Source organism: Rhinopithecus roxellana, chromosome 21, assembly GCF_007565055.1.
Source record: "Rhinopithecus roxellana isolate Shanxi Qingling chromosome 21, ASM756505v1, whole genome shotgun sequence".
Classification (NCBI taxonomy): Eukaryota; Metazoa; Chordata; class Mammalia; order Primates; family Cercopithecidae; genus Rhinopithecus; species Rhinopithecus roxellana.
Window position 1 is genome coordinate 8,411,633 of NC_044569.1, and position 143,999 is coordinate 8,555,631.

The following is a 143,999-nucleotide window of genomic DNA, read 5'->3' on the forward strand; positions in this document are numbered from 1 at the left end:
ATCACGAGGGCAAGATCACAACGACGTCCTGTCCTGGTTCCCCTCTTCTACCCTGGCCCACACATCACCATCTTTCCCGTTGCTGCCCTCCCAGTGGCCCTCCCCTCTCACAAGGTGCTGCCCCGCTCCCCACTTGCCCAGCCTTCCCTCCTGCTTCATCATGCTACCCCATTTCATAGATCTGTGTCCCTAGGCCACAGATGCCTTTAGCAAAACACTTTCTCCACCCTTATTCCTTTTTTCGTGACGTGACAGGTATGTAAGATGGTGACGGGGCATTAAAATATCTTTGCAAAGTGTCCTTTTCCCTCTCCACTCTTGCTCTTCCTTTTTGCTCCTGCCCTGGCCTGGCCTGGGCTGGTTTCCAGGGACCTCTGCTTACCAGCAAGCCAGTCACCTACCTGTTATCCACATCTACCAAAGGCCTGGTAACAGCAGCCTGGGCCCAGAAAAGTATAAAAAAAAAAGAAAGAAAAACAGAAACTTGGGTCAAATCTAACAATGCCACCGTCATTTCTTCCTCTTGGACTGGGTTACATACGCTGAATGCTATGGTGGGAAAGCTCCAGTCAGGACTCAGGAAGCTGGGGGTCAGGTCTTAGATTTTATTTTACCCAACTTATAAGACAGTGTTAACCTGTTTCACAGATGCTGGCAGAAGACATGAGACTTCTGGATCTGAAATACAGGACTGGTAACGTAGCAAGCAAGATGAACCCAAGCATATTTCATCAGTTACACTTGCCCTTGAGTTCCACAGAAATGACCCAACAGGCTCAGATCAATTAATACACACATGAAGGGGGTTTGTGTCACAGCCGAGGAACACTGAGTTTGGGGAATCCACTGCTTTTATAGCAAATAGTAAGAAAGTCTGCTCTTTGGGGATGAGGGAAGACATTACCTCATTTCTCAAGGTCATCAGCTACATGAACTACCCTGAGGACGGCCTGCAGAAAAGAGTGGCCAGTCTCAGCACATTTCATAGGCATTTATGAGGCCCAACATTGGCTCCAGCACCAGCCCCGCCATTAACTAGTGTGTGAATTTCAGCAAAGTCAGGTAACTTTTCTAGCACCCCATTTTTCCTACCAGTAAAATGATCATAGTAAAAGATGTCTCAGCCAGGAGGTGAGGTGGGATGTGGTTGGGAGAATTTTGGGAAGAAATGGAGGGACTGGCTTCCTGCTTGGGAACTGCCAATGGCTACAGCAGGGCTCCACGGAATTCATAAGTCACTCCAGAGTCTCCTCCAAGCCATACAAAAAGGGTGATATTTTGTAAATGGGCTGGAGAACCACATTCCCCAAAGCCAGGTTCAGCCTGTGTTTATGCTGGAAGCTCAAGTTCTCGACAGCTCCCCACGTGGAGAAAGTTCACCTGGGCCTCCTCGGCTGGAGAAAGTTCTCCTGGGCCTCATCGGGCTGGGACGGAACACGAAGTGCTCCAGAACCATCCTTCCCCCACCCTGTCTTCTGACTCCACTCTCCACGATCACTTACTTTTCCTACACTCCCCTGCCTCCGATCTCAGCTCCCTAACTGCATAGCCACATGTCCTAAAGCATCTAAAGAAGATGAAGTCCATGTTCATGGGGGTTAGCCAACTGCGGACTCATGTGGCACTATCAAAAAAGAAAGACTCACCCGGAAGTTTTCCCTGGGTGTTACATTTCTAAGAGGCATTCTAACTCACAAAGTGAATCTGAGCTAATAGCAGTCTAAAATGAATTCAATAAGAAATTCATTTTCTTCAAAAGTTGTAACAAAAATGTGAAATAAGTAGATTGAAATAGAAATGTGACTTGATGGGGTTAATAACCTATGCTATCTACGTTTCCCACAGGATCCTTAACAAAAGATCTAAAGGTGGAAATGTGAGAATTATTGGTGGGAAACACACTTGGATAAGACCTTCGGGTTCTTCTAATGATACCCTGAGGATGTCAACTGGTCTGCCCAACCTGTTAGCCAAGACGTTATCCTAATAAACGCTTTATCTACAACCTTATTACATTATATGCCAAAATATGAATGTCCTCACCTGGCTCTATGAGATAAGTGAAGTAGACAGAATTATTCCCATTTTAAAGGTGGCCCGACTGGAACACCCAGAGGCTACATGACTTGCCCAGGATTAGATATTTAGCAGGAGGCAAAGCTGGAATCAGACCCACGTCTCCGGAACTCCTATCTCTGAATCCTCCATATTGTTTGTAGGTATGATCTGGTCAAAGAAGAAAAAGGAAAAGAAAATGCAGATACTTTAAAGAATCCTGGGCTGATAGAGAGTATGCACCATATACACAGCCAGGAACACAAGTAGGTAAGTGGGTGGGTAGAGGGGAGGTAGATGGGTATAGGTAAGTAGGAAAAAAAATACATGCAAACATTTGAGGCAACTCAGAAAATTAACCACAATATAAAACAGAAAATTAAATCATAAAAACAGAATCAAAATCAGTTGAAAGGAGCAAATAAATGGATACCACCAGGCACCAGGATCAGATAGACGCTACCACTGGGGCAAAACCCAGTCCTGAGTCCCCGGTGACAGTAGGTGTGGGATATGCTTGACATTGATAGGTCAACTGAAAATTAATTTGGAGAAACAAACATTTTTTTCTGCCCTGCAGGTTACTGTGAAAAGGACTTTGAGTCATATGGTGGATAAAGTGTTCCACCGTGCTTTTGGAAAATACCCAGGTTTGTTCTTCAAAAGCACATTTCTTTGTCAGCTTCCCTCCACAAAGCTGAAGATGTAACATTAAATGTCAATTTGTTAGATGCTTTTCTGTGGAGAGCTGAGATAATGAGGCCCAGGTCCATTGCTTTCTAAGATCTCACTCAGAGCACATGTGTACATGGATTACATCTAATTCCCAGAGACAGGAAAAGCAATCAGAATATAGGCATCTGATCCCCGTAAACATATCAGTGAGAAGCTGCAGATGTAGCTAAGTCAGATATCCAGGAGTTAAACAGTCAGGCAGAAAAGAAAGGGCGAAAATAAAGGGCAAAAATAAGGGCTGTAAATGGAAGATTCTTGATAAGAATATTGTTTATTAATATATTCTACCTGAATTAATACAAACATATTCCACGTGACAATTACACCAACTTCTTGAAGTCTTTGGCTCTTGAATCCACTTGGAAGTTTCTGCATGAAACCACACTTAACTTCTGCACGTCTGCCTAGCTGGTCTGCCTCCTCCTGCCTGTAAGTTGACATTATTCTCTTGAGCTCTGCTGATACCTGCCTGCTCACTCTTATACTTCTTCCTTCAATGGAAACGCATTTCCCTTCCAATTCCAGCTGCAATCCAGACCAACAGGTGTAGTCTTTGAAAAACAAATGAAGAAAGAAGATATTAATTGAGTTGCTCTTGAACACATGTATATTCAATCTAACAAATATTTATTGAGCTCTGGATATGCCAGGAACCACTACGCTGGGTGTCACGTTTTCAAAGATGAATGAGACGTGCCCTACCCCATCAATGAGCTCTCAGTTTAACAGAGAAGAGTGTGTTGTGGTTACACAATCCTTACCAGGAAATCAGGCCCTTGAGCAAACACATTAACACACTCTCTTCTGTGAGTGCTGTCATAGAGGAATGGATGGGGTGCCGTGAATGGAGAGGCTCCTTCTGATTTGGAGGTTGGGTAAATTTTCAGAGGGCCAGTGACTGCCTTTGCAGCTCCATCCCACCGCCCCTGCTCCTTGCTAACAGAACCCTGATTTTTGTTCAGGTATCCATCCATAAAAGATGAGCTAAATCCTGACCAGCCTAAGCCAGTCATGACAATTCCATTCCTCTTGTCTGGGATAGGTTTAGGCATGGAGATGCGTAGAAATGCAAAGAAATATGAGAGGAAGTCAGCTGGGAGACTTCTGGGAAAGGTTTCCTTATTCTTTTTTATCCCCCTCTTGATTTTTTAAGTATTTTTTAATTTGACATATAATAATTGTACCTATTTATGGGGTACATAGGGATGTTTGGATACATAGAAGCTATAGCACTCAGGCCAGGGTAATTAGCATATCCATTGTCTCAAATACTTATCATTTCTTTGTTTGGGAACATTCAGTATCCTTCTAGCTATTTGAAACAATATAATATATTATGGTTAACTACAGTCATCCTACAGTGCTACAGAACACTAGAACTTATTCCTTCCATGTAGGTGTAATTTTATATCCTTTAACAAATGTCTCCCTACCTTACCTATCCTTCTACTCCTCTCAGCCTCTAGTGTCTTCTGTTCTACTTTTTACTTCCATGAGATCAACTTTTTGTCCTTAAAAAGAAATGCACATGTGTCCTCTGGATCTGATGACTGCTACTGTCAGTGATCTGATGGTTGTGAAGCATACTTACCTAAGGGCATTAGGCAGTTGGTTACCTGGTATTCATATGCGTGGGTGTATAAGTGTACATGTGTGAGTGTAGTCACTTATCTACAAAGCTGTGAGCTTCTTCTTAAAAACATGAACTGTCTTACAAATCATTTTTGCATTCTCACAGAATCTAGCACAGTGCCTGTCACATAGAAGACACCACCTAAATGTCTGAATAAATCAATACATAGAAATTCTATTTACCTTTATTACAACCATATATCAGTGTATAATATATAATTTTACTAAAATTTTAACAATTATACATTTTGTTTCCAGTATATGTAATATTTTTTGAGTTTGCAACTTTTCAAAATACAGCCCAAGATTAATCCAGGCCTGTGCTGTCCAGTAGGGTAGCCCCTGGACACGTGGCGATTTACATTTATATTCATTAAAGTTTGTTAAAGTTCAGCCCCTTGGTCATCCTAGCTGCAGGTGGCTAGTTACTACTGTATGGGACAGTGCAGATACAGAGCTTTTCTATCATCATAGGTGGTTCTACAAGACAGTGCTGATCTGGAATACCCACTGCTCACATTTGACTCTAACCCAGTGCTTGGCACACAGAGGACACGCATACACATTATTTGAATAAATGAATTCCACTGACCATTCCAGACATTCTTAGAACAGCCAAGATAAAATAGGAGAAGTCCTATGCTATCAGTGAAAGCAATCAAAGTAAATGTTTAGCATAAAACAAAGCCAGTGCCCCATTAGTCTAAAAGGATGCTGAGATGTCTAGAAAGGCCCAGAGGATTTCTTGGCTGCAGACTTCCCTGATCACAGAGCACACCCAGCCACAAAGCCAAGCCCAAACTGAGCTGCTGAGGCTGGAGCCAGCATCCCATCATAATCACACCACGGCCTTTGTTGGACTGGTGTATGGTTCATAAGATATTCTTCAACTGGCTTACATAGACTGACCTTCCTGAAGGCGGTTGAGCCAATGTTCCTTCAGAGCCTATGTCCAATCTCCTTCTAAATTTCACCAGGGATTTCACTATGAATTAGAGATTTGAGATTAGTCTGCAGGTCCTAATTGATTAGAATGCCTTTTCTAGCCTGAGTGCAGATAACACACAGGTGACGGCCAGCTCGGCCCTTCTCAGTTTTGTGACCGTGAACAAGTTACTCAACTCCTCCTAGCTGTGTTCATTCATCTATAGAATGGGGATAGAGAAAGTTCTACTTGACAAGATTTTTCAGCAGTCTGATAGGTTCATGCAGGAGTGCACTTGACACATTTGCTGCACACAATGCACACTGGCAGGTGGCCACATGCAGCTGGGCACACAGAAGGCCTCGCCAAATGTGGTGCCCCTTCCCTGCCCTACGCTGCCCTGCTGCAATGTCTGCCTGGAGTCCCTTCCATATGCCTTGCCTAATTTGTTGTGGTCGTTGTTTTTTAATGATAAATTATAAGCTTGAATGCAAGAATTGGAAATGAACATGGAATTAAACTTCTTGCAATCAGAAGAAGGAGAGAAAGAGAAAAAACTGAGTCTAAAGAGAATCAGCCCCTGAAATAAACAGCCTACCCACAGAACGGAAGCCTGGCCCAGAGCGACTGTCAGTGGGCAGTGGCTTCTGCTCTTGTTGCTAGCTCTCCTTCACACGGGACACTGCATCTTCTTCCTGCAACCCCCTCTGCCTTGACCTGCCTCACTTCTGTCCTCTCCAGGCATTCCTCTGTCTTCCCCCAGCACTAGCCTCTCCCCACAGGATTCCTGGAGATCCTTCCTAAAAGGCAGATGGGTGCAAATAAAGAGTTGAGCATCTGGTAAGGATGAATTCAACAGAGAAAGTAATGCTAGGACAGAGGTCCCTGCTTAGTCCCATGCTTCTCACCCATCCATGCTGAAAGCGCTTCAGATTTAAAATGAGGTTCTATGCTTGTAAAAATGACCACTCGTCAGGAGCTTTTCAATCTCCTAATATATTTCCAAACATATACGTCTTTCTGCGACACCGCAGGAACTTGAGTGAATGCATTCACACTTGAGAAAGGCCATGCAAGCTATAGAAGTGATGGTTCACCCAGCACAGTATTCTGTCTCTTCTCACAAAATTCAGTAATGCCACCCAGACATAACTTGGAAGCCCCTATTTGGCCTTCTTATATGCATTTATAGTAATGCACTCTATAAAACATTATTTTACTCAACACATCTAAGCATTTTTTATTGGCCCTGACACTGACTACCTTCTTGTCTTCAGGAATATTCCTTCATTGTGGCCTCCAGACTGAACCTTTGCCCAATCTAAGCTTTTCATGATTTTAACAACCTGGTGGTCTTACCCCTTTTCACTTTTTGTCATTCCATACCGAAAGAGCCTTAATGGATTTATTTGCTCATATTTGGGTCTTTACTTGTCAAAAAGTCCAAAATGAACCTTAAATATTTTAAGTCATCTGAAATATTTTTAAGATGAATCAGCTTTTCAACTTTTTTTCTTTGGGGATTTGTTTTGCCATTAACCACATCCTCTTCCAATGTTACATAGCCAACCTTTAACTGTAATATATTTGCATAAGACGGGGGCAAGCTTTAAAGAAACAGAAATACTTAATCATTGACATAAAGCTCTTAGTTTTTCCTTTACATACTTAACTTATCTATCAGTGTTTCGCTTAATTGAGCCCTCGTGTTTTCCCAGGCTTAGGGAGAAATTGTCTTGAGTAATCTCCCAGAACAGACCAGTTTCAAGTGCTCCTGGGATGTTTCAGAGGCGAAGACAGCAGGGCACTGACCAGCTGCAGGCAAACTTTTTATCATAGTTGAGGCAAATAATTTCGACCGCCAAGTTTTGGAGCACAGCATTCATTCTCTGTAGTTCTTCCCTGAGGTCAGACACAAAAAACATACCCTGCTCTGCCTGTTCTTACAGTGAGTGGCCTCTGCAGGGGTGCTCTGTTCCTGCTTCCTGCAGAAGCTCCTGCCATTGGGATGAGAAGCCATGTCTGCTCTGCCTCCCCAGGTGGGGCACACTGTACTTCACCGTGACTGTTTTCCTGCCAGTCAGGAAAGAGTTTGCTTTGACTGCTCATGGGCTCATCCACAAGCATGTCTGGAGTGCTGGTAAGCTAGTGAACACAAAGCTAGCTCCAAGTCTGTGTGTGTATTCCATCAAAGCAAGCCTGCCCTTGCTCTAGAATAAGACAGGCAGACAGGCCAGGCACGGTGGCTCACGACGGTAATCCCAGCACTTTGGAAGGCCGAAGCGGGCAGATCACCTGAGGTCAGGAGTTTGAGACCAGCCTGGCCAACATGATGAAACCCAGTCTCTACTAAAAATTAAAAAATGATCTGGGCGTGGTGGTGCACACCTGTAATCCCAGCTACTCGGAAGGCTAAGGCAGGAGAATCACTTGTACCTGGAAGGCAGAGGTTGCAATGAGCCGAGATCGGGCCACTGCACTCCAGCCTGGGTGACAGAGCAAGACTCTGTCTCAACAAAAAAGGAAGACAGACAAATGATGGCAGGCCCCTAAGGGCCGATGATGGCAGGAGGGTCCCCATGCCACAGGAACAGAGGAGAGTGTGGCTACTTCATCCTGATGACTCAGAGGGCAGCAGAGAGATGGTGACATTTAAGAAGGACTTAAAAGATCAATAGTGATTTCCCAGGCAGAAAAGCAAGGGCGTGAGGCATTCCAGAAAGAAAATGTCATTCACCAACATAAAAAAGTAGACATGCAGAAACACAATTCAGTTCCATTTGATAAGGAGAAGATGTCTGCAGGGCCCAGAGGCAGAACAAGCTGCAAGAAGTTTGAAATTGGAGACTAGAGCTCAGGAAAGAGGACAAAATAAGAGTCAGATCATGACCAGCATAGCTGGGCTCAACCTGGGAGTACTTAGAATAGGAGAGAAAAAAGACTGAGTCAGGGAACATCGACTTTAACTGCCCAGGCGGGAGGAACAGAGGCAACTCGGGGTGGTCACTATGGAGGCAGGAGGACTTGTCTAGTTCTGAAAAACTTTTGGAGGCAAACGTAGAGACCCCATCCCTGATGGAGATGTTCAGGAAGCCTCACCAGATTGCCGAGAACAAACCCTCCTGCTGCACTGCGTTGCCGCCAAGGGCTTGCTGTCTGGGTGCTTTTCCATTCGGAAGACAAGCAGTTCCCCATTCTTGGTCTCGGTGTCCTTTATTTTATCGCTTATTTTATGGTCACTCTAACTCCAACTGTTTTTTCCTCTTGTGTTGTGAGATTTTGATAAATGGTCTCATAATAATTTGTAGCATAAGAACATCAATAAATAAAAATAAAGATCCAACATATGATTTAATGAAGTCTCTAAGTTATTTTATTTACTAAAGAAGAAGCGACCTATTTTTGAGTGAATTCACTTTTCTTTCTTTTTTTTTTTTTTTTTTTGATACGGGGTCTTGCTCTGCCACCCAGGCTGGAATACAGTGGCACGATCATGGCTTACCGCACGCAGCCTTGACCTCCCCAGGTTCAGGTGATCCTCCCACCTCATCCTCCCAAGTAGCTGGAACTACAGGCACAAACCGCCACACCCAGTTAATTTTTATATTTTTGGTAGAGACAAGGGTTCACCATGTTGCCCAGACTGGTCTTGAACTCCTGGACTTAAGCAATCTACCTGCCTTGGCCTCCCAAAGTGCTGGAATTACAGGTGTGAGCCACCACATCTGTCCCTGTGGTATAGGAACATCAATAAATAAAAATAAACATCTAAAATATGACTCAATGAAGTATCTAGTTATTTTATTCACTAAAGAAACAATCTACTTTTTAGTGAATTAATTCACTTTCCAGCGTCTTTGGATTTAGGCATTTGTGTGGCCACTAACCACATCCTCCCCCAGCGTCAGTGGCCCAGGGGTCCCACACGGCGGAAGCACAGATGCCCACCCACAGCCACAGTGCTCTCCTCACTAAAGCTGCTGTCTTCCGAATCTGAGATCCTGAAATGCTGTTGACAGAGAGACTTTTCCAGGAGATGGGCAAACATGAGCTGGAGTTTTATCTGGGTGTGATGGGAGGTGAACAGCTGCCTGGCCCTCTGCTCACTCTGTGTCCTCATTGTGGCCTGTCATTGCAGAGTGACACAGATGGAGGAGGGTCAGGGAGCAATGACAGGACGTTCAGAGAAGACAAGGCAAAGCAAGGAGAATGGCACAGCGTCTGAGAGTCACCAGAGCTAAGTCATAGGGGAGTCTAGTGGCCATTTGTCCCTTTGGTTCTGTGCTACCCATATGGCCCTCAATGCCCAGATAACGATAGTCCAGCCCTCACTCCACACCTACCTGCAGGGAACCCCATCCTTCACCAAGTTCCCTTCAAAAGGGCTCTGCGACTCCCATAGAAAATCTGCAGAGTCCGTGGGTCCAGGCTACTGTCGTTAGTCTCCTCGGCCGGCTGCCTCATCACAAGGAGGACGTGCATCCCACTGCCTGCTATCACAGCGGTTTCCCCAGGCTCTGTCACTGTTCCTGTATTCTTTCCTGCTACCATGGACACAAGCCCCTCCCTCAATCTCCCCAACACTAAGATCAGGCTGTAACTCCTTTTTTTTTTTATTATTTTTATACTTTAAGTTCTAGGGTACATGTGCACAACGTGCAGGTTTGTTACGTATGTATACATGTGCCATGGTGGTGTGCTGCACCCATTAACTCGTCACTTACATTAGGTATATCTCCTAATGCTATCCCTCCCCCCTCCCCTCTCCCCACAATAGGCCCCGATGTGTGATGTTCCCCTTCCTGTGTCCAAGTGATCTCATTGTCCAATTCCCACCTATGAGTGAGAACATGCGGTGTTTGGTTTTCTGTTCTTGCGAAAGTTTGCTGAGAATGATGGTTTCCAACTGCATCCATGTCCCTACAAAGGACATGAACTCATCCTTTTTTAAGGCTGCATAGTATTCCATCGTGTATATGTGCCACATTTTCTTAATCCAGTCTGTCACTGATGGACATTTGGGTTGATTCCAAGTCTTTGCTATTGTGAATAGTGCCACAATAAACATACGTGTGCATGTGTCTTTATAGCAGCATGATTTATAATCCTTTGGGTATATACCCAATAATGGGATGGCTAGGTCAAGTGGTATTTCTAGTTCTAGATCCTTGAGGAATCGCCACACTGTTTTCCACAATGGTTGAACTAGTTTACAGTCCCACCAACAGTGTAAAAGTGTTCCTATTTCTCCACATCCTCTCCAGCACCTGTTGTTTCCTGACTTTTTAATGATTGCCATTCTAACTGGTGTGAGATGGTATCTCATTGTGGTTTTGATTTGCATTTCTCTGATGGCGAGAGATGATGAGCATTTTTTCATGTGTCTGTTGGCTGTATAAATGTCTTCTTAGGAGAAGTGTCTGTTCATATCCTTTGACCACTTTTTGATGGGGTTGTTTTTTTCTTGTAAATTTGTTTGAGTTCTTTGTAGGTTCTGGATATTAGCCCTTTGTCAGATGAGTAGATTGCAAAAATGTTCTCCCATTCTGTAGGTTGCAAAAATGTTCTCCCATTCTGTAGGTTGCCTGTTCACTCTGATGGTAGTTTCTTCTGCTGTGCAGAAGCTCTTTAGTTTAATTAGATCCCATTTGTCAATTTTGGCTTTTGTTGCCATTGCTTTCGGTGTTTTAGACATGAAGTCCTTGCCCATGCCTATGTCCTGAATGGTATTACCTAGGTTTTTTTCCAGGCTTTTTATGGTTTTAGGTCTAACATTTAAGTCTCTAATCCATTTTGGATTAATTTTCGTATAAGGAGTAAGGAAAGGATCCAGTTTCAGCTTTCTACTTATGGCTAGCCAATTTTCCCAGCACCATTTATTAAATAGGGAATCCTTTCCCCATTTCTTGTTTTTGTCAGGTTTGTCAAAGATCAGATGGCTATAGATGTGTGGTATTATTTCTGAGGACTCTGTTCTGTTCCATTGGTCTATATCTCTGATTTGGTACCAGTACCATGTTGTCTTGGTTACTGTAGCCTTGTAGTATAGATTGAAGTCAGGTAGCGTGATGCCTCCAGCTTTGTGCTTTGGCTCAGGATTGTCTTGGCAATGCGGGCTCTTTTTTGGCTCCATATGAACTTTAAAGCAGTTTTTTCCAATTCTGTGAAGAAAGTCATTGGTAGCTTGATGGGGATGGCATTGAATCTATAAATTACTTTGGGCAGTATGGCCATTTTCATGATATTGATTCTTCCTATCCATGAGCATGGTATGTTCTTCCATTTGTTTGTGTCCTCTTTTATTTCACTGAGCAGTGGTTTGTAGTTCTCCTTGAAGAGGTCCTTCACATTCCTTGTAAGTCGGATTCCTAGGTATTTTATTCTCTTTGAAGCAATTGTGAATGGGAGTTCATTCATGATTTGGCTCTCTGTTTGTCTGTTATTTGTGTATAAGAATGCTTGTGATTTTTGCACATTGATTTTGTATCCTGAGACTTTGCTGAAGTTGCTTATCAGCTTAAGGAGATTTTGGGCTGAGACGATGGGGTTTTCTAAATATACAATCATGTCACCCGCAAACAGGACAATTTGACTTCTTCTTTTCCTAATTGAATACGCTTTATTTATTTCTCTTGTCAGGTTATAACTTCTACAAAAATATATTGAGGACTTGTGGATAACAGGAAGAATGACAAAACAGATGAGAAAAAGAAACATCTTAAAAGCGAATGCCCGATACAACCGCAAACAGTGTCCATAGGGTCCCCAGCCCTCCAGCATCTCAACTTGCATGGCAGCGACAGTCCAGCTATCATCCGATATATCCTGAACTGGTTGTTTCCAGCTGCCCCTTTCACCTACTGACTGTCCCAATTAGAAATACGAATTGTGTGATTTACCCACCCACCACTCTTTCAGAATGCTTTTATTATTTTAAAAAAATCTCTTGAGACAGGGTCTCATTTACTCTGTCCCCCAGGCTGGAGTGCACTGGCACAATCATAGCTCACTGCAGCCTCAAACTCCTGGGCTCAAGCAATCCTCTCGCCTCAGCCTCCCAAAATGCTCGGATTACAGGCATATGACACTGCGACCTGCCTCTGAGTGCTTTTATAATGGTGCCTCTACCAGTGTCCAGGGCCTCTCCCTCTCCAAAAATCAGCAAGGGGGAGAAAACATACCTTATCTAAGCCAGCTTTGCATGATGATGTGCAGAATGCAATTGTGTCATTCCATGTTATCAGACCAGTAGGTTCAAGTTTCTTATTTTAAGAACTGGATCTTAAATGCACTTCTTTCTTCCCTTCATACAGCTCTATGTCTGATCATATTTAAATCAGAATTACAATTCACCACTCATAGAGCAGACGTCCAAGCCTTTTATCCAAAGTTCCAAGCTAGGAGCCCAGAGAGCCCATCCCACAAGGTCTGCTCCCCAACAATGGGCAAGAAAGAAAGGAGGCGCCCGGGATGTTCCCTCCAGAGTCCAGGACATCGAGATGCCAGCTGGCCGGGGCATTAAACCACTCCATGAACCCCATCACCACCCTGGTCAAGGGGGCAGGGACCCTTGAGCCAGGTGCATGGGATCCAAAAGTGTGTGTAAGGCAGTAAATATCACCTGACTCTGGCCCAGATCCAACAGGGCTTAGCTTGGCCATAGGCAGGAACTGAACAGAACATAAGGAAAGGGCTCTTCACCTCCATGGGACTGCGGCTGCTCCCCGATGTACTGCAGGATGCAACCAAAGGCCGTTTGAAATCTTTTCCCCCAAATAAGTAATTAGAAAGAATAACCCAAACTTCCACCTAGAAAAACAGAAGAGCTGTTGGCAGTTTAAACATCACAGTCCCAGGTGTCCTCAGGTTCTAGCCATCACATTTCCCACAATGTTGGGGCCCTGTCTCAGAGTCTCTGCACACTCATCTCCTCTCAGAGCTCATCCTGTTGGGATGGCTACTATGGCTCACCATTCCAGGAAGGAGACAGGCCTGTCGAGGCACCAAGGCTGGCTGTGCAGTCATCCTGAAAACAGCAAGAAGCACCTGGAACACAATTGCTTTGACTTCATCCAGAGCCTCTGGAATCAGGAAAAGTAGACTTGGTTCTCTGGACTCATGGCTGATTTATCACAAGGCTGCAGGCGTGTGGCTCAGCATCTCCATCTGCTACCTCCTTCTCTAGATCCTTAAAATTAAAGGGAGGCCTAAAAGGCACCTGACACTGAGTTGTGTTGTTTTTGTGTGGGTAACCCCATGAAAGAATAATCCATTAACAGAGGCATCTCCTAATGTCCCTTCATGGAGTAATCCACCCATTCACCCTCAGCAAAAGTGTGGCACTGCCTTCAAAATATAATTTCAGAAGTTGAAGACTTGTCCCAATGGTTTCTGCCAAGAAGCATCTAGAGGAAGTTTAAATCTTGAGCACATGGCTGCCTTTGCCCTTGTAAATTTCTGTAACTTACAAGGGATCCCCTGACTCCAAACAAAACTTCCTTCTCCTGCTGGTGGTCTGCTATTTGCACCATAAAACCAAAGTCTGCAGAAGATACCAGGCCAGGGAGAATTGTGGATGAGTGGACAGGGCACAGGGACACTGGGACTGAAACTGGGTGATAACGAAAATGAACTGAGGACAAGTCTGGGAAGAAACGGGCAAATGTTACACTGGTGGCTTGATGGGTATCTTCAAAGTGGTCTTTGCTGATCTTGCATTGTTTCCACAGTGTATTCAGAAAGCAGGCTGGGGGCTCACTGCACTTCAGTCAGAGGGCTTGAATTAAAGCCTTAGCTTCACATTTGTGGTTTTCTGGATAAATCACTGAACTTCTTGGCATCTTGATTTCCTTATCTGCAAAGGGAGGTGATGATACATATGGTCGTTTTTGACCCATCGACCTCCTTAACCTGATAAGAGAATCTCAAATTCATTTTGAGAATAAACTCCCTCAGCTCTGGCCCCAATAACCCTCCCTTGTTGATCCTCCTGGCAGGCCTCTGTCAGTAAAGAGACCTCACCCTACACGGGGGACAGGTGCTGACTCATGCTGGGCCTCTTGGAATTTTGTTCCCAGGTCACTTGACTCATGAACATAGGGTCCCAAGGATGGACAACATAAGCCGTTTTATCTCAGCCTGGTTCTTTAGCTGTTCCTTCAACTATGTGAGTCCCTCTATATCCTCCCTCCCCCAATAAATTCCTTTTTTGCTAAAGTTAGCAAAAATCAGTTGCTGTTACTTGCCACCAAAGAACTTTAATTATACTGCATTTGACAGTTGCCCTGGCTACCTCACAGAGAGTTCTGAGAATCAAAAAGACCTGGGATGGGATGTGAAAGCATTTGACTAACCATACAGTTCCATACAGATTTTGTCATGTTTGCTATGCAGAGTCAAACGCTCACTGTCTGCACAAATCCTGGATGCTGGGAAATTTCCATCACGTTGCTGTAATGGAATTTGGGATAAGTGGTGCCAAGGAATCTCCCGGCCAGAATGAGAACAGTGAGCGTGATGTGCTGCCCTCACCCAATCGCAGCGATTTTTCCACTGGGCATCTGAGCACCCAGCCGAGCAGCACAGGGCTGCAGCCTGCCTGAGCTGGATTTATGGTCCATGGATTAGTGGGGTAAATCCTCCCTGCTCTTGGAAATCAACTGAATAAACAAGAGGAAAACATCACCTAGAGTGCGCTCTATAGGCTGAAGGACTGAGAAGGAGCAGAATGATGCTGGTCCCGTAATTACCTTCCTCGAGATGCTCTTTTAAATGCTCAGCAGTTTTGATGCTGATAATTGAACCGGTTTTTTTTTGTTGTTGTTGTTTTTGTTTTGTTTTGTTTTTTGGTTTTTTTTGGTAGGGAGTGGTTTCCTTTGTGGCTCTTTATAGCCATGATCTATGTGCCCATAATGCTAGGTGTTGTTTGTTTGTTTGTTTTTAAAAAGGTGGGGGGGCTCTACAGTTAGAGCTCAGGGTGGGCTCAGTGTCTGCTTAACCGCTGAAAGGCATCAAACTGTAACTTCAAAAGGAACTTGTTTGTCCCGGTGACTTCTCCGGTGCAGCATCAAGAATTTTAAATCTTGACTTCAATGCTGCCCTGAGGTGACACATAAAGGAGCCGTCCTTGCCCCTTGGTAATAAGCAGTCCCCGACAGGAGAGGTGAGCAGGACGGCGCCGCTGTCCTCGGTTGGGGGTCCAGTATGTGCCAAGCACTGCAGGAGGCAAAATTCTCCCCCACAGCCCGCGCTGGCCGGGAGCAGACGGGGGAGACGGAGAGAGGAGCCCTGCGCCGAAGCAGCGTCCATCACAGGTGGAAAGTGAGGAGCACCAAAAGAGAAGAAGGCAGAGTTTCCTGGACATTCCACAGGGCGCACCGGACCCTGGAGAGGACCGCGGGGAGCTGACTCTAAGCAGGGCGCTCAGGCCCGGGAGGAGTCAACGGTATTGAGGCGGCAGGAGGGAGAGGAGTTTCCGCTGGAGGATAGGCCCGCCCAGGGTGCGGCAGGCAACCACCAGGAGGAGAGGGTTCCACCGGGAGCGTGGGAAGCCACTGCTAAGACGCCATCAGGGCCAAGCTTTGAGCCAGGCATTCATTCGCAGCACTCCCACAAGCCGGAGGGGCGCGCCCACCGCGCCTGCTCAGAGCCCCACACGTCCCTGCAGCCGCACGGGCTGCAAAACAAGGCGCGGAGGAGATGAGTCTGGCCCTTGGCCCTGGGCAGTGGAGGAAGCAGCACAGCAAATGCAGCCTGTGGGGGGGGGGGCTCCCCGGCCCCTGGGCCCTCTGTGCATTAGGGGTGTGAGGGGTGCTTCCCGGCCTGTCTTTTCCGCGAGCTACCCCAGGACCCTCCGCAGCCGCAGCCCAGAAGATTCCTGACCGTGTCCGCGGGAACTTCCCTTCTCCCAGGCAGCCTTTCAGCTGCACCCACCACCTCCCTCTCCTCTCAGACGCCCTCATGTGGGCGCCATGACACTGAAGACTGGCAGGGTCCCCCCCTGGCCCTTGCTTATGGTGCACTGGGAGAATGTGAGTCTCCTCCTTCTATTACTGTCCTCCGATGCTCAAAGCCAGCCGCTTTAGGGTGCCAGATGAATAGGAACCTGACAGAATGGGGAAAACTCAGTCTCATAATGTCTGTAATAGAAGAGCTTTCTTGTTCTTGGCCCCAAATACACCCTCCTTAAAGGCCAGTCCAGACCAGAGGGCAGAGGGGAAGCTGTGCCCTTCCATACCCTCTTTCAACCTCCCTCCCAGCCATGCCATCAAAACAAAAACAAATCCATCACCCCTTCAGCTAAATACAAAAGCACCTTGGATATTCTCAAAGTAATAAGTGCTCAGAGAGGCCACCGCATCTTTAATCTGCAAGTAGCTGAGTGTGGGATTTCAGCTCAAGCAACCAAGCACCTATACATACATGTAAAGAAATAAGACATACACATGGATAACTAAATTGAATGAGCCAGCCTGTGAAAGTACCAAAAGAATAATGCCCTTTGATGATAAATCAACCATCTTCGTGGAATGCCTGTGAGGGAACATGGGAGCTAAGCAAGGGCTTAAGGCCAGAGTGCCAGAATGCTCCATTTACACTTGCACCTCCCCTACCAGAACACACCTCACACATGATTGTACCTATTTACTTCTTTGACGATAAGGTCCCATGTAGTTTTTGCTCGATATCGTAGCCAGAGGCATTTCAGACATCCTGGTCAATAGTAGGTATATAGTCAATATTGGATGGATGGATGGATAGATGGATGGGTGAATGGGTGGGTGAGTGTATGGGTAGATAGGTGAGTGGATGGGAATGTAGGTAGATAGATGGGTGCATGGATGGATAGGTGGATGGTTAGATTGGTGGAAGGAGTGGGTGGATGGGTAGGTGGGTAGGTGGATGGATGGATGGGTGAATGGTGGGTTGATAGGTGGGTTGGGTAGATAGTATGGTTGGGTGGATGAATAGGAGTATAGATGGGTGGGTGAATAGATGGGTGGGTGGGTGGGTAGATGGATGAAAAGATGGGTGGATAGATGGGTGGGTGGATAGACAGATGGGTGGATGGATGGGTAGGTGAGTGAGTGGCTGAATAGGTGGGTGGATGGGTTGCTGAATAGGTGGGTGGATGGGCTGAATAGGTGAGTGGATGGATGGATATGTGGGTGGATGAGGTAGATGGACAGGTGGGTAGATAGGTGGGTGGGTATGTGGATGGATGGGTGGATAGGTGTGTGGATGGATAAGTGGATGATGCCTGTCTACATTTTCGGTTGGATGGAAGGATGGACATGAGAACTGCATGAGCAAATTTTGTTCATTGTAGGCATCAAGATAGATCCTTGCTCACTTTCCTTGATATTTTTCCAAAACTGCTTATCTATTAAACATTCCTTGGGGAGCACAGATGTAACAAAGTAGAGAAAATAGTAATCGCTAAAGTTCCTTTTCACTGAGAGCACCATGTAATGAGAAATGCAAATAAGGTAGAAGTGACAGAATAAAAAGCAGGAGCTGGAGGGTCTACATGCCCAGTGATTACTCGGTCAAGAATGATGGTAAACAAAGTTATGGACAGATTCATTCTAGAATTGCTTGGGGACAGTGTGGCATAGGGGAAAGCCCCGGATTAGCATCTAAGTGTCTGGGTTGAGTCTGCCACTTACTTGCTCTAATACAAAAGGCAACTTAATCTCTTTGGTGCTTTAGTTGCTTCGCCTGTAAAAGGGCGACAGTGATAATATTATTTAGTTAGTCTTCCTGGTGGATAAGACAGCATGATGGTGGAAGCGCTCTGTCAACTGGCAAGCACCTTACAAAGGCTGATATTCATTATCAAACCTTCAGCCAACCTGTGGACACACAAATGTCACAAACAGCATCCTCCTTACCCATTTCCAGATGAAGAGCTGAGACACAGGGCATCAGCTAAGTTACCTCGGGTTGATGCCAGGGAAAGCTGTGAAGGGCTGGCCGTCTCCTGGCCCCTGACCATCACACTGTGCCCCAATGCTGGCTGGAGCATCAGTGGAAGGAGGCAGCCAGCTAGGATCTTCAAAACAAAAAAAGGATTTTCCAGCTTTAGCAGACATAGGTAGCCTCATGGCTGTGCTTTATAAAGTAGAAATTTCACATACAAATACTGCTGCCTTTTGCTATGTCCTTGGCACCTGCCTGTCTGGGTAGGAGATGTGAGGCTGTGTGCCACCTACTCCAGTGTTAATATCTTCAGCCTTCGAACTGTGCTCATTGGATCTCAGGATTCTCAAAAATAGTTGGATTTTGACCTTGACAATTACCTAGTTCAACTGTGTCACTATAAAAACAAGAAAACAGTGCAAAAGAAGTGGCGTGATTTATTGAATATTCACAATCTGTTGGCCCTGGGAATTTCATAGTAGGCATTGCATTTCACACTAAAGAAATAAAAATGAGGCATGAAATTCCAATTTATGGATTCTTTTGCGTACACAGATGAGAGGGACATGCAGGACTGCTGTTTATCAAGCACTGCTGCCCGTGGTAGCACAATAGTGTCTCCTGACTGACGAGGACTTTGGGGGAAGTTACACAAGAGTCAGGGCCATGTTCTGCCTTTGATCTTCAGGCACAATTCTCTTGATTTTGCCACAAGGCCAGATGGCAGGATATGGCTGCAGAAAGATTAAAATGCATTTCTTACTCATGGACAAAGAAATCATGAGCATCTCAAAACCCTCTCCTTAGGCCCTTGTCTCCACCCCTACCATAAGTGACTGCAAAGACCATTTCTGTGCGTCTAACACACACTTCCCTGCAGTGCCAGCAAAGCCCTCGGCCATCTGTCTCAGGCACAGCTTCTGACCTTGAGCTAAAGCCCAATGTAGATTGAAACACAATATTTGTAGATTCACTGCCCCCATGAGGCTTTTAAAAATAAAGCTCAGGGAGTAGCACAAAGACTGCTGAGAGAGCAAAGGGAGGGTTTTGGGCTGTGCGTGGCCTCTGTGTTAGGTGGAGCCCATGACCAGCCAGGTGGAGCTGGGTGTCACCAGCCACATATTAAACCAGTGCTCACTTGGATCGTTTCAGTAGATAGTGAGGAAATGGAACAGCAAAAGTTTCCATGTGCAAAAATGGAGGGCTCAAAATGTGACACCTGGAGGACTGATCCTCTCCAATCTGTCTTTTGCTTTGTGTTAAGAGCAATATTGTCATCAATATCCTTGTAATTAACATTTTCAACATCAATATCAGCACTGGATTTACCTCTGCCCTACAAGAGAATAGAGTATGTTTCCTTAGACCCACAAAAATAATAAGTTGAAAAAATCTGTGAACTTAAAAAGAAATTACATTGAATTAAAACCAAAGCACAATTAATTACTCCTAGAGTGTGTCACGCATTGTGCTAGATATTGGGTATACACGGGAATGCGAAAGCTGTACAGTCTTGAGCAAGTTCCTTGCCATCTCAGTAACTAAGGTATCTAGTGTGCAAGGTGTACTCAATGGACGCAAATACTTACCTTGTATAGTTTTAAAGGACAAAATATGGTGAATATGAGGAATTTGGGTTCTCAACGATTAGAAGCTGCAGTCCTGCCCTTGAGAACATTACAAGTGGAGCCCCTATTCTCTGTGTCTTTGTGCGGCCTCCTTCCTGCGTACACTTTGAAGACAAGGGTTTTCACACACGGCATCTGGGGGCAACAGGCTGTCTAGAGCCCCTGAAGAACAGTCGACATCTGCACATAGCCCTCATGGAGGAGCTGGCCAGCTCTGGTCTGTGCCTGGCGCCTGCCGTTTGACGCTGTGAAGAAGGAAAAATCCTCCGGATATACCCAGCTAGCTGAGCACTGGTACACAGGAAGCAGGTGGAGCTTGCTAAAGCTGTGCAATGAGTGGCATGGCAGACCCCCGGTGGTCTACAGACCTGCCATCCTCATCTGGATTAGTGGGCCTGTCCATATGATGTAGCTGAACCTTGTTTCAATGTCCCCAGCACTGTAGATTCCAGTTAATTAGTCCGATGTAATTATACATCTTAGAACACCACACAGGCAAGAGTTTCATATCCTTTTTCTTCATTGTCTGGACCAGAAAATATTACATTTTATATATATACACACACACACACATATATATGTATATATGTGTATATATACACACACATATATGTGTGTGTGTGTCTACATATATATAAAGGATGGAAGGTTATTGCTAAACTGTCTTAACAGGGCTCTTGCTAAAACTGGATTTTACAAGGAAGTGCACATATGGGTCTAGGAGAAGGTTCAGGGGCCTGACTTCAGTTTGGTCGAACAAAAAATCTTTGTCAAAATCTTGGTCACTTATTTATAAACAACTCAATTTAACATCAACCCGGGCCTGACACCTCCAAGGCACTGTGTACTCCAAAGCATGAACAGTCACAATTGCTATGCCTGAGGCAAATTGCATAGAGCACAAAATAGTTACAGTACAGATAAGTGTCCTAAGAGAAATACAAAAACAAAACTAGGAAAGACTTTATGCAGGAAGGGGCATTTCAGGAGCATTCTAGAGAGGAAAAATGAGCCTGGCCATAGAGACAGGAAGCTCTTCACGCCCAGAAAGAAGAAGGGGCAGCACCTGCCAGGAGTGGGTGCAGCTCACCCCTGCCTCGTTCTCTGGGAACTGGCTGCCTGCTCATCGCAGGAAACTTCAGTCCCCATATTAGTGCTGAGTGCGGCTTCCTTGGATGGTCTCAGGATGGACACTTGCTCCCCATCTCTGGAGCATAGGCTGCGGTGGGTCTACATATAGCTCTGCTATAACCAGGAATCTGCGGAGTGGTGAAGATGCACCCTTCACCATCTGGAAAGGGCAGCACAGGAGAGTGGGTGCTGAGAGTGGAGATGGCAGCCAACATACAGAAGGAGGAGAGATGCAGAGCAAACCATGACGACTGAGGTGCTGCAGGTTCCGCCAGGGATATTCCAGGTCCCCCAGGGCTGGCCAGGAGCACTTAGGGTAACCAGAGCTGCTGGCCAAAGAACCTTGTCCACCATCAAGGAAGTTCGAAAAACAACACCTGTCATCTGGGGAACCCGGTCATTTATCTTGTTCTCCCTGACCAGAGGGATAAGAGATACACTCTTTAAGAGAGGTTCCAATCTTGACAACAAAAGGAATATAATTTCTTCATTTGATAAAAAGAATGTCCTTTTCTCCACTAGTGCCCACCTCAGTGGACTTACACACTTCAGCTAGTGCTATCCTGATCTCTTCTAGTATAAACAGTCCCTTTGCGGTGACCCAGTGTCTTTCAGGCCAATTTCCTCTCCTTTCCCCTGCTCTCCTTCCCTCTACCCTCTGGGAGAGAGGTTCGGGGAGACAGGTGTTTTGGGGGAGACTGGCAGGGGTCCTCTTACCCATGCAGCAGTGTCTGAATCCTGCTGACTCTGCAAAGAATGCCTGGTCCAACCACTTCCTGGATTCAGGACCCCTAAGAACTTATCCATCCAGCCTGCTGACAAGTCTTGCCAGCACCCACACCTGGGGTCCAAACCCAAGTCATTCACCTCCAGCTATAAATAAATAAAAAGGTTGCTGCAGATTCCAGACCTTTGTCAATCTCCCTGCCCCTCTGCATCTCTCATCTCTACTCCCCACAGGCCAAGCCAGGTCTGTAAGAAGTTCACTGTATTAAAGAAAAAATTATTCAATGATAACTTGTTAAGGCACAGTAAGGCGGACTTTATTCGGGACCATCACAATAGGTATAGGGACCACAGCTGTGGGATTTTGCAGTGGGGGAGAGAGATTGGGGTCAACTCTGAATGCAACCTGAGCAAGTAGGAAAGTATAGCAAAGGAGCAGGGGTGTCAGTGAGTGGAAAATGACTAAGAGTAAACATCCAGGATAAGGTGGATTCTGGCTACATTGACCTAACAGGGTCCTCGCTGAAGACAGGCCAGGGTGATCATACATCACCTGGAGGATGGTGGAGGATAGGAAACTGGATCAAATATCAAGAATTATTAGACATCAAGGACAGAAGGTTCTTAAACTGTCTTAACAGGGTTCTTGCTAAAATGGGATTTTACAATGAAGTGCATGTGTGGGCCAAGGAGAAGGTTCAGGAGCCTGACTGAAGGTAGTTCAAACAAAAAGTCTTTGTCAACTGCCTCGGCTCACCCAACTCTGCACTCCTGCTCTTGGGCCATGTCAGATCTTGGACCCTCCCTGGAGTCTGCAGTCTCCTTCGAGGTGTGCTGGGTAAGCGTGCCACATGCCACGGTGATATAAAGTCTCTCCTTACCTCACTAACTTTGTAATGCAAACCCAATGCACCTTGAAGGGCTGCCTCGGGAGCAAGAGGAGCAGGAAAAAAAACCCTGTCAACCGGCTGCCCTGAGGTTCTTTCATCTCCCTTCTTCTTTTCAGAATCCACTAGGGTGAGAGGGGACAGGCTTTCTTCTTCCTCTTTCTTGCATCATTACCCTCCAGCCCCCAGAAGGCCCTAATTTAGGTTAAATGTATTCCTAATATTTTTATAGTGTTGTAAATGAAATTGTTTTCTCAGTTTCTATTCCTGATAGTTTATTGTTAGTGTATAAAAATGCTACGAATTTTTGTGTGTTGATTTTTATCCTGCAACTTGACTGAATTCATTTATTGGTTCTAACAGTTTTCCGGTGAAGTCTTTAGGATTTTCTATAGATAAGATTTAACTTCTTCCTTTCCAATTTGGGTCATTTTTGTTTCTTTCTCTTGCCTAATTGCTTTGGCGAGGACCTCCAGTTTGTAGAATAGAAGTGGTGAGAGTAGGTGTGTGTGCTTGTCTTGTTCCTGATCTCAGAGGAAAATCTTTCAGCTTTTCACCATTGACTATGAAGGTTTATCATGTTAACATACATTCTTTATATATCTAATTTGCTGAGAGCTCTTATCATAAAAGGATATTGAATTTTGACAAATGCTTCTCTGCGTCCATTGAGATGATCATATGATTTGTATTCTTAACTGTTTTAACTGGCATATCACAGTTATTGATTTGCATATGTTGAATCATCTTGGCATCCCAGACATGGATCCCACTTAATAATGGTGAATGACCCTTCTAATGTGCTGCTGAATTCAGTTTGCTCATATTTTGTTGAGAATTTCTGCATCTATGTTCATCAGCGATACTGGCCTGTAATGTTTGTTCCTTGCAGTGGGTTTGTCTGGCTTTGGTAGCAGTCTAATGCTGGCCTTGTACATGATTTTGGAAGTGTTCCCTTCTCTTCCGTTTTTTGAAAGAATTTGAGGATTAGCATTAATTGCCCTTAAGGTCTTGGTAGAATTCACTAGTCCAGCCATCAGGCTCTGGGCTTTTCTTTCTTGGGAGATTTTTTTTATTCCCAATTCAATCTTCTTACTAATTATAGGTCTGTTTAAATTTTCTATTTCTTCTTGATCCAGTCCTAGGAGGTTATATATTTCTAGGAATATATTCATTTATTCTATATTATCCAGTTTGTTATGTATAATTGTTTACAGTAGTCTCATATGATCCTTTGTATTTCTGTGGTGTTAGTTGTAATGTCTCTCATTTCTGGTTTTATTTATTTGAATCTACTCTTTTTTTCTTAGTCTAGTTAAAGGTTTGTCAATTTTATGTTTTGGTTGGGTGCTGCGGCTCATGCTTGTAATCTCAGCACTGTGGGTGGCTGAGGCAGACAGATCCCTTGAGCTCAGGAGTTTAAGATCAGCCTGGGCGACAAAACTCCATCTCTACAAAAAAAAAAAAAAAATTAATTGGACATGGTGGTATGTGCCTGCAGTTCCAGCTAAGTGGGAGGCTGAAGTGGGAGGACTGCTTAAGCCTGGGAGGTTGACGCTGCAGTGAGCCAAGATTGCACTACTGCACTCCAGCCTGGGCAACAAAGCAAGACCCTGTCTCAAAAAGACAACTTTTAGTTACATTAATCTTTTTATTCTTTTTCTAGCTTGTGTTTCTTTTATTTCTGCTCTAATCTCCATTTCCTTCTTTCTGCTAACTCTGGACTTAGTTTGTTCTTTTTCTAGTTCCTCGAGGTATAAAGTTAGGTTGTTTATTTGAGATCTTTCCTTTTTCTTAACATAGGTATTTATCACTATCAACTTTCCTCTTAGCACTGCTTTTTCTTCATCATATAAGTTTTGGTATGTTGTGTTTCCATTTTCATTTGTCTCAAGTGTTTTTTATTTCTTCTTTGGTTCATTGTTGTTCATGAGCATGTTGTTTAATTTTTGTATATTTGTGAATTTTCCAGTTTTATTCATTGATATGGTATGGCTGTGTCCCCATGCAAATCTCAACTTGAATTGTATCTCCCTGTTGTGGCAGGGAGCCAGAGGAAGGTAATTGAATCATGGGGGCAGGTCTTTCCCATGCTATTCTCATGAGTGAATAAGTCTCAGAAGATCTGATGTGATTTATCAGGGGTTTTCACTTTTGCTTCTTCCTCATTTTCTCTTGCTACCACCATGTAAGAAGTGCCTTTTTCCTCCTGCCATGATTCTGAGGCCTCCCCAGCCATGTGGAATGAAAACAGACTACTATATTCATGTTATTGATTTCTAGTTTTATACTATGTGGTTGGAAAAGATACTTGATATGACTTTAATCCTCTTAAACTTATTAAGACTTTTTTTGTGGCCTAACATATGATCTATCCTGGATAATGTTCTGTGTACACTAGGAAAGAATTTGTTCTGATGCTGTTGGATGGAATGTTCTATACAGGTCTGTTAGGCCCATTTGGCTGATAGCATGATTCAGGTCTACTGTTTCCTTAAACAGTAGAAAAGAAAATGTTCTGTCTGAATGATCTATTCATTGTGGAAAGTGGGATTTTGAAGTCTCCTACTATTATTGTATTACTGTCTACTTCTCCCTTCAGTTCTGTCAATATTTGTGTTTTATTTAGGTGCTCTAAAGTCGGGTGCATATATATTTTGCAACTGTTGTATTCTCTTGATGAGTTTATCCCTTTATCATTACATAGTGACTTTCATTGCCTCTTGTGACAGACTTTAACTGAAAGTCTAGTTTATCTAATATAAATATAGCCACTCCTGCTCTCTTTTTGTTACCAATTGCATGAGATATCTTTTTCCATGTCTTCAATTCAGCCTATGTGTGTCCTTAAAACTAAAGTGAGTCTCTTGTAAGCAGCATATTTTTGGATCCTTTTTAAAACTCTGAGCAGCCACTCTGTCTTTTGATTGGAGACTTTAGTCTCTTTACATTTCAAATAATTAGTGATTGTAAGTACTCATTATTGCCATTTTGTTAATTTTTTTACTGTTTTGTAATTCCTTGGTTTCTTTCTCTCTTACTTTTTTTGTCATTTTAAAATTTTTTGACACAGAATAATTGTACATATTGATGGGATACAATGTGATGCTGATTTGTTGATGTTTTTGTAGAGGTATGCTTTGATTCCTTTATCTCTTGTGTCTCTACTAGGGTTTTTGTTTGTTCTTTTTTTTGTTTGTAGTTATTGTGATGATTACATAAAATATCTTAGAATTTTCATAGGCTTTTTAAGCTGATAACAGCTTAACTACAATCACATAGAAAGTCTTATATTTTTACTTACACACACACACAAACAATTTATGCTATCGATTTCACACTTTATACCTTTGGAATTGAGTATCCATTAATAATTATAGTTATTTTTGATATTTTTGTCTTTTAACTTTTACGAGAGTTATAAGTGATTTATGCACCACATTACAGTATTGGAGAATTCTAAATTTGACTACATATTAGTTTTAACCAGTAAGTTTTATGCTTTCATATGTTTTCATGTTGTTAGCATACACTTTCATTTCAATTTGAAGAACTCTCTTTAGCATTTCCTGTAAGGAAGGTCTAGTGGTAATGAACTTCTTCATCTTTTATTTGTCTGGGAAAGTCTTTGTCTCCCCTTTATTTCAGAAGGACAATTTTGCTGGTTGTAGTATTCTTTATTGGCAGGATTTTTTTTTCTTTCAGTGCCTTGAATATGTCATTCTACTCTGTCCTGCACTGCAAGATGTCGGCTGAGAAATTCACTTTAAACTTATGGAAGTTCCCTTGTATGTGATGAGTCCATTTTCTTTTGCTGTTTTCCAAATTATTTCTTTGTGACTTTCGAGAATTTGTTTAGTGTCTTAGTGAAGTTCTCTTTATGTTTAATATATTTTGGGTTTTTGGAACTTCGTGGATCTGGATGTTCATTTCCTTGTCTAGTTTTGGGAAGTTTTCTCTCATCATTTCTTTAAATACACTTTCTTCCCCATTCTCTTTCTCTGCTCCTTCTGGGACTCTCACAATGTATATATTGGTTCACCTCATGGTGTCCCACAAGTCCCCTAGGCTTTCTGCACCCTTTTTCCTTTTTCTCCTTTTTGTTCCTCTGACTGAATAGACTAGTGACCTAGCCTTTCAAACTTGTTGACCTGTCTTCAAGCTTGTTGATTCTTTCTTCTTCTTGATTCAGACTGCTGTTACAGATCTCTATCAAATTCATCAGTTTAGTCATTGTGTTCTTCAGCTGCAGACTTTCTGTTTTGTTCTCTTTGTCATTTGTATATCTTTGTTGAACTTCTCATTTTGTTCATGTACTGCTGCTCTGATTTTGTTTAGTTGTCTGTCTTATTCTCTTGTAACGTACTGAGCTTCTTTAAGATGATAATTTTAACTTGTCAGGCAGTTCATAGATCTCAATATATTTAGGGTCAGTTTCTGGTGCTTTATTTTGTCCTTTTGGTGATGTCATGTTTCTGGGATTATTTATGATTCATGTGGCCATGCATTGGTGTCTATGCACTTGAAGAAGTACACACCTCTTTTGGTCTTTACAAATGGGCCTCAACAGTTAGTGAAAGCTCTGCATCAGTTAGCCTGTCCAGAGAGTCTAAGCAGGCTGGCTGGTCGGATATGCGGGGGGGTGGCCTGGTGGCAAGGTCAAGGGGTGGGCAGCCCTGGTGCCTGTGTCCACATGGGCTGGCCTAGAGCCTAGGGAGATGGGAGCTGGCATGATGCTGGGGTGGGCCCAAAGCCTAGGTTTACAGGGGCCAACCTGAAGCCTGAGTCTATGGGGGTCAACCTGGAGCCTGGGACACAGGAGCCTGGGACACAGATGGCATTGGGCCGGGCCTGAAATCTGACTCTACAGAGGCTTGCCTGAAGGTTGAGTCCATGGGAGATACCCTGGTGCCGAGACAGGCATAGAAGCTGGGTTCATGGGTGACAGCCTGGAGCATGGGGCTGTGAGAACTAGCCTGGCACCAGGGTTCACTGGGATGAGCCTGGTGCTGGGGTCCACAACAAAGTCGGGTGTTCACCTCACTCTCCCTCTCCCATGTAGAGGGTCTCTCTCTGTGTGCTGCATAAGTTTAGGGGAAAGGTGACACAAATAATGTGAAATTGTCCCTCCTACCCTCTTCAACATGTGTTTTATTTGCTTCACACTAGTGCAGTAATCTCACAACTAGATTCCTTAACGCTTGCGAAGGTAAATTTATGTGCTGATTGTGGGTCAAACTTACTTTTCTACAAGGAGACAAGCACTGGAGACTCCTATTCTACCATCTTGCTGACATCACTTTCCAAATTCTGAAGCTTCATTTCTTGGTAATGTTTTTGTAACGATCTGTCATTATGTGCTTGAGTGACTCACAGAGCACCTGTAAGGTGCCATGCATGCCCTGGGAAGACCATGATGCATAACAGGATAATGTTCTGGCTTTAAGAAACTCACAGTTTCCTGAGAGGGAAGTTGGTAGGGTTTCTGGAAAGCAGGCTTTAAGGTTGGGGTAGAAGGGATACAGCCAAGGGCACCGTGGCATGCATGTGTGTTTGTGTGCATACATGCGTGCATGTGAGTTTGTGTGTGCATACGTGTATGTGTGTGTGCATGTGAGCTTATGTGTGCATTCATGTGAGTGTGTGCATGTATGTGTGTATATGTGTGTGTGCACATGCACATATGTGTGTATGTCTTTGTTTCGGAAGATGGGCCAAGGAGGAAGATAGATAAGGAAAAAAGTTAAGAACTGGACAACTAGAGCTACTGAGGTTGGTTATACCCATGCTGAGTTTTTTCCTGGGACTAGAAAAATAGAAGTTGTTCCCAGATTTGTTTCTTTATTCAATCCTTCATTCATTAAATCAGCCAAATTTCTGAGCCATGTGTGCTCACTAACATGTTAGAGCCATGGATATCCTTGAAGACAGGATCAGAGAAAGAGTTTGGATCTGTAGTGTTCATGTGGACATCTTATCTCTGGATAAGGATTACCTGAACAAGTACCTTCTATTGACACCCCAATACTGGCCTCATCCCCAGATTATAAATTCCCTTTAGTTTCTTTTTAGCCCAGAGTTCAAGGCCATGTGGCCACAACAAAACATTTTTAAATTCTGCTATTTAAAGTTTTATCTTGGAAGTATTGGTAGTAAACTCCTAAGCTGTTCCCACTTCCTGCAGTGCTGGGCCCCAGGCTGATGAAGCCTCTGCATTGACAAAATCACCAGTTGTGGTTTAAAACCACATTTGTACAAACCATCATTTTCCCATCTCCAATTTCTAGGTTCTGTTCTCATACACATGCTAGGCTTATAAAGTTGTGTAAAGCTCAGGAAGTAAATTCCTCTGTAAGAAAATGATTTATTATATTACAGTCACAGGCCTAAACATTGTCAGAATAAATCCAGTTCATTTTTTTGCTTGTTTTTTTCATCATTTATCTCTTCCATATTCCCTCTCCCTGCTTTATCCAATCCACCCCAACACACACGTGCATGCACATGTGGACACACACACGCTGTGCATGCATGCATGAGGCCAGCAGCCCACTTTGCTTTGTTTTCATGCTGCAGGCAGGTGGTAAGATGCCCCTCTGGGCCTGCATTCCCATCTCTGTGGTCCTACTCCCTGGCCGGCCAGGCACAGGGCTATGACTCAACTGGAAAGCCTTGCTTGACAAGTCAGCATGGAGTGCGACTCCATGGCAAGAGTCTCTGAATGGACAGGATCCATGCATTGGCAGCTTCACCAATGACATCAGCCATGTGACATCAGCAAACCCTTTCTGAAAGTCTTTGATTGTCCCATTGGTGTTGTGCATAATCAAGAAAGGCAGCTAATAAGCAGCACGTAATGGGTGTTGCTTTCACGTGGCAGAAGCAGGGCTGGGTATCCCCTAGGCAACTGCCAATACCCACAGCCCTTTACACGGTCAAGTGGGACCTGGTTGTGCATGCTAGGAGGGATTTCTGTGCCTTTAAAATGAGTAAGCAATGGGTCAATATGAAGAACAGTTACCTGTTTTTAGATTTCCTCCTTCCATGCAATTCTGCCTACCTGTCTTTTAAAAGATGAAGGGAAGGTAAATGATTATTCTCAAGGTGACTTTCCTCCTGTCCTTTATCTTTGTTGTAGCCTTAACAAAGCATTTGCATGGCTTTCAGAGATGCACCTAAATTTGTTTGTCCTCACCAGGTCGTCCAAAGACTGGTCCTTAGTTTCTCTGGCAAGACGCTGAAGAAGGCTTTGTCCTCCGGGTTGAAATGGCCTGTGTTTTGGACCCAAACCAGAAGCTTGGAATGACTGGGTTTTCAGTTCTATCTGTTTGTTAAATGTCTTTGAGGCTGCTGGGATTCTCTCCACAGTGCCGGCCTGGAAGGAGGTACTGGCACACCACTCACCCAAAATGCCTGTCAGCCCAGATGACTTCTTGTCTCTGGCTTCAGATGGCAAAGTCAAGGAAGTGAAATGTATCAAATCCTGGGCTACGTGCTCATTCCCAATTTTTTGATGCTCGACAAATGTTATGAATAGTTAATCATTTGCTCCTAGCAAGTAAAGCCCTCCTCAGGAATGAATTGGCCATGCAGAATAGGCACTGACTCTTTCAGACCCCGAGTGAATGAGGTTCCTTGGCAGGCAGGCCTCGTGCCATGCAGTCAGGCTCACTGCAACATATCAAGGGCGTGTCGAGAGTCAAACTGGGGAGTATCTGAGGTGCACACGGAGTTGAAATCCCACAGAGCTGATTCAAGGGGCTCTCAGTATTCACCTGGGAGACTGACCTTAACAAATTTTACTTAAACTAATTGAAAAGAAGGAAAATGTGTCCATTTGAAAATGATAAAATCTCATGGTTGGACAAGACTAAAGTCACGTGTTTCAAGTTTCTTTCTGATGTGTACACACAGGGTGGTTATGCAGCATCCCGTTCACGGGGCGCTCACTGCTTCCCCCTTGCAGAGCTGCGACTGTTCATGCACACAGCAGCCCAGTGCCCCTTTCTCGCATCTGTCGCCCTTCAACTCTCTTAACCGAGACATCCATGCCCTCCCCTGCCTCCCCTGTGTCTCAGGCATGGTCCCGGGTGCCCACAAGGTCCCGCTGCTCTTCTGTCAGAGCACCCCCATCTGTTCCTGCTCCCTTGAAATAGAGGTGCCCCTCACAGAGCCCAGCCAGGCTCCGCGGGTGGTCCCACAGAGCCAGAGCAAGACCATCGCTTGCTCCCTCTAAACACTGCACTTTTATGAACGCGGCCACAGCTCATATTCTTGGCAGCCACAATACACCAGTGCTGAATATTAACTTTATTTTCAACCAACCTTTAACCCATTTTACTCCTGCTCCCACTAAATCTCAGGGCCACACCTCAGACATCTGCGATTCGTTTTCTGAACCCAAGAGCTGGGCCTTTTGTTTGCCAGGTATTTTAATTTAAAAGCAGACAGCTGAGCCACAAATCAAACTGAGGCACACTCACCCACATCCTTGTAAAGTTGCCCCAGAACCAACAACAACAAAAAAATCCAACAGGAGAACAAGAACTGTCAGGTTGAAATGCAGCCCAGACCACATTTCATTTAGACAAGCACTGCCCTATTAATTTTAGCCAATTATTAATTCCAGCCCTTTGGTAACTGGGCAGCCTGGAAGAACAAAGGCATCTGTGGAAGCAACTGCTTGGGTGACAATGAGAACAGGACCATTCTTTATTCCGGCTCTGCGGAGCATAATGGGGGGGCAGGAGAAGTGTAGGGGCCACAGCACACACGGGGGGGGGCTCACAGACAGAGGCCAAGTACATTTGGGATCTCCTCACACCATCCAATGCATCTGTAAGCCCCGTGCCAGTGAGGGCACCCCCCACCCCTACCATGGATTCCACCAGCCAAGAGCGTCCGCACCGGCACTGGCTTCTCTCGCGGCAAGAAGTACTGAGCTTCCTTCTTTTCCCTCTTGATTTTGAGAGTCTCTACACCACCATGGTAGGAAGTGAGAAGGAAATGGGGAAGGCACGGGAGGAAAACAGGCGCAAACAGGAGGCCTGCACTTCTTTTAAAATATAGAAAGGACTGTGACCGTTCAGACCTTTTGTAGGAAGGCACACTTAGGAAAGAGACCATGCCCACGGACCTCCTGGCTTGGGAGAGGGAATCAACTCTCCCGTTCCAACGTGCACTGGTGGACGTGGGCTGCCCCAGGACATCCACGGCACTGGCCAGGAATAAGACACCCTGAGCACAGTAAGAAAAATGGGAAGCCTGGGACCATGAGCCATCCACAGCTTTCACTAAGGCGAACCAAGCTGCAGCCTTCCCCAAGCACTGGCGACACTGGCTCCCGTTCCCCACTGGGTGAATCTGAGTTTGTGTCTGCTCACTGGGGCTTATGAATTGTTCACCAAAGACTGTTCTTCCCAATCATCCTCACTTCTCTTCCTCTGTTCAAACATCATTTTAAATTGCCAGCCCACAGGTCCTCCTTTGACCTCCCTTCTTTCGCATGGCTTTTGGTTACAAGAAAAACTGAGCATGGTTAGAAGTGTGGTTTGAGCTTTTTTTCCCAAACATTTCCACGACTTTGCTGTTGCTGGACTCCGATGTGGGGGCTGTGCTGGCCCCTCTGCACCCCTCCACTTACACAGAGCTGGCAGATGGAAACAGTATCAGGACATCTCCATTACACAACAGGCTTTCACAGGGCGATGGTTCACGTTTTACTGCAGTTTCCTTTGGAAATGCTCAAAGCAACTACATCTGTTTCCTTTCATTGGGACTTTTATGTTCTTCCAGCCAAAAAAGGAGAGGATAAAGTTCATTAAGTCAGGATAGTAATAATGACGATGTCCACATACATTTTGTTGTGTTTGGTGCTTTTAAATATTGAAGTATTCACCACCCTCTTTCACTCCCTCTTTCTTAGTTAGGGAGTGAAGATGACGAGAAAACTGCTAAGCCTCAGGGTGACACCTCAGAGGTCCTGCCAGCTATAAAGAACTCACCACGGGCTTTCCAAGAGGATGGTGACATTCCCAGCCTACCACTGGGAGCTGCCAAAAACTCAGCTCAAAAACCCCGGCGACTAGGGTGGTCGTTGTGTGTGTGGCTAGCCAAGTCACACAGAGGAGACTTAGATGGCCCCACATTTTATTTTTTGAGGAAGGTAAAAATCTGCCATGGATGAGCAGGACAGGAGATGGGAGTAGAAGGAGGTAGGGTCCAGGTCATGAAGATTCACCTAAGAAGTTCAGACTTCATCCCAAATACACAGAATCTTTTGGAAATTTTCATCAGAGGTGACTTATATGTGCATTTTGAAAAGATCACCCCAGCTTTAGTCTGGATAATGGATTGAAAAAATAGTAATTTTCAGACAGACAGACCTAGGAGCAGGTGCGGCAACTGGACAAGAGCTGGCGGTGGCCTGGATGTGGGATCTCAGGGGAAGGGACATGGGGACAGACAGGATGCACTTGGGAGAATTCGCAGGACTTTGTGATTCATGGCATGGTGTCAAAATGCGGGGTAAGACAGCTGGGGAAGTCAAGGGAGACTCTCCGAGTTCTGGATAGGGCCACTGGGTAGAGAATGGTCCCGTTCACTTGAGACAGGAAACAGAAAGGAGCATAGGTGTGAAAAGCTGGAGCCCTGGTGTGGACCTGCTGAGTCTGAGGCATCCACGCACATCCAGGGAGAGCTGCAGGTGTGAGGCGCTCAGGGAGACAACTGGCAGGACACTTAGACCTGAGTTGTCAGAGGACACAGCGGGCCTCCAAACCCTGGGAAGAGATCCTGCCGATCACAGGGGAGGGAGGCTGAGAAGGGAAGAGGAGCCAGGACCAAAGAAGCTCAGGCAGAGCTGAAGAAGGCTGGCAAAGGTGGTGCAGGGGCACCTCCCGTGGGAGGAGAAACCAGAAGAGGATCTGCAGCGGCATCGAGGCTGAGAAAATGTTTCCAGAACAAGGAGGTCAGCAGCGTCACGTGCCGCTAGGAGTCACTGGTCCCAGAGCCACAAGGAGGTCCTCAGTGGCCTTGCTGAGAGCTTTGTTGGGGGTGACAGAATCTGTGAATAAGGGAGAGGAGAGGAGGAGGGGACAAACCAGCACATGGAGGCCATCAGCCTCAGTTTACCCTTCAGCACCGCCAGGGTCCATCCTGCAGGAAGGCTCGCAGGAGCTCTTGCTTTTTAAAAGTGCTTATTGGGGCTTTGGCCATATATTTCTCCCAAGCCATGAGCCTGATGGTACTCCATATTTGAAGAAACTGAGTGACAACAGGCTGACTGGCTCCATGACTTCCCAGGATCTCAGGATGTTTGAGGGATGCACAGCCTACGAACTGAGCAGACATAAAATGAGACTGGGCTGACCGTGCCCTTCTCACCCACCTTCCCCAAAGATGAATGAGCACTTCAGGAAGGCCCGTGTGCCGCTTCTGAGGAAGAATGAATAACCTTCTGTTCAGATGGGCCGAGTGCCCCGCAGGGCAGCCCCTCCACGGTGGCGAGGACTCCCCCACGCATTACCCTGGAACCAATTCCATTTTGAAGAAAAAGAGACCAGCCTGAGGTGAAATTAAACAGTTGACTGAAAGGATCCCCGAAATGGACAATATAAAAGGAAACACAACCACCCCAGACAGGCGGGAGCAGCTGCAGGAACTTAGGGGGCCACAGTTGTCTTATTGGCAGTTTGGCTCAAAACGTCACCATGAGAAGATCTATAATGGCCAATGTCTCATCTCATGCTTGTGTCAGTAAGCAAATTACATAACTTGTGCCTCAGTTTCCCCATTTGTAAAATGTGGATAAAACAGAATACCTACCCCATTGGGTTGTCATGCAGATTCAATGGGTTAATATCTACAGGAAGTGTTTAGAGTCGTGCCTGGCACTTAGTAAATGCTAAATAAATATTATTCTCCTTTGAACTGTGCAGACAACTCAGGACCCTCCAACACTTCTGATGGAAAAGCTGAGGTAACAGGCACGCCCTGGACACTTGGGAAGAGACTGCTGGAAACTCTTCCATTGTAGAAAGGCAACTTTCTAAACCAAACTGGGGAAGCTTGTTCTAAACAAAATACAGGAAACCTAAATTCCAGGCTCCCAGCCAAGCCCACGGTACTCAGCCTCCCCAGGGAGGAGCCCCAGCCACCCACTTTACCCCTGGAGTTCAAGTGGGCTCTGCCTCACTCTTTCCAGAGGACAAACTGAAGCTCTCCCCTCGCTTCCCTCAGACCCACCTCACAACAGCACTAGCTTTAAGAGGCCTGTAAACTATTTCAGGGTATTACAAAATCACAAACTCCCATTTGAAAGGCATGCTTCAGGCTGGGCATGTGGCTCATGCCTATAATCCCAGCACTTTGGGAGGCTAAGGTGTGAGAATCACTTGAGCCTAAGAGTTCAAAACCAGCCTGGGCAAGATAGAGAGAACTTGTCCCTACAAAAAAATAAAAAATTAGCTGGGTGTGGTGGCATATGCCTGTGGTCCCAGCTACTCAGGAGGCTGGAGCAATAGGATTGCTTGAGCCCAAGAGTTCGAGGCTGCAGTGAGCTATGGTAGTGCCATTGCACTCTAGCCTGGGTGACAGAGCAAGACCCTGTCTCCAAAAATAAATAATAATAAATAAGTAAATAAAAATAAAGGGCATGTTTTGGACCTGAGAGCCAGTGGCTCACACCTGTAACTCGGGATGCCACTGCGCAACTCGGGATGCCACTGCGTCCCAGCCCAGTTGACAGAGTGAGACCGCAACTCAAAAGTAAAATAAAAGGCATGTTTCAGGAGAAAAGGAAGCCGCCTGCAGATTGGTTTCCAGGGGCAATTCCCCTTCCAGTCCTCACTCATTCAATCTTTGACTGCAGTTTGCTTCCTGAATTCCCTGGGAGGACAGGGCATGGATTGGGTTTCATGACTTTCCCTCCCAGGGTCAGCCGGAACAATATTGTGATTGATCTTGTGAACCCTGGGGCGAAGATAAAGGCGTGCGGTGTGTCCGCACTCTCTGCTCACGTGGTTTAGAAGCCCGTCCTGCGTCTCCAGTGCATGTGGCCCAAAATGTCAGGCTTAGGCACAGCGGCAAGAGAGCCACACATGAATCCATTTGATATGATTGCACATATCTGGGGTTAGAGCAGACGCAGGCAAAGAAGAGTTTCATCGGATCAAATCAGCAGCCAGGATTTGAAGCAGGAATAAAGAAAGTGTTGATAGAAGGATGGAGGACTTCCCCGTAATATGAAAGTCGAGCTGGGAGATGAGGATAAGCACATTTTCTGATCGCCTCCTATCTGCTCGTGCGATCGCAAAACTGTTTTACATGAATTTACTTCCTGCCAATTAAAAGGACAAGAGTTCATAAGAAAGAATTTCTTCAAAGTCTTGATGAGCCTTTGACTATTTTCAGTAACTTACATGTAGAAAATAAACCTATCTAGGTCTGCGTGGGGGAGGAGAAGGAGGAAGCTATGACCGATCTGGGCTGAGCGGGCTCAGAAACCACCCCTCAAAGCAACCCTGTTGCTGGGAGATGGAGCCTGCCAATGTCTCGCTCACCCCCCTGCGCCAAGGCCCCTGGGCTGCGAGGCAGGGTGTGAAGGTGAGAGGCAGACTGGCTGTGGGAGGAGGGCCAAGTCCCCCCGGCACACAGGATGGCCCCAGTCAACTCGGCAATTCACACCACACTCTTCGGCTCTGTGAGGTCAACCCTAGCGAAACAGCACTTGGCTAGAACCATGGGGTCAGAACAAAAGGCCTGTGTTTGCCTTCCCTGGTTTTGTTTACTCAGAAAGCCTGGGTGGAACCTGTGGATTTCTGTCTCCATGCTCCCGCCCAAGGCTCCTGCGCATTTAATGCCCTGTGGGTTCACAGACAGCTGGTACCTTCTTTGTAAAGATGATGAGCAGAAGATGAGATCCAGGCTAATATTTTTTTCCCTGTGTTTAGGAAGCTGTGTGTAAAAAGTCGCAGAAATAACGCTCGCTTAGGACAAAAGCAAGTTTGAATGTAATTAACTAGGTCCACATAATGACGGTGTCAACCATCTGGACAATTCTAGACAAAAAAAGGAAATGCTCCCACATTGGAGCTCTTTTTACACAAAATATACAACGCAAAGACGGTGCTGGTTCCGTGTGGGTGAAGGGGGTTCATGTCTCCCCCATAGGTGTGCTGGTCAGCGACCAGGGCCACTGGAATCCGTTCCTAGGAGACCGGAGGTGTCTCTGGCCTGGGGCCCACGTGGCAGTGACCATGTGCCAGCCGGGACTCCTCACAGGTCCTCATTATCTAGGCACAAGCTCATAAAAAGAATCTTGCCAAAAAAACGAAGCCAAAAGTATGTGGTCATGGCCTGAGATTATGAGGAAAATAGTCTATTTCGAATGATGCTGGCCCCCCAAGCGTCATGGTGCTCTCTTGGAGCACAGAGACATGCTGGGACCTGGTTCTGGTCTTGACTGGGTCAGGGCTGGGGGAGCTTACTCACTTCCATGTGCCTCAGTGGCCTTGTCTGTGAAATAAAGATAAAACAAAGATAATTTACAGGCACTGAAAGCTGCAGCACACTACACAGTATGATTTATTTTTTCCTATCTACCTGGAGATAAATCCTCACCCATTTTTTTCTTTCCAGGTAGAGGTTTCATAAGTAAAAGGAACCAGGGACAAGCCCATGAATTTGGGGGTCATTAAAATGTGTATTATGATTTTCATAAATAATGATACATCTACTTCTATATAATATACAAATATAATTTTATGAATATAAATTATATTATAAATTGTGCAATAGAAATATAGACTTATAAATTATTATAAACTGTGCATCATATATACTTGCAAATCATTAAATAATATAATCATATATATTACATATGCATATATATTGCACACACATTTTAGTCCATGTGTTAAATACACTCCCAGCAACCTGTCATTACTCCTATTTTATAAACGAAAAAAACCAAGGGAGAGAGATTCAGGAAGTTGCCCCAAACCCTCCAGACGCTCCCTGACCAGCTCTGCAGTGAGAACTGCTCCACACGGTGCCCTTAGCACCCTCGGCTCCCGCTCCTCCCAGCTCACAGCACGCCTGCCCCACAGCAGGTTTGAACATGGATGAGAACAGTGGGGCTTTGCGTGCCGCATCAGGAGGTCCTGTGGCACTGCACACAACTCACTACCAGCTCCTCCCTATCCCCCACATGCTCCAAAGCCCACCCTCTGATGGCCTGAGACCCTCACTGTCCCCAGCTTACACCAACCTGAATCCCACCTTCTTATATTTCCCCAGGCCATGACCCACCCCGAGAATGCCCTTCCTTCTCCCTTCCACATATCTAAACCCCACTGGTCATCTCAGGCCGGGCTCACCTCGCCTCGTGCTCCAGCCCACATGGATCTCTCCTTTCCAGAGCCCATGATCTCCTGAGCTCAGCCCTGCACAGCCTGATTTCTCCCATAACTATGCCCTGAGTGTTCACTTCACTGCTCCCAAACAGACTTCCGATTCTTTGAAGGTAGTGACTGTGTCACATACATTTTCTGTCATCTCAAAGACGCTAAGCCTGGTGCTGAGCACAGTCCCAGCTCCACACATTCTAACAAGTTGATAGAACTGATTGATGGGTTTCAATTAAGCACTAGTGCCACCAGAAAAAAATGAAAGACAACTGGCGACATTTAGTAACAACGGCAGGAAGACCGGTTATTAGGGACCCCAGAAGTTTCATCGACTTTCAGCACATGCTTCTTTTGTACAGAGCAACCTAATGAATTTTCTCATAAAAGCATCTGGGTGCACATTCCGGATGGCTTATTAAGGGATCACTTGGAGACCTAATAAGGGGTGAGTTCATGTCCCATTATTATTTGCCAGTGACAGCAGTGGCCTGAGCCTCTGGGACAGGAGGTGCATGAAGGACGCAGGCTCACCAGCAGGCCCTGCCTGCCTCAGGTCTCCCAGCCCCAGGCCTCTTTCCCCATTCACAGTGGGGCTGACAGAGAATTGCTTTCTTACTTGTGTGACAGTCATTCAGAATGTCGGAAAGGCGATGACACTGAGGCTATAACAGCACCTAAGGACATGCAGCCTGTCATGGCCTAACAAGCCACACTGGAGAGGGCAGCTCCAGCTCCCAGTGTCCTTGCTCTCTGTTACATCATTAACTAGAAAAATGCCTGTGCTCATTTAAAATGGTAGAACCCGCAAAATGACCTATGCTACTTCTCTTACCTACACATCCGACTCTCAAGTGGTTTTACTCTATGAAACCTTGACCATGATATGTACAATACGTTTCACTTTTATTCCACTGCAAACACTACCTCAACACCAGACTGAGGCATCCGACGCTGGTAACAGAGTCATGCTTGGTCATGGGGCCTTCAGAGCTGATAATACCTGTGCAGTAGGTGGATCCAAAGTGGTCCCAATTCTCCGCCCTTCCTCATGTGGCTGTGCAGCTCCCCCCAGCCAGAAACGGAGTCAGCAGACGTCTTCGCATTTGTTCAGTTCTGTTATTCCTTACATGATATATCTTTCTTGTTAAATTTACTCCTAATTACTGTGTGATTTTTCCTGCTACTGTGAATCCTTCCCATTTCACTATGTAGAGTACTGCTATTGGGAATGTACAGATTTATTAACACACATGCACACGCACACACAGCAAGGTTATTGACTATTGTGTGTCTATTATATTCAGTCATCTTACCAAATTGTCACATAAATCTTAGTCATTTTTACTAGCGTTTCTTGGATTTTCTGGGTATTTAATTATGTTATCAGAAAAACATTTTTGCCTTTTTTTTTTTTTAGATGGAGTCTCGCTGTGTCACCCCAGCTGGAGTGCAGTGGTACAATCTCAGCTCACTGCAACCTCCACCTCCCAGGTTCAAGCAATTCTCTGTCTCAGCCTCCTGAGTAGCTGGGATTACAGGCACCCGCCACCACGCCCAGCTAATTATTTGTATTTTCAGTAGAGATGGGGTTTCACCATCTTGGCCAGGTTGGTCTTGAACTCCTGACCTCATGATCCACCTGCCTCAGCCTCCCAAAGTGCTGGGATTACAGGTGTGAACCACCACAATCGGACTTTTGCCCACATTTATGCCAATTGCTTAAATGTCTTATCATATTGCACTAGTTAGACCCTCTACAATAGTGTCATTAAGTGGCAATAGTGGACAACCCTGCTTGTTCCTGCTTTTAGCTGAAAAGGTTTTAGGATTTTATCATTTTGAATTATATTTGGAATAAAATCTGAGTATACAAAAGTATTCATCAAGAGCAGAGGTCTGCAAATGATGGTCCATGGGCCAAATCTACCACCCATTTTTGTTAACAAAATTTCATTGGAACACAGCCACGCTCTTTCATTTATATATTATCTATGGCTGCTTTCTGCTACAATGGAAAAATGTTGGTAGTTGTGACAGAGACCATATGACTTGTAAAATCTAAAATATCCGGCCCTTTGTAGGAAAAGTTCTCCAACAACTCCTGGTCAAGGGAGGTCATACTGTGATATCAAACTACTCTGAAATCTCAGTAGTTTTACACATTTATTTCTCACTCCCAGAAAGCCAGCTGTGGTTCTGGACAAACCTCCAGGAAGTGATAGAAAGTAGGCTTTCCATCCCATGGCACTGCCATCACAACAGAAAGCCTTCTGGGTCACCACGGTAGAGGAAGAGAGCGTATGGCATTCTCATACCTCGACTCTTCGGTGCTTTGGCACAGTAGTGATGCAAGTCTTCCATTCCCAGCCCGTTAACCGAAACGACTCACAGACTCCACCCAGAAAACCACAAGGGGACTGGGAAATATAACCACCTGAATGCCTGGAAGAAAACAAAAAGCAGATATGGGTAAACATTATTAATATCCACCAAGCAGACCTTAGTACATCTCAGTAATTCTTTTCCATTCCTATTAAAAGCTTTTATTTGGTTGTTAAAATTTCAGCATCTATTGATATGTTCCTATGGGTTTTCTCTACCAGAACTGTAATGTAATAAATTATGTGCATACATTTTCTGTGAGGGAATCATTCATGTGTTTCTGAAATTGTCTATTTAGTAGAAGTCATTATTTTTGATGACAGGTGAATTCTATATATGGACATTTTATTTTTGCAACTATATTCGTAAGTGAGATTAAGTGATTGAGCTATTACTTTCCCTCATTTGTACTATCTTTATGTTTTATGTTAGGGTAGGTCTCAATCCTGGTACTCATTAAAATCACTTGGGAAGCTATCACAAAATACTGATGTCCAGGCCCAACTCCAGACCATTTGAGTCAGAATCTTTGGTTATGGAACCTATGCAGCAGTAACTTTTAAAACTATCTGGTGATTCTAACTCTGCAGAATATACTAAGGTTATATTGATTGACTCACATCAATATTACAGGATATAAGGATGTTAGAGGATATCAGCCAATCAATATAACCTTAGTATATTCTACACAGCATCACCAGACAGTTTTATAAGAATATAAAATCAGGATCTGTTCCAAGATAGCCGAATAGGAACAGCTCCGGTCTGCAGCTCCCAGCGTGATAAAGGCAGAAGACGGGTGATTTCTGCATTTCCAACTGATGTACCTGATTCATCTCATTGGGACTGGTTGGACAGTAGGTACAACCACAGAGGGCAAGCCGGGGCATCACCTCACCCAGGAAGCACAAGGGGTCAGGGGATTTCCCTTTCCTAGCCAAGGGAAGCTGTGACAGTCTGTACCTGGAAAAACGGGACACTCTGCCCAAATACTGTGCTTTTCCCAAGGTCTTAGCAACTGACAGACCAAGAAATTCTCTCCCGTGCCTGGCTCAGTGGGTCCCACACCCACAGAGACCAGATAGTTGCTCATTGCTAGCGCAGCAGTCTCAGATCGAATTGTGAGGCAGCAGCCTGGCTGGGGGAGGGACCTCCACCATTGCTGAGGCTTGAGTAGGTAAACAAAGCAGCCGGGAAGCTCGAACTGGGCAGAGCCCACCACAGCTCAGCAAGGCCTACTGCCTCTAGACTCGACCTTTGTGGGCAAGGCTTAGCTAAACAAAAGGCAGCAAACAACTTCTGCAGACTCAAATGTCCCTATCTCACAGTTCTGAAGAGAGCAGGGTTCTCCCAACATGGCATTTTAGCTCTGAGAATGGACAGACTGCCTGCTCAAGTGAGTCCCTGACCCCCGAGTAGCCTAACTGGGAGACACCTCCCAGCAGGGGCTGACAGACACCTCATACAGGCAGGTGCCCCTCTGGGACGAAGCTTCCAGGGGAAGGATCAGGCATCAATATTTGCTGTTCTGCAATATTTGCTGTTCTGCAGCCTCCGCTGGTGATAGCCAGGTAAACAGGATCTGGAGTGAACCTCCAGCAAACTCCAACAGACCTGCAGCTGAGGGATCTGACTGTCAGAAGGAAAATTAACAAACAGAAAGGAACAGCATCAACATCAACAAAAAGGTACATCGACACCAAATACCCCATCTGTAGGTCACCAGCAGCAAAGACCAAAGGTAGATAAAACCACAAAGATGGGGAGAAACCAGAGAAGAAAAGCTGAAAATTCTACAATCAGAGCCCCTCTTCTCCTCCAAAGGATTGCAGCTCCTCGCCAGCAAAAGAACAAAGTCGGACAGAGAATGATTTTGACGACTTGACAGAAGTAGACCTCAGAAGATCAGTAATAACAAACTTCTCCAAGTTAAAGGAATATGTTCGAACCCTTTGGAAGGAAAAAAGTTGAGACGAATGGCTAACTAGGATAAACAGTGTAGAGAAGACCTTAAATGACCTGACGGAGCTGAAAATCATGGCACGAGAACTTCGTGATGCATGCACAAGCTTCAATAGACAATTTGATCAAGTGGAAGAAAAAGTATCAGTGATTGAAGATCAAATTAATGAAATAATGTAAGAAGACAAGATTAGACAAAAAAGAGTAAAAAGAAACAAACAAAGCCTCCAGGAAATATGGGACGATGTGAAAAGACCAAATCTACATTTGATTGGTGCACCTGAAAGTGACGGGGAGAATGAAACCAAGTTGGAAAACATTCTTCAGGATATCATCCAGGAGAACTTCCCCCATCTAGCAAGTCAGGCCAACATTCAAATTCAGGAAATGCAGAGAACACCACAAAGATACTCCTGGAGAAGAGTAACCCCAAGACACATAATTGTCAGACTCACCACGGTTGAAATGAAGGAAAAAATGTTAAGGGCAGCCAGAGAGAAAAGTCAAGTTACCCACAAAGGGAAGCCCATCAGACTAATAGCAGATTTCTCGACAGAAACCCTACAAGCCAGAAAGAGAGTTGGGGCAAATATTCAACATTTTTAAAGAAAAGAATTTTCAACCCAGAATTTCATATCCAGCAAAACTAAGCTTCATAAGTGAAAAAGAAATAAAATCCATTACAGACAAGCAAATGCTGAGAGATTTTGTCACCACCAGGCCTGCCTTACAAGAGCTCCTGAAGAAAGCACTAAACATGGAAAGAAACAATCAGTACCAGCCACTGCAAAAACATGCCAAATTGTAAAGACCATCAATGCTATGAAGAAACTGCATCAATTAACAGGCAAAATAATCAGCTAACATAATAATGACAGGATCAAATTGACATAAAAATATTAACCTTAAACGAAAATGGGCTGAATGCCCCAATTAAAAGACACAAACTGGCAAATTGGAAAAAGAGTCAAGACCCATCAGTGTGTTGTATTCAGGAGACCCATCTCACGTGCAGAGACGCACATAGGCTCAGAATAAAGGGATGGAGGAAGATCTACCAAGCAAATGGAAAGCAAAAAAAATCAGGGGTTGCAATCCTAGCCTCTGATAAAACAGACTTTAAACCAACAAAGATCAAAAGAGACAAAGAAAGCCATTACATAATGGTAAAGGGATCAATTCAACAAGAAGAACTAACTATTCTAAATATATATGCACCCAATGCAGGAGCACCCAGATTCATAAAGCAAGTCCGTAGAGACCTACGAAGAGACTTAGACTCCCACACGATACTAATGGGAGATTTTAAAACCCCATTGTCAACATTAGACAGATCAACGAGACAGAAGGTTAACGAGGATATCCAGGACTTGAACTCAGCTCTGCACCAAGCAGACCTAATAGACATCTACAGAACTCTCCACCCCAAATCAACAGAATATACATTCTTCTCAGCACCACATCACACTCATTCTAAAATTGACCACATAATTGGAAGTAAAGCACTCCTAAGCAAATTTAAAGAACAGAAATCACAACAAACTGTCTCTCAGACCACAGTACAATCAAATCAGAACTCAGGACTAAGAAACTCACTCAAAACCGCACAACTACATGGAAACTGAACAACTTGCTCCTGAATGAATACTGGGTAAATAACAAAATTAAGGCAGAAATAAAGATGTTCTTTGAAACCAATGAGAACAAAGACACAATGTACCAGAATCTCTGGGACACATTTAAAGGAGTGTGTGGAGGGAAACTCGTAGCACTAAATGACAATAAGAGAAAGGAAAGATCTAAAATCGACACTCCAACATCATAATTAAAAGAACTAGAGAAGCAAGAGCAAACAAATTCAAAAGCTAGCAGAAGGCAAGAAATAACTAAGATTAGAGCAGAACTGAAAGAGATAGAGACACAAAAAAAAACCCTTCAAAAAATCAATTAATCCAGGAGCTGGTTTTTTGAAAACAAAATTGATCAACAAAACTGATAGATCACTAGCAAGACTAAAAAAGAAGAAAAGCGAGAAGAATCAAATAGATGCAATAAAAAATGATAAAGGGAATATCACCATGGATCCCACAGAAATACAAACTACCATCAGAGAATACTATAAACATCTCTATGCAAATGAACTAGAAAATCTAGAAGAAATGGATAAATTCCTGGACACATACACCCTCCCAAGACTAAACCAGGAGAAAGTTGAATCTCTGAATAGACCAAAAACAGGCTCTGAAATTGAGGCAATAATTAATAGCCTACCAATCAAAAAAAGTCTAGGACCAGACGGATTCACAGCTGAATTCTACCAGAGGTACAAAGAGGAACTGGTACCATTCCTTCTGAAAATATTCCAATCAATAGAAAAAGAGGAAATCCTCACTAACTCATTTTATGAGGCCAACATCAATCCTGATACCAAAGCCTGGCAGAGACACACACACAAAAAAGAGAATTTTAGACCAATATCCCTGATGAACATTGATGCAAAAATCCTCAATAAAATAGTGGCAAACTGAATCCAGCAGCATGTCAAAAAGCTTATCCACCATGATCAGGTCAACTTCATCCCTGGGATGTAAGGCTGGTTCAATATATGCAAATCAATAAACATAATCCATCACATAAACAGAACCAACGACAAAAACCACATGATTATCTCAATAGATGCAGAAAAGACCTTTGACAAAATTCAACTGCCCTTCATGCTAAAAACTCTCAATAAACTAGGTATTGATGGGATGTATCTCGAAATAATAAGAGCCATTTATGACAAACCCACAGCCAATATCATACTGAATGGGCAAAAACTGGAAGCATTCCCTTGGAAAACCAGCACAAGACAAGGATGTCCTCTCTCACCACTCCTGTTCAACATAGTGTTGGAAGTTCTGGCCAAAAGAATCAGGCAAGAGAAAGAAATAGAGGGTATTCAATTAGGAAAAGGGGAAGACAAATTGTCCCTGTTTGCAGATGACATGATTGTATATTTAGAAAATCCCATCTTCTCAACCCAAAATCTCCTTAAGCTGACAAGCAACTCCAGCAAAGTCTCAGGATACAAAATCAATGTGCAAAAATCACAAGCATTCTTATACATCATTAACAGACAGAGAGCCAAATAATGAGTGAACTCCCATTCACAATTGCTACAAAGCAAATAAAACACCTAGGAATCCAACTTACAAGGGTTGGGAAGGACTTCTTCAAGGAGAACTACAAACCACTGCTCAATGAAATAAAAGAGGACACAAACAAATGGAAGAACATTCCATGCTCATGGATAGGAAGAATCAATATTGTGAAAACAGCCATACTGCCCAAGGTAATTTATAGATTCAATGCCATCCCCATCAAGCTACCAATGACTTTCTTCACAGAATTGGAAAAAACTACTTTAAAGTTCATATGGAACCAAAAAAGAGCCCACATTGCCAAGACAATCCTAAGCAAAAAGAACAAAGCTGGAGGCATCACACTACCTATTTCAAACTATACTACAAGGCTACAGTAATCAAAACAGCATGGTACTGGTACCAAAACAGACATGTAGACCAATGGAATAGAACACAGGGCTCAGAAATAACACCGCACATCTATAGCCATCTGATCTTTGACAAACCTGACAAAAACAAGAAATGAGGAAAGGATTCCCTATTTAATAAATGATGCTGGGAAAACTGGTTAGCCATATGTAGAAAGCTGAAACTGGATCCCTTCCTTACATCTTATACAAAAATAAATTCAAGATGGATTAAACACCTAAATGTTAGACCTAAAACCATAAAACCCTAGAAGAAAACCTAGGCAATATCATTCAGAACATAGGCATGGGCAAGGACTTTATGACTAAAACACCAAAAGCAATGGCAACAAAAGCCAAAATACACAAATGGGATCTAATTAAACTAAAGAGCTTCTGCATGACAAAAGAAACTACCATCAGACTGGGAGAAAAATTTTGCAATCTACCCATCCGACAAAAGGTTAATATCCAGACTCTACAAAGAACTCAAAGAAATTTACAAGAAAAAAACAAATGACCCCATCGAAAAGCGGGCAAAGGATATGAATAGACACTTCTCAAAAGAGGGCATCTATGCAGCCAACAGACATGTGAAAAACTGCTCATCACCACTGGTCATCAGAGAAATGCAAATCAAAACTACAATGAGATACCATCCCATCTCACGCCAATTATAATGGCAATCATTAAAAAGTCAGGAAACAACAGATGCTGGAGAGGATGTGGAGAAATAGGAATGCTCTTACACTGTTGGTGGGAATGTAAACTAGTTCAACCATTGTGGAAGACAGTGTGGTGATCCCTGAAGGATCTAGAACTAGAAATTGCATTTCACCTAGCAATCCCATTACTGGGTATATACCCAAAGGATTATAAATCATGCTACTGTAAAGACACATGCACACATATGTTTACTGCAGCACTTTTCACAATAGCAAAGACTTGCAACCAACCCAAATGTCCATCAATGATAGACTGGATTAAGAAAATGTGGCACACATACACCATGGAATACTATGCAGCCATAAAAAGGATGAGTTCATGTCCTTTGCAGGGACATGGATGAAGATGGAAATCATCATTCTGAGCAAACTATCATAAGGACAGAAAAACAACACACCTCATGTTCTCACTCATAGGTGGGAATTGAACAATGAAATCACTTCAACACAGGGCAGGGAACATCACACACCGGGGCCTGTCAGGGCTGGTGGGCTGGGGGAGGAATAGCATTAGAAGAAAAAGCTAATGTAAATGATGAGTTGATGGGTGCAGCAAACCAACACGGCACATGTATACCTATGTATCAAACCTGCACGTTGTGCACATGTACCCTAGAACTTAAAGTATAATTTTTAAAAAAGGATATAAAATCATTACAGGCCTCAAATTATTTCACCATTTTTCATAAACAATATCTGGCATTAAAATTAAAATAGCCACGCATACTAGAAAACAAGAAAACACCAAGAAAATCAACAAAATGGAAATTGACTGTGTATTCCAGATAATTGAGATATAAGGCACAGAATTTAAAATAGCTGTCCTCATGTGCAAGTAGATAAAAAATACAGTTTTAAGTTTTGTCAGGAGCAGGAAACCATTTTTAAAAGAAAAATCCAGAAATAACAAAATGTAGCAATCAAAATTAAGATTTTATTGTATAGATTTAACCACAGATTAGACATAGCTGAAGAGAAAAAATGGTAAAGTAGAAGGATGACCAGAAGAAAATGTCCAGGAGTAAAGCCAAAAAGACGAACGAAGTGTAATACAAAAGAGAGGGTAAAATACATAGATACAGTGAGAAGGTCTAATATGTAAAAAATTGAAACCCCATTAAGGGATAAAATTCTTTAGGCAAAAGCTGTATTATAAGAAATAATGGTGGACATTTTTCCAAAACTAATTAAAAATGTCAAGTTTCAAAATCCAGAAGACTTTCGAATCCCAAGCCGAATAAACATAAAAACAAAACAAATCAAAAAAGTCTCACACCCCCTTCATATTAAAACTGCTGACAACCAAAGACAAAGAGGGCATCTTTTAGAAGCCTGAGAAAAACAGACAAATTCTTAAAGAAGCAACAAATAAACTGACAGCTAGAACTATTCATAGAAACAGTGGAACCCAAAGACAATGGAATGGTATCTTTAAAGGGCTGAAATAAAATAATTGAAACCTAGAACTGTACACCCAACAAAATACGCTTCAAGAATGAAGGTAAAGTAATAACACTTCCAGATAAAATTTCTTTTTTTTTTTCTCCTTGAGACAGAGTCTCACTCTGTCGCCCAGGCTGGAGTGCAGTGGCCGGATCTCAGCTCACTGCAAGCTCCGCCTCCTGGGTTTACGCCATTCTCCTGCCTCAGCCTCCCGAGTAGCTGGGACTACAGGCGTCCGCCACCTCGCCCGGCTAGTTTTTGTATTTTTAGTAAAGACAGGGTTTCACTGTGTTAGCCAGGATGGTCTCGATCTCCTGACCTCATGATCCGCCCGTCTCGGCCTCCCAGAGTGCTGGGATTACAGGCTTGAGCCACCGCGCCCGGCCCAGATAAAATTTCTTTTAAAGAAAAGGCTGTGCCAACCGCAGCTTAGGAAGCTTAAGACTGCTCGAGGTTTTTCCAACAACATCCTGTGGTGAGCAATAGGCTCTGCTAGTAGGCAGTCAGCGTTTCCAATTATCCATCCACCTGGAGTTAGAGGTAGAATGAAAACCTTTGGTCATTGTGAGTGGTGGGGAGAGTGACAGAAGAGGCCTTGAAGATGGAGAGCCTGGGCTTCCTGCAAACATGGGCATGTGGCAGCTGAAGCATTTTAGTAAGAAAAATACAAGACGTTTAATTATATTTACATTGGTGAAATGTCAAATATAAATTAGGAGTACTGAAAATGTGACCATGAGTTACTTGAATAAATGAGGGCTATTATTTTTCTCTCACGCCACATGAAATCCAGACAATTGGTATTAGTCCAGCAGCTCAAATATGTCAGGGTTGAAAGTTCTATAATTTTCTCAGTCTTTAGTTCATGATCTTAAGAATAAACTTAAATACATAAAACCAATCAAATTCGCATTTCAATCTGGAGAAGAGGAAAGTAACACAAGGAGAAAGCAGTGGATGCTAAAATAGGAAAGCACAACTTCCCAGAATTTCCAGCAGTCTTTGACTTCTGATTGCTCAGAAGAGTATCACGTGACCTTCCCCCAACTACAATGGATGCCAAGAAATGTAATTTTTTAGTAGGGCACAGTGCCACCCCAAACAAAAGCAGAGTTCCATCTGTGAAGAAGGAAAGAATGGATCTTGGATAAGGCCAGAGCAATAGTGCTACTACCCCAGGAAGGTCTATGACACATTAAATACCCTATTCCAACTTTGCATGTACAAATTCATTGTAGTGTCTGCTTGGGCTTCCAGAATACCTTTGTGCTGAACAGTAAAAGTCTTAAAAATCACATTTTGCTCTCGAAGAATCTGTATGGTGGTTTTGGTTGGTTTGTTTATTCTTGACAGATGACTCCATACTGAATTTGTGGAACATGGTTTCAACACCACAAGATTGTTTCATTCTTTATAGTCAATAAAAAATGTTCTCTTAGAAGTCAAATAGCCTCATTAGAAAATGGTATGTTAAGAAATAAACATAAAACTATTTCCCAAAGACTTAAAATCAGACTTTTTAATTGAAGGTGCCCTGAAGCCTCATTCCTTCCCATTGGGGAAAGTCCAGGACAACTACCTAATGATGCTAATGAACTCCACCTAGCCCCTCGCTCCCACACACACAACCTAATGAGAAGCAGACATCCCAATGCTGCACCCCTCCAACTCCACCTCCAAGTTGGTTCTCCCTTCTTATGCAGACAGCTTCTGGCAGAATGAGCCACTTTTGGAGAATGGTAGTAATTTCCATCTTCCCAGTAGATCATGCCAAAGGGAGACACCGTCCTTCTCCTCCTAGATGCTGGCCTTAGGACCAGATTTCCTTATCTGGAAACTTAACAGCCTCTGTCCACCTGCAGCCTGCCAAGGTGTTGTAGTGTGTGAGAATGCGGGCTTTGAGGACAGAGACCCAGGCTCCAATCCCATCTCAGCTTCTGCTATAGAGCCATGTACAGCAAACAGAAAAGTGTGCATTTTAACAGCCCCCTATAAAACACACGCCTTTTGTGGTCTCTGTACTTATGGCCCTGGGACAACAGAGGAAAGGTAGCCCCTTCATAGGACAAGAGGTCTGAAAAACAGGCTTAGATATTGAAACAAGTATTGTAATTTTCTTTAGCTTCTAAAGAACAAAAATCAGAGACTTTCATTCCATGCCACTCTTTGATGGTCGTTATAACTAGAACAGGAATTAATTAGGGAGTAGAGGGGCTATATCGCAGACTGCACCAGGGAGCTGGGCTGGGAAATGAGGAGACCCAGGGTGACTGGACTCCAGGCAGCAGAGCCAGGAGCGGAAAAGTCCATAGAGTTGGGGAAATGGACACTGGCCATGAAGGTCTCTCGCTGTCGGTGTAGACTGGGCCTGCCCACAGGAATGCAGGCAGCAGCAGGCACCCCAAAGCCCAGTTCATCATGGCCCCACCCTGTGCAAAACCACTCCCTGAGGCCCCACCTACTTCAGTCCTACTCTGTGCAAAATCCTTCCCTGAGGCCACCCACACACGGGGGGGACAGGGAGCCTCAGAGCTTGGTGAGAGCCAGAGACCCCCCATCCCACAGCCACTGAGTCACCTGACACACACACTTCATGAGAACAGAGCAGGTGATTAAGGAGGACGTTAAAACAATGAACAGTTATTAAAAGTAAAAACACAGCATTGCCTGAAGGAATTTTTTTTTAAATTATTGGATTAAGACTAAATTTCATATCAAACAGAACTGAAAATGATTTTCCTCTTATCCTCTACCTAGCAGGTGAGAAATATCACTTTATCCATGAAACTAATAAATTACATTTTCTCAATCACGTGAGCTATGATTTAAGTCTGGAATCACCCCCCTCTGCCTGTGTAACCCGCAATATAGAGCACCAGCGTGTCAGTTTCCAATTGCTGCCATAACAGATTACCACATATGTAGTGACTTACACAGCACAAATTCATTCTTGCAAGTCTAGAGGTCAGAAGTTAAACGGGTCTCACTGGTTAAAATCAAGGTGTCAGTAGGGTGGTACTCCTTCTAGAGGCTCCAGAAGAGAATCTGTTTTGTGTCTTTTCCAGCTTCCTGAGGCCGCCACATTCCTTGGCTTCTAAGCCCTTATTCAAGCCCCTTCCTCCATCTTCAAAGCCAGCAGCATCTGGCTGAGGCCTTTTCATGCTGTCATCTCTTTGGTTCTGCCCTTTTCAGCCACAGAAACTCTTATGATTACATTGGACCCACCAGGATAAACCAAAATAATCTCCCTACCTGAAAGTCATTGGATTAGCAACCTTAATTATATGGGCAACCTTAATTCCCCTTTGCTGTGTAATCTAACGTATTCACAGGTTCTGGGGATTAGGGCGTGGATATCTTTGGGGGGCCATTGTTCTGCCAACCATACCTGGTAAACCTTTTTCCTCTGTGGAAAGGGGAGATATGGGGCTGTTGGAGGGATTGCAGGAGCTAATGTGAGTAAACCGACAGAGAGTAGGCGCTCATTCCGTTTGTGGGTGACTCCCCCCTTGATCAAGCTCTGGGTCTGAGGCCTGCTCTAACCCATGGCCTGGCCCCTTGGTCTACCCCCATGGCTCTCACCTGGCCCAGACCAAGTGACATTTTTACCAGGTGCAATGGAGACACTCAGGAGTGATGATTTTTGTCAAAGATAACCATCTTCTTCATCCTTAGCTCTTAGGTAGGGTGGTATGTTGAATGCACAGGCATGGTGTATATGAAGTTCGATCCATTCCAAACAGGTGCGTGCAATACCAGAGGAACACGCCCGCCTGCCTGCCTGCCTGAGAGCACATGCGTTAAAGCTAAACTGAGTTCAAAAGCATTCAAGTTAATGAGATGGCCCTCATGAGAGCTCCAAAACAGTAAACTCAAAGACAATTGTGTCTTAACATTTTCAGCAATAAAAAGGTTAGGACGTTTTTGCTTTTTAAATTAGTTATTTTTAAGCCCTTATTCAAGCTTACTTTCCCCTCAGTCAGAGCTTCTACTTGACAATGGGTGGACAAGATAGGCTACTTACATGTTAACATGTTAGGGGTGTGGTAAGAAAGAGAGATGTACTTGGAACCCAGAATTTAATCATGAAATCAAAAAGTTATTCAACATTTGAGGGAAGGATCAGGTAAAGAAAAACACATAATGCCAGGCCGGGCGCGGTGGCTCAAGCCTGTAATCCCAGCACTTTGGGAGGCCGAGACGGGCGGATCACGAGGTCAGGAGATCGAGACCATCCTGGCTAACACGGTGAAACCCCGTCTCTACTAAAAAATACAAAAAAAAAACTAGCCAGGCGAGGTGGCGGGCGCCTGTAGTCCCAGCTACTTGGGAGGCTGAGGCAGGAGAATGGCGTGAACCCAGGAGGCGGAGCTTGCAGTGAGCTGAGATCCGGCCACTGCACTCCAGCCTGGGCGACAGAGCGAGACTCCGTCTCAAAAAAAAAAAAAAAGAAAAGAAAAATACATAATGCCTTCTGTAATTATAAGACCTTAGAAAAAATTAATGCTTTCAACAAAGTAAGTCACACAGATGAAAGTCAGTAATGAAATTAAAGGTATTCTACTATATATTTTCATCAAAGATACCACAAGGGCTTACCCACATTATCACTGTAATTAGCCTAATTTTATATTGGAAAAGCAAACTTTACATCAACTATCTTACATCTTCTAAGGGAGGGGGGAGAAGTTTTATATCTATCCTTAGAATCAAAAAGAAAGCTTCCCTCAGCCTGTAATTACAGTTTGCATTAAAAACTTAATAGTTTGATTTTGTTTGAGATGTGGGTTTCTGAAAGGAGTTGGTTTATACTGTCTGTACTGACTATCAGTACAGGGTTTTCCATCGTGCAGAAAGCCTCAGGACACAAGACCACACTGCCACCTGGTGGCAGGATCAGATTTTACAACAGTTCAACGTAATGGTTCACAAGCCTTCAAGTTACTATTCAGAAAGTGAAAAGTGTATGTTCCAGGTGGTTATAGTTTAGCACTAAGAAAAACAAGAGTCTGGAGACAGGTTGTTGGAGGTGCCGAATTAAAACAATTTTTTGGAGTGCTAAATCTTCCCATGGCATCTTAGAAAAGGCGCTAGCCCAATTCCTTCTGCACCATCTAAAATTCAATGAGAAAGGGGCCCCTGGAGTGGAGTGGCCCTGGTTCCTCCAGGCACCCTCCGTTGTGTACATTAAAATTCAGCAGCGCCATTTAGCAAAAACAAAATTAGTACAGCTTTGGAGGTTAGGAAATCAAATATTGTTATTTACCTAGTTTTAGAAACCAAAAAGAAAGAAGCTCCAAGGATAGAAAAGCTTGAATCTGATAAATGCCTGGGATCTCCATCCCAAACACACCACAATATTGGGGTTGTAAACCCCAATATTACTGGGGACTGTAAACAACAGCCACCAGTTTTCAGACAAAAACAGAAGGATGGCAAGCTGCATGTTCAGTGTGATGGTGGAATTAGAGATGTGGCTCTCCAAGGCTCCTGAAATGTCCATCGTGTGGTCATTCGCGGAGGATGGAAGCTTTGTGATCCTAAAATAATTAAATAAGGTGATTCCCATTTTTAAACCAACAGAATTTGCATATAACCATAATTGTTGTATAATCTTGATCCAGTTATCCAAATTAAGGCCCCAGATGTCTTCCTAATCTGGCGATGATCAAGAACCACGTCGCTTTCCCCAGAGCCCCCTTTCTAAATACAAGGACATGGTAGGGTGGCTTCCTCTATCGCCCCCGCTGGGAGAGCAGGACCCACAAGTGCCTCAGACTCATTCCTGCAGAGCCAAGCCTGGCTTGCTGGTCTGGGCGGCGGCACCAGCCCTGTTCCACGCTCTTCCCAAGCGGAGGCCTGAGATATTTCCACCAACTCCTCAGAGGATGAGAAAGAAGTTTTGAGGGTTTCCCTCCAGGAGAACCACCAACTTTTCATGATCCACTCTTCAGATCCACCCCTGCAGCTAAGGCTGGTCATGAACTCTGGTGGCTGAGCTGAGAGGGTGTCGCCTGAAGGAAGGACCCTGCGTCCTCACCTTTCTCTTCTGCTTGAGAGGGGGCCTGGAAACAGACAAGTCCCCATGAAGCTAAAGGAACCTCCGCGGCTCTGCCACTACCATCTCCCGCAGTGGGAAAACACCAAGTTCCACAGGGCCACGGGCCGATCTCCCCCCCTCCCTCTCCCTGCTCTTGTGTCCGGCCTGGCAAGAGGAAGTCCCACTTCTCCCAAAGGCCAAGGTGTGCCTGCTTTCCAAACGGCCACTTCCAGGATGGCTTTCCAGAAAAGTCTCCATGCAGGCACTCCTCTGTGTGTCCAGAAAAGTCTCCACGCAGTCCCTGCAGTCTAAGGCCAGCTCCTAAACTCAGTGTGGCCCAGCTCAACACTCCGGCTCACCCCAAATGTGCACTGAAGGGGCCGTGAACTACAGTGAAGGGGACAAGAGCCAGCACCCCCCGAGGGACTGGGTGTGCCAGGCAGCTGTGGAGCCGGCGGAAGCAGTGAAGTTGGCAGCACTGGCATCGAATGCCAGCGAGGGAACAAAGAAAAGGCCGCTCTTGGTAAGAAAGGGGTGACTTCCTGAGTGGAAGAGTTCAGGTAAGAAGTTATGGCCATAGAGGATATTTCTGCAGTTCGGATGAAAGGATCGCTATGATTGGAAAGTAGTTATCTGCAGCCAAAATTGCAGAGACGTTTCTACCGGGTGGTGACAAAAAGTCTCCCTCAGGACAGTGAATGACAGGTGTGTGAAGAAAGTGCCTGGAAGGGGAGGTCAACAAACAGCAACCCGCCCAGCGAAGGCCCCCGAGTGTGGAGGGCAGGGGAGGGTGCAGGCTGGAAGAGGGAAGGAGCAAGCTGGGCTGCGGGCAGCATGAGCTGGAAACAAGCCTCGGCTATTGCAAGAGGAAGGAAAGAAAACTTCAGAACAGGTGTGCAAACGAGGAAGGAAACCAGCCCCTCCTGCCAGCACAGAAGGGAGGGTGGTGGTCTCCATTCCAGATCACAGCAGGGCCCCCAGGAGACACCTCAGCTTCTGTTGGAGCCTGGTGGCAAAAGGCTGTCCTTAGAAGATGAAGAGCTAGGGGGTTTGTGGATCCCATAGGGGAAGTCTGGAGCTCTGCGCAGAAATGAAGATGAGGAGCAGCAGGAGGGGTAGGGTCCAGTTGAGGCAGGGCTTTCAGATTTTTAACCACAATGCATAGTAAGAGCCCATTTTACATGGCTACCCCGTATACATGCACAATTGTGCATTTTCTCTCTCTCCTTTCAAAAAAGACTTACTGAGCACCTACTGTATGCCAGGCTGTTACAGGCACTGGGGATGCGCAGTGAGCAAAAAGTCCAAAACCACTGCTCTTCGGGAATTTGCGTTCTGGTGGAGGAGCAGACCACAAGAGAAATGAAGACAGGTATGGCACATTCCACGGGGGTGAGGGGAGCCAGAGAGAGAGGCCAGACTGTGAAGGGACGGGAGCCATTGTTCAGTTGGAGTGACCCAGGAAGGCCTCATGGAGAAGGTGACCTATGTGAAGTCTGGGAGAGGTGAGGAGTGAGCCCTGCGGACACACAGGGGACAGCATTGGGGCAGAGGCCACAGCAGGTGCAGGCTCCGGGACTGGAATGTGCAAACGCTCCATGAATATCCAGAGAACAGTGCAATGGCAGGACGACGTGGGGCGAGTGGAAGAAGGAGAAGGAATGGGGCTAGAGCGGGAAGCGGGACCGGGGCAGAGACGCTGGAGTGCTGTGGGCCAGTGCCAGGTCCCCACTCTTGCTCATGGTGAAGGGGGAAGGCTTGGAGTGTCTGAGCATAGGAAAGCACCCCTCCGACTTGTGTTTAACAGGACCGCTCTGGTTCCCGCTCTAAGACAGACTTAGGGGACCCGGGGGTGTCTGGGAGATCTGCTGAGACTGTGGAGAAAATGAAGGAAACGGAGGGGACAAAACATGAAAGTGGCAAGCAGCAGCTGGGTTCTGGGTGTGTTTTGAAAGTAGAGCCAGCAGCAGCTTTCACAAGAGGGCTGTGCTGTGGCATGGGAAGGAAAGGAACGTGCCAAGCAAGGATGACTCCGAGGTTTGAGTGAAGGAAAGCATGCCGATGGGGGAGGCCTGCATGGAGCAAGCGGGGGTGTGAGGGAGACCGGATTCAGTTCTGGACTATCAAGTCCGAGTTATCGGACGGATGGCCAAAGTCGTTGGGGATGTAAGTCTGTAATTCAAGGACATATCTGGGCTGGGAGCAGGGAAGAGGGGCGAGGGGACAGATGGAAAGCCAGGGCTCTGTGATTAGCAAGAAAGAGAGCCCGGGAGAGCCGAGAGTCTCCCTCCCTCACACAGGGAAGGATCACAAGTTCCCACCCGTGACTCAGGGAGCACCCCTGATTTGGGCAGCACTGGCCCTGCCCTGCGGGAGTGCAATGGTGGGGGTGAGGGGACGCTGGAGCAGGAAAAGGACGCGGGTGCTGCTGAGACCCAGAGGACCAGAAGCACCAGTGAAATCCAGATCTTTCAGACCAGCACAGTGTCGATGATAAACTTTGAATTGAATATGAAAAAGAACCTGAACTAACCTGAAAGGGGCTGAAGGGGATAATAAAACCAGCGGAAACGGAGATCCATTGAAAGGCTGAGGTTTTACGTGGTTTCATTGGCTCTGACGGGGTCACACCCCAGTCTCTGAAGCACTGGGATGTACTGACTGGCTCGGACAGAGACCTTCTTCTACTTTCCCTGCTGCCAGAGACACGGGCCAGGCTGAAGAGCACAGACTGAGGGAGTGGGGGAAACAATGCCCCGCAAAATGTTCATATCCTGACCCCCAGAATCCCTGAAGATGTAACCTTCCATGAAGGAACTTTGGCTGTGATTAAGTGAAGGCTCTTGAGATGAAGAGATGGCCCTGGATCAGCCAGGTGGGCCCAAGCATCATCGCAGGGGTACCTGTAACAGGAAGGCAGGAGGGCCAGAGAAGGGGAAGAGAGGGTGGAAGCAGAGGTTGGTGTCATGTGACTGCAGGAGGGGCCACAGGAGCCAAGGAATGTGGGTGGCCCCTCAATGATGGAAAAGGCCAGGAATGGTCTCCCTTGGAGCCCAGCTGATATTTTAATTTAGATAAGGGAGATGGACTTTAAGATAAATTTGTATTGGTTTTTGTCACTAAATTTGTGGTAACCTTCTACAGTCACAAGAGAAAACTACAGTAGTCCCCCTTATACTCAGGGGATACCTTCCAAGACCCCCAGTGGATGCCTGAAACCAGAGGTACTACCAAACCCTGTATATACATTTTTCCTATTCATACATACTTATGATAAAGTTTAATGTATAGAGACAATAAGATTAACAATAACTAATAGAACAATTATAACAATATACTGCAATAACAGTTATGTGAATGTGCATGCTCACACTCTCTCAAAATATCTTACTGTACTGTGCAGGCATCAACCTACAATGGCTTATGTCCCGATAAACCCATCATAAATTAAAATACTGTATATCGAAAATACACTTAATACACCTCATCTACCAGACATCATAGCTTACCCTGGCCTACTCAAAACGTGCTCAGAACACTTGCATTAGCCTACAGTTGAGCAAAGTCCTCTAACACAAAGCCCACTTCATTACGAAGTGGCAAATGTCTCGTGTAATTGACTGAATGCTGTACTAGAGTGGAAAACAATGTTGAATGGTACTGGAAGTACGGCTTTTCCCGAATGCAGATCACCTTTGCATCACCTTACAGTCGAATCCCAAGTTAAAGTGTCATAAGCCAGGGTCATCTGCATCACCCTTCTTCTGGTGAAGATGTGAGATGAGCAGGCCTATGAAAGGAAGTGAGGTGATATGGCATGAGACTGCTGTTGACCCTCTGATGACAAATCGGAAGATCACTCACTCCAGGTGATCCTGGATCATCGAGCCACAACGATGCTGACGGTTGGATGTCAGGAGCAGACCATGTCAATGACTCAGGTGGGGAGCATCCAGCATGAGTCCACTGGAGAAAGGGAGGATTCGGGTCCCTAGTGGCATTCAGTAGGACGGCATGAGATTTCATCATGCTACTCAGAATGGCATGCAATTTAAAGCTTATAATTTCTGGAATTTTCCACTTAATATTTTCAGATAACAGTTGACCACAGATAACTGAAACCACAGATAAGGGAGGAAGGGGGGTGGTGGACTGTTGTAATACCACTGCCCAGAAGGAAATCAGAATATAATACAAAAAGGATTAAGTCTGGTTGCAAAAACAAACATCTAGATCCATCTTTTCTTGCTCGGTTCTCCACTTAAGCACAGCTGGATGCTCTCCTTTTTATTCTGCCCACTCTAACTGTCCTAACCCATTCATGACTTGCTCTGGAGAGGGCAGTCAAGCCAGGCAGGGGAGCAGCTGTCCTTGTAGCCTGGTGAGAAAACATTCATAAGCAGGTAGCGTTCCCGCAATTCCTTACTACCTCTTGTGGACGGTCACTTACACACTGCTAATACATATTCCTCACCTTTTAGAATGCTTTCCACAATCCTGGGGTCTCCCCCTAGCAAATCAATGGAATAAAATCCCTGTGAACTCCAAATTGTTTCCCAAAATAAGGCAAGCGGTATTGTTAGAAACGTAGATTAGTTGTGTCTGAGCAAATGAGAAGAATGGAATTAGGCTGCTTTTGACACCATGTTCCTTTTACCTGTTCTAATGCGCAGAAAGGAAGTCTCATCAAAAAATGGAAAAGGGGAAAGTAATATGCAGGTCCCCAGGCATCACAGCTCTGTGCAAGCATGCTTGAAAATCACCTATATAAAAAGAAACTTCAAATTTTATCATAATGTCTGAGAGTCTATTTGAAAATGTGAAAATTAGCACCATTTTTACACTAAAAAGCTCCAAATATCCACAGATGTTCTGATTTATCCAAATAAAATTAGTGTTTTGCCTGGTGATAGCTGAACACCACAGGAGTAAATTCTGCTCCATTTCTCCACGGCACAGAGCCACCTCCATAGCATATACTTCTCTAGGCAGATGAGGAGGAGAGCAGCTCCCAACTTACCTGCCAGAGGCTTTCCCACTATAACATCAAGAAGACACTCTCCTGGGGTCTTTTCAATCTATACCATAGAAATTAGGTGTGCTTACAATGGATCTTGCAAAAATCAAATAAAAATATTAACAGGACAGCACAGTATTTAGCTTCATGAGACTTGGTATCCTACCTGCATGAGCTTAAACAATGCACTTGGCATTTCAGTATTTCAGACTATTAATTTTTCAAAAAGAACAGTAATATACTGTAGAAGAGAATTGATGTCAACGATGGCTAGCACTCATGTGTTGTTAACTTTGTGCCAAGAATTATTTTCAACACTCTAGGTATATTTAATCGAATAACAACCTTATGAGGTATATATCAGTACACTTTCTTTAATTCCCTTTTTTACAGATGCAGAATCTGAGACAGCAATGTTGAAAGCATGCCCAAGATGACAAGGGAAAGCCAGAATTCAAAGTCAGGCCATCTGATTCTTCACCTCAGCGTGAGTCCTCTTTCCCAGCCCTCAGCTGGGTCTTCATTCACAAATGAGGGGCAGGGGAACCTCATGTGCCAGTGGACATGATACCCTGAGGAGGACATGGTGTCACTTCTGCAGCAATCAGGCTAAGAATTTATTACTTGAGTCTACTGAGGAAACATCAAAGAAAGCCCAAATGCGGAGGCAGGGACTGCATTCCTCAAAAACATCAATGTAATAAAAGACAAAGAAAGGCTGAGGAACTATTTCAGATTCAAGAAAACTAAAGAGATTTGACAACTAAATACAACATGTGACCCCAGACCAACCCTTGTACTGGAGGGGGGAATATGCCATAAATGATTAGCCAATTTGGATACGGAGAATAGATTTGGGGGAAAAAACTATCAGTGTTCAATTTGCTGAAGTTCACAACTGTACTGTGGTTATGGAAGGGAACCTGACCTTAGGAAACACACACTGACGTAGTTAGGGATAATATATGCATGTCTTTGATTGACGGAGGCAGGGTGTTGTGGCTGCCCGGCTGGAGTGCCGTGGTGCAATCTTAATCCAAACTCCTGGGCTCAAGCAATTTCCCCACCTCAGCCTCCCCAGTAGCATGCAATATGATATACGCAACTTACTCCTGGATGGTTTTGAGAAAATGTGGGTATGTGTGTGTATAGGTATATATGCACATGTGAATGTGTATATGTATACATGTACATTATGATGCATGCATGTGTATATATGAACATGCATGTATGCACATATAATGTATATGCACTTACGTGTGGAGGGGCAGGGAGGAAGCGCCAAGAAAGCAGTGAGGCGAAACGGGTGTCTTCTCTACTATTCTTACACTCTTTCTTACCACAATTTCAAAAATTCTTTCCAGGTAAAAAAATGAATTATTTTAATTTTGTTAAAGCAATTAACCATGTTGATTTTTAGTAGTATAAATTAATATTTATACTAATTATATACATATATATAAAATCTCTGCTATGCTCCTAGGCATTAAAAAAATTGTTAAAAAGTTATCTCTGGGAAGTGAGATATTGGAAATTTTTTCTGCTATATACTTTTCTATCATTTCCAAACCTCTATAATCCACTAGTGTTACCTTCATATGCAGAAAAAAAGAATCAACAAAGAAATGCATCATTCTTAACACTCACAGGTTACTCACCTACAATAATGCCTCCACCCTTACAGTCTTTTTATATTTTCTAACTCGAGTATTCATTACCATTAAGCTTTAAAATTTACCATTAAATTTTAAGAAGTTTAATTATCCCAATATCATGTTCAATACGAATGAAGAACAGAGTAAAAATGTAATTTTTAAAATATCTTGCAGTCTTCACCACAACCTTACAAAGTTACAAAAGAGGAGTGTAAAAATCAGACGGTGTCTTTGATGAGGAAGCTGTGCCTCGAAGAGGGTCTAAAAATCAGACGGTGTCATTGATGAGGAAGCTGAGCCTCGAAGAGGTTCCATAATTTTTTCCAGGGTTCGTCTCTAGCCAATGGCAGAGCTGAAATCCAAATTCAAGTCTGTCTATCCTCCAAAACCCACAGTTTGTCCTGCTGCCACTCTACTGGCATTCAATAAAAGGCTGTTGCCTAACACAGATAATGCCTGCAGCTGCACACCTGGCTAATGACTTCAAAAATAAAACATCAAGCCAAATGCCCAGTCTGGATATATTAATTTTTAACCCAAATAATCAGACAGCTTCCCAATTTTCCACTTCATTTACACATACACGATAATTGCTACCATTTCTTGAGCATCTGCTTTGTGCCAAGTTCTGCTCTAAGAGCTGTACTTCTTCAATCCCCTCCACATCCAACGAACAGGCATAGTTATTACCCTATTTACAGACGAAGCTGGGACAACAGAGAAATAAAACTGCCCAAGGTCACAACTAGTAAACTGACAGAGCCAGAATTATAACCCACAATCTCATTTCAGCGTCCAGACTCACACCACTTTGAAATGCTTTCCTCCCAAGGGTCTCTCATGCTTAATATTTGGAACTGTTAATGCTAAAGGCCATTGACGTAGCTAAAAATCTAGGTTAACTTGCTGACAGGTGGGCTGTGAAGAGCCTGAATTTCAGAAAGCTTATATTCTGAAACCATATTGCAGTCACACGCCAACTTCTAGTCACTAGTATGGTGTATTCGGTAATTTTTAGGCACATTATTCTCTGATGTTGAGATTTTCAAAACCAGAAAAAAAAATTATTTTATACTCACAAAAGTGACTGAGACCAACGTAAGTTCTCATTTTTATTCAATTAAACGTCATTAGCTCAGTTTCACCGTCATTCCCACCTTTTCTCCCTAAAGGCAGCATGGTATGGTGAAGGGTCCAGACTTGTCCAAGACAGTTAAGTTTGGACAGTGAATTTCTCCAAGCGCTTCTCATCTGCGTTTTTTAAAAGTCTGAAAGGTGGCTGGGCACGGTGGCTCACGCCTGTAATTCCAGCACTTTGGGAGGCCCAGGCAGGAGGTTCATGAGGTCAGGAGATCGAGACCATCCTGGCTAACATGGTGAAACCCCATCTCTACTAAAAATACAAAAAAGGAGCTGGGCGTGATGATAGATGCCTATAGTCCCAGCTACTTGCGAGCTGAAGCAGGAGAACGGCATGAACCCAGGAGGCGGAGCTTGCAGTGAGCCGAGATCGCGCCACTGCACTCCAGCCTGGGCGACACAGCGAGACGCTGTCTCAAATAAATAAATAAATCTGAAAGGTTATTCTGAGAATAACATATGTAAAGTACTTGACATGTAATAAGCACTCTACAGTTACTGCTCTTCAAACTTTAGCCTATTTCAGTTTACAATGTTTTGGACATTCTGAGCCCAGTTACCTGCTGACCAGGTACAAGTGCTTAACTAGTTTTGCCTCCTGACAAGAGGATCCCCCCATATCCCAATATTTCAATCTGGTATAATCTTACCCTACACCCCCGACTCCAACCTATACCTAATATAGAAGTACTCAGTATCTATAATACGTGATTAGCATCTAAATCACGGGTCACAAATTCAGATGAATACAGGGATCATGCAGGTAACAAGTAAGAAACAGTATAAAACAAGCGACGGGAATTACAGTGGAAACTGCTACTTGGCTCCAGAAAATTGTCGCCATGTGGTAATGCAAGACCTTTGTTCCGAATCTTGAATTTTCAGAAAAAATTTGACTTTGTGTCATTTCTCCATTTCCACACACACACACACACACACACACACACACACACACTGCAGCACATGCATAAACAGCGTGGATGTGCAAGTAGCCTGAAGATTCCACATATGTGCTTATGCACCTCATCTCTCTTCCCCTAGACTCATTTTACTTCTAAATGAGTCTGTGACTATGTACACAGTCACATGTAGCAAGTGGCTTTTAGGGCAACATTTGTCTCAGCACCTGTCTTCTGGCCAGACTTCATGTCTGAGTCCTAGAACAAACCACCACGAGAGATTCAGGAAAGAGTTGAGATGTTCAGTCGGGTATCAACTACATCTGTGCCAGACTGATGAAGAGACCCTGTGCTAACATCAGGCAGTGGCAGCACTGCTGGAATCATCAACAGGTTTCAGCAGCCTTTGCTGGTGTCCTAATTTCAGTTCTAGCCCTGGCAGCAACAGAAAGTCACTACAATGGGTCCAAGCTGCTACTCATAGGAGCAAACAATATATTAGTATATGAAATGCATGAGAGACCCCAAGGGACTTAGGTGGAAGTTTGGGGGTTTAAAAAACTTTAGATGAAGGTAAAGCTAGACAAATAATATTCTAAGATACACAGCTATGCGGCATTTTAAAACATGCAAAATCCATTATAAACTTGATTACATGTAGCAAAACACTGAAACACAAAAATGACATTTCAGGTTGGTGGCTTGACAGATGGAAATGTGGACAGGGAAGGGCATCAAGGTGGCTTTAATCATATCTAGGCTCTAAACCAAATAGGGAAAAATAATGTGTCAAAGCTGGGGAAACTTCATAAGGAAAACAAAAGCAAAGAGAAAAGGAAACACTATTCTACAGCCACCTTATCTCCATACTACTGTGGTATGGGAAACACATAATGAAAATGTAAAACCTCATTTGCTGTTGGAATCTCCAACGTGCTGTCTTGGAGTTAGACATCAAAGTATTGGATGGAATAAATGTTTACATATTTAAGTAGTGTAAACATTATTTGTTGGAAACATTTGCACAGTTTCCTCAAACAAATGCATAGATGTGACAGGCTTAACTACTGAAAGCAAATACTATTGTAGCTGTTATCTCCCCCCATCACCTTGTGATCCAAATGTTGTAACAATGAACACAAATTTCTAGCACCTTAACACTCACGTGGGGAGCCTTTAAGTACATATGCCAATATACTCCTCCCCCTGAAGTTCCCATTCTGCTCACCACCTGTCTTACAAAGGAACCACTTGGTCCAATTCAAAATTAAGGCTCTGAAGGCATTTCCTTCATTGCAGAAAGTACAATCTCCATAATTTCCTAAAACTTGCATAGGGAAACTCCTCTAGCTGAGATATTCTATGGGGGTCCCAACGTACAAGAGCGTGTCTCCCTTGGAGAGATGAGAATTTACTTGATTAAACATTTAACTTTTAAAAGAACATCTTAATACCCCAATAACTTCATAAAATTTGTTCAATGGCAAAGTACACAAAAGCACCCAAAGAAATACTGTGCAAAACTTTCTTTTGATTCACAAAAGTTTATATTTGTTTTCATGTGAAATATATCCTTAAATTTAATTCAAAGTAGCTTAATACCCTCATATATTTATCTACATATTATATACAATTAAGAATATACATTTTGGATTAAAATAGCACAAAAAGTTTGCTCCCCACAATTGTAATTCCTAACAAACCTCTACTTGAAACAAGACATGTACTAAGATTAGGAATTCTTACTGCTCTAAAATATTCCGATTCCTTACCATTTTAATTTTGTTTTTTTTTTTTTTTTTTTGGAACTTACACGTTAGTAACCCTCTCTCTCTCTCTCTCTCTCACACACACACACACACACACACACACACACACACAACTGTATTATTTTTCCTCAGGGTTAAGTGCCTATAGTACGTAACAATTTTAGTTCTTTGTCGAATTACAAACAGTATCAAGAATTCAGACCACAAAGTCAATTATAAAAAATAAAACGCTACTGTAAATAATCATTATATCTTAAAGGACCATTAGAAAAGGCCAGTCACATTCTGTTCTCCAGTCTTGAAGGTTACATAAGCCATTTCCATAAATTCTAGAGCCGCCTTCTGAGTAACACACTTGTTTAGGAATGTTCATGTTGGTTTTGTTCACGGACTGAGATTGTTAATGGGCAGGAGTTTATTTCTTCTCAATTCTCTGGGAGATAAAGAAGGAAAGCGGTCTTCAAAAACTTAAGACCAAAAATCTAAGACATTTCACAAGTAACAGTAGTCCCTGTAAAGTGGAATCAAAGGCATCACAAAATTGCCATACTTACTGTTTGTGAGGAGTCAGTCTTTGACTTGGACCAGGACACAAGCTATTTCCTCCATATGGTAGATTACAATGGTTAGGAGCATGGGCTCTAGGATCAGACCATCTAGATCCCACTTTCTCTGCTACTTACAGCTGTGCAGACTTGAGCAAACTGAACCTGTCTGAACCCGTCTCCCCTATTCCATAGCATGGAGATAAGTATCTATTCCACAAGTTATCAGTGATGATGAAATGAGCTGACGTAAAACTAAGTAATAAGCATGCTGAAAACGACATTATACTTGAAAACCACCTTTTGCTTTGAGAAATACATGATGGACAAAATGAATTTCTCAGGTAGGTGGGTGTCAGCAAAATGGCAATTAATACTGAAGCCCACAACATTTCTCAAATCGCCTTTTGGCGCTGACAGCTCATTTATTCGCAAGTCAAAAATCTTTAGTGGTATTTCAGCAATCCTAACTTGACAAGCAAAGCTTCTGTATTAAGCAAAACCTAACAGTGACTCCTGCAATTTAAAGAAAAGTAAGTATTCTAAGTTCCCCTGTATTGGTGAAGTAAAGTCTTAATTAAATCTACTTCATCTCTTCCTTTGGCATTTAAAAGCCTATGTAAAGCAACTGCCTGGTCAACGACTGGAGCTTGAAAAAAACTACCATGCCAGGTCTCCACCTCAGACTAATTAGGTCAGTATCTCTGGGGGTGCTATTCAAGCAACAATTATCTTTTATGTCCCTAAGCTCATCACATGAGTTAATGTACTGCCATAGTTGAACATCACTACTACAAAAGTTATCTGAATAACTTCCTATACACTCTCTTTCAAGATGGGTGTTATACATAGGAACAATTGGAAAACAAGAAACTGGGTTTTAAAACAAGAAATGTGGCAATAGGAGGGTATGCGTAACTAGAAGGGAACTGTCAAGAGGCCAGGCCAATCAAGTGTTACATTATAAAATGTCCATAACCTTAAGAAAGTAACTATAAAAACAAAGCAAAATGCTTTTGCAGTCACATTTATACTTGGTTTTCAATAAACCACAGAACGTTTAAGTTGGAAAAAAATAGGATACAACTTATAATTAGTGATTATGCTTCAAGAACATTAATATTATAGGGAAATGAATGAAATGTTCCTAGCAATTGATGCTGCTGAAAGGCAGAATTTGGAATTTTTCATATTTTCCAAAAATTGCCTAAAGTGCACACACTGTGTCAGACGGGGAAGACAAACTTTTTTTCCCTAGTGATGTATGTTTATACTTCTTTGCACCAACCCAGGACTGGCTGGGCATTCATTCCCAAGATACCACTGCTTTCTGCAAAGCAGCATGGCTGTCATCTACCAAAAGTGGGCTACAAAATGTGGAATGAAAAATCAGCTGTTCTCACTCCTACTACAAAACAATTAAACTCTAGCTCACTAAGCAAGAGACTATCTGCCATCACAATGCAAGTCCCAGTCAGTGATTAGCTATTAATGCTTAACAGGATATAAATGCACAAACCATCACAATCTGTTGAAATTTTTTTTTGTATTGTGAAAAGGAAAAGGACACTTCACATTTTTAAACAGTTTATTCACGAATAGTTTAATTTCCCTTTAAAGCTAGAAAATAATTTATTTACTTTCTGATCTCTTTCCAAATGGTAAGCATTGATCCTTCCCACTAATAAAGGTGAAATTTTAAAAATCTGTGAATGGGAATATGCAAAGCTCTAGGAAAACTATTAATTGAATGTCTCTAAAGTGGCAGAAGATCACAAGTGGGGAATATACCCTCAAGAACGGTATTTCTACCTTACTGTTAAAACTTGTTTTCCAAGTGGTATAATCTGAAAGATTACAGTTCAAAAGTAATTTCCATACCAAATAATATCAACTTTAGGTGAACATCTGAGGTAAATATTTAAGAGTATTATTTTTCTTGGCTGGGTGTGGCACCTCACGCCTGTAATCCTAGCACTTTGGGAGGCCGAGGCAGGCAGAATTCAGGAGTTTGAGCCCAGCCTGGCCAATATGGTGAAACACCTTTCTCTACTAGAAATACAAAAGTTAGCCGGGCTTGGTGGCTCACACCTGTAATCCCAGCTACTCAGGAGGCTGAGCCATGAGAATCACTCGAACCCAGGAGACAGAAGCTGCAGTGAGGTGAGATCACACCACTGCACTCCAGCCTGGGCAACAAAGCAAGACTCTGTCTCAAAAAAAAAAAAAAAAGAAAGAAAGAAAAGAAAGAAAAGAAAGAAAAGAGAGAGAGAGAGAGAGAGAGAGAGAGAGAGAGAGAGAGAGAAAGGAGAGACAGAAAATCACTTTTCTTTGATCGGAATTTCTGAATTTCATACATTTTTCTTCCAAGCGTCATTTTTTTTTTTAAGGGAACATACCACACACTCAGAATATAACTTCTTAGTTTCTTGTAAATACAAGAATGAGGGAAGTTAAGGTACATTAGTTACAGAACGAAGGAAGCTAGTGCATTCAGTGTCACATATGAACTTAAGCCTTAGTTACTTGACTGTAATTTCAGTATTAGCAACAGGGTATTTCCCTCATGCTTACATATACAAGTAAGCAGGTAGACAAAGCAAAAACTTCTAAACATGTAAGGAATGAAGACAATTTAATCTCTGTATTATCATATTATCAGTCAATTATACAGTTTCAAACTATAACTGTTGGTAGTAAAATAATCTGATCACATTTCATACAGCAATTAAAAATAACAGAAACAGAGTCTCACCTATACAATCAGCATCTCCTGATATGAACAACAGTCAAGCCCACACACATTTTAAAGACGCTACCCAGACTACAATCTATCTCAAAAGCAACCATGGCATAATGCATTTTTAAAAATGCCTACCTAAAAATACACTGTATTTTTTAATGTTTATTTATTACCAATGTGGGAAGCATGTCTAGCCTAAACACTATAACCAAACTATTCAACAGTAAGCCGGCAGTAGTCTTACAATAGGAAATTTCACATATACTTGTTATTATAAATAGCATTTTATGTTCATTATTTCAGCCATCTCTCAAACTAAGACAATTTTCAAGTTACCAGAAAAGACACTGAGCTTGAGTCAACAGATTTCTAGTTCCAGCTCTGCCTCTACCTACCTGTGAGACGTGGGGAAAGTTCTCTTAACCTTCATAAGGCCTCAGATTTCTCAACTATAAAACAAAGGGACTGAACAAAATGAATTCTGAGGAGCATTCCCATAAAACGGGATTTGGCTAAATTTTCAAGAACTTCATTTCTTTAAAAAAAAAGATAGCTATGAGATACCAAACTTGGTATTTATCACCAATAACATTGATTACATAAGAGCTTTAAGCCAAGGAATTACTGATTCTCCACTTATGGGGTGAAAATATAAGACTATTTTTAGCGTGCTTTTCCAGTTACCAGAAAAGGGGAGGGGGGGGATTTTTACAAAAACAGTAAAGCATATAGCAATGGAAATATTACCTGCAGCATAGCATGCTAGTAATGGATAGGCATTACTTGTGTTTCTTTTTAGCAACTTGCACACAAGCAAGAGGTTTTATAAAAGATACCACAGCACACAATAACACAATATATGTATCATCTGACAAATTCAAAACACAGCTGAAATGAAAAGGCAACCAAAATACTTCAGAATACTTCACTCTTCTATAAAATGTGTACACAGATCTGGGCCTAAAATACTTCACCACATCCAGTTCTAAAATCCAATTTCCTTTTCAGGTAGAGCATGTCTTTTAAAAAAATAACACCTATGTTTAAGAATAAAAAATCACTTGTACTAGACTGTATGTAGCTAAAAACTGGATCTATTTTCTGATTCCAACATTTTCTATCCTAGTAAGAATAAATGAAGACGCAGGACAAACCTAAGTGCAGGAAATATCAGACCCTGTAACACATACTTATACTGAAAATGTGTTTCACATGGTTAACATTTGCAAAGGACAAAATCATTTTTCATAAAGAAAATTCCACAGGCTTGCTCAGTATTACCAAACTTCCATAATGAACATTATTTTGAGCGCCAAATTGGGCAGGAAAAAACACCTACTTTTAACTATTATGAAATATTATGAGAAGTAGTAAGACTTACTAGGCTGGTTAAAAAGTACTTTAAAACCAGGGAGAGTTAAATCTTCCTTGAGAACATACTCTCAGAACTGAAGAATGGGGTAAAAATCAGATGGAGCACAGCCATGCTGTACACGTCAACTCACTGAAATCACGTGACTTCTGTTCTCATGGACCTTATTTTCTAGTATCTTGAAAACAAACTGGTTATAATCTCCCAAAATACCAGCAGTCCCTTAAAATTTAATCAACTCCTTTCCTTAACAGAATTAGGACTTTCAATTAAAAATGCTGTAATATCCGAGAGGGTTTCAATGCAAGAGAAACCTTTGCATCATAATTTCAAGTGACCATATATAGTAGACTCCCCTCTAATAACACGACAGACACAAACAAGCTATCGAGCAAGAATCTGTTAACAGTTTTATTTTTTTTTATGTTAAATACCATGGGACAGGATTGTAAGGATGAAAAACTCAGTCAACAACTGCCTCACAAGGGATAAGAAAAATTCTGCCATGATATTAGCAAAGGTAAAGGAGGAAAAATTTACACTGTAAGAGGCACCATTTCCCCAAGGAATACCTCTTGGCATTTCCTGAATGAGTGGGATTAGCAATCTAAATAAATCATATTTCAAGAGGTAACAGCAACAGATAAAATTTAAAGGGATTATTAAAATAACATTTACAAGACTCTGAACAATTCTTGAACTCTTATTAAAACCACAAAGAAAGAACAATTCTTTATTTATGAATTTCATAAAGGACTGAATGTGCAACTGACATCTGCTAGTGATGATCTGGTAATATACAATTTGTCCAGTAGCCGAACAGTTTGTTTTTATTGTGTTTTCTAACCGTAAGAGATCATTAAAGGCAAAGCCTGTATGACGCTGTACACACAAAAAAATGGTCACCGCGGGCCATACTACCAATGAAATGGTAGGTAAACAAATCTTTTTCTGGTCAAGAGAAAAAAAAAAGAAAGAAATAGCACTCTGCATGCTTCACTCTACAAGATGAATTTCCCTAGAAAGAATCCAATGAAAATGGCTGCAATTACAACAAGAAGTGAAGGAAGAGGACTGGTGACATTATCTCTGAAGGATGCAGTTGAGGTTGATCCAGGTTTATCCGAATGTGCTACCTTTCTGAGCCTTAAACCTTCATCCTAGGAAAAAAACACACACACACAAAAGAGGTTTTTAAAAACAAGCATACTAACGAGACTACTGGAGCTAAAAATCTATAGGGACGGAAAGTAGATTAGTGGTTGCCTATGGCTGGGGACAGAAACAGGGATTAACTGCTAACCACATAAGGAAACTTTCCGGGGGTGATGGACATTCTAAAACTGAACTACAGTGACAGTTATAAAGTTCTGTATTTCAGTAAACTGTACACTCACAGTGGGTGTCTCCATGGGATATAAATTATACCTCAATAACACTGATTTTTTTAAAACTAGAGCTGAGAAATGTATTCCTAAAAAATAAAAATCAAATATGGCTATATTTACCTTTTATTTTAATCCCACTAAAAACATAATTAAAGAAGAGTACTTCCAAGGCGGCCCATGGTATTTAAAATCAGTTACATCTGTCCTAGCCCAATCAGCCAAAAACTACCAGACCCGTAGTCTGCCAGTTGGGTTTACTGACCCACTGCAGCAACTAAGGAACCAAAACAGTGGAGGCACAAGAGGGTATTCTTGCCGAAAACAAAGATACGGTTATCACAGAATTTTCGGAGAAGGAAATGGTTTAGCGTGAAATTTAAGTAACAGTGTTTTCACACGTTCAAAGCAAAGCAGAGGGCTGTGTGTAAAGAGATAGCACCAGGTCTGGATTGCAAAGCAGAGAAAGAATACTGTTTCTTCAGAAACTACAAATTTAGATGAGAAATGTACGTAGGAAACCCTTATCTGAAGCTCTGCACCTGGAATGGAAACTGAGGATGCTTCTCTGTGTCAAAATGACAGATCCTCCAGTCAAGAGCGGGCTGCTTCATCCTTGCTGATATGGCTTCACACAACACTATGTCCTTAGAGGACAAGGTTTCTCAGAAGAAAGCAGAAGTCACTCCAAGCAGGAGGCTGTTACGACACTGTGTGCAATGTGAACCTTGGGAAAAATACTAATACCTGTTAACTATGCAGTTGTCTTTATCTGTGTCTGTTAACCAATCTGATGAATGACAGGACAGTTTTTTACTTTTTTCAGTGCAAGGCAATATTTTCTCCCATGATTCTTTTATTGTGCTTATAAATAAACACTAAAAGAGTACACCTAATGGCACAGTTTTATTTGCATTACTGGATTTTCTGAAGTTGGGTTTTTTTGGTCTCATGCTAATTAGTCCTATATAAAAACAGTAGTAATTCTCAGTTTCAGCTACACATCACAAGCATCTACAGAACTTTTAATACTCCTGTGATTCTGATTCATTAGGTCTGGGGAGGGCCTGGTAAACTGTAACTTTTTAAAGCTCACTAGGTGATTCACATGCAGTGTGAATTAAGAACCACAGGGCTAGAGGAATTAAAAGGGATAGTGAACAGACAGGAGCAAGAAAGTTAACATGGCAAAAAATTATGATGGGCCTGTGTATAAAATGCTAAAGGGTCTGAAATTCTGTAAGCCAGTGGGTCTTCAAGGTTTTTGTTTTATTTTGTTTTGTTTTTTGAGATTTGCTCTTATTGCCCAGGCTGGAGTGCAACAGTGTGATCTCGCTCACGGCAACCTCTGCCTCCCAGGTTCAAGTGATTCTCCTGCCACAGCCTCCCAAGTAGCTGGGATTACAGGCACCTGCCACCACACCCGGATAATTTTTGTATTTTTAATAGAGACAGGGTTTCACCACGTTGGCCAGGCTGGTTTCAAACTCCTGACCTCAGGTGATCCACACGCCTCGGACTCCCAAAGTGCTGGGATTACGGGTGTGAGCCACCGTGCCCAGCACAGCTTTTTTGTTTTACTTTTCCAACAGCAGAATCATCTCTCAATAAAATCTCACACAGAACATTAGCATACAAAGAGCAGAAACCAGGAATAAAGTCTCTCTCACTTCCCTGGTTCACTCTTCCTATTTTCCAGTCCTGCCCCACCTGACATTCCTACTGTTTACACTTCTCCCCTCCCTGCCAGAGGTAAACAGTGGCTTTTGAAAGAAAGCTACTGAGCACCCAAGGAGCACATCTTTATCAAAGAACAGAACTATGGAAGTCACGGCAGATCAAGTGAAAGTAACCAACAAAATCCTTCAAAAGATCCATGGTGTGTAGGTGCGAAATAAAGATATTCTTCCCGCTATCCAGACAAGCACTTGGAAGCAGAGGGGTACCCCTCAAGGGGGTACTATGAAGTATCAAACATGAAGAGACACAAAAATTCACTTTAAAAAGCATGTCAACAAAGGAGTTCACAGACCGACTTAAGATACAGTGCCTTTAATTCAGAGTGTAGTTCCTATATACACCTAACAAAAGGAATAATCAAATAACTCCATTTAGCTTATTTTAGTTACATATATTTTTGTATCATCTACGTTGCTGCAAAGAGCTTCAGACAAAGCCTAAAGAGCAACGTACAGGTATTCAGGTCTTGAAACAATTACTTGTCAAAGACAAGTATTATTCATACATTTCACACATATTCAAATCAGTCCTCCTTCACCATCCATTTATTCAATCAAATACATGACTACTACCCTCATGTACGGTGAATGCAGAGAGAAATGAAACACTGCCCTTGCCCCCAAGGAAATTACCGCCCACTAGAGGGAGAAAGGCCTCTAACAAGTAAGAGCAGTAGAGTGCAATCGGCATAGTGGTGGCACAAAGCGGACAGGACAAATCGATTTTTTTTCTTTTGGAGAGGGTCTCAGAACAGGCTATACTGGAAAGACAAGAATATAGTAGCAAGACAATAAGTGTATGTGCTGTGTCGGGAGGGACAGGGTTCTGGGCCTTCCCAGTCACAGTGAAGACTTACACTAAAGTAAAAGAGGGTGACAAACAGATGCTTCTCCAGCGCACTCCAGCCCAACGCTGCCCCACGCAAACATGTGAGCTTCAAATGTGACCCCATATGTAACGTTAAATTTTCCAATAGTACATTTAAAAAGTAAAAAGAAATGTGTAAAATTCATTTTAATAATATATTTGATTCAACCCAATATACCCAAACTACTATTTCAATATGTAACCATTAAAAAAAGAAAATTTTACCTTTTTCTGTACCAACTCAACATCAGTATTTTACACTCAACAGCACAGCTCAATTTGAACAAATCCCATTTCAAGTGCTCAACAGCCCTAGGTGACTAATGGCTATGATGTGGGACAACACAATCCTAGTTCAGTATGACTGGGGCACAAAATGGGAAGGACAGGAGAAACAATAGCTGAAGCTGGCAATGCTGCAGACCAGATCACAAATAATTAGAATGTGTGCTAAGGTAAGGAACTTGGGGCAATGAGAAACCCACAGGAAGACTTTTAAGAGAGGAGTAGGGTGGGGAGCAAAGGTCAGGACATAATCAAATTGGGGAAAACAAGAAAGAACTGACCAAGGATAAATTTAAAAACTGCTAAAATGGCCTAATAACACTCAACATGTCCTATACCTTCATTAAATCAACTTCAACAGAACTTACTCTCAGGTGTCGATTTTCTTCTGATAGCTTCATCATTTCTCCCTGAAGTCTTTTACACTCTTCCATTAGTTTCCTTGTTTCGGTATCATTAAGTGAAACACTGTGTGGTTTTGGCATAGGTCCATCTTGTTTAGATGCATTCAATGGAACAGTTTTGCTAGATTCCATGTCATTCTGTATTACAAAGACATTGAGAATTTTCTTAACCAAATCTTCTTACAGATTTTAAACAAACAATAACATGAATTCTACATCTTTGTTTATGAAAAACTCTTTAAAAGGCCTAAATCAGTACATGTCAGCAGTCAGATTAGTCTAAATAATCAGCCCACTCCCTCTATTCCTATAATCCCTGGCATGTACATCTACCATAGCACTTTATTACGTATCTTAATAATTATTGTTCAAGTTCTTTCCTATAATACTTCAAAGGCTGGGAGAGCAAGAGCCATCTCTCTTTGTATTTACCCCTAAAACCAGCACTTTGGTCAAGAGTAGTTATTCAATCAAAGTATGCTGAATGACTGACGTCAACAAAATCCAAATACGAAGGTCATTTTCTGTGCTCTGGTTCTGCAATTCAAATAAGGTTCTGGGGGGTGGGGGATATTATCACAATCATTCCAATAAAATTATAAACTACCTAAGAAAAAACATGCCAAAAAAGCTAACTTCTATTATCATCTTTAATAATGCTGTTCAATTCACGTGATTCAACATCACAGTAAAAATTAGCATGCTTTGAAGACTATGAGCCCCAAAATCTTAATCCTAACCAACACTGAACCATTTGAAGTTAGTGTTGAAGGCCTGGAAATAAACATCTATGACAGCATCTACTTATTCTTCAGCCCGTGGTCTGAAGTACCCCAACATCCTTCACTCTAACAGCATTTATGTCACCACACATAGTAGCAGTATTAGTGTAACAAGTTTTTTTCATTTTAATTAAATTTTTACTTGCTTTAAAATAATTTTAGATAAAATCTGCTTTATTCAGCTATAAACTGCTAACAAAGACATTTACAAAATCAACTTTATGGCATTCCACAATACTCATTTTATAAGATTTATCAGAGGCTGCACACCTACCACACCATCCCAGCTACCAAATTTATATTAAGTATAAACAGATTATTTGTTCAAAGGGCAAACCTTGTTCTTCTTATGAAGGGAATGTGATTTGATTAGTATGCCTAAATCCATGTAAAATCTATTTAAAAATGAAAATTTATAATGACGTTCTAATCAACAACAGTATGTATTTGACCTGTTGGCAGATTCTTCCATTTTTCTTCAAGCTTCCCAGTTAAGAAAGGTTTTAAAGAATCCTACTTCAATTCTTTCTCTGAGTTTTTCTCTTGCCAGCTTTTTTGTTCTTCACCCCAATCTCTTCCACCCCAACCAATCTAATAATAGACACCTCTACCATTAAAACATTGCTTCAGATATATCTTACCCTGCCAATACTTTTTCCTATTGTTTTCCTTAATAGTAGTTAGAACTCATTTCAAAATGATTTTCAGTGTGGTCAAATTCTATCCTAACACAGATCCAACTTCTGATAATGAAGTTGGCATACTGACTTCCTCTATAAAGGAGGTGGCAATGGTCACCAATATGGCAACAGAAGAACTTTTAGGTTTCGGTTAAAAATTGGGAAACAGTATCATACCCATACCAGAAAATTGACGAAAAACTTAAGAGGATGAAGCAGGATACCATGTCTCATGCCTGTAAACCCCAAAACTTTGGGAGGCCGAGATGGGTGGCCTGCTTGAGCCCAGGAATTCAAGAACAGCCTGAGCAACAAAGGGAGACCCTGTCTCTACAAAAAACAGTTCTAAAACTTAGCCAGGCATGGTAGTGTGCAACCCTAATCTCAGCTACTCATGAGGCTGAGGTGGCTTGAGCCCAGGAGGTGGAGGCTGCAATGAGATGAGATCCTGCCACTGCACTCCAGCCCAGGTGAGAGTGAGACTCTGTCTCCAAAAGGGGGAAAAAAAGATATACATGGGGTCAACACCAAAGAGAAAAAAACTAAAACAAAGATCATCAACCTCTTGACAACTAGATTTTTGTTTTTAAATTCTTTACATTGCATAAAATTTTAAATTATGGGGGGAAGGGAAAAAATCATTTCCCATGAGCTCATGAAATCAACAAAACTTTTATATTACTATTTTTCCACACACATTTTATAAAATTGGGCATACATATTTGCTTATTCATTTATATGCATTTTTAATAATCATTTTCTCAAAAAAAAAAAAAAACAAAAACAAAAAAACAAAACAAATAAACACAGCGGCCGGGCGCGGTGGCTCAAGCCTGTAATCCCAGCACTTTGGGAGGCCGAGGCGGGCGGATCACAAGGTCAGGAGATCGAGACCATCCTGGCTAATACGGTGAAACCCCGTCTCTACTAAAGAATACAAAAAACTAGCCGGGCGAGGTGGCGGGCGCCTGTAGTCCCAGCTACTTGGGAGGTGGAGGCAGGAGAAAGGCGTAAACCCGGGAGGCGGAGCTTGCAGTGAGCTGAGATCCGGCCACTGCACTCCAGCCTGGGCGACAGAGCCAGACTCCGTCTCAAAAAAATAAAATAGAATAAAATAAATAATCATTTTAAATGACATGTCATTAAATATTCTATTCTACGCCTTGCCAAAACTAAACATTTCACTTTTGTTAAGCATTTGATGGGCAGCTTTCCACTGTTTCCGTTTTTTTTTTTTTTTTTTTTTTTTTTTGAGACGGAGTCTCGCTCTGTCGCCCAGGCTGGAGTGCAGTGGCCGGATCTCAGCTCACGGCAAGCTCCGCCTCCCGGGTTCCCGCCATTCTCCTGCCTCAGCCTCCCACGTAGCTGGGACTACAGGCGCCCGCCACTTCGCCCGGCTAGTTTTTTGTATTTTTTAGTAGAGACGGGGTTTCACCGTGTTAGCCAGGATGGACTCGATCTCCTGACCTCGTGATCCGCCCGTCTCGGCCTCCCAAAGTGCTGGGATTACAGGCTTGAGCCACCACGCCCGGCCAATTCTTTCCAATTTTAAGTAACACATCCATAAGAAGATATTCCATAAAAAGATAACTAGATTGGAATTAGATTTAAATGTTTCTAATTCTAATAGAATTAGATTTGCAATTAGATTAGAATTTATCTAAGCAAATACAATACATTTTTCTTTTTCGTTGAAATTTCTCTTAAAAATTTTATACTGGGCTGGGCGCGGTGGCTCACGCCTGTAATCCCAGCACTTTGGGAGGCCCAGGAGGGTGGATCACGAGGTCAGGAGATGGAGACCATCCTGGCTAACATGGTGAAACCCCGTCTCTACTAAAAATACAAAAAATCAGCCGGGCCTGTAGTGGTGGGCGCCTGTAGTCCCAGCTACTCCAGAGGCTGAGGCAGCAGAATGGCGTGAATCCCAGAGGCAGGGCTTGCAATGAGCCAAGATCTCGCCACTGCACTCCAGTCTGGGCAACAGAGCAAGACTCCGTTTCAAGAAAAAAAAAAAGTTATACTGCTTTTATAACAAAAAGAAGAAATGATAACCAATTTGTGGAGCATAAAGAGACTAGAATGCAAAGAATACAGTGAAGCTGAAACACACTTCAAAAGTGTGCCCAGTAAGTTATATCACATACTACCTAGGCCCCTTACAAACCAGTCAACATACATAATAGGTGCAAGAAAATCGGCCGGGCGCGGTGGCTCAAGCCTGTAATCCCAGCACTTTGGGAGGCCGAGACGGGCGGATCACGAGGTCAGGAGATCGAGACCATCCTGGCTAACACGGTGAAACCCCGTCTCTACTAAAAAAAAATACAAAAAACTAGCCGGGCGAGGTGGCGGGCGCCTGTAGTCCCAGCTACTCGGGAGGCTGAGGCAGGAGAATGGCGTAAACCCGGGAGGCGGAGTTTGCAGTGAGCTGAGATCTGGCCACTGCACTCCAGCCTGGGTGACAGAGCGAGGTGCAAGAAAATCTATTTTATTTACATATACATACGCTACATATGTATATGTAATATAGCATATTAATCTTAGTTGGGAGTTAAAAATAGGGGGAAGTGTGATGCGAGGGTGGGGTTTGAGTCATGCGTGGAGTGACAATCTGAACAGCCTGATGGAAAAAATTAAGCAGGTGTAACTTTAAGTATATGCTTCCATTCAGGACCTCTAATAGTGAGGTTTGGCTCCAATAAAACAGCTTGTTTCTTGCAAGTTGCTTCAAACTGGTCCAGAAAGAGAAGATTGGTTCTTCTGAGAACCATGAAACAAGCAAACTAGAGGGATTCAACATGCTGTGACTCTTAGTAAACTGATGCATAGTAACCTTACATTTAACACTGCAATTTAGAATAAGCTGGAAAGTCAAGGTGTGTATCAACTAAAACAGTAACCCAACCTTGTCCATGTTCCACTATTTAGCCTATCTGCAGTAATCCTCCATCTATGAGTTGTCCAGTCATGCACTGTATAGTGATGTTTTGGTCAACGATGATCCATACACATGATAGTGTTCCCATACAATTATAATGGCACTGAAAAATTCCTATTATCTAGTGAGGTCTTACAACACATTATTCACATGTTTGTGGTGATGCTGGTGTAAATATACATACTGTACTCCAGTCATATAAAAGTATCAAACACACATGACTTATGTACAATACAGAATACTTGGTAATAAATGACTGTTACAGGTTTATGCATTTACTGTGCTATGCTTTTTATCATTTATTTTAGAATGTACTCCTACTTATGAAAACAAAAAGTTAACTCTAAGACTCCAGCAGGTCCTTCAGGAGGTATTCCAGAAGGTACTGTTATCACAGATGATAACAGCTCCATGCGTGTTATTGTCCCTGAAGACATTCCAGTGAGACAGGATGTGGAGATGGAAGGCAGTGATACTGATGATTCCGCCCCTGTGTAGGCCTAGGTTGATGTGTGTGCCGTGTCTTAGTCTTCACAAAAAAAGTTTTTAAAAAAATCTTATTTAAAAAATTAAAAAAAGCCTATAGAATAAGGACATAAAAAGATATTTTTATGTATCTGTACACTGTGCTTGTGCTTTATGTCAAAATTTTTAATTTTAGAGTTTATGAAAATAGTTACAGAAAGCTAAGATTAATAAAGAAAAAAATTTTAATAAATGTAGCCTAAGTGTACAGTGTTTATAAAGTCTACAGTGTACAGTAACGTCCTAGGCCTTCCCATTCACGCACCACTCATTCACTGACCCACCCGAAACAACTTCCAGTTCTGCAAAATCCATTCACAGTATACAGGTACACTGGTATACAGGTATACAATTTTTTTTAATCTCTTATGCCGTATTTTTGCTGCGCCTTTTCTGTGTATAGTCACAGGCGTCCAATCCTCCGGTTTCCCTGGGCCTCACTGGAAGAAAAATTGTCTTGGGCCATACATAAAATACACTAACACTAACAACAGCTAATGAGCTATTAAAAAAAAAAAATCACACAAAAAAATTCTCATAGTGTTTTAAGAAAATTTACGAATTTGCGATGTGCCGGATTCAAAGACGTCCTGGGCCACGTGTGGGTAGCAGGCTGCACGTTGAAAGAGCTCCGTATAGATTGTTTGGATACAAAAATACTTACCATTGCAGTACAGCCACAGGCTACACAAGTCTATAGCCTAGGAACAACAGGCAATACCATATATAGGTTTTTTTAAGCACACTCTGATGTTCACACAACAAATCACTTAACAACGCATTTCTCTATATTCCCATCCTTAAGGAGATGCATGACTGTACTTTTTTATTCTTTTCTATCGACCATCAGAATTTCAGTTCTAATATTCCAAGTATTTCTACTGGGGGTTAATTAGAAAAAGAGGGAACTAGGAATTGGAAATACAAGAACAAGTTTGCAAAGAAGCCTTGGGAAGAACAAAGGAGATAAAGGACACAAACGTGGGGCTATATTCTTACAAGTACCATGAGTGATAGATAAAACGCACATAAAAGGAGTTAGGAGGCTAAAGTCAAGAGTACTGTCATAAACCGTGAGAGGCAGAATTAAGGTCTTAACCTATGAATTAAGAGACAGGATTTAAGTAAGAAGGTTACCTGAAATTTTTTTTCCCACCCTAAACGACCAATTTCCTGTTTCTCTAGGATCATGATTCCCAGAAGTAAATAATTCCCAATCAGAAAAACAAAAAAATATTAAACATTTAAACAGTAACTTTTTAAAGCCTTAGTAATGCATATCATATGCAAAACCAAATCAAAGTATAAATAATCTGCTAAAACTGTGGGGTTGACCACGTGTGGTGGCTCACACCTATAATCCCAGGACTTTGGGAGGCCAAGGCAGGCGGATCACCTGAGGTCAGGAGTTTGAGACCAGCCTGGCCAACATGGTGAAACCCCACCTCCACCAAAAAAATAGAAAAATTATTAGCCAGGCATGGTGGCACATGCCTGTAGTCTCAGCTACGGAGGAGGCTAAGGTGGGAGAATCCAGCCTGGGTGACAGAGCGAGACCCCGTCTCAAAAAAAAAAAAAAAAGAGTATGCCCCCCAAATCTCAAAGAAAAAAAATACACTAACTTCGTAATGTTCACACTTATACTGTCCTGCTCACTGTTGAGATTTTAGTAAGTTCAGAAGTTTTTTAGAACAGAGTAGTTTTGTGTGCATGATTTTTAAGTGCTTTGTGGTTTTATTGTAATTTTAGGCATAGTTCAATTCTATCTACTTCATATAACACACTCACAATACCACTTATCTGCTAGATATTTACATTAACTTAATCATTAACACTAGTAGACTCCTAAGTCTGTTAGCTCCCTATAACAAACCTTCTGTTTCTCCTGTTTCAACACACTGAGTCCCCTGGGGTCATCCTTCGTGTGATAACTGGCGCGTGTTGCAACTGTGTTGTTGATGCTGCTCATTGAAGTGACAGTCGGAGCATTCCCTGGTGGAGTTATACCCTGAGATGGCATGGGAAACATATTCTCAGATTCTCACTGAACTCTGATTTCTTCTGCATGATATTGGGAATGACTGACACAGAAACCATTAGGCTCTAAAACATTAACACTTTATAAAAATGCATTAATGCATAAGAAACAATACTAGTAATAGCAAAAGTAGTTTCTGAACTTGCTTTTTGTATTTCCCAAACAAAATTAGTTATAATCTATGCATTATGTGCACCTATTAAATGTACATACTTCATTAAAATTTATGCCAGCCTTATGTTGTTTTAAAATGAATACCATCTAATTCTTTGTGGCTTTTAATTTTTACTAATTAATAACTGTCAGTAATCTGAAAAACAAGCACCTTCATGTCTTCTCACCTTTGATAACACTCAATCTGAACAATTTTATAAACCTCTCTTGTACTTAAAGCCTATCCCCTAATACACTCACGCCCTCACACACTTCCCAGGCCAATAAACACACTTAAAGACTCACATAACCGCCGGGCGCGGTGGCTCAAGCCTGTAATCCCAGCACTTTGGGAGGCCAAGACGGGCGGATCACGAGGTCAGGAGATCGAGACCATCCTGGCTAACACGGTGAAACCCCGTCTCTACTAAAAAATACAAAAAAAAAACTAGCCGGGCGAGGTGGCGGGCGCCTGTAGTCCCAGCTACTCGGGAGGCTGAGGCAGGAGAATGGCGTAAACCCGGGAGGCGGAGCTTGCAGTGAGCTGAGATCCGGCCACTGCACTCCAGCCTGGGTGACAGAGCAAGACTCCATCTCAAACAAAAAAAAAAAAAAAAAAGACTCACATAACCATTAACTCCATAGTTCTCTTCCTTTCTTTTCAAATTCCTTTAATAGATAAAAACAATACTGTATTATACAAACAGGTAGGAAAGGGATTCCTTAATTATACTTACTGATATCCCACTTGTTCTCTGTCTCAACAGAAAATAATGTATATTCAACTATAAAATGTCTTTATAATAAGACCCCTGACATCCCTGTTCTTTACAGCCCCTCAGTCTTCATTAAAACAAACCAGTATTTTTTTCTAGAAAATATGTCACCTTCAAATGTCAGATGGAGGATATAAATGAAATGCAATACATTTAAGAAATTCAGAAAATGTCAGAGTTAAGGCCTCAAAAATTTTTTAGAAGTGAACACAAAGAACTGAATAGGTCATAAAACTTCAAAAATAATAAAACCACATTTGATCCTTAAAAAATAACCACTACCACTAATTGGACATTACATATTTTATAATACAGAGCTGACAATCCGAACAGAGCTAATAATTCAAAGAACCCTATTTTGTACAACAGTCAGCACTTTCGTATCATGTGCCTCCAGCTGTCAACAATACACGGAACATGCTGAATGGCTTTCAGTACTAGCACTGACAATAACTCAACTGAAGACACTAGGGGCCATTAACAAAATGAAATGTATTGGCACACACCTGCTGATCCCGAGGACTAGGGAGGACTAGCGTAACGACACATCTCAGTGTGCTTAAGGATGGTATCTGCTTATGCTTATTATCCAGGAAAAAATACTAAGAGTCCTTTTGTTCTAAAATAAAAGGGTTCCTAAGCTTCCTGGGGCACCTTATCTATGATCTAAATCAGAGAGCTATTTCCCAAAAAGTAGCCCACACTTTAGTGATGGTTCAAATAAATGAGAATTGTTTTGTCACAAATAAATGATTTATTTAAACTATAAAAATAAAAATATGAACTTAGCCACTGTGCTTCTAAAGCTGGCTCCATTTTTTACCCTATAAGATGAACACAAAACTTCAATCATTTCCTTACTTATATATTCAGTATCAAAGTCCTAAAAAGTCTAAGGAAATCAACAAAATAACATCATACTTTTTCACTGCATTCCAAACATGTAAACACCCAAGAATTAATAGCATCCGTAAAAAGATCAAAATCCTCAAACAAGTGGGGTATACGTATACCACACACTTGATATGGTTTGGATCTGTGTCCCCGGCAAATCTCATGTCGAATTGTAATCTCCAGTGTTGGAGGTGGGGCCTGGTGGGAAGTGACTGGATCACGGGGGTGGGTCCTCCATGAATGGTTTAGCACCATCCTCGTGGCACTGTTCTCATGATAGAGTTCTCATGAGATCTGGTTATTAAAAGAGAGCGTAGCACCGCCCCTTCGCTCTCTCTTGCTCCTGTTCCCACCACGTGAGGCATCTGCTCCCCCTGTGCTCTCCACCATGACTGGAGGTTTCCTGAGGCCTCCTCAGATACAGAAGCCGTCATGCTTCCTATACAGCCTGCAGAACTGTGAGCCAATTAAACCTCTTTTCTTTATAAATTACCCAGTCTCAGGTATTTCTTTACAGCAATGTGAGAACAGACTAATACAGTACTTAAATACTAGTGTACTTCTTTCTGCACAAGGATACAGGAAGAGGGGCTGGGGAAGTGAGGGAGTGGGGTTAAGACACACTAAAAAAAAATCATAAAGTTCAAGATTTGTTACCTCTACAATATCTGAGGAGAGTGCATCAACAACTGTGATAGCTATTGCAGAATCTGTTTTCAACACTAACCAAATTTTTCTAAGCTGACTACCGAAAATGAAATTTTGATCACCTTGATTGTGGTGATCATTTAATAATGTATGCATATATCGAAACAAAAAATAAAGGTGTAAAGAACCCCTATGAACTTTTCCACTGCTCTAAACACTAAATAAAGCTGAACAAAAAAATACAAATGCCATCCACAGAGCTCTATGTTAAATCCTAAGCTGTTACCAGCAACGCAGTTAAAAATTAAACTGGGCCGGGCGCGGTGGCTCAAGCCTGTAATCCCAGCACTTTGGGAGGCCGAGACGGGTGGGTCACGAGGTCAGGAGATCGAGACCATCCTGGCTAATACGGTGAAACCCCGTCTCTACTTAAAAATACAAAAAACTAGCCGGGCGACGAGGCGGGCGCCTGTAGTCCCAGCTACTCGGGAGGCTGAGGCAGGAGAATGGCGTAAACCCGGGAGGCGGAGCTTGCAGTGAGCTGAGATCCGGCCATTGCACTCCAGCCTGGGTGGCAGAGCAAGTCTCCGTCTCAAAAAAAATAAATAAATAAAATTAAAATTAAAATTAAAATTAAACTGATTTTGCTTAAGTTAACACACTTTTTACAACATACTAATAAACTAAAAGAATAAAAGATCGAAAGATCTCAAAGAATTTATATCACAATCATAACCGTAAGATAAAAAGTATATTTTCCACTCTATACTTTTAAAAAATACATCACCAAGTTTTCAAAACATTTTTGTTCATCTTGCACATTTAGAAATGTATTTTCTTTGAATAAGGGATTGTCATATTTCAGCAACTGTGTAAGTCAGGATTCAGCGTCATATAGCATTTTATCAATTCATCTGAAGTAAATTAACAAACTGTGTATCACACTATCCAATAATGTCCTAATTTCCAAAGAGCCAAATTTCATGCTAAACAAAAGAAATAAATATTAACTACTAATTTTATCTACAGATACTAAAAAGAAACCAACATGTCAAAATACTTTTTTTAACCAGTTTTATCAACTTCATCTATAAAGAATATTGACCTAGAAACAGGAAGATACAATTGTCAATAGGGTCTTATTACCACACGAATAAAATATTAAGATAGAGGTGTTTTGTTATTTATCTTTAGACATATAAAAGGTTTTATCCTTAATTGTTAGAAACAAAAACTTATATATTTTGTACTATCGTAAGACTTCAGATTTGGTACCTTAAGATTTCATATTTTCTATAAAAGATGAGATGCAACATTAAATTGATAACTTGAAAGTCACACAATCAATTAACGACCCAGATGGAAGGAACTGGGTCTGTGCCAGGTTGCACTGAGTTTAAACACATTTCTCAGCATGTAACATTTCTTGTACAATCTGCAGGTTAGTTAATATTACAAAAGAGTGAGTTAGGCAGGAACAGTATTTCCCAAAGTATATTTTTTCAGAACATCGGTATTTCCTAATTAGGTTATTTTAAATAAAAAAAAATACTGGGTTAAATATATTTCTTTACCGTTTAGTTTTCTCAGAGCCTTTAATAGGCAGATACACATGTGATTCCTCTTGGAGACATTTACAGTATTTTTCCAAGCTCACCTGACCACAGAACGCTTCCAACCTAATACACTGGGAAATACTGCCTTATAAAAATACAGTTGTGTTTTAGCCTCTCTTTAACATACATATTAATCAATTAAGGCCACTTCCAGCCTAAATAGTATAGACACAATTTTTGCAAGTTTGAATTACATAATTTGAAATGGTGATATATTACAATCTTTAAGTCTCATTTTATGTGTAAAACTTGAAATGTAAATTATAAACATTCAAAAACATCCATCAAAAATCATTAATGGCAAGGCCAGTGAGCCATGAAATTCATAAGTTATATTTATGTATTGCTATACTGAAACACCACTTCAGCCGGTTCATAGAAGTACCTGCCCATTCTTCTCAGGATCAGTATTGGATTTTGCACATTTTGAATTACCCAACATAATCCAACCATAAAATGCAATCATTACCCCAATAAAATTCATGAGTTTTATCAATATAGAAGCAGGGAGGAGGGAAGAAAGGATGGAAGGTGGAAGATCAACTGTACATCACGAGGTGGGATGCTTATAAACCAACTCATTTTTCAAAACCTTTAAAGATAAACTTTGGCATTTGTTCTGCTTTTTTAAACTCTACCACTCAATAACCAAATATTACATAAGCACAAGTTTCTCTTTACACAAGTATTGTAACTAGTGTTATGAAGTAGGAATGACAGAGTATCACCATCAGACAATCTTAAATGAATTAACAGACCTAGGCCATACTGTCTCAATCTCAACTTTACTGACATTTTGAGCCAGATTATTCTTTATTGTGGGGGCTGTTCTGTGCATCACAGAAGCTGAAAGGCATCTCTGGCCTCTGCCCACTAAACAGGTTACCTGTAGAACCCTTACCTACCTCTCAGTCGTGAAAACCAAAAATGTTTCCAAACACGGTCCCTAGAGGAGCAAATCGATTGCCCCTGATGAGAACCACTCATTTCAAATTTTCAATCATAGGAAATACCAGGGACAGGGGGAAAAGGCTAAATGGCACCACAAGGATGGAATCAGCAAAATCAAGTCTGTGGGAAAGTCTATAGGCAAACATAGTTTAATAATAAAAACATTCAATAATTTGCAAAAAAAAAAAAAAAAAAAAGAGAGAGAGAGAGGGAGGAAACAACAAACTAAGAGATTTAAGAAATACATCATCCAACAGAAGTATGTGGACTCTGCCAGGCACGGTGGCTGACACCTGTAATCCCAGCACACTTTGGGAGGCCAAGGCAGGTGGATCACCTGAGATCAGGATTTTGAGACCAGGCTGGCAAAAGCCTGTCTCTACAAAAAATACAAAAATTAGCCAGGCGTGGTGGTGTGCACCTGTAATCCCAGCTACTAGAGGCTAAGGCAGGAGAACTGCTTGAACCCAGGAGGCACAGGTTGCAGTGAGCCAGGATCGTGCTACTGCACTCCAGCCTGAACAACAGAGCAAGACTCCATCTCAAAGAAAAAAAAAAGAACTATTTGGACTTTATTTTCATCTAATTCAAACAAACTACAGAAAAAAAATTTTTTTAATGACATCTGTGACAAGTTTTAATGCTGCCTGGATAGCTTGATATTAAGGATATGCTAAATTTTTAAAGGCATAGTAACAATATTGTCATTAAAACTCTTGTATCTCTTTTTTTAAAGTACTTTGAAAGACATACATTGAAACAGTTACAGATTAAATTATACCATGTCTGGGATTTGCCTTAAATACTACCTAAGATGAGAAGTAATAGGATTTATATATAATAAGCTTAACCACAAACTAGTCATTGTTAAAGCTGCTCATAAGTTCACAGAGGTTCACTGTACTCCTCCTACCTACTCGTCTAGGTGCTTCAAGTTTTTCAAAATAAATCTTCTTAAAAATTATCTTTAGCATGTATTTCCTACAATTTAATATACAAGTCCAGATAATCCAATTAGTGAAAATACATTAACAGCTAGCTAATCAAGGCTCAGACTCAAGATATTCTCTAGAGTACTTTGAAGTTACTTAACAGCTTTTAGGTTACTAGTAATACCTGCTCTGAAAAGGTTCCAGGTTCATACTACTGCTGCTCAAGTTCCACCACAGGTGATTCTGGGAACTCCATTCAGTATTTGCTCAAGTGCTAAAAGAGACCCAAAACTACTTTCTTGGATAACTATGGGCTAGACCAATAGGTAGGCGTAACTGCTCTTTTCACACAAGATGGGTAAATGGCTGGGTTCAACTGTCATTACCATATCATTCCCATCAACTTCTGGTTTGGTTTCCAAACCAGTGAGAGCTACTCTTAATCAGCAGTATCAAATACCTGCAGTCTCAATCCTTTTCACACATCTCAAAGTGTGTGCTATCCAGAGCATAGCAGAAGCCCAGAGAGAAGACAGATTTATGCTGACTGAATTACTGTAAAAAATGACATAAAACTCTGAGAAAATATCCAAATGTATTTTTAAAAAAGTCAATCCAGACAACATGTTGTTTTGTTTTCTTGATTTCAACAGTAAGAGCTGTGCAAGCTATTAGCTTCCCTCAGCCTAAGCAAAAAAGAAAACCTCTAAATGGGAAGCATACACAGGCCATCTAACACTCACTTTACAGAGAATATACGTGTTCACATTTTTTTGCTTTTGGCAAATACCTCAAAAATCACTTAAAAGAGGTATTTTAAAAATTCAAAAACTAATTTGGTCAACACCTAATTACCAGAGACCTTTTCATTTCTGCTTATCCTGAAAGAGAAACACAGTAACTGAGCCCACGTATTTAATCTGCATGTTTACTTTTCAATAGAGCAAATGGCCACCAGATTAAGGCAGTAGTCATGTCAGATTGTAACCAAATCGTGCCAAACAATTCTATTTATCCATATTATTGTATCTATTAAGTCACATACACACACAGAAAACCTTATCTTTCAAGTCTCTCTTACCATAGGGAAAGATTCAAATTTGCAATCCAGACAGGGAAAAGGACAAGGTAAGTGACTATAATCCACTCTGTACATTCACAGACTACTATTTGTTTGTTTTTAAATAAACACATATATCCCTCAGTCCCCCAAATTGTATTTGACTTACACTAATGAGTGAGCAGCATAACAATTATTTACTAAAGAATGCAATCAGATGGATTTGACTAAAAACAAAAGTGAGCAAAATACCTGGGAATAGCTAAACCTGGAATAAACTGACCATGTAAGTGAATTTTTTATCCCCAAACTGCTGGTACATAATGGCCAAAAAGCAATTTATATGTATTTTTAAATTATGTATACACGTCTCATTCTAAAAAAGAACCTGTAGTGGTTTACGCCACAAAAATCTGCTATACTTAAAGGATGTAGTCTAGACCTAAAAGTGAGTCTTTCTTTCTTCTTGGATCAACAAAATTTAAAAAAAAAAAAAAAAAAAGTATATCAAGTTTTTTAAAATTTAACCACTGAGTCTTATGACGTGAAATAGCCATACCACACATACCTCAAAGGTCAAAAATAGAAGCAAAATTAATCAAAGGAACTGAGAGTTCAACAGCTTCCAATTTTTTTTACATTTTCCTACTTACCAATTTATCATTTTCATTAGGCATTTCAAATACACATCTCAATTTGGAATCCATTAATTCATCAGGTTTTGCCTCTTTCCACTAAAAAATAAACAAAACCAAACATGAGACATAGGAGGTATGATCATGGTAAGTAAGTCTGACCTCATGGGACAGCTAAAAGATGAGTGTAGCTGCCTGGCTTGGCTAAAATACACTGGTGCACTCTTTACTGATCACCCTGCCATTGTTACTGGCTAATGTCACAGAATCTTTATATAATCCTAGAGTTACTATCACCATCCATTAAAATCACGATGATATCACTAGCAACCACAGGACTTTCTTCTTAATAGCAGCATTTCTTTCTTTTTTCTTTTTTTCCAGTTGGTCTCATTCCGTCTCCCAGGCTGAAGTGCAGTGGCCCCTCCTGGGCTCAAGCAAGCCTCCTGGGTAGCTGGGACTACAGGCATCCAACACTACCCAGCTCATTTTACTTGTTGTTAGTTTTTTGGTTTTTTTTTTTTGTACAGACAGGGTCTTGTCATGTCGCCTGGGCTGGTCTCGAACTCCTGAGCTTGAGATACTCCCATCTTGGCCTCCCAAAGGGCTGGGATTACAGGTGTGAGCCACTGCACTAGGCCAGTAGCAGCATTCCTAAATTGTTTCTAAAAAAAAAATACTATTTAAAAATTCTTTCATTCTGTAAGTTAGAATTATCTACAATGAAGACATTGGCAGTTTTTTAAAAATCTAAATTTAACTTTCAGTTTTTAGAAATTAAGTTTTTCTACTGACTGCTGAACAAAACCCACAGTTTAAACTCCACTCCCCAAAGTAAATTCCTCTTCTATACTTACCACAGCTTCCATATCTGAAGTGTTTGGTGGAGCAAAAATTGTCTGTACCATAAACTTGTGTTTACTCTTTTCATTCGGATCATAGTCAAAGGGCTGTAGCATTACTAAATAAGAAAAAAAGGATATATTATATTGTCTCCTGAATGTTTGAAAGACATACATTGAAACAGTTACAGATTAAATTATACCAAGTCTGGGATTTGCCTTAAACAGTATCTGGCCATAGTATCATTCCTATTACTTCACAAATATGCAAATTTAAAGAAAACTAAGAAGGGTTCAAGAAACCAAACACCGGAATGTTTAAGAATCCAGAATCAACTTAATGGATCCCAAGTATTTTTAAATTGTCTTTCTAATTTACTAAGTTTTCCACAACCAACAAAATAAACAATTGCAATTAAAAATTAAATATGAATCTATGATTTTGCCCTTTCTAAACTCAGCTTGTGAAAATTTTCAAAACTTTGCCAATGTTAACTATAATGCCTATAAGCTCAGATAAAATCTACTAAGTTATTAAAACTATGAATTTAGGCTTCATTTTAGTGTTTTCTGATTTAAAATTATACAGCTGGGATACTTAAAGGAGAAATAGTAACTTAAAACTTCACTACCATCTATTTTTTCTTTTTAAAACTGGGTCTCACTCTGTTGTGAGGCTGCAGTGCAGTGGCGCCATCTCTGCTCACTGTAGCCTCAACCTCCCTGGGCTCAGGCAATCCTCCCACTTCAGGCTCCGAGACAGCTAAGACTACGGGCACATGACACCATGCCCAGCTAATTTTTGTATTTTTTGTAGAGAAAGCATTTTCGCCATTTTGTCCAGGCTGGTATCGAATTCCTGGGCTCAAGAGATCCGCCTTCCTCAGCCTCCCAAAGTGCTAGGATTACAGGCGTTAGCCGCAGCGCCCGTCCCATATATTAATATAATTAGTTTTTCAAACATGTATTTTAAATAAACATCTATTTCAGTTTATGAATTTATTTCAATCTTCTAAGAAAACAAAAGTACACAAGGAAACCTTATAGCCTCTTGATTTCTAAAATTTATTCTATAGTCTCAATAACATTCAAAATTTTTAAGCATTTATAATTTCCCAACTTTTAAGTTTTTTAAGGTTCCATGTGGCTGTAAGTCATGCTAAATTTATGTAACGTGAGTCCAAAATGAGACTACATAAAGAATGAATCAACAGTTACACAAAGTTATGTACATGGTATTACAGAAATTATTTCCCTAACTTTGGATTATTTCTAAGATGTATCTCCACACTTTCGAAAAGATAAACACGAGTAAATAAATGTAGAAAATAACAATTATGTAATAAAGTCTTATTCACAAGGTGTGTCTGAGAAGTCCATTAACTGCTATCAAGGTTAAGACAACTTTTTCAAGGGGCCAAATACACAGCAGCAGGAAATGTACTGGATAAAATGCCTCAGAATACAGCTTAAGCTAAACAAAATTCCATTAGCAACCTTCACTGAGTAATCATTATAAGCTAATCACTATGAACCAAAAATCTGTGAATAAAACGAAAAACTTACAACATGGTTAAGTTTATAGCAGTTACACTCTAATTTAGGTTGCAGACCAAATAACAAAACAAAGACAATCTTGAAAACAAATATAAAAATGTGCACAAATTGGAACAAATTCAAAAAAAAGTGTCAAAGGGACACGGGGAAAAAGAGAAATGAGCATGTAGTACAAGTACAGAGAATTAATCAGAGAAGGTTGCTGGAGGAAGCATACCTTTGAGTGACTGTAAATGGAAATACACTACACTAAAAATTGGAAAAGCCAAATTCTCATTGAAGTAGAGCAATCCAAGGGCATGTTTGTATAATCAGTAACCAGTTTGTCTGAAGGTTTTAATAAGGCAGGTTGCTATGGAAGAAAATGCTTTGATACATTATTTTCTCAAGAAATATTAACACACAGAAACCAGCAATCTGGGCCCCTCAAAGAAAAAATCATTCTGCATAGCTGTTTGGATTCCTAGGGATATAACTGCTTGTACCAATAAACTATTTTTAGCCATGTGGATTGAAATAATTTTATCTTCTGGCCAGGTGCAGTGGCTCACGCCTGTAATCCCAGCATTTGGGGAGGCTAAGGTGGACGGATCACTTGAGGTCAGGAGTTCGAGACCAGCCTGGCCAACATGGTGAAACTCTGTCTCTACTAAAAATATAAAAATGAGCCAGGCATGTTGGTGCATGCCTGTAATCCTAGCTACTCAAGTGGCTGAGGCATGAGAATCACTTGAACCCAGGAGACGGAAGTTGCAGTCAGCTGAGATTACATCACTGCACTCCTGCCTGTGCAACAGAGCAAGACATTGTCTCAAAAAAAAAAAGAAGAAAAAAAGAATTATCTCTTCTTCCAATTGTGCTAAAGGCTTAAGGATGTAGTAGAAAGCAGCAACATCCACAGTGCATGCATTCCTTCATCTTTATTTCCCATCTCTTCATCCCAAGAACTGATGAATTAGACTTAGCAAAGAAACATGAAACGCACTCCTCCCAGGCCTCCTTAACACAAGATTCACTAAAACATCTTTTTCCTCGCTCTTGAGGTTTTTGGCTATACCTGCCAAGAGAAGATTTAGTGTCACAAAAACCTCTATGGTCTGTCCTTCATGGCTTTTGCACTCAGGTTCCACCTCTAAATACTCTCAATGAGCCTACCCTGGGTTCTCTCTCTCTCTACCCAATTCTGCTGTGGACTTGAAAACTGATATGGAATTACTGTATCTTAGGGATTACTTACCAAGATCACCCAGGCTTTTTTTTTCTAATGTGCACTTTTTTTTTTGAGATGGAGTCTTACTCTATAGCCCAGGCTGAAGTGCAGTGGTGTGGTCTCGGCTCACTGCAACCTCCACCTCCTGCGTTCAAGCAATTCTCTGCCTCAGCCTCCCAAGTAGCTGGGACTACAGGCGCCCAACACCACACCCGGCTAATTTTTTGTATTTTTAGTAGAGACAGGGTTTCACCATCTTGGTCAGGCTGGTCTTGAACTCCTGACCTCGTGATCCACCCGCCTCGGCCTCCCAAAGTGTTGGGATTACAGGCGTGAGCCACCGCACCCAGCCTAAACATACACATTTCTAAGCCATGCTCCCAGAGATTCCCATCTGAGAGAGATGAATCCACGTGTGTTCCTGCTCCCTGTGTTATCACAGCACATAGTGGGAGTTGAGAAGTACTGCTGTAAAGGAAGAGTAAATGCAGCCTGAGAGGTTCTCCCCTAAGTAAAATACATGAAACCATGTAAGTTCTCATATTTAGTTCCTATTTCTCAGCTATATTAGTGAAGTCAGAGGGACTGAGAAAGGAAAAAACAGTTTATAGGGGGCATTAGTTATGGTCCCGGTATCGACTCAATAGCAAGAGTAAGCAATCTATATATGGCAAGCATACTTCTTTGACGAGTAAACCCATAAGAGAGTAGTAAAATAAAAATAAAGTTTTCACACGCAGGACACTGTTGACATTTACAATGAAAGACATACTCATCTGATTTGACACAGTAGGCAGAAAAGTGGCATTATACCTTCTTAAGCAAAAGAATTATGACACTTCTATAGCTGCATGCAATGTGTAATATGATTATGATCTGAAGGAGAATGACCCATCAGAAAAATGGTACAATTTTTCAAAGATAAAATAACAAAGGCAGAGAAGGTAGTGGTTAGCTGTAGAAATAAAGACTAGATATAAAGTTTGTAATTGACAATAATTTCTTATAAACTGACCACACTCCCTACACAGAAGATGAGAGTGAGAAATTTTCTGAAACAGCTTGCATACAGTACAATAACAAGACATCTTTAAAGGCAAAGCCAGAATAATGTAAGAATTATCTCCCTCCCTCCAGATGAAACCTTATTAAACAAAAACAGAATCATAAGATGTCAAAATTCAAATGTACATAAATTCAGAACATGACGTGCTACCTGAAACAGTCACAGTTGACCCTGGGTCAATAATTCCACTGTTGGGCCTCACACAGTACCGGCGAGGTGCTGTAGTCTTCACTTTGAAACACACTTTTCTATCCGATGGATTTCGCAATTTAAGATTTGTAGTGACTACATCTGTGAAGGGGCCTGTAAAGTTTAAAAATTAAAGAGAAAACAAAATTTAATTGGATTCTCAACAACAAAGGAATCAAAACTGAAAGTATATAACCTCAATTTTAATTATGTGTTGACATTTGTAGGCATAAATATCCCAAATGGCTACTAACACTGCCTTTCTCCAGGTGGTAGACTTAAAAACAAGTCGTATTTTCTTCTTCATTCCCTGTATTTCACAAAATTTCTACCATAAACATGTATGATTTCTATCAAAAAAAGTACTACGAAACTTCTCATCTATGAAGTTTACAACTGTATTTTTATAGTATGTTGTTAACACATTGCTGAAAATACCAGAATTTCCCAGTTGTCTGCAAACCAGTGTCAATCTTCAAGTTCATTTTACTAGGCCAACTGCAAAAATCTCTACATCTGAAGACCCTACACCCTATGACATCAGTGCTTTTGCTTTACCTCAATTTTGTTTGTTCATTCATTCAATCCATTCATTCATTCACATATTTGTTAAGTGTTTATTATGCCATATGCTCTAGATATAAAGTTTTTAAGCTTTGGTTCTGCACCCAAACAACATAAAATTACAAAACAAAGAACCCAAAAGGCTCATCCATTTTGCTAAAGAAAAGCCTAAAGAAAAATTATGCAGATTAATTTAGACAACAAAATAAATACCGGTTAATTCGGAGGCAGAAGATAAAAACATGTTCCAGTTGGGAACAATAACCACAGTTCTAACTACTCCAAAAGTAATTTTAAATGATTCTAAAAACAATTCGTTTAAAGTTATATTTAAAAAAAAAAAAAAAAGCTAGAAGGCTGGAATCAAAGACAACTATTATAAAGGCTATCTTTATTTCAATTTTAAGAATAAGCATGTCTTTTAAAAATTTTACAAAGGCAAGGTCGTTAAAAGACACTTATTATCAAGCCGTAAGAAGTAAACTGATTTTATCCTATGCTTCAAGTTTGTGAGTAGTAAAACATTTTCTAATAAATAAAAATTTGGAACTAGGATGAGATGAAGGAGATAAAAATGAGTGAAAATTAGAAGAAAGCATGTAAAGGCAGGTTGTAGAAAAGAAAGTATTTTAATAAAACAGGTCTGCATTTTTTTTTTTTTTTTTTGGAAAAAAAAGCATACATATGATAAAGTACGATTTTCTGAACTGCTTGTTTCATTATATGGTCAAACTAATCATTCCATTTACAACATACACCCCTTGCTGCTTCTTCAACCCCAAGTGCTTGCATTTTCTTTTTGAAGAGCATCTGATTAACAACTCCACCATAAAACTAGTATGAAAGTAAAGACAAAAAACTCCAATGTGTCCATTTTACTACAGGAATCCACAAAATTGCTGGCTGGAGATATGTTTTGAACTGATAAAACTAGAAGTCTTAAAGGCGAATTCCATTTCTTAACATTATCAAATCCATAATTACTACAAACACTTTAAAATGTAAAATTTTATAGGACTATTTTAAGTAGGACTTTAACATTAGTAGCAAGCACAGATCAAAATAAAGATCCAATTTCTTAGTAACATGACAAAAAGACGTCACAAAATTTTCATTTTGAACAATCCTAATCCATAATATGAATACCTAATTATTTTTAATTACGTTTATGTATTTTCATAACATAATTATGTAAGTTTTTAGTATTTAAATGTTTTATTAATTTAATTCTCTCCAATTTTAAAAAGTGCCAATTATCCAAACTAAGGTAAAATAATTTTTTAACTGATTTTTAAAATGACTGTGGGTCAGTTTTGATCAACAAACTCTACCAGAGTTGTATAAATTCTGAAATAGTATTTACATTTCATGATACTACCCACCAGGGATTATAAATTGTCAATACAGATTGTGGGATTTCTAGACATAAAAGTATAAATTATCTAAAAAATAATTTTTTAACTGATTTTTAAAATGACTGTGGGTCAGTTTTGATCAACAAACTCTACCAGAGTTGTATAAATTCTGAAATAGTATTTACATTTCATGATACTGCCCACCAGGGATTATAAATTGTCAATACAGATTGTGGGATTTCTAGACATAAAAGTATAAATTATCTAAAGATGATGATAAATATATCAAAAGAAATACACTCCACCAATTCAAAACAAAATTCTTAACAAGGCATGTTAACCTTGCAAGTAAAATGTAGAATTACCTATAATAAACCCACCTAACAAATGAATTTGAGATTTTCTGCTCCATTGTATCCCTCTAACCTAGCCTCTCAATGAGGGTTGCTCCCAGCAGATAGTTAAGAGTTTGAGCCCCTTTCCTAGTTTAAAATGGAAAATTATCAAGTACTGATGACCATTAGCAAACGAATATCCAGATTTAACAGCTAAAAAAGGTCATGGGAAGAAATATGTGGTCCACTTTTGTGAGTTACAGAATCCTTTAAGAACCTGATGAAGGCCGTATCCTACACCTCAGAAAAACATACATAGGTAAATATTCACAAAAATTTTACACTGACTTTTATGGAAGGTAAAATGGGTTGGAGAGCTGGGTTCAGGGATAGAGGGGTTGTATCATGTAACCCCCGGGAGCTGCGAGTGCTACAAACATAACCCTTTAGGTGATACTGCCCCTTACAAGGTGTTTTCATTAGGCATTATGATTGGGTGGTACTTACTGGGGTGGGAGGTGGGGGCAGGAAACAGGATGGTAGACATTCTGCAATGCAGACCCACACAATGAAGTCCTATGTTCCCATTGCATCGCATTTTCAAATACTCCTCCAAAAATTCATATTCGTGGAAAACCTCTTTTCCAAGTATTCATCTATTATGTGAACAGGAAAAATGTGTACTCTTTTCTTCAAAATGTTAAAAGGTGAGTTCACCGTTACAGAAGATTATTCTATCAATAGCAATGCCACTCATGATACCTGAACCACCAATACAACGCATCTGAATTAGTCAGCAGTCATTTGTAGGTGACACATTCACATGAATCTACCTATATGCATATTCTTATTTTGCCCTTTTATCAATGTTAAGAAAAACTATCAGCACTATTCAGATAACTCTTGTCTTACTTCTCTTAAATCCAAACGTACTCATCTTAAGTAGATACAAACATCTAACTATTGTACCTACAAACTTAAGTAGTACAAGTATCTGACTACTTCATTATGTCTTCTAGGGTAGTCATGCCCAAACACTTACACTTAAAATGAGCATTCCATTATAAAAGTACTTCCTTTTTTTTTCCTTATGTTATAGCTAGGGCAAATATATTTTGTAATTTTTAATTACATATGTTATTGGTCATTTTATATATGAATTTCTTTTCAGGATAGTAATAGGAACATTACAAAATATAAAAATGAGGTATGAAGTTAAGAGTTAAGAACCCCTGAATTAAACCAATAATCTCCTGCTTTACTAACTGAAAATGTATCCTTTGTAAGGCTTAGGTGATTAAACCATCAAGAGAAACAAGTGACTACCATAAAAGTCAGGATAATGGTTAATCCTGCAGTGGAAGTAACTGGGAGAGGGTAAAAGGAGGGCTTTGCCGAATGCTAGCCAGGTTCTATTTCTCACCCTGGAGGTGATTATATGAGTATTTAATTTTTAATAATTCCTTGAACCGTATATATCTTTTCTTTATGAAAAACAAAAATGTTTTTTTTAAAAAAACTGATCCTTGACATAACCTTGAAAAATTGAAAAAAACAGTGAAAAGCAGTTTTGATGACAAAGTGAACATCTGATGCAATTTACGGAGTAAACAAATATGTTTCGAGGGTTTCTGAAACTTAATCCCTACAAATGGGGAAATCCTATCATTTGCCCAACATAAATGCTTAGTTTAATATTTAGGAAACAATTTTTGAACTAGTCCATTTTAATCAAAAAGTACTGATAGAAACTTATGTTAGAGATATGTCACTGTTTATAATGAACTATCCCATATAAAAAAAGAAAACTGCATACAAGTTACATTTATTTGCACTCTTACATTGAAAAAAATCTACAATTAAAATACTTCTACCTTTCAATTATGTGCCTGTTGTTCTTTGGAAGCCCGACCATTTCCTGCCACTAAATATTCTGTCCCAACTCCTCTATAGCTGTCACTGCCATTAAGCCAAAATCCTGCTCCTAGTCCCAAATTCTTACAAACAGAAATGTAACACAAACACAAATGTGGCCTCTGAGTAAAAAAGTCTGAATATAAGTTTTTAAAAAACTTGCAACGTGAGATGTCAAAAATACTAGAAAATTTTAAGGCAGTTCACCCAGAAGTCAGTCAAGTGGGACTGGCCTGCCTCGTTTGCCTAAAAACGTTTTTCCAGCATGAAATACCCTTTTTAGACAGTCCATATATGTAAAATGCAACCATTCAGTACAATGGCTTCCTTTTAAATAGCAGGACCTTTATTCTCCAAACCGCCCAGTCTTAAAAGGAATCCCACACTAAGCCAAGAGCTACCAAAAAAAAAAAAAGAACCACTCTAACAGTTTTTAAAAACTGTTATCATTCATCCATATTTTGATATGAACTACTGATAACAAAGTTATCTTGAAATCCTGAGTTCAGTTCAGCTGCAAAGAGAATCAATTGTGGAAGAGGGGAACAGCTGGCTTTTCCCCCAACATTTTATTATGAAAAATTTGACACAGAAATTGAGATAACTATATAAACATTCATACATCACTCCTCGCATTCTACAATCAATATTTTGCTGTATTTACTTTGCAGCATATCTATCTGCCCTGTCCAGACATCCACTTAATTTTTGATGCACATCAAAGCAAGCTGAAGACATCAGTACAGTCACTCCTGAACACCTCAGTATGCATATCAACTTTAGTATTTGTTTTCTGTTAAGAGTATAAAATTTTAATACAGGATAAGCAGGAGTATATCACACAGAACATTTCAGAAAACGCTTCGAAAATGTAGCTTAAGAATAAACAGACAATGTACATGAACATTAATTGATTGAACTCTGTGACCCCATTTAGGCTAGTTACTCAGAGGCGTGTTTAGGAGACAATTCTGCATGGGCCTCTAGCATTTCTGCACATCTTGCAAGGAGAAGTCCTGGGGGTTTTTACCCAGACTATCTTTTCAAGGGTGTATTAACTAGTGAACTGTCTTAGAAGACACCACCTCCCTTCTGAGGAGAGGAGCAGGTTTGTCCAGTGGCCAATATAATAAAGGTAAGGTCTTCTTCTGGAATAAAGGTCAGGTAGGTTTCTGTGCAGCCCACTATGGAAGATTCAGGTTCTCTAAGTCCAGGGTTTCTAATTATGATGCAAACTCATTATGTGAGTAGTACCTACCTGAACACCTCTGTCACCTCCATGGAACTTGAGGAGGGCAAGGAAAACCAACACAAATATAAATCCCATTCCACTTGCAGTGCCATGAAAAATTATGTCCATTGTCTAACTCAGGAAATCTCACATCTTCTACCAACATCTACAAAACGGCAGCAGGCGAAATTTTCAGTCCCTTCACAGTTCTTGACAAGGTCTTTGTAAATTCTTGGCTACGCAGTGCAGACTAATGAGGAAGGCTGGGTGCTCTGCTCAAATACACAAACAACGTAGCCACAGCAATGCAGGTGATGACTACCTTCAATGTTTCCAACAGGTTTTAGCTAATTAAGTTGTATCACTGATTGAACTGTTTCCCAGTTACATAAGGGTTATGCTGCTGAGTATCTGTGGCATCATGTTAACATAATTATATATACAAAACATATATTAATACTATATAGTATACAGAATATCTACTAAGGGACTAGCTAGTATTTATTGGGCACTCATGTATCAATAACTTTGTACAAACTGTTATTTAACTCTCACAAGTCCATGAAGTAGATACTTTCATTATATTTTAATATACCAAGTTTACAGATGATTCAACTCAGAAGGTAAACACTAGTCCAAGGTCATACAACTCAAAACAATGAAAGCGGAAAGTCAAACCAGGTCTGACTCTAGGGCCTGAACTCTCATACATTTTGCACGTATAACCTAGCGGTATTTATTTTCTAATTCATAAGTATTCCAGGTAGACTTCTGCAGCAATCAAGCATGAAAGTGCAGTCAAATTAGCCATGTATGAAAAAGGTTTCTTAAATGAATATTGTATTTCTCTTGGTCACATAGGTCAACACTGAACACTTCCTGAAGTAAGTATCAAGCACTCTAAAAATATTTTACATTTTACATCCAAGAAAGTCCTAAAACATTCTTATTACAAATTTTTTACTATACATTTTTTTCAAACACATTGAAATATCAGACTTGAGGTAAGCTCCATGAAGACTAGGTCTTTGTTTCGTTAGCTGCTGTATCCCCAGCAACTAACACAATGCCTGGCATAGTAGGTACTGAAGAAACATTTCTGTATAAATATTGTTGCACAAATAGAGTACTACTTTCTGGAAAAGAAAATGAGTCAGTTCTATTTAAAAAAATTTAGTTATTGAAGCACTAAAACATATCTCTTTATAAGATCTCACTAACATCATAAAAATATGGATCCTGAGATTAATGGAAAAGCAAGACTGCACTATTTTATTTAAGCCTCTATGGGCTTTAATTACTGAAATTGCCTCACTGTCCCTGTTTATCCATGTTACACAATCAACTAACAGTTTCAGAATGTATCATGAAAACTCTCCAAAATCCACTTAATATAGTCATGTAATCATTTTTTATAAACCAGTATTCCCACTCTGGGAGCCTAAAATTACAGTGTGAAAAAGTTACCAACAGGAAAGGACCATGTCTTTTACTTCTTTTACACCGTTTTCACACAGTGTAGTATTGTTCTGGTCGTATAAATACTCATCCATCACCTTTACATAAACAGGTACCTAAATAAAAAATGAAAACACTTCTTTCCATTCTTTTGGCAGCCTTCTGGGGGAAGAGTGAGGCTTATTTCTGTTACTGATGTTATACCATGACTTTAAAAAAAAAGCATTAACGTAGTATGTTCAATCAGAGGCTTAACAGCTAAAACCATTACCTAGGTGATTGACCTTGGGTAAATCACTTCACCTCTCTATCCCAGTCTAACCTCCTTCATTTTAGAATTCGTAGGCAAAATGATCTCTAAGGCTTCTCTCAGCTCTAAAATCATGCGACATTATGATTAACTTTACTTACTACCTTAAAGAACGTCTTCTACCCTATGGTAAAGATGGGAGATAATTCAATCTTAAACCCATCACAGCTTTATTGACATTTTAAAAAAACTACCTTAAACATTTTAGGAGTGCTTTTTAAGGTATTCTGATACATACAATGCTCAGTCTGACCTAAACAATCCTGGTGACATAATCTTGAAAACAAGGCAGAGAAAATAAACAATAGTCTTAACATAGAAGTGGAACACTTTGATTTGCAACATTTTCATATCAATTTTATGTCCCTCCACTCTAAACTTCCAAAGAGTAAGATGTATACAAACGTAATTTATTTGTAAAAGAACAATGCTAGTGTTCAAGAATGAACATGAAATTAGTGCATACTACTTACTAATATTTTAACATCTGGATTAAAATAGAAAAGAGTGGTCCACATCCAAAGTTTAAGTTTTTGGACTCCACATAGGTAGGATGTGAAGAAACAGAAAATAAGGTACAGTTTTGGAGAACCTGAAATAAACTTTTTTTTAATTATTTAGATCTAAAGTCCTTGCCAGGGGAAAACATAACATGAAAAAAATGATCACAATAATCTTAACTTAAAAAAATACAAGATATAGATATATAGAGTTATACAGAGCATAGTTACAAAAAGTTTATCAAAATGTTAACAGTGGTTATTTTGTGAGCTTGAGTAATTTTTATTGGCTTTATAATATCTATACTTTTTTCGGCCGGGCGCAGTGGCTCAAGCCTGTAATCCCAGCACTTTGGGAGGCCGAGACGGGCGGATCACGAGGTCAGGAGATCGAGACCATCCTGGCTAACACGGTGAAACCCCGTCTCTACTAAAAATACAAAAACTAGCCGGGCGAAGTGGCGGGCGCCTGTAGTCCCAGCTACTCGGGAGGCTGAGGCAGGAGAATGGCGTAAACCCAGGAGGCGGAGCTTGCAGTGAGCTGAGATCCGGCCACTGCACTCCAGCCCCGGCGACAGAGTGAGACTCTGCCTCAAAAAAAAAAAAAAAAAAAAAAAAATCTATACTTTTTTCATTTTCTACATTTAGCATTGATTTTATATAAGAAGGGACTTTTAAACATGCACCCATAGTAGCTTTAATTGCTTAATTGCTTATAAATCGTCTTATTTGTAAAATCCTGGAAGAAAAAAACTGAAAAAATTCAGAACCACAGATTTTTTGGGGCTCTGTTGTTCGTGAGGTTTCTCTCAGTGGGAACAGTACTCAGAAAACAAGACCAAGAGATTCTTGCCCTACAGGCTTTAAAAAATAAAAAATTTGGCCAGGCGCGGTGGCTCAAGCCTGTAATCCCAGCACTTTGGGAGGCCGAGACGGGCGGATCACGAGGTCAGGAGATCGAGACCATCCTGGCTAACACAGTGAAACCCCGTCTCTACTAAAAAAATACAAAAAACTAGCCGGGCGTGGTGGCGGGCGCCTGTAGTCCCAGCTACTCGGGAGGCTGAGGCAGGAGAATGGCGTGAACCCGGGAGGTGGAGCTTGCAGTGAGCTGAGATCCGGCCACTGCACTCCAGCCTGGGCGACAGAGCGAGACTCCGTCTCAAAAAATAAAATAAAATAAAATAAAATAAAAAAATAAAAAATTTTCACAAGAAAAACTAAACAGGAAACACACTGTATGATTCAAAGGCACCCTATATCTTTAAAGTATGACAGTCACTACATGTCATTCAAGAATTAAAATTATATACATATTCATATACGCTTCACGCATATATACACATACATGAAGCATACAGCTACAAAAGACCTGTCAAAACATAGGCCCACGAGAAATTTGTCAAGTTATACGATAAATGTACGTTTAAAAGTCCTCTCACAGCAACAATTCTTTTTTAATTAACATTCCTACTTTTTAATGGTAATTCAATCTAATCATTTCCTTAAAAGGCTGAAAGATATGTAACTAAACTTCTCACTCCCTTAAATCTGAATTTTCAGAACAGTATCAAACATTCGTGGTAACTAGTTATAAAGAACATCCAAACACCAGAGAAAAGCAGCTAAGCATGCTATGGTACATTAATGATGCATAAGTCAACACAAATGATGTGGAGATTTCTTCTATAAACATTTAAGACACCAGTTTAGACTGTATAAAGTGAAATACGTGTTACAGAATAACAATTACAAAATGCAATATGTATAACAATAATTACAGAATTTATTTTTTATAAAGTGAAATGTTAAATTATAATGTGTCACAAATATGTCTTCAGAAAATATCAAATCCAATCTCATTTAAGTAAATAATATCTTATTATTAAAAAAAACTCATACTGAAGAGTTCATTACAAAGATGTAAGCAATTCAATGGCACAGGAAATGAAGTATAACTGGCATCACAGAAGAGGCTGCGTTCAAGAGAAACTAATTCCTGGGATCATTAAGACCTCTCTGCCTACATTTTTCTGCCTTTTTTCTCTCAATTAGTTGCTTCTGCTTGCCACTGTTCCAAATTAGCCACTGTTTTGCCTCCCAGGTCATTTGACCTTGAAGGTCTAAAACCTATAACCATCTATCTATAGTTGTGTTCCAAGGTGAGGCATCAAAACTTTGACTGGTCACCAGCATATATATCGGCTGGCCTTGAATCTAGATTATAAACAGCCTCTTCCTGTGAGGCCAGGTACACCTGATTTCCTATGCCATTGAGATTGCTTATTAATAAACTCTTACGCGTGATTTTGTTCTTTGTAATAGACTAAATATTTGAGGATATTAAAGAATTACTGTTAATTTTATTATGTGTTAACGGTATCACGATTATGCAAAGAAAATGTCCTTTTTTGGTTAGAAATGCAAACTCAAGTATCTAGGGATGAAATGTTACGCTATCATCCAGGATTTGTTTTAAAAATACTGAAGCATGCCAGGTATGGTGGCTCATGCCTGTAATTCCAACACTTTGGGAGGGTGAGGCAGAAGGATCGCTTGAGGCCAGGAGTTCAAGATCAGCCTGGGCAAAATAGCAAGACTGTCTCTACAAAAATTCAAATATGTAATAATTAACTGGGCACAGTGGCATGCACCTGTAGTCCCAGTTACTCGAAAGGATCGCTTGGGCCCTGGAGTTCAAGGCTGCAGTGAGCTATGATAGCACCACCGCACTTCAGTCTGGTGTCAAGAGCAAGACTGCTGTGAAAAAATACAAACACGGAGGCAAACAAAAATATATAAATAAACAAGTATGATTATGGTAAAATGTTAATTATTAAATTTATATTTAAATTTAATTTACTAAATTAAGGCATACTGAGGTTTATATTATAAGGTGCTCACGAATGAAAGTTTTCAAACGTATAAAACTTAATTTGAGTCATATTTCCATTATAAAATAAATTAAGCCAGTAAACAAGCATTTCCAAGTTAACAGTCCTCTCTCACATTTAATTTTCTCCCAAAACTAACTTTATGATCAAAAGAAAGCAAGATCCATCCTATATTAATTTCCACGTCTGAAAGGAAAGAAGATTTCACTACACGTTCAGTAAAGGTAAGATAAAAAGAAACTACGTTGAGATGATGGATATGTCAATTTGCTTCACTAAAGTAACCATTTTACTATCTGTATGTATCCCATAACATGTCATATGTATACCTCAAATACACACAATAAAGTCTTTTAAAGGATTAAAAGTATAATTTTCCCTATTCTTTATATGCATTTTTCCACTTCACAGAAAAATAGCGTTTTCTTTTTGTACTCAATTGTTATATATTCACACAAACTTTTAAAGACAGAACACCCAAGAAATCACCTAGTCCTACCTCTCACTTTACAAATGAAAAAAGCACAAACATGAAACAACCTACCTTTAGTAAAGGTTAGTCAGCTCTTTACAAAAGACCCTACCACCCCTTTTCTGGAAGTACAAAATTTTGAAAACACTATTACCTGCAAAGGCAGGTGAAAACTCCAGCTGAGTCAAGATCCAAGACTAAAAACTAAAAATTACTGGAGAAATCATCTGAGTCTTAATTCAATCAACACTTATAGAGCAATCATTTTATGATGCCAGATCTTGTTACTACAAACATAAACAGGTATATACTCAGAGTTCATGGTATAGTTTGGGAGGGGAGAATATGTAAGCACAGCTACCATCTAATGTGAAACTACCATTACAGGTAAGCACAAGCTTCAACAGTGGCAACGAAGGCTCTGACCAACTTGGACTGGTAGAAGTATCAACGACTTTTCAAAAGGAAGTGATTCTTAAAATAAGAGGCTGCCTGACAGACATAAGGGAGGACAATATTTTGAGCAGAGCCTGTGCAAAGCACTGCAGTGGCCTGGAGTGTTTGGGAAAATTGTTCATATAGCCAAAGTTATGGGCAGAAGAAAAACAGTAGACACTGAGGCTGGAGAGGTAAGCAATGGATTGTGGATTTTTCAAGTACATAATGGGAAAACATTTAGAGTTCTTTAACCAAGGGACTAACAGTAACAGCCTCCTTTCTTCAAAGCACAGTTCTAGCAGCAGTGTGGAGGACAGGGTAAAGAGCTGACAATAAAGAAAAGGAGGCTGGGCATGATGGCTCACGCCTGTAATCCCAGCACTCTGGGAGGCAGAGGCGGGTGGATAACCTGAGGTCAGGGAGACCAGCCTGACCAACATGGCAAAATCCCGTCTCTACTAAAAATACAAAAATTAGTCAGGCATGGAGGTGCACGCCTGTAATCCCAGCTACTCAGGAGGCTGAGGCAGGAGCACCGCTTGAACTCGGGAGGTGGAGGTTGCAGTGAGCTGAGACTGCACCACTGCACACCAGCCTGGGTGACAAAGCGAGACTCCATTTTAAGAAAAAAAAAAGAAAAGAAAAGGAGATGTCTGCTGACTAGTAAATATTAAAGGTAATCACCTGAAGTAAGGAAATTATCCAAAGCCCAGACCTTTCCTTAAGTAACACACCCATTTAACCAAATCCACCTTCTTGTTAATATCCTGAAAGACCTAAAGGTATCTACCATACCCAAAGAGATCATGATCTCCCTCCTACACCTCTCTCACACATCCCCAAATAAGATGCATTTCATCCTCATCCAGACATCCACCATTTCTTAAACAAATAGCACCATTTCCCCAGTTCTATAGGCAGAAATCTCAGACATTCATACCCTTTTCTCTCAGTGCACAGAGACCACCAAGTCTCACTGACTTAACCTAACTTTTCATCACCTCCAACACCATGACCTCAGTTCAAGGGGTCAACACTTGCCAGGACTGCTGCAGCTGCCTAATTCATCTCTTTCTCCCCTCTAGTATAATTTTACTTTGCTACCAGAATTATTTTTTAATGCAAATGTGATGTTATTCCATTCCCTTCACCTTTACTGCTCCTCCCCTCACTTAAAAACCCTAGTGGCTTAGGATAAAAACAAAACTCCTAACTTGACCTACTAAACCAACACTACATTCTTCTTGGCTATTTTCACCATTGCCACACCAACGTCTTTCAGTACGGTGGATGTTTCACGGTCCCTCCTGCTACAGGATATTCGAACATGCATTTTCCTTTCTTCTTCACCAGGATAACTTTTACTCATTGTTGGAATCTTAGTTCAACTGTGACAGCCTGATCAAAGACCCTTATTTTACATTCTCATAGCACTATATATCTCTTCAGGGGTATACTTTATTCTTCTGATTATTTTATTAGTATCTATCTCTTGTTAGAACTGCCCCATGAAAACATGGCTTGTATTTCACTCACAACTGTAGTTCCAATATTTATTCATCATACCTGACATATAGTGATACTCAAATCTAATCATATTAGATCCATAACTGAATTTTAAAAATAAATGAATTTGGAGTAGAAACGCATTAAAGGGGACAAAGTATGTCAAAAACAGAAACACAGGATTTTAATTATTAGATAGGCATATTGCTTCTGGTGTGAGTAATCATGATGCCACTAAAAAATAAAAATAAAAAATAAAAATAAAGCCAAGTGCAACGGCTCAGGCCTGTAATCCGAGCACTTCAGGAGGCTGAAGCAGGAGGAGAAGGTCAGGAGTTCGAGATCAGCCTGGGCAACATAGCGAGACCCCCATATGTACGTAAAAAACTAGCTGGGAGTGGTAGCATACACCTATAGTTCAAGTTATTCAGGAGGATCACTTGAGCCCAGGAGATCATGGCTGCAGTGAGCCAAGAACGTGCATGCCGCTGTACTCCAGGTTGAGTAACTGAGCAAGACCCTGTCTGAAAAAAATAAAAATAAAAAATATGGAGTCCAGGTCGAAAATGGCGGCAGTTGGTGTGTCCCGAGTTTCTCGGCTGCTGGGTCGGTCCGGCCCACAGCTGGGGCGGCCTATGTCGAGTGGCGCCCATGGCGAAGAGGGCTCAGCTCGCATGTGGAAGACCCTCACCTTCTTCGTCGCGCTCCCCGGGGTGGCAGTCAGCATGCTGAATGTGTACCTGAAGTCGCACCACGGAGAGCACGAGAGACCCGAGTTCATCGCCTACCCCCATCTCCGCATCAGGACCAAGCCGTTTCCCTGGGGAGATGGTAACCATAGTCTATTCCATAACCCTCATGTGAATCCACTTCCAACTGGCTATGAAGATGAATAAAGAGAATCTGGACCACTACCTGGGCACCAGGGACCACAGCACTGGTTTGGACCATTACTCTGCACATGGACCAGAAAAAGTATACGCGACCTTAAGCTCATCTTCTTGTATCAAATGATGACTGGTATACTGGTCTTCCATCCCTTTGCTTGTGGCAGGAGATGGCTTAAATAAATAACTTAAACTTAGACTAAAAAAAAAAAAAAAAAAAAAAAAAAAAAAAAAAAAAATTTGGGAAGACGAGTAGGCTTGGGTAGTAAAAAATTTGAGATATTTTGAGTTTAGAATATCTGTGCAACATTCAAATCTAAATAGTAAGTTGAGTATGTGCTCTTGACTGTAAAATGTGAATTAAAACAGATTTAGGGGTGTAGCAATACCTGCAAAGAGCAAGGAAGATAAAGAGAAAACCTCAAAACAATGAAATGAACAAAGTTCACAGACTGAGATAGATGAAATCAAATCAGAATCTCAAAAACATGAGCATGTGAGAAAAATGCCACAAATAAGACAATAAATGGAGCAAAGAAGAAAATGAGAAGACAATGGTATTATAGAAGCCAGAAGAACTGAGGTTTTTTTTTGAGAAACTGTCAGTAATGTCAAGAGCCAGGGGGAGGTCAAGTGAGATAAAAACTGGAAATGATCAAGTTAGCAGTAAGTAGTGAGGATAAAAGTACCGTGGACTAAGGAGAGAATAAAAGGTGAGTAACTGGAAAAACAATTAATATGGACTATTTTTCCAAAAAGTCTGAATGCACAGGAAATGAAAGAGAGGGAGAGACATATACTAGAGGGAGTTATGGTCAAAGATGTACATGTCTGTTTATTTGTTTTTAAAATGAAAGACTCTGGGGTATTTATATGTTAAAACAATGCAGCCAGTGGTTGAAAATCTGCGGGAAAACATCTCATGGAACATGGTCTGAGTCATAAGGAATTTTACCTTAGAAGCAAAAACAGAGGAACAACGAACCTTGGGTATGAGCAGAGGCTTTCTTTCTCAGGGAAGAAAGTGTGGATGTACACAGATTAACAGGTGTTAACAAGAGGAGGCAGCACATCATGGAAGAGATCGTATGTCCTACTGAAAAAAAAATCTGACTTTTATTCTGTGAGCAATTGAGAGTTACCTAAAAACTAAGGAATGGAGAAACACGATTAAAGATTACATTCCTGTCTTCAGAGGAGTTGGGGGTATTACCCCAAGCATTTCGTATAGCTACTGGAAAACAAGAAGAGCTGACTGGAAACACCTAAAAATGTGCTAAATACCCATCCAGAGGAGGAGTATTCTCTATTGTTCCCCCGTGCTGTTTCTTAATAATATGCTTCTACGCGAAGATGCACTAGCTGATGTTGACACCACACGTCCCTTGATCCTTCAGAGAGCTTAATTTTCTTTGTTGATTTACTGTTATGGGCCACTGTCAACACAAGGATTTTGGTTTATTTTCCTCTCTGATCATTAAGAAGAACATATTTGAAATTTATTTTAGCATTTTATTTTTTTTTTTTTTTTTTTTTTTTTTTTTTTTTTTTTTTTTTGAGACGGAGTCTTGCTCTGTCACCCGGGCTGGAGTGCAGTGGCCAGATCTCAGCTCACTGCAAGCTCCGCCTCCCAGGTTCACGCCATTCTCCTGCCTCAGCCTCCCAAGTAGCTGGGACTACAGGCGCAAACTTTCTTCTTCAAACTTCCCTACAAAACTGCTAATAGGGGTCAGGTGCGATGGCTCCCGCCTGTAATCCCAGCACTTCTGGTAGGCCGAGGCAGGTGGATCACCTGAGGTCAGCAGTTTGAGGCCAGCCTGGCAAAACTCTGTCTCTACAAAAAATTCAAAATTAGCTGGGCATGGTAGTGCATGCCTATAGTTCCAGCTACTCTGGAGGCTGAGGCAGGAGAAATGCTTGAACCGGGAGGCAGAGGCTATAGTGAGCCGAGATCAAGCCACTGCAACAAAGCAAGACTCCATCTCAAAAAATAAAAAACAAAAAAACTGCTAATAGGTAGAAAAATAAACTGTGTAATACTTACAAACGGAATTTTATCATGTAAAAAATTGTACAGACAAAAAAAACTTTCACATAAAATACCAACTTTCAAATCTGAAATCCAGGTAAAATTACTTCCAAGGTTTAAACAGAATTTGAAGTAAAGCAGTGTCTACTTCTTTTTCTTTACCAACACAAGAGATCTACTTCAGAATTCATTACATTAACCATTATATAAAACTTTTTTTTTAATACTAGGTATAGAGAAAAATGTAGTACTGAACTAGTTGGTATCTGCTTTTGCAAAATTCTGCAAAATGCTGTTAATTCATCTTCAAGATGGTTGTGTTAGGCGTATAAAAGAAAAACCATCCACTCTCAGAATGATTACCTGAGTCACTCCTGGAGAAACCATCTCAAACTCAGAATCAAAATAACTAAAATAAACCTACCAGAAGATGACAAAGAATTCTGCAAAACTGTCTTTTAAAAGTCCTTCACTTAAAAAGAAAGTTTTGAATGATTTAGGATAAGTCAGTTAAACGATTTTTTTCTATCATAAACTAAACACAAGTAGACTGTAGATTCTAAATGAGTCTCTTCAGTGTTGAGCTGTGCACTTAAATACACAAAGGTTTCCATCAAGCAAACCATTTACCTTTGACTAAAAAAACAATATTAAGGAACCAGACACCAAACGTCACCTCCCAATCCTCCCCATTATCTCCATCTTTAAACTGAAACACACAACAAACTATTGGGCATTTAAGTACCAGGCATCCTCTCACAGCAGTGTGTTTACTCAACCACTCTCTTGGCCTAAACCTCCCCTGAAACGAAAAACAAGCCTTTTCCTTAAAAACTTCCGATGGGGCACATAGAGAAAGGGCTTCTTTCCTCAGACAGGGTTGTCTCTCTGTTATACCATCGATACACCTTTTCTGTTTCCCTGGCTAGTCTTATCATTTTTACTGGCAACACAAGAACAACGTGTTCTATAATCACAGCTGTAATTCTCCAATACCCCCAAAAAAGGAAATATATGAGTAAGTCACTGTGTAGGGTTTTTGCTCGTTTTTTTAAACCTGCTTCTCCACTATTATTAGTCTCTTACTATAGCAACATAACAACTTCCCTAAGGAGAAAAAACTTCACACTGTGGACATTTCCTGGCCTAAAACTGTCCTAATGGCAACTTACACATACTTGTAAGTCCCTAATGGCAACTTACACAGTTATCCAGTAGAGGAAATGTTCACTGTAAACATGGCCAATCAAAAGATAAAAACGAAATATTAAAAAACACATCATACAGGCTTACATTAAATTATCTCAAGATAATGGCTGTGTTAGGACTTTTCATAATTCCTCAAAGGTTTCCCCCCAGCTAAAACTACGTAAAAAAATCACACGACTTACATAAACTTGCAATAAAATACATTCACTGCACCTTGTCTTAAAACCAAATCCTTACCCAACAAGTAGCTCACTTACACTTCTATTCGAAGAAATTCGTAAATGCACTAAAAAGCTTGGAATGTAGTTACGCAATATTAATCTCATAATTCCAGAATATATTTTAAATTCCTAAAACTGAAGTTTTTCCTATGGAAATAATGTAGTTGGTTTTCTCTTGGACTCAACCTTACACAACAATAAAGGATTTAACTTTTTCTTTTAGCACTAGAATTGCTATACACCTCACAAAAATTGTTCTCATTCAACAACTGAAATACATTCAAATACAAAATACATAGACTTCCAAAACTTTATACTTAACTGAAGATAGGAAGGAACCTACTTTCTATTAGATGTTCACACTCTTTCAGTATTCCTTAAGAACAGAGAAGAAAAAAATAAAAATCTGTACAGTTTCACTCTCTTTCCTAAAGTACAATACATATCGACAAGGAAAGGGACCAAACAGCCCCTGGGATTCCTCCAGGATCACCAAGTCAGACTGAAAACTTACCACAGGCAGTGCTACAAAATAAAAACCTACAAAGTTCCAGAGCTGGGTCACACCTTACCAGCCTTCTCAGGTCTGTCGGAAACGGCAAACGTAAAAGCAAAGAAGTCACACGCACCGAAGCACCGAAGGTTTCTCAGCGGAGGAGCGCAACTGACGGGCTAAATCAAAGCACGCGGGCGGCACACTGAAATGTCGTAGAAGGCAGGAGCCCCGCTTACTATGAACCTACAACTCTCCGTTCGCAGCTGGCGCACCGCTCCTGCCCGCACGCGCCTGGGTCCGTGCCAACAGCACCGGGCAGCCCTCGCCAAGCACCTCCCGGGCTTCTCCGCCTCCCCGGCGCGCCCTACACCTGACGGCCGAGTTCTAAACCGGGCGGAAAAGTGAGAAACGACGCCCTCCGCGGAGCCCGAGGGCCGGCTGCTCCCAGCTCTCCCCGGGCCGGAGCAGGGGCCGAGGGGCGGCTCTCACTCCCGAGGGGTCCCGGGCCGCGCCCTGGCCTCCCCGCGCCGCTGACAGCCGGGAGCGGGCGACGGACGCAGCTTGCGCCACCTCCAGAGCCCACTCCCCGCCGCAGCCCAGAGAGCACGCCCGCGGATGCCCACCCGCCCACGCCCCGTCGGAGCACGCCGTCGCCCTCGGGGACCAGGACGCGGGCCCGGGCGGACAACGGCTCGGGCGGGACCGGACACCCAGGAGGCGCCCCCGCGGGACCGCAAGATGGCGGCGGCCGCGCCAGGGCCCGGCTCCCCTCCGCCTCGCCCCGGCCGGCGCGCGCACCACAGCGCGGGCGGGCGGGAGGGGATGAAGCGGGCCGGAGCAAGGGTCAGGCCGGCCCAGGCGGCGGCGGGGAGGCAGCAGCCGGGAAAGGGCAGGCGCCGGGGCGTGGGGGAGGGGGCGCTCCCTCTGGCCGGGGCGGCCGAGTTGCCCTCCCCGCCCCCCGCCGCCCGCCAGCCCTCCGCGCGCCCCAGCCAGCCCTGGGGTGTCCCCGTCCTGCCTACCTTTGAATTTGAGGTCTGTGGGCGGGTCGAGGACCAGGATCTGCTCGTGCTTCGCCATGGCCCCTGAGGCGGACGCCATCGGAGAGACAGCGCAGAGCGGGGGCGCGCCCGCGGCGGCGGTTTGCTGACTGGGGGCGGGGGTCGACGGCGGCGACGGCTCGGCCGAGCTCTAGGACGAGGCCAGGCTCGCAGCTCCCGAGCCCTGACGCCTGTCGCTGTGTCGCCGGTTCGGTGGGCCACCCGCTGGGTCAGCAGCTCCGGGTCTCACAACTGACTCAACCCCACACCAGCCGCCACGGCCACGCGCACTGCGATCCTCGGTGCCCCACGTGACGGCCTCTGCGTGGCTACGTGCGCGCCCCGGCGGCCGGGAGCCACTAGCGCTCGTCCCGCCCTCCAGGCCGGCCTAGCGCGGCGCGGGCTTGCTGCGCCTGCGCGCTCACGGCTTGCCGCGGCCCCGTACGCAGCCCAGCTGTCAAGGGAACGGGTGTGGAGGGAGGCGGGGCAAAGGTCCGCGGGGCCGACGCGATGCGCAGCGCAGGGCTGGCGGCGCAGTCCTCTGTCACCTTGAGCTCCGAGTGCGGAACTAGAGAAACTGCTCTGGCAGCGCTTCACAGTCTTCCAAGTGGGACTGCCCAGTGGAAGGGACAAGCAGCAGTGGGGAAGCGCCCACTCACTACAACTCCCGGCATGCCTCCTGCGGGGCGGGGCCTTCGCCGAGGGCCTGGCCCTTTGCGGCCCTGCGCGGTGCTTGCTGGGAACTGTAGTAATGGCTGTTTGTGGGAGGAAAGGAGAGCTAGGTCCATTGGAGGCGAATGGGGTGGGGTTCGCGGACGCTAATTTTGGCTCAGAGCGCGTCTAGTTTGCGCTAAAAAAAAAAAAACTTTTGAAGACTGAAACGAGGCCCCAGTGTTAGAAATATACTAATAAAATCTGCCCTGTGGAGAACTGGCTGGGGGGATGTGTCCGTTTGCTCTAATTCTATCCGTCCCTCTGTTGGCAGGGCTGCATTCCTTGTGGTATCCAATCCAGCCTCTCCTGGTTCCTGAGTTGTCTCCAGTGATGATCAGATAAGGAAACACACCTCGTCTGGGAAGCAAGGGGAAATATGACAAAGCACACAGAAGCTAGAAATAAAAGTCAAAGTCTGCACCATGGAACCCAAGAATCTTCTTCAGTTTTGATTAATGATGGACCCAAACCAAAACAGTTGTCACGTTCACATATTAGAAACGAAACCCATCTGCATCACTTACGATAGGCTGTAGTAAACTGAACCAAATGAGAAAAATCCCAGCAGCAAACTTGCTGATAAAACTTTAGCCGATTGCCAGGGTAGTCTGGTACAGGAACGTCAAATGAAACCAATGTGCTGTAAATAAACCTTTATTGTATTTTATGATATGGTTTGAATTTAAATCCCTAGGAAGCTCCACGAAGCAAAAGATATATTGATGCTAATGCCGTGGAGCAGCACAGTTTGTCTAGAAAATAAATGAGACGAAACAGCAGTCTAGATGTAGGCACCAAGTCCAGGTTTTCATGTGGGATCCAGGTATCAGAGTCCATCCAGGAACATCCTGCTGGAATCGCTAGCCTGACATTCACAGAAGATCGTGCCACCCAGGAGGAATGTGTCTTCAGCCATGTAGTTTCTGGGAGTGAGAGGTGAAGCCAGCTGTACTTCTGGGTCTGGTGGGGACTTAGAGAACTTTTCTGTCTTACAAGAGGATTGTGAAATGCACCAGTCAGCATTCTGTGGCTAGCTAGAGTTTTGTAAAATGCACCAATCAGTGCTCTGTAAAAACGCACCAATCAGTGCTCTGTAGCTATTTATAGGTTTGTAAAATGGACCAATCAGCACTCCGTAAAGTGGACCGATCAGCAGGACATTCGCGGGGACAAATAAGGAAATATAAACTGTCCACCCCAGCCTGCAGGGGCAGCCTGCTTGGGTCCCTTTCCAAGTTGTGGAAGCTTTGTTCTTTTGCTCTTCACAATAAATCTTGCTGCTGCTCACTCTTTGGGTTTGTGTTTGTGTGATTTTTTTTTTTTTTTTTTTTTTTTTTTGAGATGGAGTCTCCCTCTGTCACCCAGGCTAGAGTGCAGTGGCGCGATCTCGGCTCACTGCAAGCTCCACCTCCTGGGTTCATGCCATTCTCCTGCCAAAGCCTCCCAAGTAGCTGGGACTACAGGGGTCCGCCACCACACCTGGCTAATTTTTTTATATTTTTAGTAGAGAAGGGGTTTCACCATGTTCACCAGGATGGTCTCCATCTCCTCACCTCGTGATTCGCCTGCCTGGGCCTCCCAAAGTGTAGGGATTACAGGGATGAGCCACCATGCCTGACCTGGGTTTGTGCCATCTTTAAGAGCTCTAACATTCACCGTGAAGGTCCAGGGCTTCATTTTTGAAGTCAGCGAGACCAGGAACCCACTGGAACAAATCAACTCCAGACGCAGGAGGATACAGTGCTTAAGTAGTTTGAAGCATATTCTAAATTTACCTTTACTGTGATTTCTTTCTATTCACAAAATTTATTTTGAAATGTCGATTATCATTAAGGTAGAATACAAAAAAATTGTATGTTTATTAAAATGGGGGTTCAAGTTGTTTTAGTTTTTGTTTAAGAAAGAAAAAAAAAGCTAAAATTGACCATCAGTCCATAGTGTCCCATATAGGTTTAGCTGTGAATTGACAACTCTAAAGGCCCTCACAAACTCCAGTTTTTTGCCAGCCTAAGAACTCTCCTCCATGGGCCAGCTAGCCTAGGCTGATCTGGTCCCTCCATAGCTGGAGGGGCACTTCTCTTACCAGAAAGCTTTTGGGAATCCACCAGGTGCAAACAGTCAACCAGCAGAATAGCATGCGGAGGACATTCCCAGGAACTCCCCTACGGGAGGATGAGTGATCACCCGTTCACTATAGATTTAATGGGAAGCCTGAATTGGATGTATTCTAGTTTCGCAGTCTGTATTATTAAGCAATCTCTGCCCATTTGAGTCATCTATCATTGGAATCAACTGTTTGTTCAGTTCTCAATATTGCTTCAAAATCCTGTAGGTATAGTCTTAAAATATGTAAGAATTTAAAATTCTGATATTCTAAGAATATGTGAAACATCTTGGGATGAATCCCCTATTTGTATTTTAGAGCATTAGATTAATCATCACTGAGTCATTTGAATCATCTGCTTCACATCAAATAGTGCACTAGTTAAGTGGTTTGTGCTTTAGCGTTTATTAGTGCCTTTCTTCCAGCACTACAAACTTTACAAACATCATCACGCCCTACTCAGAACAACTTTATAACAGTTGGCAAGTGCCACTTTTGTTGTTAAATATGGAAATGAAAACACAGATGACAGCATCTCATCTTAGTAATAGAGCTCAACTGTGGGCAGGGGAAGTTGCCCAATGTTCTATTCTGTGCATTTTTGCTCTTCCCAAAGCCACAATAAAATGACAACCCACAGTGGTCAAGGCAACAATTTAAAATGTAATTGACTTATCCATTGTTTAACATTTAAGCTAGGAATAATGAACCATGGTACCTATGTTCATTTTGTTTGCTCTTTTTAGATTGGTTAATGCAGCACAGAAAGGCCTTAAAGTATTAGCAAATATATATATGTGTGTATATATATGTATGTGTGTATATATATGTGTGTGTGTGTGTATATATATATGTATGTGTGTATATATATGTATGTGTGTATATATGTGTGTGTGTATATATATGTGTGTATATATATGTATGTGTGTATATATATGTATGTGTGTGTGTGTATATATATATATATACTCAAGCATATCAAGCAACCAAATTTTCATAAGCCTAAGAAGTACAAAGGCCTTGAATGTTATTTCAACCTATTTGAATCTAGTAGTATTCACCTTTGGACAGGTTATCTCTTACGGGCTTGGCAAAGATTTTAAGTTTCCAGTATGGATGGTATCAAAGTACTTATATCCCTCTCCTCCTCCATAGTTAAACATGTTAATCTTTACAGTAGAGGTGCTCTATAATTATGAATTTGTTTATGAGCAGTTCTCTGAGTAATTCACTTCAGTGAACATTTAAACAGGCATGCTTTCAATAAATATTGAGGCAGTAAACTAAAAGTACAGGCTTTGAATCTAGACTGCTAGGTTCAAGTTCCATTTTGCACTGTGTGATATTTGCAGCTTACTTCACCTCTCTGTGCCTGTTTTACATCTGTAAAATGAGAAGAAGAAGAAGAAGACCTACATTCTAGGTTTGTTACCAGAATTCAATGAGTTCCTACACATTAAGAGTTTATAACAGTGCCTGATTCCAGCACTGTTACCTTATTAATATTAAATGTTAAGTTGCTGCTGTGTGCCCAGCACTGTGGCAGGTACTGGTGATTAGACATAAGCTGATAGACATGGTTCCTACCCTTATAGGCTTACATTCAAGAGTGAGAGACAAATGTGAAATAACTCTACAATTATTTTATTTGAATTGTGGTAAACACTAGGAATGAGAGGTCTAGGGTACTGGGAGAGTAACCTGTGGGAACTGAGTTGCAGGTTTGAAGATTATCTCCTTCAGGGAGTAATAAGAAGTATCTCCTGAAGGGTATCTGGATATCCAGGAAAGGGGAACAGCATATGCAAAGGCCGGGTTGACATGAGCGTGGCTCATTGCAAATTGTAGAAGAAAGGCTGATGTGTTACAGTGAATAAAGTGGGTAGTGAGTAGCAGGAGGTGAGGCTGAAAAACCAGATTATGCAGATTGTTTTAGGCCATATTAAGTATTTGAGTCTTTATCATAAGAAAATAGGAAACCATCAAAGTGTTTAAACAATAGAGTCATTATGAGCAATTCTTAAAAGTTCTCTTGACTACAATGTGGTGGATTAGAGGGAGTAGGAGGGAATATGGGGAGAACTGTTTGGTGCTATAATTCAGAAGACAGAAGATGGTATTACAGAGGATGGTATTGCAGAGAATGGTAGTTTGGGCTAAGGTAGACACAGTGGAGATGGAGAAAGTACGAACGGATTTGAGAGATATTTAGGTGGTAGAATCAATAACCAATCAGCTATTGATTAGATACAGGGGTAATAAGAGAAAGTGAGAGAGTGAGAAATCGCTTCCCTTCTTCTGGTGTGTGCAGGTGAATGAATGATGGTACCAGTCACAGAGACAGAGGACCAGATTCTGATGTTGGGGTGCAGGGAAGGAAAGATCGCTAAGCCAGCTTGATGTAAGATGCCTTTGAGACATTCATGAGGAAACGTTAAATAAGCAATAGAATGTTCTTGGCTGGGCGCGGTGGATCACGCCCGTAATCCCAGCACTTTGGGAGGCTGTGGCAGGTGGATCACGAGGTCAGAAAATCAAGACCATCCTGGCCAACATGGTGAAACCCTGTCTCTACTAAAAATACAAAAATTAGCTGGGCGTGGTGGCACGTGCCTGTAATCCCAGCTATTCAGGAGGCTGAGGCAGGAGAATCACTTGAACCAGGGAGTCGGGGGTTGCAGTGAGCCAAGATCACACCACTGCACTCCAGCCTGGTGACAGAGCGAGACTCCATCAAAAAAAAATAAGCAATAGAATGTTCTGGTGGGAACTCAGGAGCAGCAGCTCTGCGCTAAAAACTGAACCTTCAAGTCTTGAACATGAATGGTCACGGGCATGTAGGAGGTCACCTAATACAGACAGAGAAATGACCAGAGCCTCGTACTGCTTCTTGGGAAACTGCAGCTTTCAAATATCTCATTAAGTAGAATGAGTTAACTTGGGTGGAAGAAAAGTGGCCAGAGAGATGGGTAGGAAAGGAGGCCATGGTTAATAACATGGATGGCTCAGTTATCCCCATTCCTACTTCCTCCAGGGTTGCCTTACTGTATTGCAGAAGCCACACCTTTGCAGCTAGGCTCTTTTTTGGAATGAGAAAACCCTGAAGACTTAAAGTATCCACCTTAGTGGCTCACAACATTGTACTTGACCTTACAGCTGTGGTAAACGTTCTTGAATGCTTGGAAAACTCACACATCGTCTACTTTCCTCAGATTCTGTTTATCTCTTCTCAGCTCCCTCTCAATGATTTGTTTGCCAATGCCAGAGCATGCTGGCAAAAAGAAAAAGCCCAACACGCATCAGGTCTCCAGAGGACTGAACCACCAGGCTCACCCCTCGCCCAGTTTCCCTGCAGGGGAAGGTGATCATACACAACGGGACAAACGAACTGAGCCCATGGCCATAGCAACTCTCATTGTTTCTATTTTTAATCTGGTCAAAGATCAATAGAATTGTGGATTTTGAAGAATTTTAAAGCTAAATAATGGAAATGAAATCACAATTCAGATACAAGTCATAGGTTTAATTAAATGTGTATGGATCATTCTTGAAGTTTCTAGACTTAACATATAAAGGGCAATTATCAGGTGTGGCTTATCACACATCAATCTTAGCATAGTTCAAGTTCAGAAAAAATGCATTAAGCTGAAATTAGATTGTGCCCACCAAGAAGACTTAGTAACTATGTACTTTTGGAAATGAGTATATAAATGCCAGAGCTGTTCAGCAGTGTAGTTAACAATGTCTGGTCCCTGATTCTACATTTTCTTTTGTGACATCATTAAGACAGAAGCCAAGTGTCACTCTAAATTATGTAAACCTTCAGTCAGAATAATTCAATCTGTACAGGGTAATATTCTCATTGTCTTTATTACAAATGGTGAGTGATTAGCATGAGACTTATGACTTAACATAAACCCCATGAGAGCAGGGGCCTCGGGCCTCATGCTGTTCACTGGCATATCTCTAGCATCTGCAACAAGGCCTGAGACACAGAAGCTGCTCAACCTACATTTATGGTTTTCTAATTTTTATTTTGAATGACAGTTAATTCTCCGACAACATGGGTTTGAACTGTGTGGGTCCATTTATATAGGAATTTTCTCCCACCTGTGCCACCCCTGAGACAGCAAGACCAAATCCTCCCTTGTCTTCCTCCTCAGCCCACTCAGCGTAAAGACCACGAGGATGAAGACCTTTACGATGATCCACTTCCACTAAATGAATTGGAAATACAGTTTCTCTTCCTTATGATGTTCTTAATAACGTTTGAGTCTCATCACCTTCCATAAATTTACTGATCTGCCGAATCATAATATGCATATGAAGGAGTCTCATTCTTGCATACCCCTGTGAAAAACAGATAGGAAACTAGAGTACAATATTTGTGTCTAGTTCATTTTGCCTTTTCCTTTACAATATACAATCAAAATACTGTTTTCCGAAGTAACTTTGGCTAATGCTTTTTCTCTCCCACCCCTTCAGTGTGGTTATGTAATCCATTTGTAATACAATTATAGTAAATTCATTTATTACGTTTAGCATTCCATTTTGTCCCATCCCCATTGTTTTAACCACTTATTTTGGGAGTTTGTGAAGCATTAACGTGGCTCTAAGAGTAAAAAATAGCATGGTTCTAAGTATGAACATGGTTTGCAAAGTATTTCTCCCGATTCCTGTGACCCCATTCTCAGCAATACTGTTATTTGCCCTCTGTTATCACCCAACACCTGTAGGTAACCAATTTCAGCTCCTAATTTACTCTTTGGCACAAATGAGCAGATGTATGTATATTTTCTTGTATAATGCGCTTTTGTTTTTGAGACAAGGTTGCCTGGCTGGAGTGCAGTCACATGAACACAGCTCACTGCAGCCTCAACCTCCTGAGCTCAAGCATTCCTCCTGTCTCGGCCCCCCGAGTAGATGGAACCACAGGGGTGTGCCACCACGCCAGGCTAACTTATTAATTTTTTGCAGAGACAGGTCTCCCCATGTTGCCTAAGCTGTATAATGCTCATTTTTAATTGAAGGGCAGAATGTTATGCTCTTTTTGTGGTTTGTTTTTTTCACTTAATACATCCTAGACATGGGATATTTGCTAATTATGCTAGTTTCACTCTGTAACAGGTCATAGAGCACTTCCTTGTTCTTACAGCTGCATAGTACTTCACTCAGGGGATGTTATTCAACCACTTTCCCGTGCATAGGCATTTAGGCTGTTTCTAATATCTTGCAATTAACAATCAATGAGCAAGTTGCCCAAACCCTGTATCACCCACAGTGGTTACCCCAGCTCCCTACCTCAGGCTCACACCCATGGCCTCATGGAGGGTTCTGTACAACCGGATGGAAGAAGAGGAAAGAGCCCAAGCTTGGTTTATAGATTGGTCAGTTCAGCAGATGAATGCAAGGTGAAAATATTCCTGTCTCATGCCCACCCCACTGCAAGTCTTTGCAGTTAGCAATGAATAACCTTGTGCATATGTATTTTCATATTGTTGGAGGTAGATCTAAAGAGCAGATTCCTAGAAATGGGACTTGTAGTTCAAAAGGTAAGAGTGTATGCAGTTTTTGATGTTGACAAATTCCCTTCTTTTTTTTTTTTTGCTTTGCTTTTTCTCCCCCAGAAGCTATGTGTTTCCAAGACTAGCCCTTTAAAACAAGCATATTTTTAATTCTTTTGTCTGTAGTCTGTGCTCTGAACTCCTCAGACACTATTTTACTAGTTTCAGACTTATGATGGACCTATTCTTCTTGGCAGTGGGTTTAAATCAACCTTAGACCCCATTGCTAGCTCCCTCCAACTCCTTCCCCTGCAGTTTTTCTCATCTGTCTTTGCTCGCCACATTCCAGGCTAGGAATACAGCTTCAGTCCAGGTGACCTACTGGGCACTGTGTTTCCTTCTTTGTGGTAGGAGATGCAAGAGCAAGAATGCATCTTTTAACTTAGAAGAAGTATCCCAGCATACTTCTGATTACTGGACCAATGAAAACTTTACTGAAGTGGTAGGTGCCTGTCCAAACAAGTCCTCCCGAATGCTGGCTACCTCTTGTTTGTTCTGCCCAATCAGCACGATGTCACCCATGTAATGGATCACTGTAATGTCCCACAGGATGTCCAGACTGTCCGGGTTTCTTCATACTATATGATGACAGAGGGTAGAAAAGTTCACAGCGCCCTGAAGCAAGACAGTAAATTAATGCTGTTGTCCGCTCCACAGGAATACAAATTGTTGCTCTTCAGAATAGAAAAGAGCACATTTGCCAAATCAGTGGCCACATAACATGTACCTGAGGTTTTAACAATCTGCTTTAGCAACAATACTGCTCTGTTTGGCAGCTGTAGTAGGGCAGCAGCTCGGTGAGGCTTGTGGTATTCTACGAGCAGGTCATTGCAAGCATCAGACTGGCTGAGCAAATGGAGACGTGATAGGAGGGACCACCACCTTGTACCCTTTCAGGCTCTAATAGGCATTAAATCCTGTGATGCAATAGTGCTTTGATTTACTATGTTGGTCCTGGGGTGGGGGCAGCTTTAGAGGCTCCTACTTAGCCTTCCCTAATGTGATAGCTCCTACCCCACACACCCCGGACCCAAAGGTGTTATTTCAGCTGCCAGGGTCCAAGAAAATGACCACTAAGTAGATGCGTCACAGCTGAGGGGCTGATTGTACACATATAAAACATATTATTTTAGCCAGGACTCTAAGGTGGGATGAGGAAGGGACACATGATGACATTTCATATCTCGAGGTATTCATGTCAACTGAGTCCCTGTGTCCAGCAATCTTTGCAAGGTCTGGGTATTCCCTCCTCCTCAACATATAGTGACCCAAGTAAATGGCCATAGGTCCCTCTGGGACAGTCCTGGGGGAATCATCATGGTATTTCTTTGCCATGGCATTGCTGCCTACTTCCTCATAGGGCCTTGGCAATCTCTTCCAGCCATGAGCTCCGAATGTGAAAATTGGCTTAGGTCTAGGAACTCAGCAAGGGAACTTGCAGAAACAGAGGCTGTAGGGAAGGAGAGGGGTAGGGAAAGGGAAGATGTTGACCAAAGTGTACAAAGTTTTGATTAGACTAGAAAAATACATTTTAGTGATCTATTGTACTGCATGGTGACCACGGTTAACAAATAATGTATTGCATATTTCAAAATTGCTAAAAGAATAGATTTTTAATGTTCTTCCAACAAAAAAAATGGTAAGTTGGTGAGGTGATGCATGTGTTTTGTTTGTTTGTTTGTTTGTTTTTTTGTTTTTGTTTTTGTTTTTGTTTTTTGAGACGGAGTCTCGCTCTGTCACCCAGGCTGGAGTGCTGTGGCCGGATCTCAGCTCACTGCAAGCTCCGCCTCCCGGGTTCAGGCCATTCTCCTGTCTCAGCCTCCTTAGTAGCTGGGACTACAGGCGCCGCCACGTCGCCCGGCTAGTTTTTTGTAGTTTTTAGTAGAGACGGGGTTTCACCGTGTTAGCCAGGATGGTCTCCATCTCCTGACCTCGTGATCCGCCCGTCTCGGCCTCCCAAAGTGCTGGGATTACAGGCTTGAGCCACCGCGCCCGGCCGATGCATGTGTTAATTAGCTTGATTGAATCTTTTTTTAATGTATACATATATCAAAAAATCACATTGTACCCAATAAATATACACAATTATCATTTGTCAACTAAAAATAATTAAAAGGCGGAGTGCAGTGGCTCATGCCTGTAATCCCAGCACTTTGGGAAGCCGAGGCAGGTGGATCACCTGAGGTCAGGAGTTTAAGACCAGCCTGGCCAACACGGGGAAACCTTGTCTCTACTAAAAATACAAAAATCAGCTAGGCATGGTGTCACATGCCTGTAATCCCAGCTACTGGAGAAGCTTAGGCAGGAGAATCGCTTGAACCTGGGAGGCGGAGGTTGCAGTGAGCAGAGATCATGCACTGCACTCCAGCCTGGGCAACAAGAGTGAGACTCTGCCTCAAATAATAATAATAATTTAAAAAGAAAAAAAAGTTTTGGTAGTTTTTGTTTTTTCTTCACCACAGTTAAAATGACTTATAGCCACAAGACAAGCAATAACAAATGCTGGTGAGGATGTGGAAAAAATGGAACCATTGTACACTGCTGGTGGGAATGTAATTTTTTTTTTTTTTTTACTCTAGGTTCTGGGATACATGCACAGAACATGTTGGTTTTGTTAGTATATATGTGCCATGGTGGTTTGCTGCACCTACCTACCCATCATCTATGTTTTAAGCCCTGCATGCATTAGATATTTGTCCTGATGTTCTCCTTTCTCTCGCCTCCACCCCCAACAGGCCCTTTGTGTGTTGTTCCCCTCACTGTGTCCGTGTGTTCTCATTGTTCAACTCCCACTTATGAGTGAGAAGGTGCGGTGTTTGGTTTTCTGTTCGTGTGTTAGTTTGCCGAGGATGATGGCTTCCAGCTTCATCCATGTCCCTGAAAAGGACACAGTTTCATTCCTTTTTATGGCTGCATAGTATTCCGTGGTGTATATGTACCACGTTTTCTTTATCCAGCCTACCACTGATGAGCGTTTGGGTTGGTTCTGTGTCTTTGCTACTGTAAATAGTGCTGCAATAAACATTCGTGTGTGTGTGTCTTTATAGTAGAATGATTTATATTCCTTTGGGTATACACCCAGTAATGGGATTGCTGGGCCAAATGGTATTTCTGGTTCTAGATCCTTGAGGAATCGCTACACTGTCTTCCACAATGGTTGAACTAATTTACATTCCCACCAACAGTGTAAAAGCATTCCTATTTCTCCACAGCCTCGCCAGCATCTATTGCTTCTTGACTTTTTAACAATCACCATCCTGACTGGTGTGAACCGGTATCTCACAATGATCATTTGTCAATTAAAAATAATTTAAAAAGAAAAAAAGAAGGCTTGATTAAAAAGAAGAAGAAGAAGAAGAAGAAGAAGAAAACATACTAGAAGTGCTTATCCCATATGCAGGAACACATTTCCCTTAAATATATCCTAACGCTGATCCCTCATTGCTATCTTGCATTTAAACATCTTTTGCAAAAATATTTTATTCACTGGTGCATTCATTTCTTAATGGCTGCTGTAACAAATTATCACAAACTGGGTGGCTTAAAACAACTGGTATTTTCTTACAGCTCTGGAGGCCAGAAGTCCAAAATCAAGGTGTTGACAGGGTTGCGCTCCCTTGGGAAGCTCCAGGGGAGAAACTGTTCTTCGCCTCTGGCAGCTGCTGGCAGGGAGCCTTGATTTGTGGCCACATTGCTCCAGCTACTGCTTCCATCTTCACCTACATTCTTCTTAGTGTGTGTTGAATCTCCTACATCTCTTGTCTAAGGACACTTGTGATGGCATTTGGGGATCACCCAGATAATCCAGGATTATCTCCTCATCTTAAGAGCCTTAACTTAATCATATCTGCAACGGCCCTTTTCCAAATGCAGTAACAATTCCAGGTTTATAGCATTAGACCCTGATGTCTTTGGGGCTACCATTCAACCTTCTACAGTTGGTATTAATAATCTTCATATCAGTTTAATGATTTAGTTAAAATTATCTCTGACAACCCAAGGCACAGAAATGTTATTTATTTATTTAGTTAGTTAGTTATTTTGCTGTTCAGTTCAACCACTGTTCTTCCTGGAGAGGGGAGATTTGGATGTTTCACTTGAATTGTTAAAAAGGAATGTAATCTTCATTCAGGGAGATAAAACTAGGGTCATCAAGACCTCGTATTTAAGCAAGTCAATAAAGCACAGAAGAATCCTAAGAATTAGATGATTAATTTCTTAGTTTTAATTCAAAATAGAGGAGTTTTCAGTTTTGTATTCACCTGCAAACAGTTTTCCTAGAGCACACCTGTGAACACTGACTATTCATTGTATTTGAAACAGTTTGTCTGTGGGTTGCAAATAGGGCTCATTGCTGTAGCAGTCGATCTCCTGACATGCATTGATCTTTCTGTCTTCAACCTGAGTATCAATAATAAACATGAGTAGCATCTGAACCACACATAATAAATCTTGGTCTTTTATTTTTAAGCACATAAGGAAAGAATAAGTGCCCACCTGCCTGAAGAGGATGAATGATCACCACTGGTATCCAATTTACATAACTACCAACGTTATTTTAGCATGTTTATGTCTGACATATACATATACAAAAATAGCAATCCAAAATGAAATAGGTTTATGATTTGGACTCATAAATACTTTTTAAAAAACCTTCAAATGCCAAAACAAATGGAGACTATTTGAAAGTAAGTACGAGTAATTGTAACCTCACAGTAAGAAATCAAAGTAATTAGGGGAATGAACATAGGGTGGGAATCATCAAACTCCATTACTGAGCTGGGTGAAGTAGGCTCACACCTGTAATCCCAGCATTTTGGGAGACCAAGGTGGAGGATCACTTGAGCCCAGGAGTTCGAGACTAGCCTGGGCAAAACAGTGAGACCTCATCTTAAAAAAAAAAAATAGCCTGGCATAGTGGCACGCACCTGTAGTCCCAGCTACTTGAGAGGCTGAGGCAGGAGGATCACTTGAGTCTGGGAGGTTGAGGCTGCAATGAGCCATGATCATGCCACTGCACTTTAGCCTGGGCAACAGAGTGAGACACTGTCTCAAACAAAAATTCAGCCTGGTTTGGTGGCTGATGTTTATATTCCCAGCATTTTGGGAGGCCAAGGCAGGAGGATCACTTTATCTCAAGGGACCAGCCTGAGCAACATAGTGAGACCTCATCTCCACTAAAAATTTTTAAAAATTAGCCATATGTGGTGGTGTGCACCCATAGTCCCAGCTACTCGAGAGGCCAAGGAGGGAGGTTCACTGGAGCCCAGGTGATTGAGGCTGCTGTGAGCTATGATCATGCCACTGCACTCCAGCCTGGGTGACAGAGCAAGACCCTGTCTCAAAAAAAAAAAAAAAAAAAAAAAAAAAAAAATCCATTAAGCTTGAATGCTCTCAAATTCAAGTTATGTAGCTGCTTCTGATAGCACGACAATATATTATAGTCTCGCCATGTTAGCTGGTAGACTTAAAGGAAGTCTTCCTTAAAGCCTTCTCCGTGAGGCGGCTAGCCTCCTCCGCCCTTTCTAAACTGAGAATCATTAGCTAACTGGTGACTTCCTCGGGTATCTTCCCAAGGTCAGTGAAAGATATTGATCTATGAGTCATTAGATTACATTTAGCTTTGTCTTTTAAACACCAACGTTTTGTGGCTTTCATAGGGCAAGGAGAGAGAAGCAGCATTTTTTTTTTTTGTTTCACCTTTTCTCAAGACCTACCAGAAAGGTGCCTCTCCAGAGGTCAGAGAACTTTTAGTTTTCTAAATCAGGAATTCATGAAAATAGCAATAAGTTCTGCAGAAACGTAATGTACAAGGACAACCTTACTCTTCGCTGTCCTTCCCATGCCATATCTCCCTCTTACTTGAAACTACCATCTTAACCTAAACAAAGATGACCCTCAACTTGTGTGTGTAAAAGTAATATACACTTCAAATCAATAGGTAGTAGAATGACCACATTTTCTTTTCGTTTTCACAGTCCACATTTCTTCTTTTCAAGTACTGCCTGTCTTACTGGCCCTAACTTCTTCCTATGTGCCATTTTCTATCATCAACTTCTTCATTTTCATATAAATTATCTTTTTTCTATCCTGGAATTTGAAATTTTTTATTTCCTTAAATCTTTAAGCTACAGCCTTGGGTTTTATCTGACCCCGTGCTATCTACATCCAAGTATTTGTCATTGTTGTGCTGGGTGCGTCTTTTCTTTTTTTTTTTTTTTTTTTTTTTTTTTTTTTTTTTTTTTTTGAGACGGAGTCTTGCTCTGCCGCCCAGGCTGGAGTGCAGTGGCCGGCTCTCAGCTCACTGCAAGCTCCGCCTCCCGGGTTCACGCCATTCTCCTGTCTCAGCCTCCCGAGTAGCTGGGGACTACAGGCGCCCGCCTCGTCGCCCGGCTAGTTTTTTGTATTTTTTAGTAGAGACGGGGTTTCACCGTAATAGCCAGGATGGTCTCGATCTCCTGACCTCGTGATCCGCCCGTCTCGGCCTCCCAAAGTGCTGGGGATTACAGGCTTGAGCCACCGCGCCCGGCCTGGGTGCGTCTTTTCATTGTGGGTATTAAAGGATCTCATGGTTCAAGTGCCATTATTATTTCAAAACTTGCAGCCTAACTTTTCCTTTTATCTCTTGGTTCGCTTTGTTTTTTAGTTAACTTTTATCTCCATAGAGTGTAGCATTTCACAGTTCCCTTACAAGTTCTGGGAAACTTAAAAATCTGCCAAAAATCATGATAGAATTCTAAGTAACAACATACCATAACTTTCTAGTATTTGCTGAATATAATTTATTTGAAATACCATTTGAGTCTCCAAAAGACACAAGTGTCGAACACTGAAGGCATAGTCTATGAAGAACCAGATTGTTCATATTTAGAGAAAAACATGTTTCAAAAGCATCACTTAGAAGAACAGACCCCAGAACTGACTCACCCTGTTTACATCCTTGGCATCTTTCTTTCTTTTTTTCTTTTTTCTTTCTTTCTTTTTTTGAGACCAAGTCTTGTTCTGTCACCCAGGCTGGAGTGCAATGACACGATCTCGGCTCACTGCAGCCTCGGCCTCCCAGGTTCAAGCAATTCTTGTGCCTCCACCTCCTGAGTAGCTGGAATTATAGGTGCCTGCCACCACGCTCGGCTAATTTTTGTGTTTTTAGTAGAGACAGAGTTTCACCATGTTGGCCAGGCTGGTCTCAAACTCCTGACCTCAGGTGATCCACCCACCTTGGCTTCCCAAAGTGCTGGGATTACAGGTGTGAGTCACATTGTGATGTACACATTGTGAGATAAATGGTTCTCACAATGTGTAATTTGAGGGACATAAATTGATTATCTGCTAGTTTAGATTTTATCCCTGGATCAAACTAGATCATCAGAGAGCCACACACTTACGTTGCTTTTTCTTGGCCCTACAGAATGCCTTCATAGAGCTGTGCTTTGCCTCCTCCTTTGACTTACATTAGGAATTCTATTAAATCATCTGAAGAATTTACTATCACAATAATTTTTAAGGATATTTTGAGGTCATTGTCAACGACATCACTTAGTAACCTAAATATAAAAAGGGACCTTTGACAGAAATGTCTTTAATATTATGGTACCAGAAAAAGCAGTTAGTATAAGTCACTAGTGTTAGATTTCAAGGTCCCTGGTCCTTAAAACTGCACACTCTAAAGTGTTGTGGGAGGCTGGGTACCGTGGCTCATGCCTGTAATCTCAGCACTTTGGGAGGTCTGGGTGGGAGGATCTCTTGAGATTAGGAGTCTGAGACCAGCCTGGGCAACATGGCAAGACGCCATCTCTACAAAAATATATACATTTTTAAATTAACCAAGCGTGGTGGCTTTATCTGTAGTCTCAGCTACTCGGGAGGCTGCGGCAGGAGGATCACTTGAGCCTAAGACCATAGTGAACTATGGTCATGCCACTGCACTCCAGCCTGGGCAACAGAGTGAGAAAATGTCTCAAAATTTAATTTAATTCAATTTAATTTAAAAGTGTTGTGAGGCTCACTAAGTTATCCAAACAGGACTCTGGTAGCACAATGGTTGGGTTAATTGGTTAAAGTCTAGGCCTATATGTCTAGGCTGGTAGAGTCATGTTGAAGCTAACCTTGTTCATTATGGAAAATAAGAACAAATTTGATTGAAAAAGTCAGAAGAATGTCTCTCTATCAGAGGGAAATAACAGGTAGATGTATGCACTGTCACTAAAAGCCCATTTCTATGAAAATGCAGTACACCTCGAATCCGGAATCCTCTCGTTGAAAAGCACTTTACCATTACGGCTTCAGCTTTCACTAAGATTCTTACCAAGAATATCCACATGAAAAACTGTTCTGAATTAATTATAAAAAAATCTTGTCAAGAACTTCATCCATCATCCAGTGCCTCAAACTTAGGGTCGCAGATGAGAAATGTCATTCAGGAATTTAGTTGAGGAGAAGCTCTGACTCTTCTGCGAATTCCTAAGCCTGCTTATTTTGGGTGATGACATCTGGGTATTATTGAATTTCTCTTTTCTCTCCCACTTGCCAAGAGTTCAGAACAAAATTTGCTGCTCTGTCAGAGCCAAGATGTGAGCCCACAGAGTTGACACGCTACTCACTTCACGGCTCTGATTCCTCTTTCTGGTTTGTTAGCTTTATCATCAATCCTTTTGTAGGCAATTCCAAATCTTTTTTGGAAAAAAGGCCAAGCATATAGGGTATTTCATTTTGTTTGCAGTTGTTGGGCCATTGTTAAGGGTGCAAATGAAGCCTGTGACTGAGGTACCACTAAGGAGAGTCAAGATAGGCGCAGATGGGAAGAGATGGGGCATTCTCGTTTTTATTTTATTTTATTTTATTTTGAGCCAAAGTCTGGCTCTATCACCCAGGCTGGAGTGCAGGGGCATGATATCAGCTCACTGCAAGCTCCGCCTCCCGGGTTCAAGTGATTCTCCTGCCTCAGCCTCCTGAGTAGCTGGGATTACAGGTACCCACCACCAACCCGGCTAATGTTTGTAGTTTTAGTAGAGATGGGGTTTCACCATGTTGGCCAGGCTAGTCTTGAACTCCTGACCTCAGGTGATCCACCGGCCTCGGCCTTCCAAAGTGCTGGGATTACAGGCGTGAGCCACCATACCCAGTCCCAGTCTTGAACTTACAATAGGGATTGCAACTCAGCTGGCTAAGGGAAGAAGCCAGCCAGGTTCTGCAGCAGAAGACTGGAGAGAGTGCGCCCTATCGGATGGAGGCAGCTGCCACTCAGACCCCAAGGTTAGACTGGTTTTCTTGAGGTAAGGCAAGCCTGGATTGTCAGATCTTAGTTTTTCAAGAAAAGCTAGACATCTAGATTTTTTATTTTATTTTTTTATTTTTTTATTTTTGAGACGGAGTCTCGCTCTGTCGCCGGGGCTGGAGTGCAGTGGCCGGATCTCAGCTCACTGCAAGCTCCGCCTCCCGGGTTTACGCCATTCTCCTGCCTCAGCCTCCCGAGTAGCTGGGACTACAGGCGCCCACCACCTCGTCCGGCTAGATTTTTGTATTTTTAGTAGAGATGGGTGTTAGCCAGGATGGTCTCGATCTCCTGACCTCGTGATCCGCCCGTTTCGGCCTCCCAAGTGCTGGGATTACAGGCTTGAGCCACCGCGCCCGGCCTAGATTTTTTATTTTTAATCCTGATGTTTGAAATGTTGGCAAGGAATTCCAATTTTTAAAAACACTCTGGACCAGCAAAAAGTAGAATGGTGACTGCCAGAGGGTGCGGGAGGGGCAACGGGGAGTTGGTTGTTCGATGGGTGTTAAATTTCAGCCACAGCGATGAGTAAGTTCCATGGATCTGCTGTGCGGCATCGTGTCCCTAGTTAAGGCTACAGTGCTGGACACTTAAAAATGTGTTAGGAGAGTAGATCTGTTAAGTGCTTTTACCATGATAGTAATAACAATAAAGCACAGTGACACAGGGAAACTTCTGGAGGCAGTGAAGGTGTTAATTACTTTGATGGTGGAGATGGTAATCAAGGGCATATGCAACACAATAAACTCATCCAACTCCCTCCATTAAATATGTGCAGTTCTTTGTATATCAATTATACCTAATGAAGCTGGTTTTATTCATTTTTAAAAACCCACTCTGGACTAAGCCTCCATCTATGGTTCAGACCTGGGCCTTTGGGCTCACAGACATCTGGGGCTTACTGAGTTGCCCAAACAAGACTCTGGTAGCACTGTGATTAGGTTAATTCATTAAAGTCTAGGCCTATATGTCTAAGCTGGTAGAGTCATGTTAAAGGCTGGCTTATTCAATAGTGAAAATAAGAACAAATGTAAGTAAAGAAGTCAGAGGAAGTTCTAGGTATTGGGAACCCAGGTACCACGGAGGCAAACCAGGAGCTCTGCCATCAGGGCACTGATGTCATAATGGCAGCAAAGATCCGGAGGACTTCAACCTCCAAGAAACCTGAAGTTCTGAGCTCTTGTCTTAGATTTTGTGAGCATAGATTATAGTAGGCAGAGCCCTGGACTTGAAATCTGGAAGCAGCCTTGATCTCACTTCTGTCACCAACAAATCAGGTCTTGGAAAACCCAGTGGATTTCCCAAGGCCTCCATAGCACTCCCGGCAGAAGAAGGAGGTTAACTGAGACGTGAATCTTTCCAATTCCTTATTTCCAAATGTATCTTATCAGAATCCCCAAAGATACATAAGCATGAGAAAAGAAGTTTCCATTCATCTTTCAGTCATCTGCCTCTATAGAAAAATTATCTAAATTTTCAGTCTTGCTACAAACACTAAATGCGTGGAATTTTCAAAGGCAAGTGAAAAATAAATACATATCAAGATTGAAAAATAGGAGACCGTGGGACTTAGCAATCTTCACCAGAGGAATTTCTAATTTTACACTCTCCCACCAACAGAAACACAGTCACAATGTACTTTAATGCTTGGACTGTATTTTGAAAAGGGTAGAGTTAATATTATCATGTACGAGCAGTGCCATTTGGACATACACTTTTGTTATACCTGATCGCTTTGTGTAAATAATAAAAGATAACTCAAAAGCTATAAACATCTGACTGTCTGCACTGTTTTCAGAATACATGTTTACTTTAATTCTGCAATGACTGCTTCAAGTTTTTCCTTAAGGGCGCCGCAAAACTCATCCACCTTTTCTTCTTTTTTATAAAACTGAAAGGTTGGGACGCACATGATGGCGCAGTCTCTCACCACCTCCTCACAGTCATCAGCGTCCACCTCCAGGAACACCACGTCCTCATGCTTCATAGACAGGGCGTGGAAAAACGGTTTGATGGTCCTGCAGGGCCCACACCACGTGGCCGAGAAGTCCACAGCCACCAGTCTCTCCCCAGCCTCCTTCAGTGAAGCCTCAAAGTCTTCCTTGCTCAGGATCACTTTCACCTTGTCCTCCTCCAGGGACTCCGTTGTATCTTCTTCAGGCTTTAGGATGTCACCCTCCTTGGGCTGGATGGCTTCTTCTGGGGACTTGGGGATGTCACCCTCCTTGGGCTGGATGGCTTCTTCTGGGGACTTGGGGATGTCACCCTCCTTGGGCTGGATGGCTTCTTCTAGGGACTTGGGGCTGTCGTCCTCCTTCGGCTGGATGGCTTCTTCTGGGGACTTGAGGATGTCACCCTCCTTGGGCTGGATGGCTTCTTCTGGGGACTTGGGGATGTCACCCTCCTTGGGCTGGATGGCTTCTTCTGGGGACTTGAGGATGTCACCCTCCTTGGGCTGGATGGCTTCTTCTGGGGACTTGGGGATGTCACCCTCCTTGGGCTGGATGGCTTCTTCTGGGGACTTGGGGCTGTCGTTATCCTTCAGCTGGATGGCTTCTTCTGGGGACTTGAGGATGTCACCCTCCTTGGGTGGGATGGCTTCTTCTGAGGACTTGGAGCTGTCATCCTCCTTCGGCTGGATGGCTTCTTCTGGAGACTTGAGGATGTCACCCTCCTTGGGCTGGATGCTTTCTTCTGGGGACTTGGGGCTGTCATCCTCCTTCGGCTGGATGGCTTCTTCTAGGGACTTGGGGATGTCACCCTCCTTCGACTGGATGGTTTCTTCTGGGGACTTGGGGCTGTCATCCTCCTTGGACTGGATGGGCTTCATTGAGGACTTGGGAATATTGCCCAGCTTGGACTGGATGGGTTTTGCTGAGGACTTGGGGATGTCACCCTCTTTGGGTTTGATGACTTCTGAGGACTTGGGGAGGTCGTCCTTCTTGGATTGGTTGGTTTCTTCTGGGGACTTGCAGATGTCACCCTCCGTGGGTTGGATGGTTTCTTCTGGGGACTTGGGGATGTCACCCTGCTTGGGATGGCTGGTGTTTGCTGAGGACTTCGGTAGGTCATCACCCTCCTGTGGAGCACCAGACTCCTCTGTGGGCATGTGGAACGTGTGGCTGACCATGGGGAGAAAGGCCTTCTCTTTAGCCTGGACTGTGTCCAAGAACTCTAGGGCCAGGAGAGGCACATTGCTGGACAGGACTTGTAATGAACTTTCTGTACCAAATAACATAAAATAAATCAAATAGAAAAGCAAAAGAAGAACCAAATAAATTCTCATCATATTCCAAGGAAGACTGATGTCACTCTTAGAGACCACGAATGAAGTCTGATGAATGGTGTACTGATCTGAATAACTCGTTCAACAGAAGGACAAACAGCATGTAGTTACATGTATCTTCTGTATGCATGTTCTTAAACCACAACTTTCCCTTCCTGGTTCAACACCCTGCCCACTCCCTAACTGCATAGGTCTTTAAGGCAACCCTCTTTCCTCCCCTACTTACCATTAGCATCACCTTCATTTGTTTCTTCCTGAGTGTCCAGCCTCATTTCTGGTGTTCCAGGGGCTCCAGCTTTAACACTTTCCATTACTAGTTCCTTATCTACATCCATTCCTGATCCTTCACAGATGCCTCATAATAAAGGCCGTACCCTCCAACTTTTTGCAAGCTATCCATCCTAACATCAAAATATGAGTAAAACTTATATTTGGGTAGCACGTTACAGTTGGTTTTCCTTCTCTGTATTCACAACAGTGATGTTTGAGAGCTTCAAGGTGGCTGCCCTGTGCTGAGGCTGGGACTATGCATTCACTGGCATCATTTCCTATAACACAACAAACCACTGAGGTCAGAACCATTATGATGAGCAGTTTACACATGAGAAGCTATGAGGCTCACTTAAGGTTGCAAAGCTAGGGTAGGGGCAGGTTCCACAGCTCACGCTCTGCACTGTGAGGCTGTGCTGGACTGCTCGCCACAAGTCCCGTCCAGCCTGGGTTCTGAAAACGAGTCCTGTCCAGCCTGGGTTCTGTGAATCAGCCTTCTTTTCATCTCCCTCCAGGATCCCGCAGCTCCAGCTTTCTCTTTATGACTCACCCATTGTGACCAGCTCCTAAGTATCTCCTCGAAACCATGTTAGCCTCCTCTGCAAAGTGTCCCACGATGTCAAATGTTCAGCTCCTGCCAGACGGCCTTTTCCCACCTCCCCCACCTCCCAGGCCCGCCAGCCTAGCCTGTGCCCTCTCCCGTGCAGGCACATCCAAGTACACGGCTCTTCCAGCCTTTACGTGCAGGAGAACAACCTCTTTGTGAATAATCTGGGTTCCATAAGCCACATCTACCCCATCCTGTGGAATGGGAAGCCCAATACCTGTCCCCCAGGGAGATTTATTTTCATTAGTTCAGGACCACTGGCTCATTTTCCACCCTCACTCTGCACAACACATCTAGTCCAAGGCAGGAAGAATCAGTGGGGAATTTTGCCTTCTCTACACACACTTTGAACAAATCCTCATGTTTCAGTTTCACTCCAAAAATATAAGTGTCAAAAGTGGTCAGGTGTGGTGGCTCACACCTGTAATCTCAGTACTTTGAGAGGCCAAGGTGGGAGGATTTCTTGAGCTCAGGAGTTCGAGATCAGCCTGGGCAACATAGCAAGACCCCATCTCTACAAAAAATACAAAACCTAGCCAGGCATGGTGGCACACTCCTGTCCCAGCTACACGGGGAGCTGAGGTGGGAGGTTTGCTTGAGCCACTGAATTCAAGGTTGCAGTGAGCCATAATCACTACATTGTACTCCAGCCTGGGCAACAGAGCAAGGTCCCGTCTCTAAAAACTAAAAATAAAAGCGTTGAAATCTAAATGATAAGACCTCCACATTGTCAATAGAAACCTCGAAACATCTAATGGCGATGGTTCAATTATCTGGATTTTTATACCAAAACATGTTTTACTAAGGGATAGAGAGACTATTCGCCATAGCAAATCCATAGTTCCTTTTTTTTTTTCTTTGAGACAGTCTTGCCCTGTCACCCAGATTGGAGTGCAGTGGCACAATCTCAACTCACTGCAACCTCCACCTCCCGGGTTCATGCAATTCTCTTGCCTCACCCTCTCGAGTAGCTAGGGATTACAGGCATGCAACCACCACACCTGGCTAATTTTTGTATTCTTTTAGTAGAGACAGGGTTTCACCATGTTGGCAAGGCTGGTGTCTAACTCCTGACTTCAAATGATCCACCTGCCTCAGCCTCCCGAATGGCTGGGATTACAGGCGTGAGCCACCATGCCTGGCCCAGCAGATCCATAGTTCTTGATGACATGAATCCTATTCCAGGAAGAGCTCATGTTTCCACACTGTTTCCTCAGCTGCTGCCAAGGAAAGCTCTCCCCTCTCTCACCAGGAGACTCTGGGCCTTTCTTATGTGATATTTTAAAGGATGGGAGGTTGTCTTCCCTCTCCGATGCCAATGGCTTCCACAGCTGACAGGTCTCTTTTCATGGTGCCCTATTTTAAAACAGAGTATGAAAATAAACGTCAGCCACTTACCTGCTCAGTGTCTTCCTTCCCAGTGTTAGAAGAAAGGAGGCGAAGCAGGGAGGGTGTGCATCATTTGCAGAAATCATCATGAACAGATTTTATTAGCACAAAGTGGGCAGCATCTTTGGCCCTTGCTCATTGGTAAGTTAATTTATTTCCTTGGACCCTATCTTGTACAGGTCCCTGCTGTTTGGAAGGGAGTGGATGAGGACAAAGAGGAACTCCATCTCTGAGAGGCAGAGTGAAAACATCACCCCTGCCATCCCAGTAGATGCGGAGGCAAAGGGACAGATGCCTGTGTCCCAGCCTCCTTTCTCTAGGTTGATTGCCCGCACAGATGCTGATCAGATGTGCGGCTGGGCGCAGTGGCTCGTGTCTGTCATCCCAGCACTTTGGGAGGCTGAGGCGGGCGGATCACCTGAGGTAGGAGTTCAAGACCAACCCGGACAACATGGTGGAACCCCGTCTCTACTAAAAATACAAAAGTTAGCTGGACATGGTGACGTGTGTCTGTAATCCCAGCTACTCAGGAGGCTGAGGCAGGAGAATTGCTTGAACCTGGGAGGCAGAGGGTGCAGTGAGCCGAGATGATGCCACTGCACTCCAGCCTGAGTGACAGAGCAAGACTGTCTCAAAAAAAAAGATAAAAAAAGAGTTGCAGTTGAAAGCAGAGGCGCATCTGCCTCCTGCTCCACCTGGAAGGCCAGGAAGAGCACTCATGGATTCCACATCCAACACAGCACTGTCCTCATGCAGCATGACCCCTAGTAGAGGGTGGGAGTGGATGTGTGGACCTGGGGCAGGCTCCACAGCCTGCAGGGAGGAGGTTAAGGATCTAGCAACCATGTACACCCCAGAGTGCATCTGGGAGTGCTCTGAGACTGGTGAAAGAGGCCTAGGGGAAGAAGCCACAGAGGAGGAGGATCTGTGACCAGAGGCAAGGACTGGAATCACAGACTCCAGCCATGAGTAACATCACGATGCCCCTGTCCTAAATGGAACCAGTGAGTACTTCAAGAGATCTCAGGCTGGGGACCAGGCCAGACCAGCCAATTCACATGGGAAACCAGTACAGGACGAGAGCACCTGGTACTACATTATCCACACAGCCCTGGGCATCCAGACAGCGTGGAGAAACCGAGAACTCTGAAAGACTGCACCGCTACACCGTGGAAAAAGGTTCTTTGAGCCGAGATTCCACAAACAGGCAAACTTAATTCGGTTTCCCTGCTCCTCACCATCTCACTCCAAAACCCATTGAGATAAGGCTCATGGGAAGAACGAGCCGTTCTAAAGAGATGGATAAGTGATATTGCACCTGCATGTCTTAGTAAAAGAGAGGAAATCTGTGATCCTGTTACATTTATACTTGGAGATCTTCGTGTGTTTTAGGTTTGGCACTTGTTCCTGATATTTTTACTCTTCCTTCTGCAATTCAGATGAATTCCAAGCAACTTGAACTATTAATGCTTCCATTTGACTTGTCATAAAAATGTATGTTTTCTTTCAGCACAAGCTCATCCCCAAATAGCTCATGAGCCCTTATGTCAGTCAGGTTGTGTCTCAGGAAACAGAAACAACCAGCTATTTTAGGCCTGGGATGATTTGGGCAATTATAAAACTGCTGGCAAGGCTGCCCATTTAGGCTAGGTATCCGGAATGTTTCCCGGAACACTGAGCAATGATTCAGAACAGGCTTGCCAGGATCACTACAACCTCCAGGATATCAGGAAGAAAGGGGATTAGAAGGCCACCACCCAAACGGTTGGTTTTAATAACCTTCTGCTACAGTCGCCGTCCAGGGGTGAGTATGCTCCAGTCCGGACTCCCTCTGAGTATGCTCCAGCCCGGACTCCCTCTGCGCTCAGAGCTGGAGATGAGTTCTGGTGATCTGTTCCAACCCCCACTGGGCCCCTGCTCAGACAGAGGCAGAGCTGATACTGTGGCCTCCTTCTCAAGAAGGTTCATCTACAGGTAGAGGCTAATTCATACCCAGCGACTTAGCTGCAAGGGAGTCAAGGAAACATGACTTTTTCTTCCCAGCCTCTGCAGTGCAGGGAGGCATATCAGAAGGAAGTTGGAATAAACACTGCATGTAAAACCATTTCTACCACATCCTTATAGGGACAATATTGTGCACAAGGTTTTTTTTTTTTTTTGAGATGGAGTTTTGCTCGTGTCGCCCAGGCTGGAGTGCAACAGTGCAATCTTGGCTCACTGTAACCTCCGCTTCCCAGGTTCAAGTGATTCTCCTGCCTCAACCTCCCCAGTAGCCAGGATAACAGGCACCCACCACCACACCAGGCCAATTTTTGTATTTTCAGTAGAGACAGGGTTTCACTGCATTGGCCAGGTTAGCCTTGAGCTCCAGACTTCAGGTGATCTGCCTACCTCAGCCTCCCAAAGTGCTGGGATTACAGCCTAAGCCACTGTGCCTGGCCTATGTATGAATTTGTTATATCTTTTGCTGGCATACATTTTTGGTTTATAATTACAAAAATAATATGTGTTCATAATATAAAAATTAGAAAACAGGTAAGTAACAAGAGAATAAAAATTACTCATAGTGCTTCAAACCTCAGGAATCATTGCTGTGATAGTGTGATGTACATTCTCTGTCTTTTGTCTATTCACATGTAGATATTTTCTTTTTTTTCTTCTTTTTTTTTTTTTAAGAGATAGGGTCTCACTGTGTCACCCAGGCTGGAGTGCAGCGGTGCCATCATTAGTCACTGCAGCCTCGAATGCCTGGGCTCCAGCAATCTTCCGGCCTCAGCCTCCCAAGTGCCTGGGACTATAGGCGAGGACCACCATGTCCAGCTAATTGGTTTTTGTTTGTTTTGAGACGGAGTCTCGCTCTGTCTCTCCGGACTAGAGAGCAATGGCACAATTGCAACCTCCACCTCCTGGGTTTGAGTGATTCTCTCACCTCTGCCTCCCGAATAGGTGGTATTACAGGCACGTGCCACCATTCCTGGCTAAGTTTTGTATTTTTAGTAGAGATGGGGTTTCACCATGTTGGCCAGGCTGGTCTCGAACTCCTGACCTCAAGAAATCTGACAGCCTCAGCTTCCCAAAGTGCTGGGATTGCAGGTGTGAGCCACAACGCCCAGCCTGTTTTTTTTTTTTGTTGTTGTTGTTGTTGTTGTTTTTTAAAAATTTTTATACATACAGGGTCTCACTATGTTGCCCAGGCTGGTCTCAAACTCTGGGTTCAAGCAGTCCTCCTGCCTTGGCCTCCCAAAGTGCTTAGATTACATGTGTGAGCCACTGCACTTGGCTGATATTTTCAGATGATATAATTTTCCAAAAAGATACTATTTTGTAATCATTTTCACTTAAGAATATATTTCCATGTTTCCTCCAGTGAAGGTAGGGCAGGGAATGGGGAGGGCACCCCAAGGCCTTGGGCCTTTCCTCAATTTTTCCTCCCTTGAACCTTGAGTCCCTTGGTCTATGCTTGTGCAGATAACTCAGTGCTTATTTTATTATGATATTTTATTCCTGAATTTTGGCAAAACTCCTTAGGCTTAACCTATTGGCATCAAAAACATTGGGCACTTGTGTTATGTGTCTCCCTCGTTATGACTTATTTTAGTCATTGGCCAGGCACTCGTGTTTGGAATTAACGTGATGAGTCCTTCTCCATTCAACCCCATTCATGCAATCACAGATTACGGCACTAAAAATCTACAACGGAAGAAATGCCAGGAAGAGGCCATCCCAGCATTAAGAGATAGTCTTATCATCAAAGTAAACAAGTAAACCAAATGTTCTTTCTTGCAGCCAAATAACTTTTTTTTTTTTTTTTGAGACAGAGTCTCACTGTATCATTGTATCACCCAGCTGGAGTGCAGGGTACGGTCTCGGCTCACAGCAACCTCCACCTCCCGGGTTCAAGTGATTCTCCTGCCTCAGCCTCCCGAGTAGCTGGGATTACAGGCACCCGCCACCACACCCTGTTAATTTTTGTATTTTTAGTAGAGACAGGGTTCCACCGTGTTGGCCAGGCTGGTCTCAAACTCCTGACCTCAGGTGATCCACCCTCCTTGGCCTTCCAAAGTGTGGGGACTACAAGCGTGAACCACCACATCTGGCCTCCAAAGAACCTTACAGCAAAAACTGAATTATATGTAGACACACTAATATCAACCACTTATTTATGTTTTTGAAATCATAAGTTTGACCATAATTATTTTGGTCTATCTCTAAATAAGACTATCTCTCTTATTTAGATTGTATCGAGACGTAAAGAAAAATAAATTTAGGCCAGCCATGGTGGTTCACACCTGTAATCCCAGCCCTTTGGGAGGCCGAGGTGGGTGGATCATTTGAGGTCAAGAGTTCAAGACGAGCCTGGCCAACATGGTGAAACCCCGTCTCTACTAAAAATACAGAAATTAGTCAAGTGTGGTGGCATGCACCTGTAGTCCCAGCTACTCGGGGGGCTGAGGCAGGAGAATCACCTGAACCCAGGAGGTGCAGGTTGCAGTGAGCCGAGATCACACCACAGCATTCCAGCCTAGGTGACAGAGTGAGACTCTATCTTAAAGAAAAAAACAAATTAATTTGAACGTCTCCTAGATTGTCTCATTAATATTGTAAATGTTCTCAAATATTAGTTAATAATGAACAGAATAAGTAAAATATTATATTATCATAAAAATAAATGTTTTTGGCCCAGCAGGGTAGCACATGCCTGCAGTCTCAGCTATGCAGGAGGCTGAGACAGGAGGATTGCTTGAGCCCAGGAATTGGAGTCCAGTCTGGGCAACATAGCAAGATCCTGTCTGTAAATAAGTAAATAAATAAATGTTCTTTATAACGGAACATTTTTCATGTCAAAACACGCTCACCTATAGCAAGGGTCAGCAACTTTTTTCCGTAAGGGGTTGATAACTATTCCAGACTTCACAGACCTCACTTCTATCGAACTACTCAACTCTGCTGTTGAGTATGAACACATGAAACAGTCGCACGAAAGTAGCTATTATGGGTTCATTGTGTCCCCCCAAAATTCATAGGCTAGAGTCTTAATCCCCAGTACCTCAGAATGTGACCTTTTTTTTTTTGGAAATAGAGTGATTGCAGATATAACTAGTTAAGATGAAGTTACACAAGAGTAGAGTGGGGCCCCTCATCCAATATGACTGACATCCTTATAAAGAGGGGGACATGCGGACGCAGTGAGACGACAGTGTGAAGAGGCGTGGGGAGAAGACGGCCATCTACAAGCCAAGGAGAGAGGCCTGGAACAGGTCCTTCCCTCACAGCTCTCAGAACACCTCGATTGGATTTCTAGCCTCCAGAACTGTGAGACAATCCATTTCTGTTGTTGAAGCAACCCCATTTGTGGTGGTTTGTTACAGCAGCCATAGCAAACTAGAAGCAAATATAGAAACCATACACAGTACATAAATGGATGGGCAACGCTCTGTCTCAATAAAACTTTATTTACAAAAAAGGACAGCTGGCCAATAGGCTATAGTTTGCCAACCCCTGACCTATATAACCATTTTTAATGGCTGATTAGTGTTCTTTTGAATGGATGAATTATAGTTTATTTACATAATTTTCTGTTGGTGGGTAAAGATTGGTTTTGATTTTTTACTATTATAAACAATGTAGTAATAAACATATTTATGAAGAAGTCTTTCCACATACTAATTTTCTTCTTAGAAAAATTATAAAAATGGAATCCCTAGATCAATTGGCAGACATTCCAGAGACTTTTGATAGATATTGCCAAAATGTTCTTACAAAAAGCTGTTCTATCAGCAAGGTATAAAAGTGCAATTGATGGACAAAAAAGTTGTCATTATTAACAATTTGCATTTCTTGATTGAACATTAGTATGTCATTAGTACCAATTTGCATTTCTTTATTGAAATTTAAAAAATATTTATAATCAATTTCCATTTCTTTCTTTACAAATTGCTGTGTCATGGCCTTTGCTTAATATTTCTTGAAAGGAAGGCATATCCATATATACTAATTTTCTTAACATATATAATTATATATAATCTCCTTTTACCAGTCATTGTCATAGTTTTTTCTCAGTTTCCCTTTTAATTTTGTTGATGATATTTTGGGAACAATACATTTCCATTTTTATGTAGTCAAATCTTATCAATTTTCTCTTTTCTGATTTTCTGATTTCTCCTGGTGATCTATTTATATATAAACTTCTGAACTTTTGATTCTGAGACTGCCTCCTCTACAGCCCCAAACCAGTAGTAATAGTAACGGCAATAAAAACAATAGTGCTAAAACTTTCGAGGATTTAATTCAATGAGAATTCTAATATAAGGAAATAGTTTAAAGTGAAGTTAGTCTACAATTCACTCCTTTTGCTAACTTATTAAAAATTCAACCATCTCAGAGAGTTAAAGAGAGCATATGTATACATTATGGGCTTTTTTTTTTAATACTGTATATACCCCAGTGCCCACCAATTTACTGTGGAATAATAAAAATATTCTCCCTATAAAGATTCAGACTCTTGGTTATTTAGCCTAATGGATAGGCAATGGGGAGGGGGAAATTTAATATGGATCACCACTAATCAACACAGTAAGATGCAAAATGGGTGCATTTTGTGGAATTTTGTAAGAAAAGAGCCCTGCTGGAAATCATATCTCCAAATTAAGATTTGGAGGTAAAAGAATCTTAACCCTATTACCAAGTGAAAAGGGTCATGTCTGATGAGCTAAAAGGCAATGCTATGAAAAAGCAAAGCTTTTTATGGCAGGTCAACCAGCAAAGAGGCGAGTCCAGCTCGAATTTGTCTCCCTGTGCTGGTTTCAAGGCAGTAATCTTATTAGGAAAGGATTAGGGGGTGGATTCCGGGATCAGTAGGTAATTGGTGGAAGGAAAGGGGAGCTCTGGAAACTCCTCCGTGCACAGTTACCTCTTGACAATGCCCACCTCATGAGTTGCATGTATAAATTTCAGGGGGAGTTACTATGAAACACACGGTGGAAATATGGGCTGTGACATCAGCAAGCTTGTTCTGTGCAAATTCCAGTTGGCCATTTTGGTTCCAACCGATTTCAGCCAGTTTTGAAATCTCACAAGCTGAGGGAGTTTCAGCATTTCAACAAATGGTTTCTTTTATCTGCCATCCTGCAAACTCAAGAATTTCTGTTAGTCATTGGTTTCTTACTCTTTGGGGCATAGTTTCAGTTTAAACTTTGTTTCTTTTCTTATCTAATATCCTGTAAGCCCAAGAATTTCTGTTAGTCATTGTTTCTTTAACTCTCTGAGGGCAGTGTTAATCCCAAGCTCTCTCTCCTAGTTACAGTACTAACTGGGGCACACAGCGGGCTGTCCCTTACCTCTGATTTTCCTTTCAATCTTTACTCCAGAGAGAAGCAGCTCTTTGGGCATAATAATGTGTTTTTACCATAAACTTTTAATTTTAGAATATGCATTTTCATAGAAAAGTTTCAAGGATAGTACAGAGTTCCCATACACCCCACATCCAATTTTCTCCATTGTTAACATCTTACATTACTTCGGTATGTTTGTCACAACTAAGGAAACAACATTGACATATTATTATTAACTAAAACCCATACTTTATTTGGATTCCATTAGTTTTTCCCTAACATCCTTGTTTTCCTTTGTTCCAGGACCCCATCCAGGATACCAAGTTACACTTCATTGTCATGTTTCCTTAGGCTTCTCTGAGCTGTGACAGCTTCTCAGACTTTCCTTTTTTGATCATCTTGACAGTTTTGAGAAGTACTGGTCAGATATTTTGAAAAATGTCCCTCAATTGGAGTTTGTCGGGTGCATTTCTCATGGTTAGACCAGGATTATGTGTTTTCAGAAGGAAGACCACAGAGGCTAAAGTGTCATTTTCATCAACTTCATCATAAATTAAACATATCAAGGGTTGATACTATCAACATGACTTATCACTGATGATGTTGACCTTGACCACTTGGCTGAGGTGGTGTTTGTCAGGTTTCTCCAGAGTGAATGATTTTACTGTGAATAATTTTACCCTTTCCTTACTGTATGTACCCTTTGGAAGGAAGTCACCCTGCACAGCCCATGCCCAAGGGTGGAGATTGTGCTCTACTTCTTTGAGGGAGGAGTATCCACAGAAATGATTTGGAATTCTTCTGTTTGGGAGATTTGCCTCTCCCCAATAATTTATTAATTCCATCATTTATTAATATCAGTGTGGATTGTGGGTATTTATTTATTTATTTATTGAGACGGAGTCTCGCTCTGTCGCCCAGGCTGGAGTGCAGTGGTGTGATCTCGGCTCACTGCAAGCTCCACCTCCTGGGCTCAAGTGATTCTCCTGCCTCAGCCTCCCGAGTAGCTGGGACTACAGGTGCCCGCCACCACGCTTGGCTGATTTTTTGTATTTTTAGTAGAGATGGGTTTTGCTGTGTTAGCCAGGATGGTCTCGATCTCCTGACCTCATGATCTGCCCACCTCGGCCTCCCAAAGTGCTGGGATTACAGGCTTG

The 143,999-nt window shown here is 42.1% G+C and overlaps 3 protein-coding genes across 7 annotated transcripts; 1 reads left to right on the plus strand and 2 right to left on the minus strand.

The window, feature by feature from the left end:
* Nucleotides 1-67,777: 67,777 nt before the first annotated feature.
* VAPA (VAMP associated protein A) lies at nucleotides 67,778-112,981 on the minus strand. Of its 4 annotated transcripts, none has more exons than XM_010373429.2 (7): nucleotides 112,289-112,981; nucleotides 93,412-93,564; nucleotides 89,444-89,547; nucleotides 88,605-88,685; nucleotides 80,757-80,891; nucleotides 73,920-74,093; nucleotides 67,778-70,434 (listed from the first exon to the last, which is right to left on the minus strand). In XM_010373429.2, exons 1-7 carry the CDS (start codon nucleotides 112,365-112,367, stop codon nucleotides 70,276-70,278), a joined length of 885 nt encoding a protein of 294 aa, XP_010371731.2. In that variant the 5' UTR covers nucleotides 112,368-112,981; the 3' UTR covers nucleotides 67,778-70,275. The 4 variants fall into 4 exon arrangements, with proteins under 4 accessions (XP_010371731.2, XP_030781669.1, XP_030781671.1 ...); XM_030925809.1 differs by lacking the exon at nucleotides 112,289-112,981 and adding an exon at nucleotides 96,212-96,359; XM_030925811.1 differs by lacking the exons at nucleotides 80,757-80,891; nucleotides 112,289-112,981 and adding an exon at nucleotides 96,212-96,348.
* LOC104670251 (cytochrome c oxidase subunit 6A1, mitochondrial) lies at nucleotides 106,983-107,553 on the plus strand. The gene has a single exon (XM_030925812.1). The coding sequence runs from the start codon at nucleotides 106,994-106,996 to the stop codon at nucleotides 107,321-107,323; it is 330 nt and encodes a 109-aa protein (XP_030781672.1). The 5' UTR covers nucleotides 106,983-106,993; the 3' UTR covers nucleotides 107,324-107,553.
* An 18,769-nt stretch (nucleotides 112,982-131,750) lies between the features above and the next one.
* TXNDC2 (thioredoxin domain containing 2) lies at nucleotides 131,751-133,813 on the minus strand. 2 transcript variants are annotated; one of them, XM_010373426.2, is made up of 2 exons: nucleotides 133,472-133,813; nucleotides 131,751-133,181 (listed from the first exon to the last, which is right to left on the minus strand). In XM_010373426.2, exons 1-2 carry the CDS (start codon nucleotides 133,578-133,580, stop codon nucleotides 131,767-131,769), a joined length of 1,524 nt encoding a protein of 507 aa, XP_010371728.2. In that variant the 5' UTR covers nucleotides 133,581-133,813; the 3' UTR covers nucleotides 131,751-131,766. The 2 variants fall into 2 exon arrangements, with proteins under 2 accessions (XP_010371728.2, XP_030781945.1); XM_030926085.1 differs by having other exon boundaries at nucleotides 131,751-133,177; nucleotides 133,671-133,777.
* Nucleotides 133,814-143,999: the final 10,186 nt, after the last annotated feature.

Bases quoted from the DNA above. Each gene is read 5' to 3' on its own strand.
- VAPA (XM_030925809.1), bottom strand. From the start codon at position 96,302: ATGCGATGCAATGGGAACATAGGACTTCATTGTGTGGGTCTGCATTGC. The intron at 93,565-96,211 runs GTAAGTACCACC...TAAACTTTACAG, and splicing joins TGCCCCCACCTCCCACCCCA to GCCCCTTCACAGATGTAGTC. The intron at 89,548-93,411 runs GTAGCACGTCAT...TTTCTTATTTAG, and splicing joins GTCAACTGTGACTGTTTCAG to TAATGCTACAGCCCTTTGAC.
- LOC104670251 (XM_030925812.1), top strand. From the start codon at position 106,994: ATGGCGGCAGTTGGTGTGTCCCGAGTTTCTCGGCTGCTGGGTCGGTCC.
- TXNDC2 (XM_010373426.2), bottom strand. From the start codon at position 133,580: ATGGATGTAGATAAGGAACTAGTAATGGAAAGTGTTAAAGCTGGAGCC. The intron at 133,182-133,471 runs GTAAGTAGGGGA...TATTTGGTACAG, and splicing joins AAATGAAGGTGATGCTAATG to AAAGTTCATTACAAGTCCTG.